The 143,318-nt window shown below is 49.9% G+C and overlaps 1 protein-coding gene across 3 annotated transcripts; it reads left to right on the plus strand.

Moving 5' to 3' along the window:
* Positions 1 to 4,706: 4,706 nt before the first annotated feature.
* Positions 4,707 to 93,074, plus strand: EPHA8 (EPH receptor A8). Of its 3 annotated transcripts, XM_053281381.1 has the most exons (18): positions 4,707 to 4,818; positions 5,125 to 5,160; positions 32,915 to 32,979; positions 38,556 to 39,219; positions 53,213 to 53,368; positions 57,993 to 58,328; positions 64,616 to 64,740; positions 69,922 to 70,084; positions 74,237 to 74,333; positions 76,105 to 76,172; positions 78,439 to 78,564; positions 80,433 to 80,618; positions 83,579 to 83,640; positions 85,018 to 85,227; positions 87,477 to 87,626; positions 89,305 to 89,495; positions 90,468 to 90,623; positions 92,135 to 93,074. In XM_053281381.1, exons 1-18 carry the CDS (start codon positions 4,803 to 4,805, stop codon positions 92,247 to 92,249), a joined length of 2,922 nt encoding a protein of 973 aa, XP_053137356.1. In that variant the 5' UTR covers positions 4,707 to 4,802; the 3' UTR covers positions 92,250 to 93,074. The 3 variants fall into 3 exon arrangements, with proteins under 3 accessions (XP_053137356.1, XP_053137355.1, XP_053137357.1); XM_053281380.1 differs by lacking the exon at positions 4,707 to 4,818 and having other exon boundaries at positions 4,968 to 5,160; XM_053281382.1 differs by lacking the exons at positions 4,707 to 4,818; positions 5,125 to 5,160 and adding an exon at positions 29,545 to 29,617.
* The last annotated feature ends 50,244 nt before the right edge of the window (positions 93,075 to 143,318 follow it).

The following is a 143,318-nucleotide window of genomic DNA, read 5'->3' on the forward strand; positions in this document are numbered from 1 at the left end:
CATTTCCAGCCTCCCCGATCTGAACTTTCCCAGCCCTACTAAACATGCAAAGGTATCTTATTCGGTTTCAACTAGACATGGATGAGAATATTCTCCACTGGTTTTTCCAAATATTCTTCACCTGGAGGGCAGGAAAATGCTTAAGAGAATCATTCTCCAATTCACAAATCCTTGCCTCATGAATTTTTTCAAACAGGAAGAATTCACTTACCTGTAGATGATTCCTTGGGGACATGAGTAACAGAGGAAGCAGACCTCCCAAATACCTTAAGAAGAAGGGGGGGGGGGGCTTTTAAAAAAACATTTAAAAAAAAAAGGTTTGCAGAAGTAGCTGATAGAATCTATCTAATTTTATAACCAAGTTGATGAACAAAATCATTTTTTTTCAAGAAACAAAGTTCCTCATTGTCCTGACAAATCTTTCTGTCACAAAATGTTAATCTGCCATTCTAAAGTCTCTTGAGCAGTGTTCCTTGTAACAGGGATCCACAGATGCTGTTGCTACAACTCCCAGAATTCCCAGCTGCAATGGCTTTTGCTTGGGGATTCTGGGAGTTGTAGTCAACAACATCTGGGGATCCCTGTTCGAGGGAACACTGCTCTTGAGCAGCTGAAAGTTGTTGTGCAAGCCAAACGGAAGAGTCATTACCAGGTATTCAGTACACCACCAACGCCTCTGTATCTTCCCCTTCATTCAGTGAGGCCTGCTACTGAATTATGCTTACTGATCACTCTGAGCATTTGTTGAGTGTAAGACTCCCATCTGTGTTGTATGAATCTAAGGGTGTCCACAGTTCCTGAGCATGTGCAGAGTCATAAACCTGTTCATAAACTTGATGATAAAATTGAAGAGATTCTATCCGAAGACTGAAGCTCCTCTACACAAAAAATACCTTTCAAATTGCAAGCTAGCATGTGGAGCTAGAAAGCAGCAAACATAGTGATTGCTGCTCATAAGAACTCACTGGAAGCCCTACAACTCAGCCCACTCACATGTGGATAGTCTGACTTCTTTACCTAGATTTCCTCCCCACCAACAAGGTTGGGCAAAGATTGCTGCTGCCCTAGCTTGGAGTTTAATCATGCATTGAATTTGCTGGTTAAAGCTGTGCCCAGTAGCTGGTGGCCATGTTTATCACATTGTGCTGTGGCTAGAGGGGCCAAGCAGAGGAGAGCTGTTGCTGTATTGAGGGTGGCCTCTCCACTGTGAGTGCAATGCCTTATGGGATACATCCCTAAGTTCTGGAGGACCCAGTTATTTTTGTCAGGAACAGAGCCCGTGTCTGCAGCAATCATCTGAGTGGTGAGTTTGCAGAGCTGAATGGAGGCTCTACTCAGAGGTGCACCTAAGTAATTTTGGAGCCTGAACCTAAAGGCCTTTGGAGGCCCCCACGCTGCAAGTTAAGCATCATTTTTTAACATGTAGGTTCTTGGGGGCACAAACCACACCACCAGGACAGACTAAAGAGGATTTGAGGCCCCCCCAGGGGGTGTGGAGGCTCTGGACTTTGGCCTCAAAGCCCAGGGGTAAGAGCATCTCTGGCTCTACTCGTCTGTGGAGGTTAGACTAGAGGATCTTCTCTCCCCCAAACCAGCCCTAGATGATCTCATGAAATAATTCTTTGAAATTGTAGCTTCCAATGTGGAGGATACTGTTGTGTGTGGAATTACATTCATGTGATCATGAAATGATCATGCGCATGCGATCAACCCACTTGCTACCTGAAGTAGTACAGACCAGATGCAGGTTAACCCACCTGCATGAGAACTAACACTAGTCTTTTGAGGAAATCCAACTTTTCTTTCTGGTACAGTCAATTAATGCCTTTCATGTTCAACGCTGGGAGACTTTCCAAGAGAAATGAACATAACAGCTGAGGAAACCCTCCTTGATGGTCCCTCATCTATGATTGATGTAAAATGGAAATAGCCATTAAAAGGTCACTTAGCATTTCAGACTGTTTAATAGCACTGATAAGGGAACAAGAGATGTTCCCACAAGGCTCCCTTTCTTTTTCTGATGTCCCCCTTTGGCAATGTTTGCCTGAAATCCAGTTAGAAATCAACATGGTCAGTGAGGGGAAATTATGACATACATGTGAGAACTGGTCTAGTGGTAGCAGGCATGAATAGTCCCTTTTGTTAAGCAGGCTCCACCCTGGTTTACATTTGAATGGGACACTACATGTGTTAGCACTGTAAGATATTCCCCTTAGGGGACGGGGCTGCTCGAGGAAGAGCAACTGTATGCTTGCATGCAGAAGGTCCTAGATTCCCTCCCTGGCATCTCTAGGCAGGCTTGGGAGAGATTCCTGCTTGTAACCTTGGAGAAAAGCCTCTGTTGGTCTGGGTAGACAAGACTGAACTAGATGGACCAATGGTCTGATTGAGCACAAGGCAGCTTCCTATGTTCCTACAAGTGTATTAAGGTGAACCATTTTTGGTTAAGAAAGGAGTTTGGTCCAGGAATGGTGTGTTGGCTCCAGGAGCTGCCATATCTTGCAGGAAGGGGGACACTAACAGGGCAAGGCATAGGAGTGTGCACGGAACTGGGTGGTCTGGTTCAGTTCGAGTCCAAACTGGACTCGAACCGGACCGGTCCAGTTTGGTCCAGCATCCCCTTGAAATTACCCCCATTTGTTCTGATCTGGAGGGCGGTTTGCAAAAGTTTTTTAAATTTTTTTTTTACACTTGCCCCCTCTGGGGGAGTTGTCCAAGGCAGCGGGTGTGTATGTGTGTGTTTGCAGAGGTTCCCCCTCTCCCTGCCGGCCTCCCTTATTTAAGAAATTGGCCATTCGGCCACTCTTTGGCCTTTTCCCCTCAGTGCAGTGGCCATTTTGGAGGCCGCCACGCCTGCGCAATGGACCTCTGTGTGGCCAGGTCCAGACTGAACAGGAGGTGGTTTGTTTCAACCCAGAACAGTCGAACTGGACCGGTTCAACGTTGAACACATTCAATGTCGAACCTGTTTGTACATCCCTAGCAAGGCATTATGGGAGAGAATTCCTTTTTGGACTATATTTGTAAGGGAAAGTGGCTGACATACTTCACAGCATTATGCACACAGTGGAACTTACTTGTCCAAGAGCACTGTTGCACCAAGGCAAAAACTGCACTAATTGGAGTTGTGTGGCCATTATACATAACGCACAAGGGTGCAAACAGGAACATAGGAAACTGCCGTATCCCACCATCATGAACTGGGGTGAAGTCATCACAAACAACACTCACGACAACTGTACCATATTTTGTTCAAATTGCTTAGAAGGTCAAGTTAGCGCCTCAAACGTTCACGCATCCTCCATCTTGAACTGGGGTGGATGACATCATTACAAATGATGCTATTGAGGTGTCCCTATGTGTCACTCACTACAAATGTACCAAATCTGATCCAGATCAAGGCATTGCAAAGTTGATAGGAACAGAGAGTGAGAGAGCTGTATGATCTCATAAGCTTACTTCACTCAAGGAAAGTAGGCTAAAAATTACACCCACTATCACTACTTCCACCAAATGCTGGTAGACGCCCCATCACAATAATTTCTTGCCCACCTGCTGAAATTCCTTCTTGGAGGATAGCTTTAACAATATTCCTTTTAACAAACATGTTTGTCCATGTGGATCCAGGGCCACTGAAACTGTTTGGGCATGTTCTCCTTTACGACACCTTTTATAGAGACCTAAGTAGCAAACTAATTGTACCTCGTTCCATGCATTTTCCTGGCCGAACAGATGAATTTTTACCCTTCTCTTCTTCTATCGGATAAGCAGGCTGACATTACCTATAAGAAAGGCAGATTCGGTGTGCTGGCATGTAGATCCCATCATGAGATTATAGCGGGCTTTCTGTCCAGTTTTCAATAATTCAGGTTTTTAAAAATCTTATGTATCGTATTTTATGTATTGGTTACTGTATTGCTAGACCACAATAAAGCCATTAATTAATTCATCCACACCCTGGAACACAGGAAGCTGCCTTCTACTGAGTCAGACTGTTGGTCCATCTAGCTCAGTATTGTCTTCACAGACTGACAGCAGCTTCTCCAAGGTTGCAGGCAGGAGTCTCTCTCAGCCCTATCTTGAAGATGCTGCCAGGGGGGGAACTTGGAACCTTCTGCATTAAAGCTCTTCTGAGAGTAGCTGAATCCCCTAAGGGGAATGTCTTATAGTGCTCACACCTGTAGTCTTCCATTCCAATGCAAACCAGGGTGAACCCTGCTTAGCAAAGGGGACAATTCAGGCTTGCTACCACAAGACCAGATCTCCGTCATTGCCCAGTTTAATCTCCCCTCCTTCTAGCCTCTTCAGCATCCTCGAATTCTGCTGAAATGGCTTCTAGGCGAATTTTCGTAGCACCTCTCAAATGAGTACAAAATGAAACAGCCAGAGCCGAGACTTTGGCAATGTATAAATAACCCCCAGTGCCTATCAATAAGATGATGATGGCCCCCCAAACCCCATGACCTGATGGCGGTCCAGAGTGACTGAGGGGAGAGGTGAGGAAGAGGTCCCTGATCCATTCCAACCCGTTTCCTGCTACCTTCCTAACTACAGTCAAAGAGAGGTCTCTGGGTGGAAAAAGCTCTGTCCAGATCCTGAAAGTCCATCCGAGCCCGGGACGAGCCACCGAGGCCCCGGGAAAGCGACCCCGATACGAGTCTCCGTCTCCTAGCAACCACAAACATTCTGCCGCGCCGAAAGAGCAGGGGACCGCGACGCAGCGAGGTCTGTCAAAACAGCCCGAGGAGAAGGGGACGGAGAACCAGGCAGCTGGACAAAGGAGCCCCCCACCTCCTGGTTTCATGCTCTCTCTGCACAGTGCGTGTGGTGACTCGGGTGGGGGGGAGAGGAGAAGGGGGAGCGGGGGGGATCTTGGCCCAGGCTGGGAATCCAATTGGCTTTGGAGCCGTGACGGACAGCTTCTCCCCTCCTCCCATGCAGCTCGCCTGTGTGTGGATGTGAGCAAATGTGGGGAAAGTGCAGTCAGATTAGCCGGGGCTCCGTTGACAGGACTCCTGTACGGAGCTTGCTCCGGCCCGCCAGGCTGCCACCTATGCACAATGGCCGGGACCCGGGCGGAACGGACAGCCTCTCTTGCCTTCCTCCTCCTCCTCCTCCTCACAGCCTTTGCCGCCTGCTTCTCGGCCACCACCAGTGAAGGTAAGCATCCGCGGGGTCCCCACGACTTCAGGAGGGGTGGCAGCGGCATTCCTTGCAGCTGTGCCGGCGGTCTCGTGTGGGTTGGGCGCTCTCAGGCTGGCAGCAGCCTCTCCTGCCAAACTTCCTTCTCAACTGGCAGCCTCCTTGTCCCTTCCCAGGGAGCGACTCCAAGTTTGGGGCTCCCGGAGGATTGTGGACAGCGCCCGTGAACTTGAGTCCCCGGAGCGCCCCGACATCGCTGCCCCCGATGTATGAATACCAAGAGAGAACCCAGCACCGCCTCTGCTCCTGATGCCAAGGGAAGGAGGCAGTGGGGGCCAGGGACCTGCGACCAGGATATTTCGTGACTGTGTTAGCTCAGTGGACGTTTGTGGTCTGGGGGTGGTAAGAGGAAAGGTGGGTTCTCTGGGGCATCTCGTGCCAGGGGGCGTCTGGTGTCAGGACTCTTAATGCATAAGCTGAGGGTTGAGAGCCAGTCTTGGGCGAATTGCCCCTGTTGCTAAGCAGGGGTTGCCTTGGTTTGCATTTGGATGGGTGACGCCATGCAAGCGCTGTCTGCTGTGAGCTATCCCGCTTCGGGGACGGGACCATCGGTTGATCAGTGATACCGCATCTGCTTGCGGGATGCCAGATTCACACACCCCTGGCATCTCCAGGTCAGGCTCCAGGGTGCCTGAGCCCCTGGCAAATTGCTGCCAGTCAGACAACACGGAGCAAGATGGACCAATGGTCGGACTCGGTAGAAGGCAGCTTCCTGGGTTCCTAACTGCACGGAAGGGATTTTTTCCCCGTCCTCTCTGCAGATAAGAGTGCCCTGTGCCCTTACTGACCCCGCGTCCATATCCTCCCAGAGTGCCCTTAGCAAAGGGCTGGTTCTTGCAATCAGCAGAGAGAGATCAGGCTGCCGGTACTGCCAGTCTGGGTTGGCATCTTTGCTTCTATTGTCTCTCTATTTCACACTTGACACAGGCATCACCATGGCGTCTCCTCCCGGGCACAGCGACCCACAGCACTGGGGGGGCCCATCTGCCACTGGAGGGTGACCATGAGAGCATGGCTGTCTTCCCTTGGCACTGATGGGGCTCTTTTGCCCCTAGGATCATGCCTCTGCCGGCCTCTGCCGTTCCTTTCCCATAACACCCAAAACCATCCTGTGCGTCCTCCGATCCTCACTGTTGATATACAGCTAATTGTCAGGGGCATCACAGCCCCCTGGGTCTGCAGGGGTCTCCCCCTTTCTCAACTGCAACCATGACAGCAGTGTCCTATTCCTGTTGATCACCCACTTCTTTAGTCCCAGCCTTGGTATTACTGCCATCCGAGCCTTTTGTCCAAACCTTCTTTCTTCCATATTTCGGGGTTCTCTCCACCCACTTCTCCGATTTCTGTTCATTCACTCCTCAAAAGGGATGAGACAAATTCATGGCGGCTAGATCTATCGACAGCTTGTGCCTAAAAGGAACCTCCATGTTTCAAGGCAGTGTACCCCTGAATACCAGTTGCTGAGAAGGCAATGTCAGAGAAGGGCTCTTGCCTCCATGCCTTGCTTCGAAACTTCCTGGAGGTGTCTGGGTGGCCACTACGGGATGCAGGATACTTCTTTAGATGGACCCACTTTGGTCTGATCCAGTAATGATCTTTTTATACAAAGATTCACAGAAAGCTGCCAGATTGGGTCCTTCTAGCTCAGAATTATCTACTCTGACTGGCAGCAGCTCTTCCGAGAGGAATCATTCCCGGCCCTTGAGCCTGGGACCTCCTGAATGTAAAGTAGTTGCTCTACCACCGAAACCATCCCCAAACTGGCTGCTTCCCTAATATGCACATAGGCAGCTGCCTTCTGAGTCAGAGAACTGGTCCATCTAGTTCAGTATTGTCTACTCTGGCTGGCAGCAGCCCTCTGGGTTTCATTCATTATCCATTCTAAATAATTCTCTCCTGCCCCATTTAGTGCTGGGTTTTTATCCTAAGCCACCATTCAGGGTGGCTTCCATTAAAATCCCAGTAATAAAACAACCACATATATATATATATATATATATATATATATATATATATATATATATATATCACTTCTTCCGTGGAGCCCAGAGTGGTGTCCATGGTTACCTTTATCCTCACAACAACCTTGTGAGGTAGGTTGGGCTGAGAGAGAAGTGTCTGGCCCAGAGCCACCCAGTGAATTCCATGACTGGATGGGGATTTGAACACGGGTCTTCCTGGTCGGAGTCCAGTATTCCAATCACTACACCGCACTGGCACAGTTTAAAAGGAGAAACCCAATTAATCCAATCCGGAGCGCTCGCCTGCTGGGAATGTGAAGGGAGTCCCCCCCCTCCCAGAAAGTGTTTCACTGGGGGGACCCAGCTAGTCAGTATTTCAATGTAACGCTGAATGGGGAGGATGGGAGAGGGTCCGAACAGATCCTCTCCTGGGCAGTGGCCATGCCCTTTGCATCCTACGTCAGATAAAAGGGGCATGGCTTGGGGTGCAGGGATATGTGAATCGGCTCGAGGTTGACCTGGTTCGCCATCGAAGCAGTCCGGTTCGAGGGTTTGCCCTCGAATCAGACCGGGCCTGGTTCGGCTCGACCTCAAGCCAAATCCCTGGACCAGCTTGAGTTTGAGCTGAACCGGGGGGGGGGACTCAGACTGAACCGGGCCAACCAGCTTTGTGCACACTCCTATTGGGGTGCACGTGCACATTGCGCACCATTAAAAATCTAAAGGGGTGGGGGAGCTGCTGGCAGGACTTCACCCTCTGGCCACAGGCGAGTGCTATACGCCCCTGCCCCAAATGTACAGGAATTTAGGAAGCTGCCTTATGTGAAGTCAGACCATTGGTCCCTCTAGCTCAGTATTGTCTACACCAGGGATTCTCAACACTGGGTCCCCCAATGTTATTGGACTTCAACTCCCATAATCCCCAGCCCTAGTGGCCCTTCGGTTGGGGGATTATGGGAGTTGATGTCCAAGAACATCGGGGGACCCGACGTTAAGAATCCCTGGTCTACAGCCCTAAGGCAGCTCAACTTTGGCCCTCCAGCTGTTTTTGGACTACAACTCTCATAATCCCCAGCCACGGCCACCAGTAGCCAGGGATTGTGGGACTTGTAGGCTGACATCTGCAGGAGGGCTGGAGCTGAGCAGCCCTGGGATTGGCAGCGCCTCCAGGGCTTTGGACAGGAGTCTCTCGCAGCCCTTCCTGGAGATGCCACCAGGGATCGAACCTGGGACCTCCTGCATGCCAGGCAGATGCTCGACCACTGAGCGGAGACCCCACCCAACATAAAACTGCTGTCCACTGAGTCAGACCTTTGCTCCATCCAGCTGAGTATTGTCCGCTCTGACTGGCAGCGGCTCTCCAAAGTTTCAGGCAGGAGTCTCTCCCAGCCCGGCCTGGAGATGCTGCCAGGGCTTGAACCTGGGACCTTTGGCATGCCAAGAAGATGCTCTTCCCCTGAGCTGTGGCGCCAAACCAACCTCATAGATACATAGAAAGCTGCCTTATAATGAGTCAGGCCTTTGGTCCAATGCTGACTCGCCAAAGTTTCAGGCAGGACTCAACCTGGACATGCCGCCAGGGATCGAACCTGGGACCTTTGGCCTGCCAGGCAGACGCTCTACCACTGAGCTATGGCTAGGGATGTGTGAACTGGTTCAGCGGTTCGGTTTGGGGGTCTGGGGTTGAACCAAGCCCCCCCCCCGGTTCCATCCAGACTGGAACCGAACCCCCCCCCAGCAGTTAACGGTTTTTTTTAAAAAAAATAATTACCTCTAGTCCCTTTGGGGGGCTTCCTAAAGGCTGTCGGGGCGGGGTCCGTGAAGGTTCCCTCTTCCCCCCACTGGCCTCTTAAATCACCAAAACATTTTTAAAAAATCATCTTAAATCATGGGGAAAAAAATTTGGAAAAAAATAAGGCTGCTGTGCATGCACAAATTTATTTATTTATTATTTATTGAAACATTGGAGGTCATTTAAAATGCCAGGCCTTGCAGAGGCCATTTGCGCATGTGTGGCGGCAGGCAAAATGGCCACCGTGCGCCATTAAAGAGGCCCAAACGGGCAAAAAAGAGATCATATTACGGGCCGCGGTGGTGATTTAAGAGGCCGGCGGGGGGAGGGGGAACCTTCTTGGACCCCCACCCCCTGGTGGCCGTTAGGAAGTCCTCTGAAGGGGCTAGAGGTAATTATTATTATTATTATTATTTTAAAAAATTAATTCACAACCCCACCCTGGACCGGACCGAACCGGGAAGCGGGGTTTGATAGGTGCTGGACCGAACTGGCCGACCGGTTCCATGCACACCCGTAGCTACGGCCCCATTCCCTGTTCTTGCTCCTATTGTATGGCCATGAAGGAAAGCATCCTCTGATGTTCACCCTCCTTCTTTCCCAATGCCAACCTTTGGTGATCAGAAGCATAGCCACATTTCCTTGCCTGCCTGAGACAGGCAGCGGGGCGCCCTCTTCTGACCTGCTTCTCCAAGTGGCTGAAAGACCGTAGGAGGGTCACGGCAGGGCAAAGCAGCTGCCAGCCACCTCAAAGCTCCTTGGCCCCTCCTGCCAGAGGTGGGGTGGTGGAGCTACTTCCATAGAGCCGAGAAGGCATGTCAGGTCATTGGCTGGCAGTGCTGGATATGGTGAGAAAGGCGTGCATCGGGCTGAATGAAGCCGAGGTTTGCATACCTTGGGGGTGTCTGGTCCTGATGAGGACATGTCAGATGCAATCAGAGATCCAGCCCACAAATCAACTTAGGAACACTGAAAGCTGCATTATACTGAGTCGGACCGTTGGTTCATCTCGCTCAGTATTGTCTGCACAGACTGGCAGCGGCTTCTCCAAGACTGCAGGCAGGAGTCTCTATTAGCCCTATCTTGGAGATGCTGCCAAGGAGAGAACTTGGGACCTTCTGCATGCTGATGCTTTCCCCTAAGGAGAATATCTTACAGTGCTCACACCTGCAGTCTCCTATTCACACTCCCTGGCAGCATCCAGGTACATAGGCGACTTCTCCAAGACTGTAGGCAGGAATCTCTCTCAGCCCTATCTTGGAGATACTGCCAGGGAGGGAACTTGGGACCTTCTGCAGGCAAGCATGCAGGTGCTCTTCTCAGAGTGGCCCCATCCCCTAAGGGGGGTATCTTACAGTGCTCACATGTAGTCCCCCTTCAAATGTAAACCAGGGTGGGTCCTGCTTAGCAATGGGGACGTGTCATGTTGTGCTCCAAAGTGTAGGATAATCTCAGCACCTTGTTGCTTTGTATGATCAGGGCCGGATTCTGACAAGCAGTCAGAATCGTTGTTTTTCCTTGGTGAAGGTGTGACGCCGAACAACGACTCTAATACATTTCTCTTGCGATCAGCCAAACTGCCTGAGAAATAACTTGCCATGGAAATACATTCTGTAAAATCGGAAATTGACTCTTTCTCTCTTTTGGTATTCAGAGACCCTTCAGAATGTGAGATCCTATGCTGTCGCTGACTCAGCTTGTGCCTAAATCTGGCACTGTGTATGAACTATGGCCAGGCTCCCCTTTCTGTTAATATTATATGATTATTACTATCTATATATATAACTCTCTTAGACGTATCTGTCGCTAATCCCATGTGTGGCAGCTCCCATGAGAATTTGTGAGCGAGGGGAGGGGGAGGGGGAGAGGAAAGCAACGGCGGTGGGGAACATAACGCCAGTGGACAGGCCAGCGAATGGGCAGGCAGGTAGACGGGAGAGCAGGTGGGTGGGCAGGGAGAGAAAGCAGCGGTGGTGGTGCGGGGGGAGAAAGAGAAAGCGGTGGTGGCAGAGGGGAGAGAAAGCGGCAGCAGGGGTGAGAAAGTGGGGGTGGCCACAAAATGTGGCCGGCCAGAGGGGAAAAAACATTTGGGGGGGAGAGGGAAGAGGAGGGGGGAGGGATGAGAACGAGGAGCCGAGAATGAGAGAGGGGGTCCGAGAATGAGGGAGAACTAGAGGTGCAGATGCTCCGCACCCAAGTCAGCTAGCAGAGAATATAATTTTAACTGCATGTGGGGTGCCAAAGTCACACTTGGGGACTGGGGTGGGGTTCAGCTGTGGGGGGATCAACGAGGGAAAAGATGATTCCTTTAAAATTGGCAAGATGCCACGTGGCCCGCGATGGGTGACCCCCTTGCCGCTCAGCTGTCAGAGTGCCTCAGAGTTGCCATCTGAGGGGGTCACCATCCAGCAACACCTTTCCCCGGGCGAGCCCCTCAAATGGTTGCCCTGTGTGTGCATTAGCCAGATGAGTGGCCGGGGTGGCCCTCGTGGGGCGGGGCCGAAAGTAGGGAGGCACAGCTCTCATCTGCTTCCCCACTGCCGGGTCCCCAGCCCCAATCACAACTGGGAGCAGTCAGGGCTATTCCAGCGGCAGAGAAAGGGGTGCCTCGCCTGTTACCCCAAGATTTGGTCACCTAGGCAGCCACCTAGATCTTCCCAGTGGGCAGGCCAACAGCACCCCCTATTTCCAGGGGAGGAGAATTCCGAAGGGTCTGTGGCCAGCGGTACCTGGGACATCACCTCGGCCGCATGCCTCTGTGTAGCACACTAGAGCCGTGCTCTCGGGTTTGAGGGACCCTTGAGCCGTGAGACGTCCCACGCCGATCCCGTCACTCACAGACTGGCTGGCCTGTTCAGCCTCCCCTTACGTAACAGCAAAGCTCCGTTTATGAGGGTTGGAGAAGACAGAGTGGTTTATGTTGAAGCCGTGAGCGGGTTGGAAGAATGGGCCGAGCGGGGCTGTGGGCTCCAGAATGATGCTTCCCACGCTGCCAGGATTGTACCTTCTAATACCCGGGTGTAAAGCGGGGCTGGCTGAGCAGGAACGGAGAGCGGAGAGGGTTTTTCCTTTCCAGAAGCCGCTGCTGCTGCTTTGGTTTTGTGGCGCTGTCTGTTTCGCCCCCTCCCAACCTTGTTTCATTCCCAGAGGAGAGCTGGTCTTGTGGTAGCAAGCAGGAATTGTCCCCTTAGCTAAGCAGGGTACACCCTGGTTTGCATTTGAATGGAAGACATGGGAGCACTGGAAGATATTTCCCTTAGAGGATGGGGCCGCTCTGGGAAAAGCATCTGCAGATGGTTCCAAGTCCCCTCCCTGGCAGCATCTCCAAGACAGGGCTGTGTGTGAGAGTCCAGCCTGCAACCTTGGAGAAGCCGCTGCCAGTCTGAGTAGACGATACGGAGCTAGATGGACGAATGGTCTGACTTGGTATATGGCAGCTTCTTATGTTCCTTAAAGCCATTTATGCCTTTTTTTGGGTGGCGGGGGGAGGAAACGAGAGAGAGGGAGAGAGATCTCACATGCAGAGAAATCACACACAGAGAGGTTCCAAGTTCCCTCTCTGGCATCTCCATGACAGGGCTGAGAGATAAACCGGTCCAACATCGAACCGGTAAGATGTCAAACTGGTTCAGTTCAAAGGTTTAGGGTCAAGTTGAAACGTCCCCGCTTTGACTTGCCTTTTTATGTTAAAAAAAAATATTAGTAGTAGTACTTAACCCCTCCACGAAGCTTCTTCGAGGCCGAGGGGGTTTCACAGAGGTTCCCCCTCTGCCACTGGCTTCCGTTTTGGCAAAAACTGCCCAGTTCGGGTGTTCTTCGGCCGGTTTCAGGCCTTTCCCCCATTGCAGTGGCCATTTTGGAGGCTGCCGCACACGCGCAATGGGCCCCTGCATGATCAGGTCATGACCCAGGCTACACAGAGGCCCATTGTGCATGTGCGGCAGCCTCCAAAATGGCCTCCATGAGTGGGGAAGGTCCAGAACTGGCCAAAGAATGCCCGAACTGGACAGTTTTTGCCAAAACAGAGGCCTGCAGCAGGGGGAGGGGGAACCTTTTCAGACTCCCCTGGGGCCTCAGAGAAGCCCCCTAGAGGACTTCTAATTCTAAAGTACTAATTTTTTAAAAAAATGTAAAAATGCTTGTGAACCCCCTGAACTGAACTGGGGGGAGGGTGGGTTTTGATGGGGGGGGACCAAACTGGCCTGGTCCAGTTTGGGTCCCGTTTAGACTTGAACCAAACTGGGCCAGCTGATTTTTTGCACACCCTACTGAGAGAGAGACTCCTGCCTGGAGCCTTAGAGAAGCCCCTGCCAGTCTGAGTAGACGATACGGAGCTAGATGGAGCAATGGTCTGACTCGGTATGTGGCAGCTTCCCAAACTCCATCCAGTTTCAGGAATTGGTGCTCCCATTTTGTGATTGTTAAAAAGCAGTCTGACAATTTTTCAAAAAGCATTTGAAAACCCACCTTTTCACCCAAGCTTTTTCAGCCTTTTTTTTTTTTAAATTAGGTTTTAATTTGCGGTTAATTTTTAAATTGTTTTTGAGTTTTTGTATATGTTTTAACTTGTTTTATGCTATTGTTAACCGCCCAGAGATGAAAGTTTGGGGTGGTGTACAAATTTGATCAATCGATCAATCAATAAGATTGTGTATTCAATGAAAACAAGGTTGGAGGCATGAAGCTTGATGTTTGCAAAGCCCCAGCTAGGTAGGATGATTTCCCCACCTACCTCCTTCAGAAGGCAACTACAGGGGGGCATGATTGAGGTCTGTAAAATTATGCATGGAGTGGAGAGGGTGGACAGAGATAAATTTTGCCCTCCCCTCTTGCCTGTGGGCTTCTCAGAGGCATCTGGTGGGTCACTGTGTGAAACAGGATGCTGGACTAGATAGGCCTTGGGCCTCATCCAGCAGGGCTGTTCTTATGTTCTAGAAGCTGAGGACTGAATCTCTTCCCTCTTCTGACTTAGTTTTGATCACAAAACACAATTGTGCCCTGCTTTCCTAACTGTGTAGGGCTCATCTTCTACCCAGTTTAGGGTTGCCTGAATTGCCCTATTATATTTGATTGTTTCCCTAAAAAGCTATATCTGAGTTCCCCCACCATATCTGTCATATGCATGGCTTGGCATTCTGTGCTGGGCACAGCCTATAATAGACCACTACAGACCACGTCTGGATAACGTGTCCTTGTCTGTCTGGGATGATGCCGGGCAACTGCAGATTTTAGCAAGTGATGGAGAGATGTGTAAACAGCAGCAACATTTCCCTAATACTAGGTTACAGAGGGAGGATGGTGAGATGACATGGGGAGCTGCCTTCTACTGAGTCAGGCCCTTGGTCCACCTAGCTCATAATTGTCTACATGGACTGGCAGCAGCTCTCCAAGGTTTCAGGCAGGAGTCTCTCCTAGCTGCCAGGGATTGAATCTGGGATCTTCTGCATGCAAAGGAGATGCTCTACCAGGGAGAATGCTCTAAGGGGAATGGAACCTAAATGGTTGCACAAATGAAACCCTAAATGTCATTGTATGGAAGGTCCATTCCAGCTCTGGCACTGGAAGCAACTGGGATTCATCCTGGCTTCAGAAGCCAAGGCTAATTCGCCTTCTCAAAAAGTTCAGGATCGATTCAGAGTCAAACAGAATGCTGCTTTTCATACATGTTTTGAAACTGTCCCGGTTTGCTTTTATGAATAGCATCTGGATCAGGATCAAGCCCATAGCCTGTATAAATAGTATCTGGTTCAGGATCAGGCCCTAGGTACGGCACAAAAAAGGGAGGTGAAGACAGATTGCAGCTGGAACACTTTTACTTATCTGTAAATAATTCAAGGGAGTGATAAAAATTTAGGGGGCAGGTCCACCATAGTATTGTGCGAAAACCCCTGAACTTTTAGACTAGCTATGGGCGTGAGGGAGTCTCAGACTAAAGCAGTCGGTAGCATTTGAATAAAGTTCCCCCCCTTTTTGTTCTTTGCATTTTACAAGACTCTCTGAGTGGATTTTTGACTCAGGGAAGGGGGTGCTGGAAGGGGGTCTCATTCTGGTGCACACAGGATGGCTCATCAGCTACTAAGGGTGTGCATGGAACTGGCTGGCCTAGTCCAGTCTGAGTCTGAACTGGACCTGAACCAAACTGGGCCAGTTCAGTCTGGCAACACCTCGTAAACCCAGCCCCCTCTGGTTTGGTTCGGGGGGGTTGCGAACAAAATTATTATTTTTTAAAATTTATCCCGGGGGGGGGTCTGTGGGGTGGTGGGGGTGGTGCTCCGCAGAGGTCCCCCTCCCCTTGCTAGCTTTCCCGCCTTCAAAAATGGCACCATTTTGCTGTTTTTCAGCCCGTTCAGGCCTTTCCTCCAGTGCAGCAGCCATTTTGGAGGCTGCTGCACAAGCACAATGGGTCTCTGCATGGCCTGGGTCATGCCAGACCACGTACAAGCCCATTATGCAGGTATGGCAGCCTCCAAAATGGCCACGGCATTGGTGACGGAAAGTCCCGGATGGGCTGAAGAACCCCTGAATGGGGCCATTTTTGAAGGCGGGAAGGCTGGCATGGGGAAGGGGAACCTCCACGGACCCCTTGACGTCTTGGAAACCCCCCAGGAGGGGGTAAGTTTTTTAAAACCCGAAAGGGCTGAGAGGTTCGGTCCCAGGATCGAGTCGAAATGGGGTTGGTTTGTCTCGACCATGAGCCTCTGAACTGAACCAGTTTGACTTCAAACCGGCACAAAACCAGCACATCCCTATCAGCTATCTGTTTTCTTACCACGTGTAGGCTTGCACTTGGAGGATATTTGAGAATTTTTCCCATAACAAAAGAAGGAGAGTTTCCCTGGGATTTCCCCCCCAGGCTCAGGGAGGGACAAACCCTGAGATAAAGAGGGGCGGTGGTGGCAGCCATTTTTGAAATGACCACAAGTATAGGAAAGCTTAAGGAAAAGCCTTGATCAGAAAGCATAGAGGGGATGATTCAGCAGATTCCTGACCAGGACTATGGTGGGCGGCATAGCGGGCTGCAATGCCTTGTATCCCTATGGATTGATTCATTGATTAAGTGCCATCACCTCAGTGTTGACTCTTAGCGACCAGATAGATTATCTCCTGGATACTCTGTCTTCAGCTTGGCCTTTAAGGTCTCTCAGTGGTGCATTCATGGCTGTCCTAATCGAGTCCATCCACCCTGGTGCTGGTCATCCTCTTCTTCTCTTTCCTGCCACTTTCCCTAGCATTATGGACTTCTCAAGGGAGCTGGGTCTTTGCATAATGTGTCCAAAGTATGATAGTTTGAGCCTGGTCATTTGGGCCTTGAGTGAAAATGTATTTGTTTCCCTGGCTGTCCATGGTATCCTCAAAAGTCTTCTCCAACACCAAAGTTCCAAAGCGTCAATGCTTTTTCTATCTCGCTTCTTCAAAGTCCAGCTTTCGCATCCATAGTGTGTCACGGGCAAAACCATTGTCCAAACAATTCCAATCTTTGTAGGTGTAGACACGTCACAGCATCTAAATAGCCTTTCCAAGGCCTATGGTATCCCTATGGTTTGGGTCTAATCCAAACCTACTATGGTGTGCTATTTATCTCAAGGAAGTTTGCCCCCACCTTATTTACCTCGCCCACTCAGCCACCTAGCCACTGCTTTCCCACATTCCTCTCCCTCTCCTGGCAGCTGCTTACGAAGTCTCGCAAGAGCTGCCACACACAGGAGTAACCACGGGTATGCCTTAGAGAACTATATATATAGATAAGGAAGGAAGGAAGGGAAAAATAACATCTATGGCACAACCCTTGCTTTTCTCTCACAACCACCCTGTGAGGAAGGCGAGGTGTAGGATCTTACAGTCCCGCAGCAAACATGGCAGAGTGCAGGCTCGAACCCGAGTCCTAAGTTGCCGTTCTGGCCCATGTTGGCTCTTTACCATTTTATTTATTTATCTACTTGGCCTATTTGTATTCCGCCCAAATCTTATTCATTTATTCAGCCTATTTTTATGCCGCCCCAAATTGGGTGGTTTCCAATAAAACAGCACCAATGAGAAACAAAGTTAAAACATTAAAACAATAAAATAACGATAGATTCTATGAAGAAGTCTGAGTGAATACATGAATTTTAACAGCCTTTTTCAAGGCTTTCAGAGATGGGGAAGCTCTTATTTCAGCAGGGAGTACATTCCAAAGCTTCGGATCAGGATCCCAAAGCCCATCAGACTCATTCGCAGGCAGGCATACCTGGCTGGGTTAAGCTTGCCTTCATAAAACATGTCCAATCTTTAAAAACCATGGGCAAACAAATCCACTGTCTCCAACCTCGAGCTTCAAGGCAGGGCCCCCTGAAAAGCAAAAAGCAAATCTCTCCCCCCCAAAGAAAGGTGCCGTTCGCCAAACCCAGATAGCAAATGCACTGCAGCCAGGTTCTTGCGGAGAAAATCGGTCCCAATTGCTCTCCAAAATTACTACATAATTTGGATGGCTTCGATGTGATCACGAGACACTCCACGAGGAGGGAAGCTGTACCTCATGCGAAGAAACAGCTGCTTTGCTGAATCCAACAGTTTCCTTCTGCCAAAGATTAAAAGTGTAGGGGCCGTTGCTACTGCTGTGCTGGTTTTCAGGAGCGGTCAGGATTAGAACCATCATTCCGATGGCAGGATTGAATGGCTTGGTAGTGCTAGAATTGAAGCGGGACATTAGGCCTTTTCATTCATGGCCCCTTGACTTTGGAATGCCCTCCCAGAAGAGAAGGGGAGAGGAAAAGAGGACTGGTCTTATGGTAGCAAGCATGACTTGTCCCCTTAGCTAAGCAGGGTCTACATTGGTTGCATCTGAATGGGAGACTTGATGTGTGAGCACTCTCAGAGATTCCCCTCAGGGGATGGAGCCGCTCTGGGAAGAGCAACTAAGTTCCAAGTTCCCTCCCTCACAGCATCTCCAAGAGAGGGCTGAGAGAGATTCCTGCCTGCCGCCTTGGAGAAGCCACTGCCAGTCTGTGAAGACAATACTGAGCTAGATAGACCAATGGTCTGACTCAGTATATGGCAGCTTCCTATGTTCCTATTTTGGAGAAGAGAGCTGGCCTTGTGGTAGCAAGCATGACTTGTCTCCTTAGCTAAGCAGGGTCCACACCCTGGTTGCATATGGATGGGAGACTAGAAATGTGAGCTCTGTAAGATATTCCCCTCAGGAGATGGAGCCGCTCTGGGAAGAGCATCTAGGTTTCAAGTTCCCTCCCTGGCTTCTCCAAGATAGGGCTGAGAGAGATTCCTGCCTGCAACCTTGGAGAAGCCGCTGCCAGTCTGTGAAGACAATACTGAGCTAGATAGACCAATGGTCTGACTCAGTATATGGCAGCTTCCTATGTTCCTATGTTCCTAAGAGCTTTGCCAGGCTCCCTCCTTCGGTGCTTTTAAGCAACTGAAGACACATCTTCGTAGAGAGGTTTTTAAATGTCTTATCCTCTGCTGTTATCTGGTAGGTAGGGTTTCACTTTAATTGATATTGAATTGAATTGATATTTAATTGAATTCCTTTTTTTGTTTTGTTATTTTAATGGTGGTTTTTGCCTGGCCTTTTCACTTTTTATTTTCTTGTATCTCTCTTATTAAGATTGTAAGCAGCCCCGCAGTAATGCACTGAAGGGGCAGGGTATACATATTGTAAAAAATGAATAATAATGGTAAGAGCTGTGGAACAGCCTGCCTCATGCTGTGGAGGGCTCTCTTTTTGCTGGAGGCTTCCACACAAGGCCTAGATAGCCAGGGATGCTGTCAGACCAGGAGGTCAAACATAAGGCCCATGAGCCAGATCCGGCCCCCGGAGCTCAGTTGTCCAGCCACTGAGCTTGTTTTCTGCCACCCCCAGTCCTTCACATCTCTAGCCAGAGCAGAGAGAAAGACAACAAGAAGAGGGGACAACAAGACAGCAAGGAAGACCCTTCCTCACCATCTATTCCTAATACAATTCCGAAGGGACAAACGGACATTGCTCCTAGAACTCGGTCTCCAACAGAAACGCGGGGCAAAATTTGGAAGTGGAGGTTTCCTTGAGCATCCCTATCAGTGACACCAGAAACCTTGTTGCATAGCTAACGTGAATTTTATGCTTGACCTACAAGCCGGTAATAAGCCATACCATGTTGTTTACCCACTGGGGATATGCGAAAAGGTTCTACTTCAAACCTGTTGGACACCAAAGAGGGACGGTTTGGTGGTTCAATACCAAACCACCGCTGAACCGAACTGGTCCTTGTTTGGCCCAGTCACGGACCAAACAACCCCCGGTTGGGGTTCGTGGGTTCATTATTTTATTATTATTATTATTATTATTATTATTATTATTATTATTATTATTATATTTTATTTTATTTTATTTTATTTTATTTTATTTTATTTTACTTAAAAAGAAAATAAATATAACTCACTGCCGCCACTCTAGGGGTTTGTCCGCATCTGTGGGGGGTGTCTCCAGAGGTTCCCCCTCCCCCTGCTGGCCTCCATTTTGTTCCAAATAGCCCAGTTTGGGTGGTCTTTGGCCTGTTCTGGGCCTCACCTCCATGGCGGTGGCCATTTTGGAGGCTGCCGTGCATGCCCAATGGGCCTCTGTGTGGCCTAGTTCCTTTTTTTTAAAAAAAAGATTTTTTTAAACAAAGTCATGAACCCCCCCAAACCCAAGCTGAACCAGGGGGTGTTTGGGGATTTGCAAAACTAAACATGCCTGTTCCAGTTTGAGTCCAGTGCGGAGGCCATGTGCATGCTGGTGTCACACAGGGACAGTTTGGAGACACCACTTGTGGAAGAGTGGAGAGATCCGTGTGGGAGACACTTGTGGGAGAGTGGAGAGACCCGTGTGGGAGACACTTATGGGAGAGTGGAGAGACCCGTCTGGGAGACACTTGTGGGAGAGTGGAGAGACCCGTCTGAGAGACACTTGTGGGAGAGTGGGGAGACCTGTCTGGGAGACACTTGTGGGAGAGTGGAGAGACCCGTGTGGCAGACACTTGTGGGAGAGTGGAGAGACCCGTCTGGGAGACACTTGTGGAAGAGTGGAGAGACCCGTCTGGGAGACCCATGTGGGAGAGTGGGGAGACCTGTCTGGGAGACACTTGTGGGAGAGTGGAGAGACCCGTCTGGGAGACACTTGTGGGAGAGTGGGGAGACCTGTCTGGGAGACACTTGTGGGAGAGTGGAGAGACCCGTGTGGCAGACACTTGTGGGAGAGTGGAGAGACCCGTCTGGGAGACACTTGTGGAAGAGTGGAGAGACCCGTCTGGGAGACCCATGTGGGAGAGTGGGGAGACCTGTCTGGGAGACACTTGTGGGAGAGTGGAGAGACCCGTCTGGGAGACACTTGTGGGAGAGTGGGGAGACCTGTCTGGGAGACACTTGTGGGAGAGTGGAGAGACCCGTGTGGCAGACACTTGTGGGAGAGTGGAGAGACCCGTCTGGGAGACACTTGTGGAAGAGTGGAGAGACCCGTCTGGGAGACCCATGTGGGAGAGTGGGGAGACCTGTCTGGGAGACACTTGTGGGAGAGTGGAGAGACCCGTGTGGCAGACACTTGTGGGAAAGTGGCATGTGGGCATTGCTGGGGGGGGGCTGGGAATACAGCAATGGCGGTGATCGAAGGAGGGGAAGGTATGGACCGGCTTCCCGCCATGTTAAAGGGGCCCTGTAAGCCCTTGGTTTTAAAGGGATGTGCTCACGATTTGGACACTCCTTACCAAAGAGCTGATTGCAAGCAACCCAACACCAGCACCTTGACTAGAGTCTCAGGTATCCCCATGAAAATTCATCCAATCAGAGGAGGAATTAACAGCATACTTTGCAGCCAAGACTTTATAGCACTCAGAAGAGCACTCCAGAAACATCGTCTTAGCCTGGGAAAATAACGCCGTGCCTCTCGTTGTTCAGTGGACCACTTAAAGAGGAGGCTGACACCGAGATTATTTTTCAGGTTGTTGATGCGAGAAAAGATGAACCACAAAAGTGCTGATATTTGCTAAAGGCGGGCGGTTTTTGTACCATTGGTGTAAAAAACCATACTCCTTGATGCAAATGATACAGTCTTGATTTCCAAAGTCTGGATGGATAGAAAAGGTTGGGTTCCCACTCTTCTGCATCGGGGGGGGGGGGGCCCTTTGACCTTTCTGCATTGAATCTTTCCTCTTTCACCTTCTGCATTGAATCTTTTGCATTTTATGGTTTCCAGACTAGCAGAAGATGGGACACATTTATAGACTTGGAAGAGGATATTCTCCAATTTGAATGTTTCAGATGACGCTTCAGCTAGGTGAAGGATAATCTCTCTCACACACACACACACACACACACACACACACACACACACCATCCCAAGTTTAGACATAATCAGTTTGCTTGGCAAATCCAAGCTGGTTTTCTTTGGCAGGGATAAGCTCATGTGGCCATAACTCAGTGGTAGAGCATCTGCTTTGCACAGAGAAGGTGATAGATAAACATGAACCGTGCAGTAGTGGCTGGTAGAATAGATAACACCTCTCAAGCAGAGAAGGTCCCAGGTTCAACCTCTGGCAGCATCTCCAGGTTGGGCTGGGAAAGACCCCCTTTTTAATCCTTGGAGAGCTGCTGCCAGTCAGTGTAGATGCTACTGAGCTAGATGGACCAAGGGCCTGACTAGGTTTTGCAGCATCATCTGTTCATCAGGCGCATTCACAGCTCACTGCTAGAGCAGCTGCTTTGCATGCAGAAGGTCCCAGGTTCAAGCTCAGGTAGGGCTGGAAAAGACCCCTTTCTGAGTCCTTGGCGAGCTGCTGCCAGTCAGTGTAGAGAGCACTGAGCTAGATGGAGCAAGGGTCTGACTCTGCAGAAGGCAGCTTCCTAGTCATCTCTAAGTGGTAGAGCATCTGCGGTGCACGCCGAAGGTCGCAGGCTCAATCCCTGGTAGCATCTTCAAGTCGGGCTGCCTTGGTGCTGAGCATCCACTCACCTCTTGCGGGGACTAGGTTTCTCAAAACTCTGGGGACGGAGCAGAACCCACAAGAATGGCAATTCTAGCAACTGATGTGAAAACCCCAGAACAAGGCACCCCCAATGTCATTTGTACAGCCCCATTTGTGGGAATAAGATTGCGCTCAGGTGCAGAGCTAGGAGAGAGTGGGCTCTTGTTCACCTCACTACCTGGTGGCCCTCGAATGGGCCAACCACGCCCTGCCAGCCACGCCCCTTGTGTCTGATGTCACACGTGGGAGGTGTGGCCAGCTCCTTCTGGAGCTCATTTCCCAGCCAGCTTCATTGCTAGCCAGGCCTTTTCCTTGTTCATCTGCACTCGGAGCAAGGGAGAGGACTAGGGACATAGCCAGCCAACGAAGAGGCCATCTGGGAACGAGGTCGGCCAGTGTTTGATGGGAGGGGCAAGTCTGGCGGCTTCCAGGAGCTGGGTGGCCCGCGTTCTTTGAACCCGTCTGCCAATTATAGCTCCTCCCCCTGGTTGCACAAGCAGAAGGAGATTACACCACGACACTCGATCACGGGGAGGGTTTTTTTGTTTTTTTTTTGGTGATTGCATTCTTGTGCCATGTGCAAAAACTCCCTTGCAGACTATATGAGACGTTTCACAGATTGTCCACTTGCCGGGAACGCAAACGTCAGACTAGCAAAAGTCAAAAAAAGGTCTCAGAGCGGCTTTTAAAATGACACCTGGGGGATTGCCGACAGGAACGGGGTGGTATCTGGATCGGCCAGCAAAGTCCTCTAAAGTGCGAGGGTGCAAATGTTTCGGATAAATCAGAAGGGGACAGAGTAGAACAGCCCTGCTCAACTTAGACACACCCCCAGCTGTTTTTCGACTAAAGGTAAAGTGTGCAGTTGAGTCGATGTCGACTCCTGGTGATCACAGAGCCCTGTGGTTGTCTTTGGTAGAATCCAGGAGGGGTTGACCATTGCCTCCTCCCATGCAGTATGAGATGATGCCTTTTCAGCATCTTCCTATATTGCTGCTGGCTGCTATAGGTGTTTCCCATTGTCTGGGAAACATTCCAGTGGGGATTCGAATCGGTAACCTTCTTCTTGTTAGTCAAGCCATGCCCCCACTGTGCCATGAGATGGCTTTGGACTATAACTCCCATAATCCATAAGTATATGAGCCAGCGTGGTGTAGTGGTTAGAGTGCTGGACTCGGACCGGGGAGACCCAAGTTCAAATCCCCATTCAGCCATGAAACTAGCTGGGTGACTCTGGGCCAGTCACTTCTCGCTCAGCCTAACCTCCTTCGCAGGGTTGTTGTGAGGAGAAACCTAAGTATGTAGTACACCGCTCTGGGCTCCTTGGAGGAAGAGCGGGATATAACATGTAAATTAATTAATTTAGATGGGTTTGCTAGAGAGCTTGGTTACTAATGAAAACCTAGATATAACGGAAACCTGGTGGAATGGTGAGAACCAGTGGGACATGGTTATTCCAGGATTGAAACTCTATAGAAGGGACAGGGAGGGGAGGGCTGGGGTTGGAGTAGCAGTGCATATCAAGGAAGGGATAGATTCTAATAAGCTAGAAAACCTAGGTGGACTGGAGTCATTATGGGTAACATTACAAGGACTGAAAGGAAATGTGTTACTAGGGACGTGCTATGGCCTTCCGGATCAAAGCGTTTAGAGTGACCTGGAGTTGGGGAAACAAGTGGTTAGAGTGCTGGACTAGGACTGGGGAGACCCGAGTTCAAATCCCCATCCAGCCATGAGACTTGCTGGGTGACTCTGGGCCAGTCACTTCTCTCTCAGCCTAACCTACTTCACAGGGTTGTTGTGAGGAGAAACTGCAGTATGTAGTACACCGCTCTGGGCTCCTTGGAGGAAGAGCGGGATATAACATGTAAAAAATAAAATAAGAGTGGCGTCATAGAGAGACAGCGCAGTAATAATGGGTGACTTCCACTACCCACACATAAACTGGGTAAATTCACATTCAGAGAGAGAAAGAGAGGCCAGATTTCTAGATATGCTAAATGACTGTGCCTTAGAACAGTTAGTCGCAGAACCAACCAGAGAGATAGTGACCTTGGACTTAATCCTGAGTGGTGCCCAGGACCTGGTGCGAGATGATGATGATGATGATGATTTGTTTACATAATCAGACAGGTGTTATTGACTGGTTTGTTTTATCCAGACATCGAGTCCTTCCCAAGGACCTGGGATGGCTGAATTCTATTATCAATGTTGTTGCTGTTATTATTATAGATATGGTCGCAGAATAGAGGCTGTTCCCAGTAAAGCTGCTTTTTGTAATTGGCTGATGGTGATTTCTGTGGCCCCTCTGGTGTTGAGGTGCTCTTCAAGGTCTTTTGGAATTGCACCTAGGGTGCCAACTGCCACTGGGATTATTTTGGTCTTCTTCTGGCACAGCCTTTCAATTTCAATTTGTAGATCTTTGTATTTTGTGATTTTTTTCTATTTCTTCTTCTTCTGTTCTGCTATCCCCTGGTGTTGCTATGTCGATTATTTTAACTTGTTTTTCTTTCTTCTCAACTATAGTTATATCTGGTGTATTGTGTGGCAGATGTTTGTCTATTTGTTTATTTATTTATATATTCGATTTTCATACCGCCCTTCCGAAATGGCTCAGGGCGGTTTACAATTAAAAACAGAAACCATTAAAACCAATAACAATTAAAACAGAAATATAAATATTAAGACCAATTAAAACATCTTTAAAAACAATTAACAGTTTGTAGTCGGAAGCCCCATAATATTTTTGCATCTTCATTTTCTACAACTTTTTCAGTTTTATGATCCCACCAATTTTTGGCTACAGGTAGCTTGTATTTTTTGCAGATGTTCCAGTGTATCATCCCTGCTACCTTGTCATGCCTTTGTTTGTAGTCAGTCTGTGCGATCTTTTTACAACAGCTGATTAGGTGGTCCACGGTTTCATCTGCTTGTTTACAAAGGCGGCACTTGCTGTTTGTTGTGGATTTTTCAACTTTTGCTCTTATTGCATTTGTTCACATGACCAGGTGGGCAGGGTGGCAGGTTGGCAGAGGGGAGGGGGAAGGCTGGTCAAACTCACCTCCCCCCCCCCGTCCCAACGATGGCTGCAAAGCTGCTGGGATCCCAGAGCATCCGGGAAGATGCATCCCGGACTCTGGAGATCACATAATGGGGGACGATGCCTCCGGGAAAATGCTTCCGGGACGATGCATCCCGGACTCTGGAGATCGCATAATGGGGGACGATGCCTCCAGGAAAATGCCTCCGGGACGATGCATCCCGGACTCTGGAGATCGCATAATGGGGAATGATGCATCCGGGATGATGCATCCCAGACTCTGGAGATCGCATAATGGGGGACGATGCCTCCGGGACAATGCCTCCGGGACGATGCATCCCGGACTCTGGAGATCGCATAATGGGGAACGATGCCTCCGGGAAAATGCCTCCGGGACGATGCATCCCGGACTCTGGAGATCGCATAATGGGGAACGATGCATACGGGACGATGCATCCCAGACTCTGGAGATGGCATAATGGGGGAGGATGCCTCCAGGACGATGCCTCCGGGACAATGCATCCCGGACTCTGGAGATCACATAATGGGGGGCAATGCATCCGGGACTCTGGAGATTATATAATGGGGGGCGATGCATCTGGGACAATGTATCCCAGATGATGCATCCCGGACTCTGGAGATCGCATAATGGGGAATGATGCATCCGGGATGATGCATCCCAGACTCTGGAGATCGCATAATGGGGGACGATGCCTCCGGGAAAATGCCTCCGGGACGATGCATCCCGGACTCTGGAGATCGCATAATGGGGAACGATGCATACGGGACGATGCATCCCAGACTCTGGAGATGGCATAATGGGGGAGGATGCCTCCAGGACGATGCCTCCGGGACAATGCATCCCGGACTCTGGAGATCACATAATGGGGGGCAATGCATCCGGGACTCTGGAGATTGTATAATGGGGGGCGATGCATCTGGGACAATGTATCCCAGATGTTGCATCCCGGACTCTGGAGATCACCTAATGTACCACGCAACACACACAATGCATTTGGGGGATTCTCTTAGGAGACGTATGTTCTAGGTGCCCATCTAAACATAGCCCCAGCAAACATACAATCCAGGAGCCCGGGTTAAGGGCTGGGCTAGGATTGAGCAGGGCTAGGACTGAGCCCAATCCTGGCAATTCTCACACACAGCCTAACCCAGACTGGGCCTCTCTAGACCGTGAAGGGAGTGCATGAGAACAGCCTCGTAGTCTGCCATTCTCATACAAACTGGGGCGAGCCCCGGTTTATTAGCAAAGGGAACATTTGTGCTCGTGACTGCAAGACCAGCTCTCCTCAGCTCTCCTGCAAGCCGCCGGCCGGCTCAATCAAGGGCTTTTCCGCGCAGCTTCTCCTCCCCTGCACAATTTCCCCCCCAGGCAGAGCTATATTCAGTGTGCACAGGTCAAAAGGGGAGGCGGAGAGGGAGGGCGGTGCTGCTTTCGGGCTCTGGAAACGCCACGCCTCTGCTCGGTGTCCTCGGCGGAGCACTGGCGGTTTCACTGGCGGCAGCAAAAGAGCAGGACAAAAATAGACCCAACGCCTTCCTCTTTCCCTCGCTTGTTCCCCAGCCATCGGGGAGGTGCCTGCCATAGCAAAGGAGAGGCCTCGGGGGGGGGGGGGGGAACAAGCCGGTAAAGCATGTTGGACAGTGCCTCGCTTCCGATACAGAATGACAATTGACTGGGTTTATTTGGGTCTTCTACCCCCACCTCCTCTCTGGGAAAAAAAAAAAAAGGAGTCGTTTCACACTTAAACCATAGAATGGTGTCCTGAATGTGCCGACCAACTCAGCGGTGCCGTCACTGACTGGCAGCAGCTCTCCCTGGCTTTATGTGGGGATCTGTCCCAACCCGAACTGGAGATGCTGCCAGGGATTGAAACGGGGACATTCTGAATGCACGTCGCTATCCTACCCCTGAATAGCTTAGATGGTGTCCCCCATCCAAATGCAAACTGGTGGACTAGCAGCTCTCCGGGGTTTGGGTGGACAATACTGAGCTAGATGGACCAATGGTTTGACTCAGTATATGGCAGCTTCCTAGGTTCCTATGAAGGCCTTTTAAGGAGAGGAGAGCTGGCCTTGTGGTAGCAAGTATGACTTGTCCCCTTAGCTAAGCAGGGTCCACCCTGGTTGCATATGCATGGGAGCTGCCTATGTTGTTCCTATAGACACCAGCAATAGCCACTGGAGGGATGCTGTGCTGGGGACGGATAGGGTCAGTTGCTCACCCCCTGCTCCATAAAGAGAATCACCACTTTAAAAAGCTGCCTCTTTGCCCAGTTAGCAGGGGGCTTATATAACAGGAGTTTCATTTGGGTTGGCCAGAGATTCGTGACAAGCTCCATTAAGTGGCCGGGGTGGGTGTTGCTGCAAGGCTGGAGCATTTTCTGGCACTGCAAGATTCCTGGGTGTGAATGTTCCATTTTAAAGAGGAAATTTGTTAAAGATTAATGCTCCGCAAGGCGCAGGCCTGAAATCCGGCCCCTCATCTCTTCCGGTGCCATGAGCAATAAGTGGGATCTGCTTTGACACACGCAATCGTATTCCACTCAGCACTTACGATGGCAATAGACATGCACGCTGATCGGGGTGTATGTGTGTGTGTCGGGGGGTGGGATTCCATTCTTTCCCCAAAGGCAACGTTTTGCAGCTGATGGCTGCAGAAAATGTGCATCCCCCTCACCACTGCCCAGCTGATCATTCAAAGGCACCAAAACATCAAAATATTATTTGTATCCCCCTGCCCGTTTTTTTGTGGCGAGCAATGTGACAGAGATGGAAGATCTGGGAAACGGACCCACGATAGAGAGCAGAAAATATTTCCGTGTGGATGGCCGAGAAAGGCGGCAAAATATGGGATCAGCTGTTTAGTACATGAGCCAGCTGGGATGGTCTGGTGGGAAACAGGATGCTGGACTAGACAGGCTTTGGGCCTGATCCAGCAGAGCTGTTCTTATATCTGTACTGTGTTTGGGGTTATGAATACTCTCCCCACCACTAACTGGGCAAAGAGGCACCTTTTTAACATGGTGATTCTCATGATTAATTATCAATTATTAATTATCAATTAAGTGTGATTAATTATTAATTAATTGTTTATTGTTTATTATAGAGTGACCGAGAGTTGCATACCACTGAATGGATAGAAAGAAAGATTTGTTATTTATATTTATGCTGTATTTTAACTTGCTAAAAGTAACTCGTCTGCTTCTTTCCCACTGCCCTGAGACAACATTTACAACCGGATAGAAATGGTCCCTCCTTGCTTCCGATGCCCTGAGCAATATGTGGGATCTGCTTTGACACACGAAATCGTATTCCACTCGGCATTTATTCTGAATTGAATAATATTCATTTTTGAATATTAAAATATTCAAAGGTGGGGAAGATAACAGCAGGGGCGGGGGAAAGAAAATGGTGGTGGCGGCCAGGGAAAAACAAAATGGTGGCGGTGTTTGTGTGTGGGGGGGGAGAAAATGGCCATGGTGGTGGTGGTAAATTACAGTGGTGGCATCGGGGGGAGAAAACGGCGGTGGTGATGGGGAAGTAAACGGCAGCAGTGGTAGGAGAGAAAGCGATAGCTGAGAGCGTGGAATTGATGAGAGGGCGGGGGGAGAACTAGAGGTGCAGATGCCCTGTGCCAGGGCCAGCTATGGAATATTATATAAATAAATAAATATCGCAGGCTGGGGTTTACTGAGCTATGAGAAGGAATTTCTGAAGTGGCTCCATGCCTATGACATGCTTTGCTTGTAAGAAACCTGGACTGCAGAATCTGAACTCGGTTAAGTATACCCGGATGGCTACAGAACATGCTAAGAAGGTATCCCTCACGGACCGCCCCATTGGTGATTAAGCCATCTTAAAATAGCAGAAATGGCAGCTAGAGGCAAGCTTGACATTGCACCATCTTTTTATTTTTCATGATCTTACAGTTATATCCCGCTTTCCCCCAAGGAGCTCAGAGTGGTGTACGTGGTTATGTTTCTCCTCACAACAACCCTGTGAGGTAGGTTTGGCTGAGAGAGACATGACTGGCCTAGAGTCACCCAGTGAGTTTCATAGCTGAATGGGGATTTGAACTCGGGTCTTCCTGGTCCCAATCCAACACTCTAACCACTATGCTATGCTCAAGATACAGGTTCTCCCTGTATCTTGTAAAATAAAAGATCTCCCTGTAAGTAAAACATCTCCCTGTAAGTAGAATAAATGTTTTCTCCCCCTGCCCCCGAAACACGAGAACCTTCTTCTCTCGATGGCACCAATTCAAGCAAGCTTTGCAGAGGCCGAAATGTAGATTTCCAAGTTCCAGTATTATCATAATGGGATAAGACAAAGAAAGCTGTAAGTGCAAAAATACTGTAAGTGCTGTCAGTGCAAACTGGAAAAAAAAAAAGAGAGAGATTGCTAAAAAGCACTGGGAGCGTTTGCAACCTGGGATGGGTACCGATGACCCAAATTTGTGGGTTCAGAGACTAAACAGAGGCTGAATTGTGGACGAGGAAAGACACGGCTGCCTCACTGAGCTGCCCAGCTTGAGTCTGGCCTCGCGGTGCTCCCAATCTCTGCTTCAGATTTTCTGCTCAGGTCCCACGGGCTTTAATCCTGATTTGAAGTCTCCATGCTCAAAGCCAAGGTAATTACGCGCGGTGGTGCACGGCTAAACGCCCGCGCCCCCCAAATACCTTTCCGCTCACTCCGTAGGACTGAGAGAGCCGAACCACGTCCCCCCAAGTGGAGACGGTGTGGGGGGGGGGCAGGATAGAAATCAAAGTCCCCGGCTCCAAAGTCCCGCGTCTCTAGGGAGTCTGGCTTGAGTTAATGAGGAGGGCCAGGCAAATCGCCGGGGTTCGTGTCGGGGAAACGGAGCCGTCTTTGAAGACGCTCACGAACAGTTGCTTTAATCCAGTCCAGTGGGGTGGGGGGATATGGCAGCCCAAAAGACAGCCATTTTCCTCTTGGAAACGGGCGGCACTGATTACCGCATATCCCCAGGAGGCCGTTTTCCCAGTCACATGGCCGGGCCTTGGAATGAGAAAGCCAAACAGCTGCCTGCCCGCAAACATGAGAATGTAGGGAAAGCCCTGCTGGATGCGACCAAGGCTCGTCGAATCGGCATTCTGCCTCGCGCCACATCCCTCCGGCCAATCAGAAGCAGTCGGGAAGCCCGCATGGGGGGCAAAGGAGGAAACTGCCCCCCTCGTAGAAACATAGGAAGCTCCCTTCTACCGAGTCAGGCCATTGGTCCATCTATCTTCTGTGTCCAAAGCAGAGTCTCTACCACGGATGAGCATATGAAGCTGTCTGCTGAGTCAGGCCCTTGGTCCATCTCACTCAGTATTGTCTACACAGACTGGCAGCAGCTTCTCCAAGGTTGCAGGCAGGAGTCTCTCTCAGCCCTATCCTGGAGATGCTGCCAGGGAGGGAACTTGGAATCTTCTGCAGGCAAGCAGGCAGGTGCTCTCCCCAGAGTGACCCCATCCCTTGTAAGGAATATTTTGTGGTGATCACACATGCAGTCTCCCATTCAAATGAAAACCAGGGCACACCCTGCTTAGCAAAGGAGACAAATCATGCTTGCTACCACCAGACCGGCTCTCCTCTTCCAGTTTGTTCTGGTTCTCTCCCAAAGTACTTATACATAGGAGGCTGCCTTGTACTGAGTCAGACCCTTGACCCCTCTAGCTTAGTATTGCCAACCCTGACTGGCAGCAGCTCCTGAGGGCATCAGGCAGGATTTTTTTTTTCTTCAGTCCTGCCATGAGATGTTGCCGGGGATTGAACTGGAGACCTTCCACATGCGTGGCAGGTGGTCGATCACCGCCAAGCTCCACCCCCTTTTAATGTTTCCGTTTTCTGTTGTTTTCTCCTTGCGCCATATTTATTTTGATCCTTGCTTGCTTTGGCATTCTGGAGTGTTAATTATTCATGAGCTGTTGGGCAGACCTTTGAGCTCCAAAGGCAGAATATAAATGTTTTAATACATTAATCAAACACATGAGAACCAGCTGTGGGCTGGATCGGGGTGATGGGAGAAGGGAGAGAAAGAAGCCAATCATAAGGGTGTGCACAAAACCACCTGGCCCAGTTCGGTTTGAGTTCGAACCGGACCTGAACCGGACCTGAACCGGACCAAGCCAGTTTGGTTTTAAACCCCCCCCCCCATCGAACCCCCTCTGTTTGGTTCAGTTCAGGGGTTTTTTCCCCCAGAATATCACGTGGTTTGGGCATTTTCGGCCCTTTCTGGGCCATGCAGGGTCCCACTGCGCAAACACGGCAGCCTACAAAAAGGCTGATGCACCGGGGAATAGGCCCAGAAAGGGCTGAAGATGCCCTAACCAGGTGGTTTTTACAAAAAGGAAGTCTGGAGGAGGGAGGGGGAACCTCCGTGAACCTCCTTGCCACCTCGGAGAAGCCCCCCCCAGAGGGCTTCAACGCTTGCATGAACGGGCCTATTTGCCATGGTTAGACTTGCAGAAATTCCCTTTTTTCTCCGCTTCAGTATTGTTCCATACAGGTCCTTGGAAGATTTGGTTTGTTTAATTTTACTTTTATGGCCTGCTCTTCCTCCAAGGAGCCCAGAGTGGTGCACAGGCATATAGTTATCCTCACAACAACCCTGTGAGGTAGGCTAGGCTGAGAAAGAAGTGACTGGTCCATCTAGAAGTGATCGTTGGCTCATCGATCCCAATATTGTCTCTACTGACTGGCAGCGGCTTCTCCAAAGTTGCAGGCAGGAGTCTCTCCCAGTCTTATTGGCGTTGCTGCCAGGGACGGAACCTGGAACGTTTTGCATGCAAAGCAGATGCTCTACCACTAAGCGACAGCTACAGGGATGGGTGAGCCAGCGTGGGGTAGTGGTTAGAGTGCCGGACTAGGATTGGGGAGACCCGAGTTCAAATCCCCATTCAGCCATGAAACTAGCTGGGTGACTCTGGGCCAGTCACTTCTCTCTCAGCCTAACCTACTTCACAGGGTTGCTGTGAAAGAGAAACTCAAGTATGTAGTACACCGCTCTGGGCTCCTTGGAGGAAGAGTGGGATAGAAAATGTAATTAATAAATAAATGTGTGTTTCTCATTCCACCAGCATGTGATCTTGGACATATTTATGAACCCCACTGCCTTTTGAGATCATCTGGGGAGGGTCACCGGGCCTCCTCCTTTGCTGCCCCAAGGCTTTGGAATGCGACCCCTGCAGAAATAAGAGCTTCCCCGTCTGTGATGGCTTTTAAAAAAGTTTTTAAAGATGCATTGGTTCATGCAGCCTCTTAATTAGGCATATAGAATTTGTCATTGGTGGGTTTTTTATTGTTTTAATGTTTGTTTTAATCAGTGCTGTTTTATTGTCAGCCGCCCAGAGATGTGAGTTTGGGGTAGTATATGAATATGTTAATTAATTAATTATATAATTAATTAATTAATGGCTAGCAAGCAAGCAGCCTGGTCCTCATGTCCATATTTACTTGGCATTACTCTGAGATCAAGGGAATTGACTGCTAGGTGAACAGGAACAGAGGAAGCTGCCTCCTACTGAGTCAGACCCTTGGTCCACACAGCTCAGCACTGCATGCACTGACTGGCAGCAGCTCTCCAAGGTTTCAGGCAGGTGTCTGCCCCAGATGCTGCCAGGACTGAACCTGGAACCTTCTGCCTGCAAAGCAGATGCTCTACCAGTGGAGCTACGATCTACTCCTCAAAGGGGAATATCTTACAGCAGACAGAGCTCACATGTTGTCGCCCATACAAATGCAAACCAGGGTGCACCCTGCTTAGCAAAGGGGACAATTCATGCTCGCCGCCCCAAGACAGGCTCTCCTCCCATAATGCTCTGAGCAATTATCAAGGGGTTTGTTGTTGGGTGGAGAAGGTCAAGCAGTGTCCACCTAACGCTTGCCGGCTTTACAACGCAAGTTTCCCTTCTGTGTTTTGCAGTGAACTTACTGGATACATCCACGATCATTGGCGACTGGGGATGGCTCACCTACCCTTCTCATGGGGTAAGTACTAGGGGGCAGGTGACAGCGAAGTCACAGGGCTGTGCCCCTGAACGCCTACATTTCTTGTGTTATAAGTTGGTTGTAGAGATGTGCACAAAACAATTTTTTCTATTTGTTCCGAATTCAAATAGAATTTGAATCAAATTCGAATCGACTTGACTCTGTTTGGTGCCTTTCTTAACAAATCAGGGCAGTTGAATGGTTTTTCTAAAGGTGCCAAACGGCTCTCGACCCAACTCAAATACAAATCCAATTTCAGAAACTGGAATCAGATTACTCTTTTAAGGGGTGATTCCATTTGGATTCAAATCAATCGAAATCACCCCGATTTGAGTTTAACCGATTCGAATCCGAATCGATTTGCACATCCCTAGTTCCTGGATGCCAGCACAGGGCAAGCTGTTCTCTCCAGGGTGTTTTGTGATGAGTGAGCCTTGTTGTTTGAACACAGGGCCCAACAGAGTCAGAACACTGGTTCATCCAGCTCACTATTGTCTACACTGACTGGCAGCATCTCTCCAGAAAGGGTATTTCCCATCCCTACCTGGAGATGGCAGGGACTAAATCTGAGACCTTCTGCATTGAAAATGTCTTCTCTTCCATGGAATAATGGGTCCTCCAGTGAAGTTCCCACAACGAGTTATGGTGCGGGTTCATCTAGACCAGGCCTGCTCAACTTAGGCCTTCCAGCTGTTTTTGGACTACAACTCCCATAATTCTCAGCCACAGCAGCCAATAGCCAGGAATTATGGGAATTGTAGGCCAACATCTGCAGGAGGGCCGAAGTTGAGCAGGCCTGATCTAGACTGTCTGCTCTGATTGGCAGCGGCTTTCCAGGATTTCAGACAAGGATATTACCCAGGCCTCCCTAGAGATGCCAAGGGATGAACCTGGGACCATTCAGATCTTGTGCTGAACTAAAGAAACTCCAAAATAAGTCTTCTGCTGAGTCAAAAAATTGATCCTTTTAGCTCTCTTGAGATGGTAGACAATACTGTGAGCTGGTCTTGTGGTAGCAAGTGTGACTTGTCCCCTTAGCTAAGCAGGGTCCACCCAGGTTGTATATGAATGGGAGACTTGATGTGTGAGCACTGTAAGATATTCTCCTTAATGGGTGGAGCCACTCTGGGAAAAGCAGAAGGTTCCCAGTTCCCTCCCTGGCAGCATCTCTAAGATCGGGCTGAGAGAGATTCCTGCCTGCAACCTTGGAGAAGCCGCTGCCAGTCTGTGTAGACAATAATGAGCTAGATGGACCAATGGTCTGACTCCATATATGGCAGCTTCCTATGTTCCTAGTGGTTTTCTTGGGAGAGGAGAGCTGGTCTTGTGGTAGTAAGCATGACTCGTCCCCTTTTCTAAGCAGGGTCCACCCTGGTTGCATATGAAAGGGAGACTAGAAGTCTGAGCAATGTAAGATATTCCGTTCAGGGGATGGAGCTGCTCTGGGAAGAGCATCTAGGTTCCAAGTTCCCTCCCTGGAAGCATCTCCAAGATAGGGCTGAGGGAGACTCCTGCCTGCAACCTTGGAGAAGCTGCTGCCAGTCTGTGTAGACAACACTGAGCTAGATAGACCAATGGTCTGCAGGCAGGAGTCTCTCTCAGCTCTATCTTGGAGATGCTCTCCTCTCCTCTCCAGGCTGGTCCACCTAGTTCAAGTCGGCACTGACTGGCAGCAGCTCTGACCACTTTCAGATGGGCTCCCCCCCAGCCCCTACCCGGAGATGTCGGGGACTGAACCCAGGTCCTTCTGCATGCTAAACAGATGCTCTGCCACTGAGCCACATCCCCATCTCCTAAGAACATAGGAAGCTGCCATCTGAGTCCGGCCCTTCGTGCATCTAGCTGCATGTTGTGCGCTCTGACTGTCAGCAGCTCTCCAGGTCAACAAGCAGTCCTTTTTCTCCACCCACCTGGAGATGTCGGGAGGTTGAAGCTGGGACCTTCTGCATGCAAAGTACAAGCTATATGGCCCCATCCCTACAGCCCCACCCCTATGGAAGCAATTTCTCCTTGTAGGCTTCTGAAGAGCTCTCCTCTTCCTCCTTCCTTCACCCACGTGGCCGACGCTTAACCACGCTCTTATCTGTTATTTGCATCTTTATCCCTTTATAATCTGTTTTTTTAAACAATCTTGTGTTGACTTTAATTTAAACTGTTAGCCAAGTCCCTGAATACAGATGCAATCAAACCCGTTCGCCTGCCGCATTAATTATGATGTCCTCATTTTCATCGTGCTTATCTCAATGACAAGAGAGCTATTTCAGGGGGTAGGGGGGGATGTTTCACAACTAGACATGGGAATAAACTACGGTACCTTGGGCTGGAATATGAAGGCGTTCCAGAACTCTGTCTCCAAGATAACCAGAGGAACCTCTTCCATTGATCCCAAGTTTTTGGAGAGACGGCTCTAAGAGAGAGGCGTCTGCATTCATTTTTGCTGTGGGTGGAAATGAAAGGGGTGCATTTGTTTTCAGATTGAACATAGGAAGCTGCCTTTTACTGAGTCAGACCCTTGGTCCAGTCAACTCAGGCTTGTCTACACTGACTGGCAGCAGCTTCTCCAAGGTTGCAGGCAAGAATCTCTCCCAACCTTATCTGGAGATGCTGCCGGGGAGCAAACCTAGAACCTTCTGCGTGCAGTTGCTATTCCCTAAGAAGACTATCTGACAGTGAAACAAAGGAACATAGGAAGCTGCCACATACTGAGTCAGACCAATGATCTATCTAGCTCAGTATTGTCTTCACAGACTGGCAGCGGCTTCTCCAAGCTTGACTTCTCCAGTGCTCGCACATACAGAGGCTATTCTCACGATGGAGAGAAACTGGGCTAAAGCAGCCCAGCCTGTTTTCCCTCCATCGTGAGAACCACCCGGGCTCACACGTGAGCCGGGTGGTTCAACAGCGTCTAGAAACCCTCCCCTAACATGAGGTTAGGGGGGAGTTCGCTCCATTAACCCCGTCTTACTGATTGTGTGCTGCCATGTTGCGGCTCCGGGGCATGGTGACACACAAGTAGACCCCCCCGACCGTGTAGCTACAACAAGCCTCCTGGCCTCAGGGGTCTCCCCAGAATGCCCTGCACACTTGCACTCGATCCCTGCCGCCCAGCTCTGTGACGGAGCCAGCATTCTCTCCCCGCTGAGCCCGGTTAGGTTCCACATATTGATCGTGTGTAGAGCCGGACAGTCTCCCATTCGCTCCGTGGCAGCATCCAGGTACATCGGAGGTTGCCTTCTGCTGAGTCAGACCCTTGGTCCATCTAGCTCAGTATTGTCTACCCAGACTGGCAGCGGCTTCTCCCAGGTTGCAGGCAGGAATCTCTCTCAGCCCTATCTTCAAGAGGCTGCCAGGGAGGGAACTGTTAGCATCTCCAAGATAGGGCTGAGAGAGAGATTCCTGCCTGCAACCTTGGAGAAGCTGCTGCCAGTCTGGGTAGACAAGACTGAGCTAGATGAACCAATCGTCTGACTCAGTATATGGCAGCTTGCTATGTTCCTATGCACAGCCACTGAGCTTTGTCCCCATCCCATAAGGGGAATATCCTCCAGTGCTCACATGTAGTATCCCATCCACATGCAAACCCAGGTGAACTCTGCTTAGCAAAGGGGACCATTCCTACTTCCTGCTACTGCAAGACTAGCTCTCCCCTTGCTCTGACCCTTTTATAAGCTTAGCCATGTGTGAATGAGATGAGAATCACGCCCCGCCCCCGCCCCCCAACCGCCTGCCTGGCCATCTAAGCAGCTGCTGCTGATCTGGAGTCCGGAATGAGAAGCAAGGCACCTCTGGAATGTGAAACAAGGTGAATGTCAAATCAGAGCAGGGAGGGAGTTCCTCTTCACCGGCTCAAAATGTGTTTGCTGGGATTTGTTCGCCTGGCTGGGACTTGGATGGCCAGCTGTTGATGCAAACCCTATGATAATTGTGCCAATCAGACACCAAGGAGATGGATATGGCTCCTATGAAACTGCCAGCAAATGCAGTCTCTCTTCTGGGCTGGAAACCAGAGTTGGCAGAACCTAAGGGGTATACTCGTGGGTCAAATGGGCCGTAAGCCAGAATTTGGCTTTTTAAAAGGCGAATCTGGCCACCTAGCTGGAAACTCATGATATAAGAGAGCCAGCGTGGTGTAGCGGTTAGAGTGCTGGACTAGGACCAGGGAGACCCGAGTTCAAATCCCCATTCAGCCATGAGACTTGCTGGGTGACTCTGGGCCAGTCACTTCTCTCTCAGCCTAACCTACTTCACAGGGTTGTTGTGAAAGAGAAACTCAAGTATGTAGTACACCGCTCTGGGCTCCTTGGAGGAAGAGTGGGATATAAATATAATAATAACAACAACAACAACATACAAACATAAGATCAGCCTTGCTGGATCAGGCCCTCAGCCCATCCCGTCCAGCATGGTGTTTCCCACAGTGGCCCACTAGATGCCCCTGAGAAGCCCACAGGCAAGAGCTGAGGGCATGCCCTCTCTCCTACTGCTACTCCCCTGCAACTGGTATTGAGAGGCATCGTGCCTCTGAAGCAGCATCTGCAGCCACTAGTCTGGTAGCCACTGCTAGACCTGTCCGTGAAATTGTCTAAGCCCCCTTTAAAGCCATCCCAGCTAGTGGACATCCCCACATCCCGTGTCAGAGAATTCCATAGATTAATGACTTCTCTGGCTTCTGGAGGGGAAGCCGATTTCCTGTACAAGCCTTGAATCTAGTATTGGACAGGGAATTTGATATCCAGAGAGTTGCAGCTTCTGGCTTTTTTTTAAAAAAAGGCTGCAACACTACCAGCTTTGGATGGGATCTCAGATGCCCTCCAGTCCCTGCCCCAGGGGAGTAGAGCTGGTCTTGTGGTAGCGAGCACAAATTGTCCCCCTTGCTAAGCAGGGTCTGCCATGCTTTGGTTTTGGATGGGAGGCGACATGTGAGCGCTGTAAGATATTCTGCTTAGGAGATGGGTCCATAGCTCAGTGGAAGAGCATCTACTTTGCATGCAGAAGACCCCAAGTTCAAACAGAAGGAAACTGGGGTTCCCTTCACCTTCGGTTTCCAAAGCTGGCCATCTGAACTCAGAAAAATGGAGTTAGTGAGCACTGTAAGATATTCCCTTCAGGGGACGGAGCCACTCTGGGAAGAACATCTAGGTTCCAAGTTCCCTCCCTGGCAGCATCTCCAAGATTCCTGCCTGGAACCTTGGAGAAGCCGCTGCCAGTCTGCGAAGACAATACTGAGCTAGATAGACCAATGGTCTGACTCAGTATATGGCAGCTTCCTATGTTCCTATGTTCCTATGTCCCCTCGAGGCTCAACTCAGACACACGTAAGTAAAACAAATATTACAAAGACACCATCCATCTCCAAAGACACCATCCATTCACTTCCCAGAGTGCTAAGACATTCTAGGCACTAAGGTACCCGGATTTGACTTCTCCTAAGTGCCTCGTATAAAAATCTCTAGGTGGTGTACAGACAACAACGCCCATCATCCCTGGTTTACTGGCCATCATGCCAGGGAATGATGGGAGTTGTAGGCCACAGGATGCATCAATCTAACCCTTCCCGCCCTGGCTTTATCCTGCAGTGGGACTCCATCAACGAGATGGACGAATTCTTCAACCCCATCCACACCTACCAAGTCTGCAACGTCATGTCCCCCAACCAGAACAACTGGCTGCGGACGAGTTGGGTGCAGAGGCATGGGGCCCACCGAGTCTATGCCGAGATCCGCTTCACCCTGCGGGACTGTAATAGCATGCCGGGGGTGCTGGGCACCTGCAAGGAAACCTTCAACCTCTATTACCTCCAGTCGGATCGGGATCTGGGCAGCACCCCCCGCGAGAGCCAGTTTGTGAAGATCGACACCATCGCGGCCGACGAGAGCTTCACCAACGTGGACCTGGGGGTCCGGCGGCTGAAGCTCAACACGGAGGTACGGGGGGTCGGGCCGCTGAGCAAGCGGGGCTTCTACCTGGCCTTCCAAGACATCGGGGCCTGCATCGCCATCGTCTCCGTCCGCGTCTACTACAAGAAGTGCCCGGCCATGGTGAGGAACCTGGCCTCCTTCTCGGAGGCTGTCACCGGAGCCGACTCCTCGTCTCTGGTGGAGGTCCGAGGGGAGTGTGTGGGGCACTCGGAGGAAAGAGACACCCCCAAGATGTACTGCAGCGCCGAGGGGGAGTGGCTGGTGCCCATTGGGAAGTGCGTGTGCAGCGCCGGCTACGAGGAGCGGAGAGATTCGTGTCGGGGTGAGTCTGGCTGGCGGTTGCTCAGAACGAGGGTTCTTGCTCTCGGGAGGGAGGGAGAGAAACTGATGAGGAAACACACACCCCATGCCCGAAGTGATGTTAAGGCAACCTTTGCAACGATGAGACGGATATTTAGATACCACTTTTCAACAAAAGTTCCAAAAGCAGTTTACACATAGACGTAAAGAAATCATTACAGCTAGCTGGCCCAGGTGCAGAGCATCTGCGCCTCTAGTTCTCCCTTTCCCCTCCCCCTCCTCCCCCCTCGTTCTTGGCCCCCCACTACCACCACTTTCTCCCCCCCAATCTGCCACCACTTTCTCTCGCTCCCACTGGTCGCCACCTCCGTTTTCTCTCCCCCTCCCCTCTTTCTCTCCCTGCCCAGCCTCTGCTGCTGCCCCTCCCAGCAGCTCACTCGAGAACTCTCGTGAGAGCTGCCACACACGGGATTAGCCACGGGTACGTCTTAGCGAATTATATATATAGATGGCCCCCTGACCCCAGCAACAGCCAGTGGAGGAATGCTGTGCCGGGGTTGGATAGGGCAGGGGCGTAGCAAGGTTGGAGTGGGCCCAAAGACATGTTTTTAAGAAGCTCAGCTCATGAAGTAAAGAAATCTTAATTGTGGCTGAATAGTGGTAACAAAAAGCATAGTGAGATATATATATATATATATATGCCATATACTGAGTCAGACCCTTGGTCCATCTAGCTCAGTATTGTCTACCCAGACTGGCAACAGCTTCTCCAAGTTTGGAGGCAGGAGTCTCTCTCAGGCCTTTCTTGGAGATGCTAGGAAGGGAACTAGAAGCCTTCTGCTTGCATGCATAGGGATATAGGGAGCTGCCATGTACTGAGTCAGACCATTGGTCCATCTAGCTCAGTATTGTCTTCACAGACTGGCAGTGGCTTCTCCAAGGTGGAAGGCAGGAATCTCTCTCAGCCCTATCTTGGAGATGCTGCCAGGGAGGAAACTGGGAACCTAGATGCTCTTCCCAGAGCAGTTCCATCCCCTTAGGGGGATCTCTTCCAGTCCTCACACTTCTAGTCTCCCATTCATATGCAACCAGGGCAGACCCTGCTTAGCCAAAGGGACACATCATGCTTGCTGCCACAAGACCAGCTCTCCTCTCCCAGGTCTACACCACCCAGTATTCCCAGGCGGTCTTCCATCGAAGTACTAATCAGGCCTGACCCTGCTGGAGACCTTTCCCACCCAGAGCTTTCCCCTAATATTTTCCATAAAGTCAAGCCATTCAGATCTCTGGGGTTGCTTTCAAGAGTCACCTGGAGATAGGTGCCAGTTCCTAAAGCTTGCAGGCCAACTCTGTACGGTAAGCAAACCTATATATTAGGGGTGTTCATAAACTGTTCAATGTTGAACCAGTTCTCATTGAACCACTCCAGTGTGGCGGTTCGATCACAAACCAAACTGGGGCCGGTTCGGTCCACAATCGAACCGGACCAAGCCCAGTTCAACATGAACCTATTCAACATTGAAGGGCAGGAGCTACAGCGGAGGGGTGGGGGAGGGGAGTTGGCAAGAAAGGTGGTTTTTAAATGTTCTTACAGACTCCTTGCCACTCCCACTGCTTGCCACCTCACTGCCCCCCAGTACAGCAAAACTGCCTCCATTCCAGCCATTTAAGCAGGCCACCTGCAGGGCGGCAACATCATTCCCAAGTATTGCCTCTTGAACTGCCGAACCGGTTCGATTGAACGGTTCGGACGGGGCAGTCAGTTTGACCGAACCGGTTCGGCACAATGTGGTTCGGTTCGAATTAATTCACAAGGTGGTTCAGTTTGTGCTCACCCCTACTATATATCGCCCTGTGTGCCCATAGATATGTGTTAAACCCAGTGACTGTCTCCAAAGAGATATATCTATTTCCCCACCTTTTTGTACGTACACCTTGGAAGGCTGCCATTCATATTCGCCGGGGATAATCAGAATTCATGCCTGAATGCAGAATTCACGCAGGAACATTGGGAGGAAAAACGATGTGCCATTTTTCCTTTCCACCCCCTCCTTTTCTTTCCTCATTCCTGCAAAACCGAGGCGGCATTATAAGATATCTTATTACTGGAACCCCCGAACAGAAAGACTCCCATTAGGGGTTGGACATTCAACTGCAACATTTTGGTGTCGGTCCCCCCCACCCTCACCCAACCTCCCTGTGTGCGTGTCGGTCTTCTCAGTTCAGTTCAAGGTAAAACGGAGACCCTTCTGTGCTCCTGCGCGGAACAAGTCATTAACAATGTAGATACTCGCCTCGTTCCGAGCCGAGATTTTCCTAATCACGAGTCTCCAGCGCATTTGTTTCTGGCACCTGACCAACGGCATCCCCGCCAGCTCGGTGCAGCTGGCTGCGCTCCAGAGCTGTCCCCCAGCTTGGGCCGCTTCTGGGCTCCGTCAGCCGGCACGTCCGCCAATCGTGCCATCTCTCTGGTGGGACGTTTTGACAGCAAAGGAAGCCGAGGCGAGGCGAGCAAAGTTATCTCCTCAGCCGATCGCCGCCACATGTGGCGGCTTCGGCTCGGAGCGGGGCTCCCAGAGAGTGCGCGGGCTCTATGAAGGCCTTCTGCTTTGCAACTGTATAAACGGTGATAAGGAGAAGGCAGCTGTGCGCAAGGCACTGCTGTGCATTGGCCTGGGGCGACATTGTGTAGAGCAGCCGATGCATGGGGGTCTTCACAGGGAGCGGTGTTTGCTTTCGGCTTCTTCACCAAAGCTGTTTAGGAGAGAGGGACGTTGACTTGGCAAATGCGAAGCAATGGCTTTGTGTATTTTTGCGGGGGTGGGGAGCGTCCACAGGCGCCTCGGCGATGCTCAGCACAAAGTTACCTCAGCCAAAGTCAGACAGGAGAGGAGGACAGAGGAACATAGGAAGCTGCTTTCTACTGAGTCAGACCCTTGGTCCATCCAACTCAGTATTGTCTACACAGACTGGCAGCGGCTTCTCCAAGGTTGCAGGCAGGAGGCTCTCTCGGCTCTATCTTGGAGATTGTGCCCCGGAAGGAACTTGGAACCTTCTGCATGTAAGGATGCAGATGCTTTCCCACTGAGTAATGGCCCCATCCCCTAGAGGGAATATCTTACAATGTTCACATGCAGTCTCCCATTCAAATGCAAACCAGGGCGGATTCTGCTAAACAAAGGGGACAATGCATGCTTGCTACAAGAAGATCACAAGGACACAGCAACCTTAGGAACATAGGAAGCTGCCATATGGAACATAGGAATCTTCCTCTCTGAGTCAGACCACTGGTCCATCTCAGAAACAACAGAACCCAGTACCCCATGGGTTAGCAACCCATGGGGGTGGTTGACACCCTATGTGCTCTACACCACCACTCACTCTGGGTCACCCTGGTGCCCCTCCCAGTGCAGTTATGGGGCAGGAATTATGAAGGTCCATCATTCCCTATGGGGAAGAACTTTACAGACACACAAACTCCATTACATCTTTAAAAATCAGCCTTCTGCCCAATTCCTTTGAAATAATTCTGGCAGCTTCCTTGGCCCCACTGGGCACTACCACCCACCCTACAGTGCTCTGGGCCACCCCTTTCCCCCCAACATGCAGCTATACGTTTGCTAAAACCTCAATTCTTCCCTATGGGAAAAATCCTATACTTCAAAAATTCACCAAAACCCAGCCCTTTGCCCGATTCCTCTGCAATTTGGGTGGCAGTTTCCACCCATTGGACACTACCGCCCCCACCCACTAGTTTTCCCCTGGGGCCATTTTGAAAAATCCAAAACATTTCAGATTTGGATTTTGCCATTTCGAACAAAGAACAAAATGGGGGTGTTTCGGATTGGCTAGTTTCGAACAAAGAACAAAATGGGGGTGTTTTGGATTCGGGCCAAAAACAAAACAGGAAAAAATCCCAAACGCACAAACCCTAATGCACAGCGCTCTCTGGATCAGTGCTGAAGTCAGCCCTGCCCAGAATGATTCTGGTCTTCTGGCAAAAATATCACCCCTCTCAACAGATGGCCTCCAGCCCCTCTTTGGGGTCTGTTCTTTATGCAGTGAGGATCTCAACCCTTTGCATAGCCGGGGCAGAGGTGGCTCTGGAGAGGAGAGGCGGGCGGCGTTGAGCTGACAGGATCCAGGCGTCTATGACAAGCCTTCCTCTCTGGGGATGAGCCTTCTGGTGACTGGCAAGGAAGAAACCAGCCTCTCAGGCAGAAGCTCAAGACCCACAGTCTCCTTTTTCCAGAGATGATAGTCTCTGAGGGACCACAAGGGCACGGCCAGGGTTCACTTCTCCGGCTTGTGACAGGCACCAGGGTCGCAGCCTGGTTAGCCAAAGTGACAGTGATGCACTGTGGCAGAGGGCCGTCATAAATGGCTTAAGCTGCAATCCCTCTGAAATGCAACGCTCCCCACCGAGCCAGGCCACAAAATCGAGGATGCTGCCCGAGCCTTCTCGGGAGTCTTCTCTTGGATTTTGGAGCCTGGCATCCCTGCGTCTTGTTTCCAAAGTGCAAATGATGCGTTCGGAATCCCCCACTGTTCCCCTGATTTCTGAATCACGTAGACTGCCGCGGGGGAATTGTTTGCTACCGATTGCAGTTCCCTCGTTTTTTAGCCATCGATTGTGTGCGCGGGCCATTTGCATGACCCAGGGTTGAGAAGTGCTCTGAAGAGTCACCTGGAGATTGATGCTGCTCCCTGGCCCTCCAGGACAGCAGTCCCGGGGGGCTCGAAAGCCAGCGTGGCATTGTGCCTAGACTAGGACTGGGGAGACCCTCGTTAAGTTGTGACCCTCACTGCGTGATTCTGGAACAGTCACGACTTCTCTCTCAGTCTAATCTACCTCACAGGATGGTTCGTAGGAGAAATATACCATTCTGAGCTCCTTGGAGGAAGCGCTCTTGCAAAGATCTGCAGCACCCCTCAATGACTAGCGCCCTAGACGACCTCCTATATCTGCCTAGTTGATGGCCTGGACTAGTGACCTCCCAGGTTAGGAGAATTATGATGTGGGGCATGGATACCCAAGTGTTATGGTCTGTTTTCCTCCTCTGACCTTCTCCTCACAGTTTCTCCCTAGCAACAGGATTGACGGAGCTGTGGCCAGCATCCAGAGCCCAGTTTTCCACTGCTTTGGAGGCTCGTCTTGAAAGTCAACATTCAGACTGCAAATAAACCCTTAGCTGTTCAAACATCGAACAAATAAGATGCCCGGCTGTGCAAAGTAAAGGGAAATTAATTTGAAGTCACACTCTGAACGTTACTATCAAGGTAGAGGTTTAATGTCTTCCTCTGCCCCCAAATGAATTTATCTGATATTTATAGAAAGATTATTAGGACCACAAAGAGGGATTTATATCCTCCTGTCCCACGGGTGGAGAATGAAAAATGACTGAGGAAGGCAGCAGCGGAGATCTCATTCCTGTCCATATGACTATTAAAATGGCTAATTTCCGATTCGAGCAGAGTCGGGTCATACATCTTAATAGGCTCTCCCTTTTCATGACTCAAAAGCAGATTCATCGGATCATAGTATGTTAGAGAGTCGGAAAGGACCTTGGAGGTCTTCCAGCCCCCTGCTCAATATAGGAATCTGCTATAGCATTCCAATCCTGACAGGTGGCTGTCTTGTCTCTCTTTCAATATCTCCAGCGAACTAGAGCTCACCAATACCCAAGACAGACTGTTCCACTGTCTTCTTCCAGTTAGAAATGTCTTCCTAATGCCTGGCCTAAATCCGCGTCCCTATCATTTCAACCCATAGAGAGCTGGCCTTGTGGTAGCAAGCATGACTTGTCCCCTTAGCTAAGCAGGGTCTGCCCTGGTTGCATAAGAATGGGAGACTTGATGTTTGAGCACCAGAAGATGTTCCCCTCAGGGGATGGAGCCACTCAGGGAAGAGCAGAAGGTCCCATGTTCCCTCTCTGGCATTTCCAAAATAGGGCTGAGAGGGTTTCCTGCCTGCAACCTTGGAGAAGTTTCCTGCCTGCAACCTTGGAGAAGCCTCTCCCAGTCTATCTAGACAATACTGAACTAGATAGACCAATGGTCTGATTCAGTATATGGCATCTTCCTATGTTCCTATGGCTTCTCTCCTTCCCTCTGGAGCAACCAATAATAAATCTGCATCTCCTGTGTATCAGACCTTCAGGTCTTTGAAGATGGCTATCATATCACAACTTAGCTTCTTTTCTCCAAGCTAAACATACCCAAATCCCTCACACATTCCCCATCAGACTTGGTTTCCAGATCCTTCACCATCCTGGTTACCCACCTCTGAATGCCTTCCAGTCTATCAATGGCCTCCTTACAATCTGGGCCCAGAATCCAGGATCAACTGGAAGCTAGAGATGGGTGGATTGATTTGAATTCAAATAGATTCAACTCCAATCTGGCTGATTCGAATTCAAATCAAATCACCCCTAAAATGGGTAATTCGATTCAAATATCAATCGAATCAGCCAGATTTGGATTCAGGTTGATTCAAATCAATTTGATGATAGTGTAGGGAGATTTCGGCATCTTTTTTAAACAATTCAGGTGCATTGGTGGGTTAAAAAGACACCTAAATAGGTCGAATCGATAGAAAAATAGGTTGAATCAAATTGGCCTGCTTTGAGCAAAATTTGAATTGAATCTGAAAATTTGATTTGTTCACATTCCTACTGGATGCATGTACTATTTCTTTTGTTCATACACATAGAAAGTGAACACTCTCCTCAATTAGGTGAACACTGTCGTAATTGAGTCCATCCACCTTGCTGCTGGCCATCCTCTTCTTCTCTTTGTTTCAACTTTCCCCACCATTATGGACTTCTCAAGGGAGCTGGGTTTTCGCATAATGTGTCCGAAGTAGGATAGTTAAGTATTCCTTAGCACACGATTAAAAAACTGGGAATACGCACAGCTCCTGAAGGCCTGAGCAATGTAATGCATCAGGGCTGCATCTGGCCCATGGGGACCTTTTTTTGCTACCCCCAAATAAGAATATCTTGCAGCAACAGCTGGAGTCATGAAGAGCTCTTAACTTGTCTTCCTGATGATCAGTAACGGCTCAATGCAGTCGGCCACTTGGGATCAGATGAGGCACTGCTGGACCAATAAATGGGTGAGCCAATGGATGGAGAGGCTAGGATGCATCAGCATCAGCATCAAGTGGGCACCGGCCAAGAGCGCCCTAGAAAGACAGAGGGTCACTCTTTCACCCCATTTGTATGGAACGCAAAACTGGAGTCTATGGGGCCAGAGGTTTCCAAATCGCGATGTCCAAATGCAGGGCACCCCACCGAAACTCTGGTTCTGCATGGAGACTAGAGTGACCCAAGGTTTTGCTCCACAAATGTCAATTGGGTTGTGGTGAGTTTTGCCACTCCAACCTGAGATTAGCCGCAGGCTGTGTTGTGTGTGAATGCAGAACTGCAGGCCCCGATTTCTAGAACCGGAGTTGTCGCAGGAAGCTCCTCCCTCTCTCTGGCTGTAATTGACTGTGCAGGCTGTCCTTCATGCAAGAAGGAAGCCTACACAGCCAGTTCCCCCTCCTTTCTGCAGTCTCCCTGATTGCAGAGAGCCTGCTCTCCATTACTCCGAATTTGGAAAGGAGAGTGGGGTGGACGGAAACGCGGATCCGTTGGAGCTGCGGTTCCGCATTGAATGCGAATGTGGTGTTTCAGTCACTGCCCTCTTTTCCAAGGAGGCCATCCTCTACCCTCTCTGAAAACTGCCTTCACAGCTTCCTATATGAGTTTGCTTGGAAATACATTCCACAGTATACCCAATGAGGCTTACTCCCAAGTAAGCATGCCTGAGATTGCAGCCTGAAAGTCGCAGCAATTAAGGGAGAGGAGAGGACTTAGGAACATAGGAAGCTGCCATATACTGAGTCAGACCATTGATCCATCTAGCTCAGTATTGTCTTCACAGACTGGCAGCGGTTTTTCCAAGGTTGCAGGCTGGAATCTCTCTCAGCCCTATCTCGGAGATGCTGCCAGGGAGAGAACTTGAAATCTAGCTGCTCTTCCCAGAGCGGCTCCATCCCCTGAGGGGAATCTCTTGCAGTGCTCACACTTCTAGTCTCCCTTTCATATGCAATCAGGGTGGACCCTTCTTAGCTAAGGGGACAAGTCATGCTTGCTACCACAAGACCAGCTCTCCTTGGCAGTGGTAATTATAACTCTTTTTTTGGTCAATGACCAGCATTCCATTCATTCATTAAATTGATACCCTCAGTAAAGGTAAAGTTGTGCCGTCGAGTCGGTGTTGACTCCTGGCGCCCACAGAGCCCTGTGGCTGTCTTTTGTAGAATACAGGAGGGGATCACCATTGCCTCCTCCCACACAGTATGAGATGATGCCTTTCAGCATCTTCCTATATGGCTGCTGCCCGATGTAGGAGTTCCCCATAGTCTGGGAAACATACCGGAGGGATTTGAACCAGCAACCTCTTGCTCCCTAGGCAAGTTACTTCCCCGCTGCGCCATTAGGTAGCTCCTAAACTGATACACAATAAAACAACCCTATAACCAATAGCTCCATGTGACTCACTCTAAAACTAGTAACCTTCGACATAGTGTACATGGCTAAGAACTTTTAACTCTCCAATTTATCCGCTCTTGTCTAATATTAGCAGCCACCACACGGAATTGGCTACCTTAAGAGCGATTTCAAAATTCTGTCCAGAAAGCAAATGAGTGGCATAAAACGTTTCAGAGCATTCTGGGAGAGATAATAAAAGAGGGCTAATAAAAATACGACACATTTGAGAATAAAAAACATAATTTTAAGAAGTGCATGTTCTACAGTTTCCATGGCATCTGATTCACAAGGACATGTTCTTCCATATATTTTCTGGATTTCCCCGAATAATATGACTGAAAGTGCCTGACAGTGTGAATTTGGCATTTCTTTGGGGCTGGGATATACCCCAGGTGCCCCACTGGCTGAGCAGAGAAAGGGCCTGTTTTCTGACCATTCTCCTTGATTAAAAGTGTGGATCTTTTGATGGCGGGGGCGGGGGGAGATCCACAAGTAACTAATAATTGCTTTCATTAACATTATTAATTAATTTTAATGTAGTAATGCACTGAAAATAGACCTTGGTCCCTGCACAATTTCCGGCCCACCGGGGCATTTGACTTGTTTCTGGATTCGAACCGAAACGGGGAAACCCGGTTCACAACCCAGAGACGCAAGTTTTGGCAGTATATAAATATTTTAAATAATAAATAAATAAATAAATAAATAAATAAATAAATAAATTAAATAATAATAATTCGATTTCTATACCGCCCTTCCAAAAATGGCTTAGGGCGGGTTACAAAGAGAAATAACAAATAAGATGGCTCCCTGTCCCCAAAGGGCTCACATTCTAAAAAGGAAATAAATAAATAAATAAATAAATAAATAAATAAATAAAACCAGCTTTGTGCACACCCCTAGCGTAAACACTTTGGTGGCTGTGCACCTTGTTACGACACACCTCACATGTTCTGTAGGGAATCTTTCTGCACAAGTGCACAATTCCCCAAATCCCCATGATATCACACAACCACGTGGTCTTCTTGCAACCTTTTTCATTCCACTAGCTCAGCGTTACTCAGGAAACGGGGTATAGAAACTCCCATGGTTTAAACATCAGAGAATTTTCTGAAGCGTAGATACATCTCTGCAGGCTTGTTCACCCAGTCGTCTGAATCTGGGCTTGATGTGGTTTACCAACAGTGTACCCATGCTCAGAACACGTGGGCATGGGTACACACAATCACTTCAGTGTTGGCAACCAGTATTCAAGTGATTGAATCTAGGAGAGCCGGTCTTGTAGTAGCAAGCATGGATTGTCCCCGTTGCTAAGCAGGGTCTGCCCTGGTTTGCATTTGAATGGGAGACTACATGTGTAAGTGTTGTAAGATATTCCCCTTAGGGTATGGGGTCGCTATGGGTTGCTTGCATGCAGAAGGTTCCAAGTTCCCTCCCTGGCATCACCAAGAAAGGGCTGAGAGAGACTCCTGCCTGCAGCCTTGGAGAAGGCGCTGCCAGTCTGGGTAGACAATACTGAGCTAGATGCACCAATGGTCTGACTCAGTATAAGGCAGCTTCTTTTGTTCCTCTGATGTGAACAAGCCTTCTAAACGTCAACACAAAAGCAAACTCCTCCTGTATTCTACCAAAGACTACCACCGGGCTCTGTGGTCGCCACGAGTCGAGACCGACTCGACGGCACACTTTCCATTACCAAGACATATGGAAGCGGTGGAAAACAACTCCGCCTGAGGGCCGCCGTCCCTGACAGAGTGACCACCCCACCCTCTGCAGATGCAGACATTTTTGTGCTTCCGATGAACTAAAACGAGAGGCAGCAAATTGCCAAGCAGTAGACAAGATCCGAAAGTGGGAGATGGGGGTGGGCAGCCGTGGCAGGGCGGTGGTAGCCGCGGAATCAGGAGCTCAAGCTTTCGAGGGGCCAGGCTCTCCTCAGCTCTGCTTCCCTGCCAAGCTGCTCTGAATTCAGCCCCTGCGTCCCCAGACTGTTTTCGTATGCACAGTGCGGCCCCCAGACTCCGAGCCGGACCGCACAGAGTGGCTCTTCCTTTGCTATCATCTCCCTGACAGACAGGCCCGTCCATCAAGTCAGCCATCCCACCAGCTTATTAGCAGATGTTCTCCGGTCCCCAGAGGGGAGGGGAGCGGGACAAATGGACCACACTGCAGATGGCTTGGCTAGGCCCTCCCACCCCATTTTGCGCTCGCTCAGACAAGCCTGTCAGCTCCCCAGGCAGACCACAGCAGGTGGTGGTGGCTTACAAAGGGGACGGGATGGGGGGAGCGCAACAAAGGGGTGGGGTGGGTGGAAGAGGAGAGGGGGGCAGGGGAAGGTGGAAGGCTCAGTGGCGCTGGGGATGCTGATGTGAAACGGCACAATGACATCTCTGTTTCTCACTTCCACACCCAATGGGGACTTCAGATCCGACTCTTGGTGGGTGGCTGATGCTTCATCTCCAAACTGAGTGTTGCTTCCATTCGAGGCCAAATTAAAGGGATCCCTACATTTGAGGCCATATCAAGGTGACCCTTTCATTCAGAGCTGAATCGAAGTGACCCATTTATTCGGGGACAAATTGAGGTGAACCTTCCATACAGGGCTGAATCAAAATAACCCTTCCATTTGGAGTCGCATCGAGGTGACCCTTCTAGTTGGGGACAAATCGAGGTGAACCTTCCATATAGGGCTGCATCGAAATAATCCTTCCATTTGGAGCCAAATTGAGGTGACCCTTCTAGTCGGGGACAACTCAAGGTGAACCTTCCATATAGGACTGAATTGAAATAACCCTTTCATTCAGGGCCGAGTCAAGGTGTAACTCCGGGGCGTAGCTATAAGCCCCCTCTCCCCTAGCTACGCCCCTGGTGTAACTTCCATACAGGGCTGCATCGAAATAACCCTTCCATTTGGAGCCGAATTGAGGTGACCTTTCTAGTCGGGGACAAATTGAGGTGAACCTTCCATACAGGGCTGAATCGAAATAATGCTTTCATTCTGGGCCATGTCAGGGTGGCCCAGGGCTGTATTAAAATAATCCTTCCATTCAGCTCCGGATCAAGGTGAACCTGCCATACAGGTCTGAATTGGAAAAACCCTTCCATTCAGGGCTGAATAGTGGTGACTGTTTTATTCAGGGCCAAATCAAAGTGAAGCTTCCATTTGGGTCTGAATTGAGGCAAACTTTTCATTCTGGGCTGAATTGAAAACTAAAATTGGAGCCGAGTTATGGTGAACCTTCCATACAGGGCTGTATTGAAATCACCCTTCCATTCAGGGTCAGATCAAGGTGAACCTCCCTTTTGGGGGCCAAATCAAGGTGAACCTTCCATACAGGGCCGAATAGAAATGACCCTTTCATTACGGGCCCAATCAAGATGACCTTTCCATCCAGTAATGAATTCATATGACCTTTCCATACAGGGCTGAATTGAAGCAATCCTTCTATTCTGGACCACACTGAATGACCCTTCCATACAGGGCCAAATCAAATAGGACCAGCAACATAAACCATGACATCTAATTGGGAGTGCCTTTGAGGTTATCAAGGTAGCCCCCAAACTGAATGAGGGCTGCCTTACATAGCCCTAAGATAATACGTTTATTTATCTTCTCCTGGAGAGTATTGGATTTCTTCTGGCAAACACAGAAGAAAAGTAGGCCTTTTAAAGACACACACACACACACACACACACACACACACACACACACACACTAGCTGAGAATGTTCTGTACAGCTCCACGTTGCTCAAGAAAAGAGGGCTAGGAAGGATTGAAGGGTAGAGTAGAACTCTGAACAGAGGATTCAAGTGTAGTCTAATTTCCCCGTGGAAATGAAGCAACAAAGACCACAAGAGCTCTATGAATGTGCATAAGAGCGTAAGAACAGCCCTGCAGGATCAGGCCCAAGGCCTATCTAATCCAGCATTCTGTTTCACACAGTGGTCCACCAGATGCCCCTAGGAAGCCCACAGGCAAGTGGTGAGGGCAGGCCCTCTCTCCTGCTGTTGCTCCCCTGCAACTGCGATTCAGAGGAATCTTGCCTCTGAGGCTGGAGGTGGCCTATAGCCATCAAGGCGAGTGCTCACTGATAGGCCGGTCCTCCGTGAATTTGTCTAAGCCCCGCTTAAAGCCATCTAGACCAGGGATTCTCAACGTTGGGTCCCCAGATATTATTGGACTTCAACTCCCATAATCCCCAGCCCCAGTGACCTTTGGTTGGGGATTATGGGAACTGAAGTCCAATAACATCTGGGGACCCAACGTTGAGAATCCCTGATCTAGACTACTGGACATCCCCACATCGCATTGCAGAGAATTCCACAGATTAATGATGATGCACCATGGGAAAAAAGTGCTTCCTTTTGTTGGCCCTGAATTTCCTGGCATAATAAGTTTCATGGAATGACCTCTGAGGTAGTGCATTATGATAGTATTGTGGTTGTAGAGGAATCCTGGGTGGAACTGGAGCTGCCCTGGGACCTGCCAAGCCAGGAACAATTATACCACCTTTTTAGGGACTTCTGCTTTCTCATAGAAAGCTGAGTCAAGGCATTGGTCCATCTAACTCCATCTATACCGACTGCCAGCAGCCCTCCAAGGTTTTAGGCAGTCTTTCCTAGTCCTACGTGGAGAAGCTGCCAGGGATTGAACCTGGGACCTTCTGCACGCCAAGCAGATACTCTTCCAATGAGCTATGGCCCCATCCCTAAAAGCTTTCACTGCTTTTTCTGCCCTTCTTACTGAGTCAAACCATTGGTCCTTCTAGCTCAGTATTGTCCACACTGACCAGCAGCACCAAGATTTCAGGAAGGGGTCTTTTCCAGCCCCGCTTGGGAGATGCTGTTGGGCATTAGGAACATAGGAACATAGGAAACTGCCAAATACTGAGTCAGAACATTGGTTTATCTAGCTCAGTATTGTCTTCATAGACTGGCAGCGGCTTCTCCAAGGTTGCAGGCAGGAATCTCTCTCAGCCCTATCTTGGAGAAGCCAGGGAGGGAACTTGAAACCTTCTGCTCTTCCCAGAGCAGCTTCATCCCCTGAGGGGAATATCTTGCAGTGCTCACACATCAAGTCTCCCATTCATATGCAACCAGGGCAGACCCTGCTTAGCTATGGGGGAAAGTCATGCTTGCTAGCACAAGACCAGGTCTCCTCTCCTAAGACCAGCTCTCCTCTCCTTGAACCCGCAACCTTCTGCCTGTGAAGCAAATGGTCCACCACTGAGCTATGGATGCACCTGATGAACGTATGCAGCTGCCTACTGAGTCAGACCTATGCAGCTGCCTACTGAGTTCATCTAGCTCAGTGTTATCTGCTCTGCCTGGCAGTGGCTCTCCAAGGTTTCAGGCAGGAGTCTTTCCCAGTCCTACCTAGAGATGCTGCCAGGAACTGAACCCGTGACCTTCTGCATGCCAGACAGATGCTCTGCCACTGAACTGCCTCATCTCTCCTTTCTCCTTCTCCTCTAGCCTGCCAGCTGGGGTTTTACAAGTCTTCCCCTGGGGACCAGCTGTGTGCCAAATGCCCATCCCACAGCTCTTCCGAGACCCAGGCTGCACAGGTGTGTCGCTGTGAGAGCAGCTTTTACCGAGCAGCTCTGGACCCTCCTTCGGCAGCCTGCACACGTACGTACTCTCTCTCCCCTCCCATTGCCACCCAAAGCATTTGCAGTGCATGCATGGACAGCCCTGATCCTTACCATTACTCTTTCTGAGCCAGTCAGGCAGAAGTAGAGCCCATCAGCCAGCTGGAGTGGTCAGTACTGCCTGGGTGTATGTATGAATGCGCTTGAGGATTTCTGACAAGGTCTGCACCCCCAGAGGTGGAAAAGAGGTGATTGCATTGCAAGACGATGAGCTCTCCATGTGTTATCACGCTTTTATTGTCCTGACCATCCGACGTGGAGAAAATTTCCAATTATATTTTAAGCACTATTTAAAAAGTTAAACAACAACATCAAATATGTATATGCCACTTGTCAACAAAAGTTTCCCAAACAGTGGTTTACAGAGTCAGAGAGAGAGAAAAAAAGTATGATGATGAGAGAGAGACCAATCAATAAGATTGCTCCCTCCCAAAAGCTCACAATCAGATTTAAAACCAGTTTAATACTTTTTTACCCACAAAGAACCATGAGTTCTCAGATCTTCTTGACAACTCTACTATGATTACAAATATGTATATACCACTTTTTCAACAAAAATTTCACAAAGTGGTTTACATAGGGAAAATACATACACATACATACATACATACATACATACATACATACATACATACATACGATGGCTCCCTGTCCCCAATGGATCGCAATCATATTTAAAACAAGTTTAATGCTTTGCTTTCCCCCCTCTGCATGCAAAGCATGAACTCTACCTCTATAGTCTTCGCAAAAAGCTTGTATTGCAAAGCAAGGGTTCCAGATGAAGTAGAAGTCTAGACGGCGGCAAAAGGCCCATCAGGAGATGCAGGACCTTAGACAACCCTGAGTGAAGGCAGGAGTTCAGAGAGGGGCTCAGGACGTTGGACAGCTCTGAGTGAAGGCAGGGGTTCAGATGGGGTTCAGGACCTTGGACAGCTCTGAGTGAAGGCAGGGGTTCAGATGGGGTTCAGGACCTTGGACAGCTCAGAGTGAAGGCAGGGGTTCAGATGGGGTTCAGGACCTTGGGCAGCCCTGAGGGAAAGGAGGAGTTCAGACAGGGTATTAGGACCGTGGATGGCTCTGAGGGTAAGCAGGGGTTCAGAGAGGGGGTCAGGACCTTGAGCAGCATTGAGGGAAGGCAGGAGTTCAAACAGGGTTTCAGGACCTTGAGCAGCATTGAGGGAAGGCAGGAGTTCAAACAGGGCTTCAGGACCTTGGACAGCTCTGAGTGAAGGCAGGGGTTCTGGTGGGGTTCAGGACCTTGGGCAGCCCTGAGGGAAAGCAAGAGTTCAGATGGGCATTCAGGACCTTGAACACCCTAAGGGAAAGCAGAAGTTCAGACAGGATTTTAGGACCATGGACGGCTCTGAGGGAAAGCAGGAATTCAGACAGGGGTTCAGTTCCTTGGACAGCCCTGAGGGAAAGCGGGAGTTCATACAGGGTTTTAGTACTGTGGACAGCTCTGAGGGAAAGCAAGAGTACAGACAGGGGCACAGAACCTTGGACAACCCTGAGAGAAAGCAGGAGTACAGACGAGGTTCAGGACTTTGGAAAGCTCAGAAGGAAAGCAAGAGTTCAGATGGGCATTCAGGACCTTGGACAGCCCTGAGGGAAAGCAGGAGTTCAGAAAGGGGTTCAGGACCTTTGATAGCCCTGAGGGAAGGCACAAATTCAGACAGGGGTTCAGGACCTTGGACGGATCTGAGGGAAAGCAGGAATTCAGACTGGGCTTCAGGACCTTGGGCGGATCTGAGGGAAAGCAGGACTTCCAACAGGAGCTCAGGACCTTGAGCAACTTTGAGTGAAAGCAGCAGTTCAAACAGGGGCTCAGGACCTTGGGAAGCTTTGAGGGAAAGCAGGTGTTCAAACAGGGTTTTCGGACCGTGGACGGCTCTGAGGGAAAGCAGGAGTTCAGATAGGGGCTCAGGACCTTGGACAGCCCTGAGGGAAGACAGAGGTTCAGACAGGGGTTCAAGACCTTGGACAGCCCTGAGGGAAAGCAGGAGTTCTGACAGGGGTTCCAGACCTTGGACAGCTCAGAGTGAAGGCAGGAGTTCTGACAGGGGTTCCAGACCTTGGACAGCTCTGAGTGAAGGCAGGAGTTCAGACGGGTTTCAGGACCTTGGACAGCTCTGAAGGAAAGCAGGCATTCAGATGGGCATTCAGGACCTTGGAAAGCCCTGAGGGAAAGCAGGAGTTCAGACAGGGGCTCAGTACCTTGGACAGCCCTGAGAGAAAGCAGGTGTTCAGACAGGGTTTTAATACCGTGGACGCCTCTGAGTGAAGGCAGGAGTTCAGACGGGGTTCAGGACCTTGGACAGCTCTGAAAGAAAGCTGGAGTTCAGATGGGCGTTCAGGACTTTGGACAGCCCTGAGGGAAAGCAGAAGCTCTGAGGGAAAGCAGGATTTCAGACAGGGGTTTAGGACCGTGGACGGCTCTGAGGGAAAGCAGGGCTTCAGACAGGCGCTCAGGACCTTGGACAGCCCTGAGGGAAAGCAGGAGTACAGACAGTGGCTCAGGACCTTCGGCAGCCCTGAGTGAAGGCAGGAGTTCAGAAGGGCGTTCAGGACCTTTGGACATCCCTGAGGGAAAGCAGGAGTTCAGACAGAGTTTTAGGACTGTGGACAGCTCTGAGGGAAAGCAGGAGTTCAGACAAGGGCTCAGGACCTTGGACGGCTCTGAGGGAAAGCAGGAGTTCAGACAGTTGCTCATGACCTTGAGCAGCTTTGAGAGAAAGTAGGAGTTCAGTCAGGGGTTCAAGGCCTTGGACAGCTCTGAGGGAAAGCAGGGGTTCAAAGAGTGGCTCAGGACCTTGGACAACTCTGAATGAGGGCAGGCAAAATGCCTCCAAATCTGTTTTTTTTTTAACCACTAACTATGGATGCGGCTGATGAATATTTCACTGAGTCGGCCCTTTGGTCCGTCTAGCTCAGTAATGTCTACACTGATTGGCAGAGGCTCTCCAAGCTTCCAGACTGAGGACTTTCCCAGCCCTATGTGGAGATGCTGCCAGGGATTTGGCCCAGGAGTACCTCCTTCGTGCAAAGCAGGTGCTTTGCCACTGAGTTATTGTCCCATCCATGTGATTTGATGCCTCCCTCACAACCGAAACCTGCTGCACGCTACCTTTCCCCAGCAACATGCAGGAAGGACTGTACCTGCACTTGGAGAGGCCTGAGGAAGAGATCCAAGCTATGCCTTTCTCTGCCTTCAAACTAGCGGTCGTCCGCTCTGCATTTTTCCTTTCCCTTCCACTTGTGCAATCTCCTTTGATTTTCACTCTGCTTTCCGCCCCTGCATAAATCTCTGGATTTTCTCCCCTCTTGCCCCAAAATATGTATGTAAATAGGTGTTTATATACATATCAAGTATTTTCACTTATCTTCTGCCCAAACAGCTGCTGCGACCATGTGTTGCAAAGTGTGCCTTTAAAGATGTATTTTCCTGCAATTGCACAGAATGCGTCGACTATGCCATTATGTCTGCATCTCATAAAAATCTGGTCCATGGTGAAGGGGAAGGGGTCTGGAACCATGAGTTCCACAAGGGTCAAATTCAGTAGCAACCCTAACCCAGGATGCCAAAACTGGAAGATCCTCTCTGTGGGAACATAGTGGTATTTTTGCTTACTGCAACAGTCCTCTCCTCTCCCCTCCCCTCCCGAAGAGTCTTGGAGAAGATGTGTGACCACACAACAATGCGTGGAGCTCAGAACTGCTTTTCATGCTGGTTTCCTAACTGTAGGGGCTGTTAGACAGTGGAACAGTCTGCCTCATGAAGGAGGTTTTCAGAGATTGGACAGTCATCTCTCAGGGATGCTGCAACAATTTCCTGAACCGAGCAGGGGGGTGGACTAGAAGACCTCCAGGGCCCCTTCCAGCATTAAACTTATATGATTCAATGAGATGACTCTTCAGATATCTGAAGGGTTATCACATAGAAGGTGGAGCTGGCTTGATCTCTGAAGCAGAGACTAGAGGCTGAAATGACAAGGAAGAAGATTCAAGGCCAGAGACTGGGAGGAATTTCCTGATGGTCTATTTGACGGCAGAACAGCCTTCCACAGTAAGTTCTCCTTCAGTGGAGGCTTTCAAACAAAAGCTGCCCAGCCATTTGTCTGGGATGCTATAGCTACTTCCTGCACTGAGCAGGGGGTAGACGAGAAGACCTCTAAGGTCCCCTTTCAGCTCTGAAATGCCATAATTTCTAATGCTTTCTAGGGCTGTATGAGGGTAACATCTTAGTAGCTCACAGTACATTTGGAGTTACCACATGTACCAAACTGTAGGGTCCATGTTGCATGGCAGGATGCCAAGAACTTGGCCGGGTATGGAGGGCCACCGCTCTATGGCATTGGACTGGCTCCACTCTATGCATCTATGATTCTTGATAGCACCTGAGTTCAGTGTAATCTGGAGGAGGGGATGGGCTCATCTCCCCCCAGGGTCATCTCTCCTCCGGGCTCCTCTGGGGAGATCGCAAACTGGTCTTCCTATAAAGGCCCCTCCATTGGTGTTGTGGGTGGGTCTAGATGGTCTTTAGCGGCCCCCTGCTCTACCGCCTCCCTGGCCCTGTCTGACTCTGTCCTCCTCTCAATCCTTTGCAGGTCCCCCTTCTGCTCCCATGAACCTCCTTTCCAGCGTGAACGGCACATCGGTCACCCTGGAGTGGACCCCGCCCTCAGACAAAGGGGGACGCAGTGACGTCAGCTACAATGTCCTGTGTCATCGCTGCATGTGGGACTCCGGCCAGTGCGAGGCCTGCGGGGCCGGGATCCGCTTTGTCCCCCAGCAGATGAAACTGGCCCAGGGGTCCCTTGCCGTCACCAACCTCCTGGCCCACACCAACTACTCGTTCTGGGTGGAGGCCATTAACGGGGTTTCCGACCTCAGCCGCGAGCCGCCGAGATTTGCAGCCGTCAACATCACCACGAACCAGGCAGGTAGGAGATAGCCCCGGCAGCCTGCCTTGAAGCTGTTATCTGGCCGCCTCCTCGGGGCCTCCTTCGGCACTGACCAGCAGGGCTCGCTTTCCGGGTTTTGGTGGACAGGGCTGCAAGACATTGAACTGGGCACGAGCCTTGGCAAAGATCATGCTAACGTCCTTGTTTTAATACAGATGCCTCTAGAAAGCCAGCCTGTGGAGTGTTAAGGGAACCAACCTCCCTCATTCTCGGCCTACGGCGCCTGCTTAAGATAGGCTGCAGCTGGCCATGGAGGGTCCATTTCCAGCCATCATGGCTAATAAGGCTGTAAGCATAAGCCCTGCTGGAGCATACCCAAAGGTCCATTTGGACCTGCATCCTGTTGGCCATCCTAGTGACCAAGCAGATACCTCTGGGATAGGTATTGCAAACTGGCTCGACGTTGAGCTGGTTTGCCATCAAACTCGTCCGGCTTGACCTCGCAAATGGCCAAGGTGCATACGTGCCAGCTTCAAAAATGGCCACCACCTCCGGAGAAAGGGCCGGAATGGCATAATAATAATAATAATAATAATAATAATAATAATAATAATAATAATAATAACAGCCCTTGGAAGAGCAGGGGGAGGCTGGCGAGGGAAGGGGAAATGGCAGAGACAACCTCCTTGGCTGCAGCAGCACCCCCAAAGCCACCAGACCCAAAAGTGAGTGTTGTTTTTTTAAAAAACTTAAACTTTAGAACCCCCAAACCGGCTCGAAATCGAGCCGAGCCGGGGATCTGTTCCGGGGCCACAAAACCGATCATGACCGGTTCAGTTCAAGTCTGGTTCGGACTTGAACCAAACCAGGCAAACTGGTTTTGTGCACATCCTACTCTGGGAGACCCACAGGCAGGAGATGAAAATATCCCCCCTCTCCCCTGCAACTGGCATTCAGGGATATACAACCTCTGAACCTGGAGAGTATCCTGTAGCCAACACGACTGGCAATTATTGACAGAATTTCAGTATAGTCTGCAAATGTGTCGAATCCCCTTTTAAAGCTGTTTAAGCTGGAGGTCATCATCACCACATCCAGTGGCAATGAATTCCATAGATTAATCAATGTGCTCTGCTGTTTATGCAGCCTAAATCCCTCTTTAAGCAATTGTCATTCCCTGTGGCAGCCATGGTGATTTATGAACTGCGGAACTGGTGAATGTTGCTCTTATTTTTATTCGTAATTATTACATTCACACCCTGCCCGTCTTCCAAGCCTCTCACCGTGGTGAGCATGGCCTCTCTCTGGTCCTTCCTCCTGCTTTGGTCCAGTTCCTCTGCAATCCAGAATTCCATTTCTATTTCACTGTGTAACATTTTTAAAAGTTTAGCGGGGTGGGGCAGGAGCGGGGAGAAACATCCAAACGTCCGCCAGGACAGCAGAACTCACCAGAGTTTAGCTCTGCCTAAACGTGTCAGATTAATGGTATGAATTAGTTTTCTGATCTTAATTGTTTCTTAATGGTAAACATTTGAGGACATTGAGATCAGGGTCCTTTACAGAACCAGGAATTGCTCCCACCTTAGATTCATATATCACGGGGGTGCCTGAACTCTTCTGGGACCCCTGTGGCATAACTTCAACTCATATACCCACAGATTGAGGCCACATTCGCACGTAACACAGAACCAAGGGTCCAACGGGGCCATGGTCCTGCTGCCTCCCACGCGTGCTTACCTGTCTTTGTTCGGATGTATCGCCTAGGACCTGAACTGCAGTCAGGGAGGTGCAGAGAGGAGGGGGATCTGGCTGCATGGGAACTGACTGCAAGGCGTCCTCCTTCACATGAAGGACAGCCGCAGTAGCCAATCAGAACGGAGAGAGGTAGGAGCCTCCTTCCTCAACTCCAGTTTTGGAGGATCCAGCCTTAAGTTCCATCTTATTTGTTTGTTATTTCTCTGTGTAAACCGCCCTGAGCCATTTTTGGAAGGGCGGTATAGAAATTGAATTAATAATAAATAATATTAATTAATAATAAGTTCTGAATTTGGACATACAGCAGCTGGCTGCTAACTTCAGGCAGGAGTGGCAAAACTTACAACAGACCGAGGTCGCTTTTCCAGTGGGGCAGAGGTTCCATGCATTCGGACGTACAAGAAGTCCAGCCTCTGCCCCGTTTAACTCTGGTTTCCCGTTACACGTGAATGGGGCCAGTGTGTGTGTGTGTGTGTGTGTGCGTGTGCACGCACACACAAATGTAAACATCACCATTGAGAGAAAGGCTACTCCAGCCACTGGCTTACATCCAGACTGTGTTACTCCTGAGTAAAGGTAAAGTGTGCCGTCGAGTCGGTGTCAACTCCCGGCGACCACAGAGCCCCATTCAGATAAACTATTTGAAGTTACTCCTCTTTGAAGTAGACATGGCCCAATCATTTCATTAAGATGCTTATGAGCAGTGCAGCAAAAGGGTTCTGAGGAGCAGCACTCCCTGTAATGGGGATTCTCAGATATTCTTGACTACAATGCCCATCACCCCAGCCAAAGGCCACTGTGGCTGGGGATGATGGGAGTTGTAGTCAACAATGTCTGGGAATCCCTGTTGCAGAGAACACTAGTTCTAAGTATCCTCTAGGAGCCCTTCAAGTACTCACAGGACAGGGCTGCTCAACTTTGGCCCTCCTGGAGATGTTGGACTACAACTCCCATCATCCCTGACTACTGGCCACTGTGACTGGGGATGCTGGGAGCTGTAATCCAAACACAGCTGGTGGGCCAGGGTTGAGCAGCCTTGTCATAGGGGTACTCGCACCCCCTGTTGGGAATGCCAGGTATAGCGATTTGGCCAAATACATTGGAGCTGCCACTCACAACTCTCCTGGTGATTAGACCATTCCAGCTGGTTATATTAAGAAGCCGATCCACTGGTGTGAGGCTGAGCTCCTGGTGGGTTGTTCATTTGGAGGAGAGCATAACTCTGAGAGGAGAGCTGGTTTTGTGGAAGCAAGCACGGATTGTCCACCTTGCTAAGCAGGGTCTACCCTGGTTTGCATTTGAATGGGAGACTGCATGAGAGCACTGTAAGATATTACTCTTCGGGGCTGGGGCCGCTCAGGGAAGAGCACCTGCTTGCTCCCATGCAGAAGGTCCCAAGTTCCCTCCCCTGCAGCATCTCCAGATAGGGCTGGGAGAGACCCCTGCCTGGGAGAAGCTGCTGCCAGTTTGTGCTGACAATACTGAGCTAGATGAGCCAAGGGTCGGACTCAGTACAAGGCAGCTTCCTACTGTGTTCCTCTTCACACGGAACACTCTGCAGAGCCTCAGACAGAGGCTGGTTTCCTTCCCTGCCTTTCCTCCTTCTCCTTGGCCATCCCAAAGGGCCAAACAAAAGTTCACCTTCTGCCAACGGTTCTTTCCCCCTCTCTTGACAGAACCAGCAGTCAACAGGGGAAGGCACTACCTGCTTGCAAAACTGATTGTTGTTTTGGATTATTTTTTTTTTGCGGGGGAAGCACCTTTCTCTGGACACTTCCCCCTCCCTTGGGACAGGCCAAAAGGATGAAGGATCCCCCTGTCTCAGTGAACTGCCATGGAAGGCTTCCATAGTTTTCCCTAGTGTTTTTCCTAGCATCCAGAGCTTTTCTGTTTGGAAAAGTGGCAACTATGGGGAGACATGGAAGAGGTCTATAGAATTATTCACAGTGTGGACAGAGAGAAGCTTTTCTCCCTCTCTCACAACACTAGTACCAGGAGTCATCCATCAAACTGAAAGCCTGCAAGATACTCCCCTCAGGGGATGGGGATGCTTTGGGGAAAGCATCTGCCTTCTTGCATGCAGGAGGTTCCAGGTTCCTTCCCTGGCAGCATCCCCAGATAGGGCTGAGAGAGACTCCTGCCTGCAACTTTGCAGAAGCCGCTGCCAGTCTGTGTAGACAAGACTGAGCTAGATGTACCAAGGGTCTGACTTGGTGTAAGGCAGCTTCCTCTGTTCCTAAGGCCAGGAGATTTAGGATCGACAAAAGGAAGTATTTTTTCTTACAGTGCACAATTAATCTATGGAATTCTCTGCCACAGGATGTGGCGATGGCCACTAGTTTGGATGGCTTTAAAGGGGGCTTATAGAAATTAATGGGCAGTTCTATCAATGGCTACTGATAATATAGTCTGAGGGCTATAGGCCACCGCTAGCCTCAGAGGCAAGATGCTTCCAAATGGAGAGTAGCCATAGGAGAGAGGGCATGGTCTCATCTCTTGCCTGTGGGCTTCTCAGAGGCATCTGGTAGGCTACTGTGGGAAACTGGATGTTGGACTAGATGGGCCTTGGGCCTGATGCAGCAGGGCTGTTCTTATCTACCACTTAGATATGGCCCCATCCCCATGAGGGATGAACACAAAGAAGGAAAAGTTATCTCTCAGTCCGTTAATATACAGAAAGACTGTCACAAGATCCAGGCTGATATTTCAGACTGCTGACAGGCTGCTTCAGTCAGTAAGGCAGGAGTGGACCAGAGATGTGCAAGAATCCTCTGGAAAATTGCTCTTGTCTTATTGAAATCTGTTTCGCTTTCCTTGCAAGTCCTCAGGTGTTTCACCTTGGGAAGACTCTGAAATTCACTTTGAATTTCATTTTTTAATAAAAAATGCAGCACCTCCCAGGGCTATGGAAAAAAAGAAATCTCCCGATAAATTTCATTTATCTTATCAAAGCTCTTCGGATTCTCTTCAGAATTCTCAGATGTTTAGCATTTGAACCCTGAAATTTGCTTTGGATTTCACAGTTTCAAATTTCCAGAATGAAGGGTGGGGTTTGGTTTGGTTTGGTTTGGTTCACTGTCATCATACTAGAACACGGAATCACCATTGTTAATTTATGGGATTCACAGCTGCAGGATGAAGTGATGCTCACTGACTTTTAAAAAGGGCTGAACAGGGTTATTGGGGTTTTTTAATGGGAAATAGCTCTATCTTTATTTACTGCATTAAACCCCTATCCCTGTAGTTCATTTATTACATCCCTATTTTTATTAATTACATCCCCAAGGAATGGACACATTTTCTTGGGAAATACATATTTTTATTTATGACATCCTGATGCGCTCTTTCATCTATGAAAAGAGGGCATGCATGTGTTCTCTAGTAGTCTCCCACCCAGGCAATCACTGGACTCAGGTTGGCTTCATTCCAGCAATGAGCATGCTCTGGGTGGCTTCTAACTAAGCCCTGGAATGGACATTCAGGGGCAGAGGTATAATCTGGCGAGTGGGATCAAAGAACCTCAGCTGCCCTGCATCTGGGATTCACTGAGGGTCTAGAAGCAGCCTCACCCCTTCCGGCTGGTCGGGGCTTCCCACTGTCGGCTACCTGTTGCTGCCACCACTGCCATTGGCTGCCTCCTTCAGCTGCTCGCCCGGTTCCCAGGCTCATCCCCCTCCCATAGTTCCATCTTCCTTCTGGAGAAAGCCCGGGAGACAGGTGGGTGAAGCATGGGAAAGTTAGCCTGGGAAGGAGGGGTGAGGTTGAGCCTGAGAGACAGGCGGCAAGAGAAAGGTGAGTCTGGGAGAAAGGCGGCAAGAGGAGGGTGAGTCTGGGAGACAGGCGGCAAGAGGAGGGTGAGCCTGGGAGACAGGCGGCAAGAGGAAGGTGAGCCTGGGAGACAGGCGGCAAGAGGAGGGTGAGTCTGGGAGACAGGTGGCAAGAGGATGGTGAGCCTGGGAGACAGGTGGCAAAAGATGGAGGTGGCCAGCGATAGTGGTGATGGTGGGGGCACCGGTCAGGTGGATGGGTGGCCAGCTGGAGAGAGGAGGCAAGCATGGGGGAGAGTGTGTGTGGGGTGCCACACAAAGGGAGAGTCCACCTCTGTTATCTACATGATTATGGGTACAGTCTCTCCTCACTACACCCCTGGCCAGTAGCCATTGTATCTAAACCAAACCTCAGTTTGATGGTGGTATAATTCTGATCTCCCAGTTCTTGGGGCTGTAGCAAGTCAGAAAGGTGAGAGTTGGGGAATGGAGCTGTTGATCCAGCAAGAGCTGTCTGCAAACAGGGGTTGTGCTGCAGTAAGGATCCCTGCCCTTTCCCAGAGCTCGGGCAAACATGTGTGAAAAGTGCTAGAAAGAATGAGAGAGCCTGTTCATTCAGTACCGGGTGCCTGTGAGTAATGGAAATGTGGGGAATGGTCCTTCATCAGAGCTGAGTCCCTTCACCATCTTCTTGCAGCTGTACCATGGCAAACCAGTTCTTAAGACTAAGCCCATGTGTCCCCGTCCCCTCTGCCGCCCAGGCTCTCTTGTTCGTTCCTTATGCTCTGCCATCTGTTTTTGCAGCCCCATCCCAAGTGCTGGCCATCCGCCAGGAGAACGTGGGCCAGAACAGCGTCATGCTCCTCTGGCAGGAGCCAGACCAACCCAACGGCATCATTCTGGAATACGAGATCAAGTACTATGAGAAGGTAACTGCTGGCTGGGGGCTGGGTGGCCAATGGAAGGGTGACCGTTGACCATCCTACTGACCAGTGTAAGCAAGGGCAGATCTGTAACTGAGCAAACATGTGCTTTGCACACGGGCCGCCATATGGGAGCCAAGATAGTCGGGCCAGCATGCTCACCTGCTACTGGCCTCTTCAGCCTCTTGACCACCCACCGCTGGCCTTTATGGCACCTGCTCACTGCTGGCGTCACTGCCAATGTACCTCCCTTTGCCTGCCGTGACATGGTTTAATGACCCCTCTGCCGTGACATGGTTTAATGTGACATGTCACGTCCATGATACCTCTGCCGTGGCATGGCAGAGGAGGAGGAGTTGGTTTTAGGAGGACAGCTGGTCTAGGAGGAGAGCTGGTCTTATGGTAGCAAGCATGACTTGTCCCCTTAGCTAAGCAGGATCCACCCTGGTTGCATATGAAAGGGAGACTAGAAATGTGAGCACTGAAAGATCTTCCCCTCAGGGGATGGAGCTGCTCTGGGAAGAGCAGAAGGTCCGAAGTCCCCTCCCTGGCAGCATCTCCAAGATAGGGCTGAGAGAGATTCCTGCCTGCAACCTTGGAGAAGCCGCTGCCAGTCTGTGAAGACAATACTGAGTTAGATGGACCAATGGTCTGACTTAGTATATGGCAGCTTCCTATGTTCCTATGGTTTAATGACACCTGTGCATGTATTATTGATGAATAAGTTCACACACACACAGGCCTCTGTCTGCTTTTGTTTTGTAGGCCAGCAGCTAACAACGCCGGAATACATCCCGAGCATGCTCAGTATTCACAATTAACTAGACCAAAATTGATTAGACCTCTGTGGCCATTTTGCAGGCCTGCATCGAACACAGGGATATATCCTGAGCATGCTCAGTAACCACAGTTAACTAGACCAGAACTGGTGAGACCTGTAGTGATGGGCAGGCTTTGAGAGAGGACTATTATTTTACACTTACATTACATTTACTAGGCTTCACTTGGAGCAACTGTTTGGAGGGTAGGCCTTTCCTAAAAAGGAAGAATGCGTGGGAAGTTCAAATCAAAGGGTCCAATCCAGAGGACTGGGCGGGGATTTCTGGCTCCTGGAAGGCAAAACTCCTCCAGGTTGCTGAGCTACAGATAGACGACAGTCCTGGTGCCTGTTATTTCTGGGATGGGCTCACGCCAGGGTGATAGTGTCATTATGCGTCACTGTGGCCAGCAAAGGGAGGCAAACTGGTGGCAAGTAGGGGCCAGCGGTGGGTGGGCAGGGGCCGTGGCTGACCCACCATGGGTCAGCGCCAACTTCACTCTGCTGCCGATTGAAAGCTTTGCATTAGGATAATCCCTGTAAGTATCTTCACTGGAATCCCGCCCCCCCCCCCCAGAGTTGGGCTTCCAAGTTGCTGCAGGCAGAGCTTTTCTAAAGGAAAATTCGGAACTGCACAATGCTCTGCGAGTGAAATGTGCACGTGCCTCTACCACACACACACACCTGTGCATTTTCTCCTCTGTGCAGCCACACATGGTGGCCTGGAGTCACATTTCATGGCACTTAGAAACCTGCACAGAGCAGGAGAAAATCCTCAGAGCTGGGAATTGGACAGCACGATTGCAGAAGAACGTGATATTCATTGAGGAGGACTCTGTGGGGAGAAGTCGTGGCATCTTGGTGGAGCAATGGGAACAGTTGGTCCGGATCTGGGCTCCAGAGAAGCCTGGACTACTCGTTTTACTTTTCTCATTATTACCAGGCAGTAATTAATTATATATTACTGTACATCTTCTAATATGATTTGCATGCTTTGAATTTTTGAACAGCACACATGTTCTAGAATTCCTCCTGCTCCTCCTGCTTCTGATTGTGTTTTGCATCTGGTTGCACATTTTAAATATTACTGATTACCTGAATTACTGATTTCATAGCACCAAAACATATCTCTCCCTCTCCCTCTCCCTCTCTTACTGTTTCTCTCTCTCTCTCTTTCGCTGTTTGTTTTCTCTCTTTCACTGTTTCTCTCTCTTTCTATCGTTCTCTCTGTTTTTCTCTTTCGCTTTCTCTCTCTCTCTTTATCTCTTTCTCTCTCTTTCTCTTTGTTTCTCTTTCTTTCTTCTCTTTCTTTCTTTCTCTCTCCCTCTCTCTCCCTGTTTCTTTCTCTCTCTTCCTCTATTTCTCTCTCTCTCTCTTTCTTTCTCTTTCTTTCTTCTCTTTCTTTCTCTCGCCCTCTCTCTCCCTCTGTTTCTTTCTCTCTCTTCCTCTATTTCTCTCTCTCTCTTTCTTTCTCTTTCTCTATTTCTTTCTTTCTTACCTCCCTTCCTTTTCTCCCCTTCCTTCTTAAATGCTTTCTGGTTCAATTTCTTGACTTTGCTCAGACCTCTGTGCCACAGTTTGCAGTCAATTCATTTTTTTTCTGTTTACCCCGGGATAACAATATACCTCAACGCCCATCCTCATGGACTGAGATTCCTCTTTGCACATGATTTAATGTGATTGCATCAAGATGCAATGCACACACGTGGTAATTATGTGTGTTGATTAATCACCATGCAAAGAAGGAATCCTGATGCAATCAAATGTAGATTGCTTCTCACATAGACTCAATCCATGTGCATGTGTGCTGGTGCGCATGGGTAGTTTGTCAGGAAGAAAAAGACACAAACTGAAAAACTGCAGCAAACTGTGTGTGCCCCTTCTAAAATTAGTTTTGGAAAGTCTCCAAGTTAAACTGGGAGGCAGGCACAGTGGGATCTCCCAAGCAAAGCCACGGAATGGAAGCAGAATGGAATAGGGGACATTCCTTAGCTCAGCTGTATCAACAACATTCTCAATCAGTGCAGAAAGATCTTGTGTATCTGCTTCCTAGGGGGAGAACATATTAAAAATCCCTCTCTTTTGCAACCCATTGTGTTTGAGATAAAAGAAATCACCAGGCCTGGATTGTTTGGGAGTTGTATCACAGGGGGATCCATTTCAAATCCATTTCTTATTCCCATCTTAATTGGTGGCCTGATAGTATCTAAAATCCCTAGCAATTCTATTTTTAGAGTCGAACCGGTTTAAGGTCATTTTAAATCACTCCAATAACTTTCTGTAAAGACTCTGGTGAAGGAAGATTCTTCAGAAGTTCCCTAGCACCGTTGCTGCATTCTCTTGGAAAGCTTAAGTCTTGTGGGTTCCAAAGCTCCAAAGACCTCTAAGTGCACCAACAAGCTGATACGTGCCCCAGTAAGCTGGCAGCTTGATGTGTTCATCTGGAGAGGGAGGGGGAAAGAAGCAAACTCAGATTGGATCCAGGTGGAAACATTCTTTTCCCCAGCCCAAACAGCCACTCCCCATTTCCTCATGACTAGGGGTTTGCACAAAATGTTCAAAGTCAAATGGACTGGACGGTTCGACCGAACCGTTTCGGCAGAACACGGTTCGACTGGACTGTTTTGGCCGAACACGGTTCGGTTCAAATTCAATTTGAATTCAATCCAAACTGTGTTTTGGGGTTCGTGCACACCCCTACTCACAACCAAAATGGGGGGAGGAGGAGCTTCCAGTCAGGCGCCAAGTCTCATGTATGCTCCGGAAAATTGGCAATGTGTCAGCAGAAACTGAGGGAAGAGGAGGGGGAAATGTAATGCTAGGGCAAGTGCCCAACCCACTTCAGGAGCTGTGTGCTCTCCTGGTTTTTAGTTGTGCATTCGCAAAAACCTAGATAGGAGAAGGGGAGAGTGATCATCCGCTCGCCAGGAGCTGAGTGAAATGGTGTTCTGTCCGTCCTCAATAAAATGCTGGGGTCGCAGGCTGGGTAGGATGGTGCCACCTTAGCCAGGTCTTGCTTTGCAGACAACCACGCCTTCCTACCAAGGTTTTTGCTAACACACAACCGAAAATCAGGGGAACCCACAGATCCCAATTTACAATGTTGTGGTGTGTATTCTGGGGCTTAGGCTGCATGGAGTGCCTTACAAAGTCAAATGTGGGCAAACCCAGATATTCAACATTTCAGGCTCTATTGGGTAGCGATCAGAGGGAGGTATGTACCAGCCAATTTTCCTTCTATGTTGACATGGCTCATGGGCTAAGGGTGGAGTGGCAGGAGGTCATAACCAGACCCACCACTCAGGGCACTTTAAAACATCGGGGTGGGGCTGATGCTCAGTAGTAGAGCATCTGCCTTGTAGGCAGAGAGTCCCAGGTTCAGCCTCTGGCAGCATCTACAGGTAGGGCTGAGAAAGACCCCTGCCTGAAACCTTGGAGAACTGCTGCCAGTTAGTGTTGACAGTACTGAGCTAGATACACCAGTTGTCTGACTGGAGGAGGAGAAGAACTGGTCTGGTGGTAGCAAGCATGACTGGTCCCCTTAGCTAAGCAGGGCCTGCCCTGGTTGCTTATGAATGGGAGACTAGATGTGTGAGCACTGGAAGAGATTCCCCCCCTTAGCCACTCTGGGAAGAGCAGAAGGTTCCAAGTTCCCTCTCTGGCATCTCATAGGAACATAGGAAGCTGCCGTATACTGAGTCCAACCAAGGTCGCAGGCAGGAATCTCTCTCAGCCCAGTCTTGGAGATGCTGCCAGGGAGGGAACTTGGAACCTTCTGCTCTTCCCAGAGCAACCCCATCCCCAGAGGGGAATCTCTTCCAGCGCTCATATGTCGTCTACCATTCAAATGCAACTAGTGCGGACCCTGCTTAGCTTCGGGGAAAAGTCCATGCTTGCTACCACAAGACCAGCTCTCCTTTCCAAGATAGGTCTGAGAGAGATCCCTGCCTGCAGCCTTGGGGAATCCGCTGCCAGTCTGTGTTGACAATACTGAGCGAGATGGACCAATGGTCTGACTCAGTATATGGCAGCTTCCTATGTTTCTGTGTTAATGTTTGGTTTGAAAAGGGTTGTTGTTGTTTTAAAGGGGGGGAAATAACATTGCCTACCAGTGTTCCCTCTAACAGGGATTCCCAGATGTTGCTGACTACAACTCCCAGAATCCTCAGCTGCACGGGCTTTTGCTTGGGGATTCTGGGAGTTGTAGTCCACAACATCTGGGAACCCCTGTTAGAGGGAACTCTGGTTGCCAATGCAATCCATTGGTTCACGGTCCTTTGAAATGGCTGTGTGTGCAAATTGATTTCCAACCACATCCGCCTTCCTAGCCACACAGGGTGGCAATCCAGTCTCCCCCTCTGTCTCCCCAGGACAAAGAGATGCAGAGCTACTCCACCCTGAAGTCCAAGGGCAACAGCACCACAGTCTCGGGTCTGAAGCCGGCCACCCGCTATGTCTTCCAGGTCCGAGCCCGCACCTCGGCTGGCTGTGGCAGATTCAGCCAGGCGGTGGAAGTGGAGACCACCAAAGCAAGTGAGGCAAAGCAGGGGGAGAAACGCTATGTCAGGGGCAACCCTAGAGCAACTAGGGTTTTTTGTGGGGGGCATGGGGCCAATGGTCTGATTCAGTAGGACTCCTCTTCCTGCGTCCCTCTGTTCCTTGTTGCCCCAGGGTGTGAGCCATTGGACCCCATGCCGAATGAGCTATAGGCCTGTCCTGCCTTGCTTTGAGTACATTCTCTCCTCCTTATCCACTGATATCTTCCAGCCCCTTTTGCATATTGCTCCTAGTAGGGCTGCAGGGTCGCCTCTTCCCCTGTGTGACAGTCCGGCCTGCGATTGGGGGTGTGCACAAAACCGGTTTGCCCAGTTCGGTTCGAGTCCGGACCGGACTCGAACCGGACCGAACATTTTTTTGTTTTGGCACCCCAAACTAGAACCCCTGTTCGGCTCGGGGTCGATTCGATCTGGGGTTTTAATTGTCTTGTTGTTGTAGTCAGAGGCGCTCTTTCCCCTGGACTTTGGGGCTGAAGTCCAGGGTCTCCACAGGCCCTGGGGACCCCCAAATCATTGCTAGTCTGTCCTGGGGGGTGTGGTGGCCCGGCCAAGCATGATTATGCTTGATTTGCAGGGGAGGGGCAGCTTCCAAAGGCCTCTAGGTCCAGGCTCCAAAATTACCCAAGTGCACCTCTGGTTGTTGTTTTAAAAATAACTCACTGCCAGGTCCAGGTTGTAATGTGTGTCTCAGAAAGTTCCCCTTCCCCCTTCCGGCCTCCCTTTTCAGGCCAGTTTGGCCTGATTACGGGCCGTCCCAGCCCTCTGCCTGCTCATGGTGGCCATTTTGAAGGCCTCCATGCATGCACACTCACCATTTACGTGCCTGGGTATGCAAAATGAGTCGAGCTGAACAAAACTGGGCCCAGCTTGGCTTGAGGGCAAGCCTTCCAACAGGCCTGGTTTGATGGTGAAGCTGTTCGAAACCGAACCGGTTCTCACATCCCTACCTGCGATAGCCAAAGCTATCCCAGGGCAGACTTGGAATCTATTTATTAGTAATCTTCCAAGTTTGATAATCCTCAGCTTGAGAGGAAAGAATGCCTTACAACAGTGCCACTTGCAATATAGTAATACTGAGGGGTGGAGAGCTGGTCTTGTGGTAGCAAGCATCAACTTTGCTAAGCAGCGTCTGCCCTGGTTGGCATTTGAATGAGAGATGTCATTTTAGAAAAATGTGGGGTGTGTCTGGAGGAGAGGCGGTCTTGTGGTAAAGTAAAGTGTGCCATCAAGTTGGTGTCGACTCCTGGCGACCACAGAGCCATGTGGTTTTCTTAGGTAGATTACAGGAGGGGTTTCCCATTGCCTCCTCCCACGCAGTATGAGATTATGATGCCTTTCAGCATCTTCCTATATCGCTGCTGCCCGATATAGGTGTTTCCCATAGCCTGGGAAACATACCAGCGGGGATTCAAACCGGCAACCTCTGGTTTGCTAGTCAAGTCATTTCCCTGCTGCACTATTAGATGGCCTGGTAGCAAGCATGGATTGTCCAATTTGCTAAGCAGGGTCCACCCTGGTTTTCAATTAATGGGAGACTGAATGTGTGAATTCTCTAAAGTATTCCCCTTAGGGGATGGGGCCACTCTGGGAAGAGCACCTGCTTGCTTGCATGTAGAAGGTCCCAATTTCCCTCCCTGGTAGCATCTCCAGATATCACTGGGGGAGACTCCTTTCTCTAACCTTGGAGAAGCTGCTGCCAGTCTGTGTAGACAATACTGAGCTAGATAGACCAATGGTCTGACTCAGTATTTGGCAGCCTCCTATGTTCTGATGTTCTTATGATATATACCAACTATTTGCAACAAAATCTCTTCAGAATTACAATATGTAATTTCTCCATCTAATTCTTTCCAGGATCATCATCATGTTCAACATATATATAGCCAAACAGCAGATAACTGCTAGATGCATTTCAACTATACAGCTCCTTCCTCAGTGGCTTCTCTACCTCTGCTTACTGTACACATATTAAATTGTAGACAGTATCTGTTGTTTCCTCCTGGAAGCCAACATTTTATTTGTTTGTTTGTTTATCATATTTTTATACCACCCAATACTCACATCTCTGGGTGGTTTACAACAACAAAAAATGACAACAGAAAAGTTAAAACAATAGTTAAAACAAATAAATGACAACAGAGAAATCAAAACATTATTTAAAATAAATGACAGCAAAAAGTTAAAAGATTACAACAGTTTAAAGCCTTAAAACAATATTTTAAAACAATGTTAAAACTATTTTAAAAGGCATTTAATTAAAAGCCTGGGTGAACAGATGTGTCTTTAAAGATTTTTTTAAAATTGTAAGAGATGGGGAGGCTCTTATTTCGGTAAGGAGTGCGTTCCAAAGTTTCGGGGCAGCAGCGGAGAAGGCCTGTCCCGGAGTAGCCACCAGGTGAGAACATAAGAACAGCCCTGCTGGATCGGGCCCAAGAAGGCCCACCTAGTCCAGCATCCTCTCTCGCACAGTGGCCCACCAGATGCTGCTGGAAGCCACAGGCCGGAGTTGAGGGCATGCGTTCTCTCCTGCTGTTACTCCCCTGCAACTGGTACTCAGACCCATCCTGCCTCTGAGGCTGGAGGTGGCCCACAGCCCTCCTACTAGTAGCCGTTGATAGACCTCTCCTCCATTACATTATCCAAACCCCACTTAAAGCCATCCAGGCTGTTGGCTGTCACCACATCTCATGGCAGAGAATTCCACAAGCTGATTATGTGTTGCTGTTTGATTATGCGTTGCTGGCGTACGACGAGCCGATGGCAACTGCAGATGGACTTCTCCTGATTATCTCAATGGGTGGTGGAGTTCATGACGAAGAAGACGTTCTCTTAAATGCCCAGGGCCCAAGCCGTTGAGGGCTTTATAGGTTATAGTCAGCACCTTGTACTTTGCCCGGAAACTTATCGGCAGCCAGTGTAGCTCTTTCAATACGGGAGTAATACGCTCTCTCCAAGATGACCTGGAGACCAACCTGGCTGCTGCATTTTGAACCGGCTGTAGTTTCTGGACTACATACAAGGGCAGCCCCACATAGAGTGCATTGCAGCAGTCAAGTCTGGAGGTTGCCAGACTGGATTTTAAACCTACTTTCCCATAGGCTTATGAGATCACCCAGCAACACGTAGAGCAATATGAACCAAACCGGATACAGTTGTAGGGTGACAAAGAGATGCCTCGGTGGTGTGATTTGCGATGATGTCATCCACCCCACTTCAAGATGGCGGACGCATGGACATTGGAGGCGCAAGTGGGCTAACTTGTGAACCGCCTACCCGATTTGGACCACATTGAGTCCAGTTGTAGGGATCGTGAAAGGAAAGAAGGCAGATTAGTTTGTACTAGAACAACTTATTTCTTCTTTTCTAAGGACTTATTGTTACATCTGTTCACATATACTGGTTGAGTCTGTAAGGTAAATGGCTGCTCTTGTTATAATATAGCATGTAGCATTGTGGATTATTGTGAATAATTCTCTCTCAAACTGAGGTTTATTGAACTTGGAAGATTACTAATAAATAGATTACATGTATGTATAATTGTCCCTTGATTGTTTTGTAACAGTCAATCTTACTTAAGAGAGCCATGTTCTCCTGGCCACTGCTCGGCCGGCCGTCTCACCCTACCCCCCACATCGGCTTCCTTTCACTGGGAATGGGGCTACAGCACAATGGAAGGGCATCTGATTGGCATGCAGAAGGCCCCAGGTTCACTCCCTGGAAGCATCTCCATGTAGGGCTGGGAGAGAGTGAAACCCAGGAGCGCTGCTGCCAGTCAGAGTAGACAGTGCTGAACTAGATGGACCAATGGTCTGACTCCGTTTGGCAGCTTCATCAAAGCATCCATAGCTCAGAGGCAGGGCATCTGCTTTGCATGCAGAAGGTCCCTCCCTGGAAGCATCTCCATCTAAGGGCTGGAAGAGAGTGAGAGTCGGGAGAGCCACTGCCAGTCAGAGCAGACAATACTGAGATAGATGGACCAATGGTCTGACTCAGTAGAAGGCAGGTACCTGTGCCATAGGTTTATAGGAAGCACTGAGAAAGGGAGGGGGAAGGTTCAGCTCTGAGGGTGTGCTTGTTTGCAAAACTTTCGCTCCCTGGCTGAAATCCTCTCTGCAACCTTTCTCTCCAGTAGCTCCCCCCTATGACACCACCACGGTCGTGTGGATCTGCCTCATGCTAATTACTGGCCTCATCGCTCTGCTGCTGTTCCTGGTCTGCAAGAAGAGGTAGGTTTCGCCCCGAAGGCCAGCTTCTGCCAAATGACCACATCCAGATGGGTTTGTAGGGGAGGACCGAATTGCCCCCTTGGGATGCATGAATTGCCCCCTTGGGATGCATGAATTGCCCCCTTTGCTAAGCAGTGTCCAGGATGGTTTGCATTTGGAGGGGTGACTAGTATGTGTGAATGCTGGAAGATATTCCCCATAGGGGAGGGGCCATAGCTCAGCAGTAGAGCTGATCCCAGCTTCATTCACTGGTAGCATCTCCAGGCAGGGCTGGGAAAGACCTCGGAGAAGCTGCTGCCAGTCAGGGTAGGCAACGCTGAGCTAGATGCTGCCAGTCAGTGTAACAACGCTGAGCTAGATGGACCAAAGGTCACACTCAGCAGAAGGCAGCTTCCTAGAGGATGGGGTCATAGCTTTGAGGTAGGCAATACTGAGCTAGATATACAAATGGTCTGACTCAGTATAAAACAGTTGCATTTGTTATGGGGGGAACATAAGAACATAGGAAGCTGCCATATACTGAGTCAGACCCTTGGTCCATCTAGCTCAGTATTGTCTACACAGACTGGCAGCGGCTTCTCCAAGGTTGCAGGCAGGAATCTCTCTCAGCCCTATCTTGGAGATGCTGCCAGGGAGGGGACTTGAAATCTTCTGTTCTTTCCATCCCCTGAGGGGAATCTCTTACAGTGCTCACACTTCTAGTCTGAAGTGGGGAGAGCTGGTTTTGGGGAAGCGAGACCAAATGGGCCCATTTGCTAAGCAGGATCTGCCTTGGTTTGCATTTGCATGGGGGTCTACATGGCTGTACTATCTGCTCTAAAATATTGCCCTTAGAGCAGGGCCGCTCAACTTTGGCCCTCCTGTAGATGCTGACTGACAATGGTCATAACCCCTGGCTATTGGCCTAGATTCAACAAATGGAGCAATCCTCAAAATCCAGAACTGTGCCACCGCCAAACGGGTGGCTTGCTGCAGGGGGAGTGCCACGTGCTTAGGCTGTGCCACGGGGGTTAGTGGTGGCACCTGCGGCTATTGCTGAGCCGCTAAGAAACTTTAACTACTTCTCTCACTGCCATGCTTTCGATCCTGAACTGGTCAGCCCAAACCAGGCTTGGTTCGTTTCAATCACGGAATGAACGGCCTCCGGTTCGTTTTACAATTGAATCGCCGAACCGGGCCGGTTCGAGGTGAACCAGTTCGGGATTTTAACAGTTCATGCACACCCCTGGTGCCCAGTGCACAGCACCTTCGTTAAAATCCTTGGACAGGCCAGAAGAGTCGCAACATGGAGTGATCCTACCGAGTCAAGTGCCTCTGAACATTAGCAGAGTGCAGGATCATAGTTAGAATTGAAAATGGCCCTGGGATCTGAGGGAGAGGGGACGCCCCAGCTGAGCAACAGCTTGCTCTTGGTCCTAAGTTCCCTCCCTGGCATCTCCAGATAGGGCTAAGAGAGATCCCTGCCTACAACCTTGGAGAAGCCGCTGCCAGCCTGTGTAGGCAATACTGAGCTAGATGGACTAATGGTCTGACTCAGTATGTGGCAGCTGCCTATGTTCCTACCCATAGAGCGTTGACTTGTATGCAGAAGATCCCCTGTTCGGTCCCCGACAGCATCTCCAAGTATCGCTAGGAAAGGTTCCTGCCTGACACCCCGGAGAGCTGCTGCCAGTCAGTGCAGACAGTCTTGAGCCAGATGGACCAAGAGTCAGACTCTGCGTAAGGCAGCTTCCCATGTAACTCTCCTGATGCCCTCTCCCTTGTGCGGCAGGCACTGTGGTTACAGCAAAGCCTTCCAGGACTCGGATGAAGAGAAGATGCACTATCAGAACGGACAGGGTGAGTGCTGAGTGGTTTACGGTCCTGTTGCCTTCATGCAGGCTGAACCACAGGCCTGCCACTGCTATTCAGGCAGCAGGCATGTATGCCGAGAGCTACCCATAGCAGTGGATGGGTAGGGATGTGCCAACAAGTTCGACGCCGAATGTTTTCGACCTCGAACCGCTCCGGTTCGACTGTTCGGGGTCAAACCAAACCACCCCCTGTTCGGTCCAACCCTGGACCAAAAAAGGCTCATTGCGTAGGTGCGGTGGCCTCCAAAATGGCCACCGCACTGAAGGGGAAGAGGGAGGCCGGCGGGGGGAGGGGGAACCTCTGTGGACACCCCTCCCTGACTTGGACAACTCCCCGGAGGAGGAAAGTTTTTTTAAAAAATTTAAATTTGAAAAAACCTTGTTAACCCCTCTGAACCGGAACCGGGTGGGGGGTGGTTCAAGGGGTTGCCAGACCGAACTGGCCTGGTCTGGTCCGGGTCCAGTTCAGACTTGAACCGAACCAGACCAACCGGTTCCATGCACACCCCTATGGATGGGTAAAGTGAGGCTGAATCCAATTACATGGTCGAAGGCAGCAATTTCCTGGGGAGGTGTTGGGAACGGATCCCTGTCCCCCTACATAAATGGTCATTGTTGAATACAGAGTGGCCCTCCAGCTGTGGCCCTCCAGCTGTTGCAGAACTACATCTCCCATCATCCACAGCTATGATTTATTGTGGCTGGGGATGATGGGAGTTGTAGTCCGGCAACATCTGGACAACTGCAGGTTGGGAACCTCTGGTCTAATATGCTTTCCATGTTACCTTCTTGTGTTGAGGAGGCCACAGATATTTTTCCATGCCAATTAATAGGGCTTTATGCCTCCAGCTGGGAGAAAGCTGTGCCCAGGATATGGTTTCAATTTGGCATCCCTCAAAGCCAGCTTGATGGCATTTCCCCACCATTTTTGGTACCCTAGCTGAACAGTTCCCAACCGTGGCTCTCCAGCTGTTGCTGAACTACAACTCCCATCATCCCCAGCTACGATCTATTGTGGCTGGGCATGATGGGAGTTGTAGTTCGACAACAGCTGAAGTGCCACAGCTTGGGAACCCCTGCCAACTGAGCAAAGAGGCACCTTTTAAAGTGGCGATTCTCTTACATTTAGCAGGAGGAGAGCAACTGGCCCTATCCATCCCCAGCACAGCATCCCTCCAGTGGCTGTTGATGCTGTCTCTCTTATGTTTCTTTTTAAGAACGTGAGCCCTTTGGTGAAAGTGGAGCCGATTCATTTAATTATTTATAGCTACGTAAACCTCTTGGGGAGCTTTTGTTGAAAAGCAGCATATAAATAGTCACTGTCATATTCGTATTAGACAATGAACATTGCTGTGGGGAGCAGGTACGGGCTAGTTCATAACACTTCCGCAGGAAATCTTGGCCTTTGGCCATCTAATATGGGGGAAACCCCTGCCCTAGCCCGTATGACTTTTTTTGGGGGGGACCACAGCCATACTTGGCAGCTGATGCTCTCTGGGCTGGAGCAGCGAGGAAAGCTGATTATACCTTTAAAATCTAAGAGGCTGCCTCTTCCTGCTGCCCCGCGCCGGCACCCAGCTCTTTGCAGGATCCGCCCCTCATGCGCATGCCCAGCAGCCATCTGAGGGATCAGCCCAACAAAGTCTTTTAAAACTTTTGACCTCCAATGGCCACCACACAGAGCTGGGCACAGTGATGCGCTTACCGATCTTTGAAGCAGGGGTGGATGATGTGGGCGCCGCCGGGGGCGCAGAGGGAGGCACCTTTAAGTGTAAATTAGTAGGTGCCCGCTGAATGGCAGACCGATCGTTCTTCTTGTGTCGAGGAGGCCACAGATCTTTTCCATGCAGATCAATAGAGATTTATGCCTCCAACTGGGAGAAAGCCCTGCTCGGGATATGGAGCCGTAGTGGGTACGGTTCGTGGCACACGTAGCGGTGTGCTGATGCTGGGAAGAGCTTTCAGGTATGGCGGGATGGGAGGGAAGCAGATATTAATTTCGACTTAAAGGTGCCCTCAGCTGCCCTCTCCCGGCAGTGCCCAAACCAGCCGCCACTCCTTTGAAGGTATCATCTGCTTTCATCTCGGCCCCCCGCTGCAATGCAGAGGGTAACTATTCACTGTGCCTGCCCCATCCGGTGCCCCTGAGAGTCGGCACCCTATGCAACTGCCTACATCTGCATAGTGGACAGGCCAGACCTGAAGGTGCATGCATATCTGCCCCAACAATCTGCCTTTCTCCCTTTCTCCAGTGAAATTCCCCGAGTCCAAATTCTACGTGGAGCCACACACTTACGAAGACCCCTGCCAAGCTGTGCATGAGTTCACGCGAGAAATCGAGGCCTCTAGGATTAAGATCGAGCGGGTTATTGGGTCGGGTACGTGCCTTCCTTTTCTCTGTGCTGCCTTCTTCCTTGGTTCTTTTTGGTAGCCGGCTAAAAATCAGTTGTAGCCGGGGACGATGTGAGTTGCAGTTCAAAACACAACACTACAGATCCAGTGATAGAATTGGGGGAAAGGACATAAGGAATGAAACTATAAATGTAAACTGTACTGTAAATTATAAAGTCATATAAACATAGTGATAATGATGGATCGTGCGAGGCAGAAATGCTAACAAAACATAAAATAAATGAAACGACAATTGATCAAAAAGAACTATGTAGTCCTTAAAAGATATTATGATGACAGCAACCTCGGTGATGAGAGAGAGAGAGGAGAGAGGCTCGTCTGTCAAGCACACGGGACAGGGCCTTCTCAGTGATTGCCCCCAGGTTTTGGAATGCTCTCCCAGCTGACATCTACTCTTCAGCCTCCTTGATAGTTCTTAGGAAAAAAGTAAAGATGTGGCTCTTTGCCCAGGCTTTTAAATGCAAGTATTGTTTTTATGGCTGCTGCTTTGTGTTTTTATGTATTATTATTTTTAATGGGTCTTTAAATTTGTAAATAGAGATATTTTAATATGCATATTTTAATTATGCATTGTTTTAATTTATATTGTAAATCCCTTTGAGATTATTTTAATGAAAAGCAGTACATTTGTTTGTTTGTTTGTTTATCTTTTGATTGATTGATTGATTGATTGATTGATTGCATTTCTATACTGCCTAGTATAGAAATCTCTCGGCAGTGTACAGATTAAAACATAATATGAAACCAAACATTTTAAATTCATAAAAATGGATAAACATCACAATAGATAAAAACACACATTAAAATTTAAAATTTAAATTTCAGTTTAAAGCCTGGGAAAACAGGTACGTCTTCAAGGTTTGTTTGTTTTCTATGAATCAAACAAACAAACAAACAAATGAAATAAGCTGTTTTGAACTACTTTGCCATATGAATAATATGAGCCATTTAGGGCCATTTAATATTATTATTATGCAGAGATTTATTTTGTATCTTTAAACATCTTTTTCAACAAGAGTTTGAAGTTTCAGTGAAGATTTCATTGATATTCATGGGAGACAGTATGAACTCATATGGACACTTGACAAAGTAGTTCGAAACAGCTTATCTCCAGGGTGCTGTTGCAATATATATTATGAACTAAAAAGGATCAATTCTCGTTTTGTGTATTTTGTGTTTTGTTAGCATTTCTGCCTCACACGACCCATCATTATCACTATGTTTATATGACTTTATAATTTACAATATAGTTTACATCTATATATCCTCGAGGCACAAATGACCAGGCTCAAACTATCCCACTTCGGACACATTATGGGAAAACCCAGCTCCCTTGAGAAGCCCATAATGCTGGGAAAAGTGGAAGGAAAGAGAAGAAGAGGACGACCAGCAGCAAGGTGGATGGACTCGATGACGACAGCAATGAAGGCACCACTGAGACACCTTCAAGGCCAAGTTGAAGACGGATCATCCTGGAGAGAATCTATCTATGTCATCGCTGAGAGTTGACACCAACTTGATGGCACTTAATCAATCAATCAATCAAATCAACTAACCAATCAATTAATATGTCCTCTTTCCCAATTGTATCATTGGATCTGATGGATTCTGTTTTGGATTCTTAGTTTCAGATCCTTTTACGCTATTTATGTGGGAATTGTAGTTAGTAACATCTGGAGTACCCAAGGGTTGGGAACCCCGATTCTAGACAAAGAGCTAGCTTAAAATGGGGTTAAAGAGAAGTTCATCACCTCAGTGGCGCAAAAGAAGGGGACCTGACCAAAAAAGGGGAATGATGATCAAACTTATTATGCTAACCCATCTTGCTTCCCAGGAGAGTCTGGAGAGGTGTGCTACGGCCGCCTGAAACTCCCAGGAAAGAGGGAACTGCCGGTGGCGGTGAAGGCTCTTAAGGTCGGCTACACGGAGAAGCAGAGGCGGGACTTCCTGAGCGAAGCCAGTATCATGGCGCAGTTTGATCATCCCAACGTCATCCACCTGGAGGGCGTGGTCACCAAAAGTAGGTGTGAGCTCTGGCGTAGTGAGGGAAGGTCAGGAGGGGTTGGATCTGTGGGGACCAAGGGGGAGTATCCGAGGTGGGGGGGGCAGCGGTGGATCAGGACCCTTGTATCCCTGAGGCGGCGTGGTGCCAAACACTGCCCCCTTACACACCTGTGAAGCTGCTTTATACAGAGTCAAACCATTGGTCTGACTAGCTCAGTACTGTCTACACAGACAGGCAGCAGCTTCTTCAAGGTTGCAGGCAGGAGTCTCTCTCAGCCCTATCTTGGAGATGCTGCCAGAGAGGGAACTTGGGACCTTCTGCATGCAAGCAGGCAGCTGCTCTGCCCAGAGCGGCCCCGTCCCTGAAGGGGAATCTCTTCCAGTTCTCATACATGTGGTTTCCCATTCCAATCCATTCTCCAATCGGATAGGGCGATCAGTGGCTATTAGCCTTGGTAGCCAGATAACTCTATCAGGATCAGAAGGCGCATGCCCCGGAACACCAGTGTTGCTGGGGAGTGGTAATGAGCATGTTATGTTGAACACAGGTGAAGCAGTACACTTCCTGTCTGTGCCATGCACTTGAATGGCACGTATCCAGGTTCACTTCTGCACTGATTGCAGGTACAGTCAACCATGCAAAAAACGTATACACATGGATAGACATCTGTACACTCGTACAACATAATCGCCCAATTCAGACAGTATGCTGTGTGAGTGTACAGCTGTCTGTACACTCGTAACACATGTTTGTGTGAATACCTGTACCTGTGTTCTTTTAAAAAGTGAACCTGGGTACAGGCCCTTCAAAGGCAGGGTACAGATAGGAAACGTACTGCTGTACCTCTGTTCAGTGTAACACGTGAATGACTGTATCTGGATAGAGATTTGTGCCTGCGTATACTGCACATTGGTTATACAAGTGTTGAACTCAAAATGTGAATGGGCCAAAGGTCTACATAGGGCTTTCCTTGCATACCAGCCCAAAACAGGAGGTTCCTATTCTGTGTCGCTCTTGGATCCCAGCCTCAGTAGAGACCCCAGCTCAGCCTGGAACAGGATACATGTCATTTCAGGGGAAGAGAGGGGGAGAGGGAGAGAGAGAGAGGGAGAGAGGGTGAGGGAGGAAGGGAGAGGGAGGGAGGGAGATGAGTGGGAGGTAGGGAGAAGGGGGGAGAAGGGGAGAGGGAGAGAGAGAGAGGGTGAGGGAGGGAGGTGAGTGGGAGGGAGAGGGAGGGAGAGTGGGAGAGAGGCAGAGGGAGGGAGAGAGAGGGGTGGGGAGAGAGGGAGAGAAGGAAGGTGAGGGGGAGGGAGAGGGAGAGAGGGAGAGGGAGAGGGAGGGAGGTGAGGGGAGGGAGGGGGAGGAAGAGTGGGAGAGAGGCAGAGGGAGGGAGGGAGAGGGGTTGGGGGAGAGAGGGAGAGAAGGAAGGTGAGAGGGAGGGGGAGGGGGAGAGGGGGAGGTAGGAAGGGAGAAAGGGAGAGAGAGAGGCTGAGGGAGGGAGGGAGGGAGGTGAGTGGGAGGGAGAGGGAGGGAGAGAGGGTGAGGTAGGAAGGGAGAGAGGGAGAGGGAGGTGGGGGAGGGAGGGAGAGTGGGAGAGAGGTAGAGGGAGGGAGGGAGAGGGGTGGGGGAGAGAGGGAGAGAAGGAAGGTGAGAGGGAGGGGGAGGGAGAGAGGGGGAGGTAGGAAGGGAGAGAGGGAGATGGAGGTGAGGGGGAGGGAGGGAGAGTGGGAGAGAGGCAGAGGGAGGGAGGGAGAGGGGTGGGGGAGAGAGGGAGAGAAGGAAGGTGAGGGGAGGGAGAGGGAGAGAGGCAGAGGGAGGGAGGGAGAGGGGTTGGGGGAGAGAGGGAGAGAAGGAAGGTGAGAGGGAGGGAGAGGGAGAGAGGGAGAGGGAGGGAGGTGAGGGGGAGGGAGGGGGAGGAAGAGTGGGAGAGAGGCAGAGGGAGGGAGGGAGAGGGGTTGGGGGAGAGAGGGAGAGAAGGAAGGTGAGGGGAGGGAGAGGGAGAGAGGGAGAGGGAGGGAGGTGAGGGGGAGGGAGGGGGAGGAAGAGTGGGAGAGAGGCAGAGGGAGGGAGGGAGAGGGGTTGGGGGAGAGAGGGAGAGAAGGAAGGTGAGAGGGAGGGGGAGGGAGAGAGGGGGAGGTAGGAAGGGAGAAAGGGAGAGAGAGAGGCTGAGGGAGGGAGGGAGGTGAGTGGGAGGGAGAGGGAGGGAGAGAGGGTGAGGTAGGAAGGGAGAGAGGGAGAGGGAGGTGGGGGGATGGAGGGAGAGTGGGAGAGAGGCAGAGGGAGGGAGGGAGAGGGGTTGGGGGAGAGAGGGAGGGAGAAGGAGAGAGGGAGAGGGAGAGGGAGGGAGGTGAGGGAGGGAGAGAGGGACAGAGGGAGGGAGAGAAGGCAGGAGAGAGGGAGTGAGAGGGAGAGAGTGTGGAAGAGAGAGAGGGAGAAGGGGAGGGAGAGGGAGGGAGAGAGATGGTGGGGGAGAGAGATTGAGATTGTTCCTGGCTGCTATCCTCAGTTGCTTACAAACATCATTAGCAAAATGAGCCATTATTTAAACTGGTTTTCTACAGCTGGTCCGCTGAATGGAGCTGCAAAGAGCCGGTTGGCATCCAATGCCTTTCCCTGCCGGCTTCTGCGTCCGCTCCCTGGCATACGGCTCGCATCCTGGTCCCTTTTCCATGAGGCCCGGATCAGGGCCGTTGGCTTGACGGGCCCGCTGCCCATTAGCATTCATTGGACAAGACGAATTGCCTTGTAAGGAAGAGCGTTGGCGATGCATCGTATTATGCAAATGGCATGCAAATATCATTTCGACAATGAGGACAAGTTAGGAACAGCACTTAAGCGAGTCTGCGGCTGGGACCTCGAGGGAGCGCGTCCCATCACGGGGCTGGGGTTCAGGTGCCCGGCAAGGCCGTTGGAGGAGCGGCTCAGCCAGCAAAGTGACTCCTCGATTAACTTGACCTCTCTTGTCTCCCTGGCAGGCAAATTAGTCATGATTGTAACCGAGTACATGGAGAACGGCTCGCTGGATTCCTTTCTCCGGGTAAGCTGCTCTTTCTCATTCACGGTGCATGGCTTGGGCCTGAGTGACTGACAGGGGAAAGGACAGGCGGGAGAATCTGCGGCAGCCTTAACCCTCCGACGGCTGATGGAAAGCTGCAAATCCATCACAGATCGCTCTTTTCCTCGACTCCTGCCCACCTCGCCACATGAAACCGCCTCCTTCAGGCCCATTTAGAAGACATTCCTTTCCTCTTCCCCCTGCAGAGAGGGGCGATGGCCACCAGCTTGGATGGCTTTGAAAGAGGCTTAGCCAAATTCACGGAGGACAGGGCTATCGGGGGCAACTAGTCTGGTGGCTAGAGGCCACCTCCAGCCTCAGAGGCAAGAGGCCTCTGAATACCTACTACGAAGACCATTCATTCATTCATTCATTCGATTTCTATACCGCCCTTCCAAAAATGGCTCAGGGCAGTTTACACAGAGAAATAATAAATGAATAAGATGGATCCCTGTCCCCAAAGGGCTCACATTCTAAAAAGAAACATAAGGTAGACCCCAGCAAGAGTCACTGGAGGTCCTGTGCTGGGGGTGGATGGGGCCAGTTACTCTCCCCCTGCTCAATAAAGAGAATCACCACATTAAAAGGTGCCTCTTTGCCAAGTTAGCAGGGGTTGATGAATATTTATATACCGCTCTTCAACCAAAGTTCCCAAAACGGTTTACATAGAAAAATAAATACTATATCAATAAGATAGTTCCCTCTCCCCCAAAGAGCTCACAATCTAAAAGGAAACACAAGGCAGATACCAGCAACGGCCACCGGAGGGATGCTGTGCTGGGGCTGGATAGAGTCAGTTGCTCTCCCCCTGCTCCAGACAATCGCCACTCGAAGAGGTGTCTCTTTGCACAGTTAGCAGGGGCCTAATGCCTCTATGAGATGCCTCTGTGGGGGGAGAGCTGGGCTTGTGGTAGTGAGCATGAATTGTCCCCTTTGCTAAGCAGGGTCCATCCTGGTTGCAGTTGGATGGGAGACTATCACAGGAGCTGGTCTGCTGGTAGCAAGCATGAATTGACTCATTTGCTAAGCAGGGTCCACCCTGGTTTAAATTTGGATGGGAGATTATATGTGAGCATTAAGAAATTCCCCTTAAGGGATGGGGCTGCACTGGGAAGAGCATCTGAGGTTGCAAGTTCCCTCCCTGAAATCTCCAGATGGGGCTGAGAGAGATTCCTGCCTGCAACCTTGGAGAAGCTGCTGCCAGTTTGGGTAGACAATACTGAGCTAGATGGACCAAGGGTCTGACTCGGTATATGGCAGCTTCCGTGGACAGGGGCTGTCTGAATATCAGGTGCCATCAAGTGTCCAATCGGATGCTGCGGATTTTAAAAAATGACACAGGCTGCGGTCTCTCTGCAGAAACACGACGGGCAATTTACGGTCCTTCAGCTGGTCGTCATGCTGCGGGGCATTGGCGCCGGCATGCGTTACCTCTCCGAGCTGGGCTACGTCCACCGCGACCTGGCGGCACGCAACATCTTGATCAACGGGAACCTGGTCTGCAAAGTCTCCGACTTTGGCCTCTCGCGAGTCCTGGAGAACAACCCTGATGCTGCTTATACCACCACGGTGGGTATGCCCCGCGTTCTGGAAGGCTGTGGCGATACTCTGCCTCCTTTGCGTGAAGCCTTGGGTATGGAACTAGACGGAGGGTGAACAGTGGTGGAGAATCCAGGGGCTGTCCGAGGCATCTGGAGATCTCCTTGGAGCCTGATATGCTCTCGGGCTAGTCTCGGAGGCTGTTCACGCAACCGAAAACTTGGTAGGACAAGGACCCTACCCGGGTTTGGGAGCTGTGAGTGCTCCCGATTTTGGGTTGTGTGGGAGCAAACAACCAGGTAGGAAGGAGAAGCGATGGTGTAGGGGAGTGGAGCTGGGTAGGACAGCTTTCCCTCTGGCCTTGGTCAAATGCTGGGTAGGAAAGTTGGGTAGGGCAGTGCTATCCTACCCAGTTCCTGTCTCCCACACATTTGCTTCTTTCTCTTCCTACCCGGTTGTGTGCTCCCACACAACCAAAAATCGGGAGCATGCACAGCTCCTAAACCTGGGTAGGACATCCATGTCGTACCCCATTTTTGCATGTGTGAACAGCCTCTCTCTCCAGTCCTTTTGGTAGCCTTGCAGAATTGGTACATCTTGTGATTGTGTAGGAGACAGGAGCTGGGTAGGACAGCTTTTCCTCTGACCTTGGTCAAATGCTGGGTAGGAAGTTTGGGTATGGTGGCACTATCCTACCCAGTTCTTGTCTCCCACACAATCGCTTCTCTCTCTTCTTACCCGGTTGGGTATTACCACACAACCAAAAACTGGGAGCACGCACAGCTCCCAAACCTAGGTAGGACATCCTTGTCCTATCCAGCTTTTGGTTGTGTGAACAGCCTCTCTGTCTAGTCATTTTGGTAGCCTTGTAGAATTGAAGCGTCTTGTCACAGATCCCAGCTACATCTCCTTGTCAGACACTCATACACAGCTCGTTCACACAATATTCATCAAAGTAGCAGGAGCAGCAGATCAGGAGAGCTGGGCATGCCCCTGATCGGCAGTCGTGTGTTTGCAAAGATCAAGGTAGGTGAAGATGTTGCAGGTGTCTATCTTATTTTTATTTTTAGATTGTGAGCCCTTTGGGGACAGGGATCCATTTTATTCATTTATTATATCTCTATGTAAACCACTTTGGAAACCTTTGCTGAAAAGCGGTATATACATTGTTGTTGAGGAGGGGAGAGTGATCGAGTGGGAGCTGGCAGCTGGGTAGGACAACTTTTCATCTACCCTCGGTAAAATGCTAGGGACAGAAAGTGGGTCGGGTGCACCCACCTGACCCAGCTCTCACCTCCGACACGATCACTCTGCCTTCCTCCTACTCTGATTGTATTTACACAACTGGCAATCGAGCATGCACCCAGCTCTGCTATCATGGCTGGGCTCTCCAGCCCTAATATGTATTATGAGAATCAGCCTACAGAGTCCCAGAGAGAGCCACGCCAGACGTACTTGCTCCTAAACAACAAACAATAAGAACAATTTCCCCATCAGTTTCCAGGACGTCCTATCTGGATTCCTGAAGAATAATAGATTGCCGTTGCTCCGTTGATCTCCTTGTCCCTGTCCCTGCTATTGTTCTAGGTGTTTCTGTGATAAGGGTGGAAAGCTGATCTTGTGCTAGCAAGCATGAATTGTCCCCTTTGATAAGCAGGGCCTGCCCTGGTTTGCATATGAATGGGAAACTATGTGTGAGCACTGGAAGAAATCCATTAGGGGATGGGGCCACTCTGGGAAGAGCATCTGTATGCTTGCATGGAGAAGGTCCCTGGCTCACTCCCTGGCAGCAACTCCAAGACTCCTGCCTACAACCTTGGAGATGCCGCTGCCAGTCTGTGTAGACAACACTGAGCTAGATAGACCAATGGTCTGACTCAGTATATGGCAGCTTCCTATGTTCCTACGTTCCTAAGCAGGCAGTCATTTAAAGGGCAGGACAGGGGTCCTCCCCCCACCAGTTGTGATTGCCAAGAGATGGGAGGGGGGGGAGAGAGAGGACTCCCACCATCATTTGAAGCTCCAGAAAACTCCGATTTCTCCCACTGGAGGTCGTAGAAGTCAGAACCAATTTCCAAGTTTGGATCGAGAACTTCTCCAACCTCCTCCGAAATGGCCCATTTGGGGAAATCTCCGAAGTCCCTGACCTGGCATTGCACAGCCCTAATATTCCACTCCTGGAGCACCGGCTTTGCAGGGCCCAGCGGCTCTCAGTAACCAAGGGGATGTTTCCCCACGTAGGTCCACCGCAAGTCATTGCTCCGGACTTTGCCTTGCAGGGCGGGAAGATCCCCATTCGGTGGACGGCGCCCGAAGCCATCACGTACCGCAAGTTCTCCTCGGCCAGCGACGTGTGGAGCTACGGCATCGTCATGTGGGAAGTGCTGGCCTATGGGGAGAGGCCGTACTGGAACATGACCAACCGGGATGTAAGGAAGGCCGCTGGGTCTGCCCAGTGCCTCAAACTGATCACAGAGTAGAAGCCAGATCTGGGGAGTTTCCGTGAGGAGGGAATGGCCTTGCGTAATTTTGTAAGCATGGTAACCCAAGAAGCATGGCCCAAGCGCAAATAAATAAATAAATAAATAATTTTCATCCAGACTTGGAAAAGAGTATTCTCCCATTTATTTACTTAAATAAAGTAGTGTAAGTTTATTCGGTCATTGACCAGCAAAATTTACTTAAATAAATAAATGTAAGTAAATAAATGGGAGAATACTCTTTTCCAAGTCTGGATGAAAATTATTTCATTTACTTATTTATTTATGTACTTACTTACTTACTTATTACTTAAATAAATATATTTAAGTAAATAAATGGGAGAATACGCTTTCCCAAGTCTGGACGAAAATCATTTCATTTACTTACGTATTTATTTATTTACTTATCTATCTGTCCATCCATCCATCCATTTATTTATTTATTACATTCCCATCCCGCTCTTCCTCCGAGTAGCTCAGAGTGGTGGCCGTGATTATTTGTATCCCCACAACAACCCTGTGAGGTAGGCTATGCTGAGAGAGACACGACTGGCCCAGAGCCACCCGGTGAGTTTCACAGTTGAACGGGGATCCAAACTGGGGTCTTCCTGGTTCGAGTCCAACACTCTAACCACGACGTTATGTTGGCTCGTTTGAACTGACGTGGTTATTCTTCACCTAGGGGGAGTGAGACTCTTCTGGAGAATTATTCTCCACATCCCCGAATTCTCTCCTCTCAAATTTTTTCACAATAACGTGAGGGCACATATCTATCCATAGAAGGTTTTGTGGGGTTCTGGGTGAGGCTGTTGCTGGCTTTGGCGTTCCTGGCCTCAGTGGGTGGCAAGTTTGAGCCTGCTGGGTTTGTCTCTTACTTCGCAGACAGACCCCAGCTGCCTGCCTCCGTCGGATTGGAGGGGATCATGGGCTCCGTAGGCCAGCCTTATATAGCCCCTGGCAGGCGGGACAACTCTCGTGAGATTGCTGGGTCTCGTGAGATCCTGGCCTGAAACTCTTGTGAAATCTCCCCCCGTTCTCGCTGTCGTGGTGTAGTGGTTAGAGTGCTGGACTAGGACCGGGAAGACCCGAGTTCAAATCCCCATTCAGACATGAAACTAGCTGGGTGACTCTGGGCCAGTCCCTTCCCTCTCAGCCTAACCTACTTCACAGGGTTGTTGTGGGGAGAAACTTAAGTCTGTAGTCCACCGCTCTGGGCTCCTTGGAGGAAGAGCGAGATATAAATGTAAAAAATAATAAAATAAGAATAAGAATAATAAAACCCAGCAGAACATTTTCAGACTTCCCCGCCTCATATTGTCCCTTTGAGAACCTTCGGAGAATATTTTGAGGCACATTTCCCCCAAATCTAACCGAGAGCAAGGTGACAGATGACATTTTAAAGGACCATGGGTCTCTTGGCTGAGTAGTCATGAGAATCAGAAACACAACCCCTCTTTCCCAGGCAGATGTGGGGGGCTAATGAGAAGCTGACTCCTCTTTCGGCACTCGTAAGGTTTCTGGGGTGTCCAGCTGTCTCTTGTCAGAAACTAGGCTGCTGAGTGAGACAAAGGTCAGGCTCGGACCCAGCAAGGTGATGCTTGTCTTGTCTTGGGAACCCCTTTTGCAGGTCATTCAGTCTGTGGAGGAGGGGTACCGTCTGCCTGCCCCCATGGGCTGCCCCACAGCCCTGCATCAGCTGATGTTGGACTGCTGGCAGAAAGACCACAACGAGAGGCCGCGCTTTTCCCAGATAGTTGCCATCCTGGACAAGCTGATTCGCAACCCACAGAACCTGAAGTGCACAGCCACGGTCACCCGGTACGTGGTCTCTGACAGAGTGAGGTTATTCTCCTGTGGCACGGTGAACATCCCAGCCACGCTGGGCTTATTCTGGTGACCATTGAGCAAGCAGAACCTTCCCGTCTGTTTACGTCAGGAGATCACGCCAGTCTTGCGGCAGTGAGCACGAACTGTCCCCTTTGCTAAGCAGGGTCTGCCTGGGTTTGCATTTGAATAGGTGACATCACCTACATTTAGCAGGGATAGAGCAACTGGCCCTATCCATCCCCAGCACAGCGTCCCTCCAGTGGCTGTTGCTGGTGTCTATCTTACGTTTCTTTTTTAGATTGTGTGTCCTTTGGCGACTCCTGCCTGAAACCTTGGAGAGTTGCTGATGTTCAGCATAGACCAGGCCTGCTCAACTTCGGCCCTCCGGCAGATTTTGGCCTACAACTCCCATAATCCCTGGCTATTGGCCACTGTGACTGGGGATGATGGGAGCTGTAGTCCAAAAACAGCTGGGAGGGGTCTAAGTTGATCAGGCCTGCTGTAGACAATATCGAGCTAGATCTAGATGGACCGAGGGTCTGACTTGGTATGAGGCAGCTTCCTATATTGCCATGTTCCTCAAAGCTCCTGCTTGAAACCGTGGAGAGCCACTGCCAGTCAGTGTAGACAGTACTGAGCTAGACGGACCAAGAGTCTGACTTGATGTATAGCAGCTTCCAATGTCCCAATGGCTGCTCTGGGTCTGAGAGATCTGGAGGGCTGTCCTTGGGACTGAGGACCTAGGATGGGGCCCTCTCCCCCCCTCTTCCTCCGATAGTGTCCCCTTCCGTTGATATAGTGTCCCCAGGTGAACCACAACACTCCCAATACCCTGCAATGGGCAGGGAGGTTTCTGTCCATCCCTCATTTTCAGGCTGGACTCACCTGTACAACTTGAGCCCTCTCTCTCTCTCTCTCTCTCTCTCTCTCTCTCTCTCTCTCTCTCTCTCTCTCACCTTCCAGATTCACTCAAACTCTTTCCGAACGGAACTGCATCGACTTCACCAGCTGCGCCACCGTGGAAGATTGGCTGGACTCCCTCCGGCTGGGGCGATACCGAGACAACTTTGCTCTGGCTGGATACTCGTCCCTTGGGATGGTGATGCGGATGAATTTTGAGTAAGGCCACACCTGAGGCAGTGTTTTCTTCATTTAGCAAGGGGAGAGCAGCTGACCCTCTCCATCCCCAGCACAGCATCCCTCCAGTGACTGTTGCTGGTGTCTATCTTATACTTTGGGGGACAGGGAACCATCTTGTTTGTGGCGGGGGAAATGGTTTGAGTACTTTTGTTGATCTATCTCTCTATTTCTCTATCATCTATATATCTGTATATACACACATACACACACAAACACAGAGTATGAATGTGTGTGTGTGTGTGTGTGTGTACACACATGCACGCATGCGCGCACACACGCACACATCCACACACACACACACGGGCAGTGCACATACATAAAAATCTGATCCGATCCGAATTTTGAAAATATCAAAATTTTGAAAATACCTGAATTGGATTCTTGGGTTGCTGCGGGTGTCGGATATCGGGTCAGAGTCAGGTTTCTGGCCAGAAGTCTAACTTAATATTGGATTGTTCCTCATAAAGGTCAATAGGGAAATGGGATTTCTTTCCATTCCCCCAGTGACCTCTATGGGGAACAATTTGATGCTGTTGGGTTTCAAAATGACGGTTTCCGCCACGTTGTGCTTCCAACAGTCTGACATGAATTCTGATATGAATTCCAAAATGAATTTTCACAATTCCAATCCGAAATGGAGGACCAGAATTTGGCTGTTTTTAAACCGATGGTAACAATGTTGGATCAATTCCGACACTGCCGATTCGACAGACCTAATATGTGCCTTTATATATAGGTATAGAAATATTCCTGGTAAAGGCGATGGTGGTGGTGATAGTAATTGCTCAAGTAATATTGAGTTAGTGCACATGGGGCGGTCTGTCTCACTCACCCCACCCCACCGCACCCCACCCCAAGCATTAGCTATATTCCTGCTTTTCCTATGGTACCCCATTTTTCTCTCCCTCCTGATTTACTGCAAAATCAGGAGGGAGAGAAATGGAGTGACTCCATTTTGTGAAACTGGGACCCAATGGAATCCTGTAGGGATGGCACCCTGAGAAATGGGGGAATGGGGGGGGACAAAGATAGCCCCCTACTAGGGACCTTTGGAGGCAAGCAGCAGCAAATACCCCTACTTCTGGGCCTCAAAGCTCAGTTTGAAGAGCTGTTTCCTAGATAATGGGTGGTGAAGGAGAAAAGACAAGGGTGTGACATGGTTGCCCCGCATTAGCTTGTTTTTGCCTTCCGTGCCCCCCATTTTCAGGGCACAGCCATCTCTGGGAGCAGAGGCCCAGATATATTCTTCTTTATGGCCTTGTTCACACAAGTCTTCAGATCTCGGTTGAATGTGGGTTACCAGCACTGGCGTGATTGTGCTAATGATCTGCGAGCCCACACCAAAGCAGGAATCTCAGGTTCATCTTGGGCCATAAGCCCCCTTTGCATGGCTTCACACCATCACGTTAATGGTGGTATCCCACATGCAACCGAGATCCGGACAACTGCGTGAAGCAGTCCTATAGCTCACGAGGTCTTTGTTTCCCCAGTGACGTGCAGAGTTTGGGCATCAGCCTCACAGGGCACCAGAGGAAAATCCTGACCAGCATCCAGATCATGAGGTCTCAGCTGCTCAGCACCATGGGCTCCAGAAGACATCTGTGAGGACCCTTCCTCCTCCACGCTTCCTCCTCCAGGCTGGAAGCTCCCTCTGTTGGCTTCACCTGGCTAACCGTGCCGAGGACGGATTCTCCAAGTGTGGACGGGATGCCCATTTGTGGCGGCGGCCAGAGGATTCTCTCGATTCTCAGTGGGCCTCCTGGAGATGTGGGGAAGGGGGCTGCATTGCACAACTTATCCTTGTGGCCAACTTCATAGGCATTGCAGCTTCCCTGGCGCACGCACCAACTTGGACTTTCCTTGCGGTGGGGCCGGAGAACCCAAGGACAGCGCAACGATGCATGTTGATCCGGATGACGAAACGAGCCGAGGCAAACCACTGGGCTTCTGAGAGCCCGACAAAACTGTGCCCTGCCATCTGATTGCAAGAAACTCTGGCAGGTGCCCTGAAGTGCCCCTCCTCAGGGGGATGTGGCCTTTTCAGGGAACATCTCCTCGGAACCAGCCCAGGGAGGAAGCCTGCAGAATCCCTTCCTCTTCCTTGAAACAGATTCCTTTGGAAGTGGGGGGCGCTGTTGGCAGAAGTGTCACTAAACGGCCACCACACCTTGAATCCACCAGCAGTTCACGACAACAAGAGGCCTGAAGCCAAGAGTCCACGGGCTCAGGGTTTCGGGCTGAAAACTCAGGTTCCCCACATTCCAGCTCACACCCCTGTCCCTCTTCCAGGCCTGGGGAGACACTTGGCTCATTGATGTGGTCACTGGCAGGGGAGGAGGGTCGGGAGCAGTGTTCCCTCTAACGGGGATTCCCCGACATTGTGGACTACAACTCCCAGAATCCCCAGCTGCAATGGCTTTTGCTTGGGGATTCTGGGAGTTATAGTCCACAACATCTGGGAATCTCTGATAGAGGGAACACTGGTCAGGACTGTTGCCAATCAGCAGCTGTGTATTTGCAAACATCAAGGTCGCAGTGGGGGCCAGTGCTGCACAGCGGTTAGAATGTTGGACTAGGCCCAGGGAGACCCGAGTTCGAATCCCCGTCCAGCCATGAAACTCACTGGGTGACTCTGGGCCAGTCACTTGCCTCTCAGCCTAGCCTACCTCGCAGGGCCGTCGTGAGGACAAAAACAACCATGTACACTGCACTCCTTGGAGAAAGAGCAGGATATCAATGCAATAAAATGCATGAATAAATGAAAGGGAACAGAATCATGTGCAAGGTTGCAGCTGGACAGGACAAGTGTGCCTTACCCAGCATTTTGGCAAGCTAAGAGGAAAGGCTTTCCTACCCAGCTGCCACCCCACACATGAACATGCTCTGCTCTTCCTACCTTAATGTCTGCAAGCACATGATCAAGAATCAGGATCATGCCCAGCTCTTCTGCCTGGGCTGGAAGAAGAAAGGTCTGTTCTTACATCACTGTTTAAAGCAAGAGCATTAAACACACAGCTTGTCTAACGGAGCACTTCCCAAAGTAGGGTCCCCAGTGATCTCCCTGTAACAGGGATGCCCAGATGTTGACTTCAACTCCCACCATCCCCAGCCAAAGACCACTGCAGCTGGGGATGATGGGAGTTGTAGTAACTACATCTGGGTATCCCTGTTCTAGCGAAACGGGTCCCCCAGAGGTTGCTGGGCTACAGCTTCCACCATCTGTAACCACAATGGCCAAAGGACACAACATCTGGGGAGCCTACATCTAATGTGTCCAAAGGTCTTGTCTTCCCAAGGACAGAATGGTACACAGAATGGTACACAAGTTAAATGCCAGCTGTGAAGAAGCATCACTATTCCTGGCCTGATGTTGTGGTGTGTGGTGATGGTGGGAGCGTATTTTAGTTTCTTGTCAGCACATGATCCTCTGCCCAGGGCAATCCAGTTGTCTGGGGCAATCCAGTTGTCCAGGGCAATCCAGGTGTCCTCCAGGTGCCCTCTTTCCCTTTTTGATGATGAGGGACCTCCAGAACTTTGGTTCTGGGATGCTCTTGCCTCTAAGGCAAGAGCTGAGCAGGGACGGCCCTTCCATGAGGGAAGGTGAGGTGGTCACCAAAGGGCAGCAGATTATTGCGGTAGTAAGATGCCTTCCTGCCTCCCATCTTACAAAAATGGGAAAGAAGGGGGGAAAGCTGCACGCAAGGGGGTGACATATGGGGTCCTGCCTCAGGTGCACAGAGAACCTGAGCCACCCAGCCATCCCTGGAGACAGATACCTGAGGAAAGCAGAACATGAGAGTGACTCCAGCCCTCTTGCTGTTCTTCCCTGTAAATAGGATTTTCTGGCCGCAGTACACATTACCCACCTGGTTTACAGTTCCTTGACTGAATCAGCAAAAACAGCCACTCCTCGGCTGCAAAAGAAGCCCAGGGATTGGGCTGTCTCTTCAGAGTGATGGATGTGCCTCTTCGCTCCCCATGAGAAGTTGGGTGCCTCTTATGCATGTTCCTAGGACTGGATGGAACCACAGTTCTGTGGTGGAGCACCTGTTGAAGCTCCCAGGTCTGATCCCCAGGTGCGTAGGGCAGGATGCTGGACTGGAGGGGGCTTGGGTCTGGTCCAGCAGGGCTGTTCATATGTTCTTATGTTCTCTACCAAGACCCCGAAGAGCTGCTACAGGTTGGAGAAAGACGGTGGTCCGTTTGAGCTAGCAGCAGCTTTGTGGGGTTGCTCTGTATATGGGGACGTGGGGCACGGAAAGGGGTGAGAGCCATTCTGAGAATTGCAATAAACTTGGCTACCGGGCGCCTTCTGGCACTTGGTATAGCCACCTCTGCAGGGCATATACCACTACCGTTGTTTCAGAGCAACTCTTTCTTCCTATGGAAGCTCTTTTTTAAAGTTAGGGATATTGCAATACGTTGTTTTTAGGCCTATATTCGGCAGCAAAGGGACAGGGATCATGGGACTCCGGCAGCCTCCTGGGAGTAGCCAGGGCTCTCTGGAACCCAGAATTTTTGCAGCCAACATACAGGGGAGTCCAGTTCAGAAGTGACTCCTGAGAGGAGGGTGGGTTTGGGGAGAAGGAGCTGCGGGACAGATCTTGCTCCCCGGAACGGGTGCCAGATAGGCCTTGTGCTTCCCCCTCTAGGGGTGGGGATGGGATGGGATAGGGATCAGTGTTCCCCGTAACAGGTAATCCCCGATGTCATTGACTACAACTCCCAGCATTCCCAGCCAAAGGCCATTGCAGCCAAGGATCCTGGGAGTTGTAGTCAGCAACGTCTGGGATTTCCTGTTACAGGGAATACTAATAGGGATTCTGCCAGACTGCCATGGGGAAACTGGGGGATGCCCTCCACTCATTTTTGCTGCTGTTTCTTTTATGGCATCTCTTCTCTGAGAATAAAACTCGTCCATCCACAACTTGCCTCCTTTCTCTTTCTCATTTTTCATTATTTGGAGTCTGTATCTGATGCTCTGGGTATTCAGCAATTCGCACCCCTATGGACAGGGAAGTGTGATGTTCCACAAACCAGGGTACTTCTGGGTGACAACAGTGACAATTGTGCATAATAATGCTTCAGATGTGCCATCTTCGAGATGAGTTCTCATTGTGATCTCATTGTGATCTGGGGGGGATGAATTCTGACTGTGATCTTTCACAAAGCCTGCACGCCTAGGGATGGAAATAGGTGATAACATTGCAAGGCCTGTGTTCTCATGTTTGTATGGTCCTGACCATCATCAACCCTGCAGTGGCCAAATGTACCAAAATGTTCCAAAGCTTTAAAACGTTTTCAAAACACAAAAACCACTACAAAATCTTCTCAATGTCAGAGGAACAGAAATGAAAATCGGCAGGAATGTCCTCCAATGATTACTCCATGGAGAGAAGAAAATGTGTTCATTGTTCCTGAAACCTAAGCCTAACCCTAATCCTTTCCTCTGTGCAAAAAAAGATTGCAATTTTACCCCCATTGTTTGGGGTAGGAATAAAGAAGGGGTGATAACACAAGGCCCATTCACACGTTATGTCCAACATCCATACGAGTGTACAGTGTACACAGGTACAGATCTCTAGCTTCACATGTTATGTTGAATGCAGGTACAGAAGCACACTTCCTATCTGTACCAGGTATTTGAAGAGCCTGTATCCAGGTTCACTTTTAAATTGAACCCAGTTATAGTCATTCACACAAACACGCGGATGAGCATACAGACACCCGTACACTCGTACACCATAATGTCTGAATCAGGCGACGGAGGAAGTTGAAAGTGCAAGAATGTGGCCACCTCTTTTCCATCTCTAGTAGGGTAGCTGCCAAAAATGATGATGGGCTGGTATCCTCTGAGACGGTACTGATGATGGCCAGAATTTGTGGGCTTGGCTCATGGACTGGAAATCTGGGTTTCCAGCAATTTGTCATTCCTGTGGAAGAGGAGGTGTTTTCCACGATCCTGGGTGCTTCTACAACAACCGCCATCTTTTAAATAATTCTTCAAACGAGGCCAACTTCCTAATTATGGCATATATTTCCTGTGCAATGGACCACCTTCTTTTAAAGATTATGCTATGCTATGGGGAATTGACTTGCTCATTCTTTCCTTGCCACGGCTGTTGTTAGAGAGCATTGCCTGCATGTCTTTTTACCAATAAGAGCTCCCGCACACATAAATGCTGCTGCCCCATGAACGGAGGAGGCAAGTCTGAGCTTTTTTCCATTCAAAAGCTGTGCGTGTCCACCAGCGCTGCGGAGAGATGCATGGTTTTTTCAAGAGGGAGATTGACAAGCTTTCCCTCTTCATCTCTGCAGGGAATCCTCTATAGTTTCAAGGCAAAACTGTGAAATTGACAGATTGCTTGTCAATCTCTTCCCTCTCCCTCACTCGCTATCCCTCTCTTTCTTTCTCCCTTTTTCTCCCTCTCTCTTGCACTCCCCTCCCTCCCTCTCTCTCCCCCTCCCTCTCTTGCTCTCTCCCCTCCCTCCCTCTCCCTTCTCCCACTCTCTCCTTCTCTTGCTCGCTCCCTCCCCTTCCCCCTTTCTCTTGCTCTGTCTCTCTCCCTCTCTCCTCCCTCTCCCGCTCTCTCCCTCCATCCCTCTCTTGCTCTCTCACTCTCTTTCTCCCTCCCTCCCTCCCTCTCTCTTTCTCTCCCCTCTCTCTCTTGCTTTGTCTCCCTCCCTCCCTCTCTCCTTTTCTCCCCTCTCCCCCTCTGTCTCCTTCCCTCCCTCTCTCTCCCAATCACTCTCTCTTGCCCTCTCACTCCCTCTCTCTTGCTCTGTCTCCCTCCCTCCCTCCCTCCCTTACTATCCCCCCTCTCCCAATCTTTCTTGCCCTCTCTCTCTCACTCCTTCCCTCTCTCACTCTTTCTCCCTCCCTCTTTCTCTCCCCTCTCTCTTGCTTTGACTCCCTCTCCCCCTCCCCCTCTCTCTTTCCCTCTCTCCCTCCCTCCCTTACTCTCCCCCCTCTCCCAATCTCTCTTTCACTCTCTTGTCCTCTCTCTCTCTCTCACTCACTTTCTCTCTTGCTCTGTCTCGCTCCCTCCCTCCCTCCCTCCCCCTTCTCCTCTCTGCCCCCCCTGCACACATTAAAGTAGTAGCAGGATTCACTACCATCTCAACACCAGAAATGCTTTAGCAGAGACACAGAGTTGTAGAACTTATAGCAGAGCGAGAAAAGAGCTGGCTCGACTCTCCATTATGCATCGCATCACAAGCCGCACCTCCAAACTAGACGAGACAATCGCGTTATCGCTGAGCCGCCCTCAAATGATTGCCCCACGCTAGCAATAGATTCTCCAAAACTCACTTTAAAAAGCAATTTAAGTGGGATGGCACCTGAGATCAAATAGAAATGCAACCAGTTTGGGGAAGCATCCAGATTTTCAGGAATAAATGGTGAGCCAACGGTGGCACAGAATCATAGAACTGGAGGGGTCTTTAGAGGCATCTAGTCCAACCCTCTGCTCGGCTCAGAGAATCCACACACAGCACATTCCCAACAGATGGCTGTCCAGCCTCTGCTTGAAGATCTCTAGAGGGAGAGCCCACAACCCCAGTTACTGGTTCTGTTGTTGGATCGCTCTTCCTGCTAAGGAGGTTCCCCTAATGTTCAACCCACCCATGTTCTGCCCTCCTGTTGCTTAAGCCCTTGAATCTCTAGTCCTGCCCTATGGGGAACTTTGTGACAGCCTTTCAGGTCTTTGAAAAATACCAGGAGAGGAGAGCTGGTCTTGTGGTAGCAAGTATGACTTGTCCCCTTAGCTAAGCAGGGTCTGCCCTGCTTGCATATGAATGGGAGACTAGAAGTGTGAGTACTGGAAGATATTCCCCTCAGGGGATGGAGCTGCTCTGGGAAGAACAGAAGGTTCCAAGTTCCCTCTCTGGCAGCATCTCCAAGATAGGGCTGAGAGAGACTCCTGCCTGCTACTTTGGAGAAGCCGCTGCCAGTCTGTGAAGACAATACTGAGCTCGATAGACCAATGGTCTGACTCAGTATATGGCAGCTTCCTGTGTTCCTGTGTGTGACAGGGGAGCGCGGGGTGCACCATGGGAAATGCAGTGGGTAGCTGCCATCAGATCCCCCCTCCACCAAAAATACCCGATCCCAGCCTTCCCTAAAGCCGAAGGGGTGGGGGGGAAGGGATCCAAAGCTCTTTAGGGTCCAGGCTCTTAAAATCCTTAGCTGCACCACTGCTTTTCTGACCTCTCCATTGCCAACATGTACATGCATCTGCCTGTAATTTATGTCGGGAATTCTCTCTGCTAAGAGATACCCTTCTATTACAGCAGAGTGCACAGAGGCAAAACACAGCAGAGTCTGACCAGGCAGATGTGTTTGCTAAGAGCCAAAAGAAACTTGGAGCCAGTTCATAGTTCCAAATCAATATAAGGAGTCTTTATTGGAGAACTCCATTCTAGAGAGTAAAGTGGAGAGATGATATCTCTAAGCTAGCTAGCTAGCTGGATGCAGAGAGATGCTTCAAGCATCTCTGCACACATGGTGCAGAGAGAGAGGCGAGTGTGTGTGACATGGAGAAGAGAGAAAGGGAGGGAGGGAGGCAGGCAGGCAGGCAGGAAGTCCCTGAGTGTAGCAATCTACATATCAAAAGGATAGTGCCAGAGCAGTAGAGAGGAGGAATGACCAATGTCGTGACCCCTCTAGCCCTCTGACTCACTAGTCTGTCCCCCTCTGTCATTGAGGCACAAGAAAGCGCAGAGTGCTTCACTTCCAACAATTTACATTCACATGCATCTGGACCTGGACTTCAAAATACAGGTCCTCCCTGCCAGCACCACACATGTAGGGGTGCAGAGTGGGATGGGGGGGGCGGCATCCAGGGCTTCCCCAAATGGCCACTGCCCATCACAGCTCGAGTGGGAGGAGCACCGGCGTTTCCCTTCGCTCCCATTTGCCCAGCTGGGAAAGGTCCAAAGCACTCACGGCAATTTGCGTTTCTCTCCTGCTCCGAATCGGAGCATGTTTTGCCTTCACACACACACACACACACACACACACGGCCTGGGCAGAAGATGATGAATAAAAGATGAAACTGTCTGGGTGCAGGTGTCTCTGATAATTTAAGAGGGTTTGTTGTGGGAGCCGGGAGCCGGGGCGGCAGGCTGCATACCAACTGTGAGCAGCCAACTTCAAACGGGCAGAAGCAAATGTGCTCTCTTTGATGTCATGCCCTGCCTGAGTGGCAGCTGGAGAGGGGGCAGGCCACTGGAACACTGGCCAAAGCATCTGTGGGGCAGCGAGGTCCCCAGAGAGGAAGACGCCAATGTTCTCAAAGGCACCTTGAAACCAGCAGAGACCTGCAGCTGTGGTCTCGGCTGTTTGGAATATAGGAAGCTGTCATATACTGAGTTAGACCATAGGTCCATCTAGCTCAGTATTGCCTTCACAGACTGGCAGCGGCTTCTCCCAGGTTGCAGGCAGGAGTCTCTGACAGCCCTATCTTGGAGATGCTGCCAGGGAGGAAACTTGGAGCCTTCTGCTCTTCCCAGAGCAGCGGCTCCATCCCCTAATAAGGGGAATATCTTCCAGTGCTCACACATCAAGTCTCCCATTCATATGCAACCAGGGCAGATCCTGCTTAGCGAAGGGGACAAGTCGTGCTTGCTGCCACAAGACCAGCTCTCCTCATTATATTAACATGAGCTGTGGAGGTGCAGTTCAAGAGGGCTAATTTGGAGAAACCTAGGAAGTCCCCTTCTACTGAGTCAGACCCTTGGTCCAAATGAGTCAGACCCTTGGTCCAGTACTGTCAACCCAGACTGGCTTCTCCATTGTAGGCAGGGGTCTCTCTCAGCCCTAATGAACCAGGAGGATTCCAATGGGTGGAGCTTGTAAGCCCTGCAGACCCTCACTCAGCTTGAGCAGCATCCCTCGCTCGTGACTGGCTTTGGCTAATTGTTATTTAGCAGGGGAGAGTAAAGGGGGGGGCTGTGTTCAAAAGGGTGTCCCCTCATGGCCGAGGCCTGGCCCATTTGCCCCCTTCCCATGGCAGCAGCCCCTTCGGTGGCTCTCTCCACCTGCCATACCTGTTGGTGACACACTTCTGACACCCACCAGCCCTTTCCCAGAAGCTGATTCCAAGCTGATTCCAAGCCTGCTGATTCCAAGCCAGCTGATTCCAAGCCAGCTGATTCCCAGGGTCCGAACTTGAGTGGCAGGATCATGGCACTGCAGGGGGCCGAGGTGGATGGGGGCCAGCCACAGCATGCCCCAAGGGCCCCATGCCACTGGGGGCCAGTGCTCCTTGAATGCTTTGGGACCCTGCTAGCTCCGCCCTTGCGGTGCTCATAGAATTAGCTTGACTTTGGAGGGAGGGTCTCTTTTTTTGGAGGGGAATTTGAAGTCTTTTCCCATTGGAATTTCACATTTGGAGCTCCAATTTGAATTCCAAATTGAATTTGACATGTTTGGATGTGAATTGGAAATGTTTTCCATGTGTGGAATTTGGAATTTGAATGTGGAAGGGCGTTTGGGGGGAATCTGGGGGCAGGGGGTCTTTTTTGTCTACTGCAACCTGGTCAGAGCCGGCAGGTACAGTGCAGGTCTGAGGACATCTCGATTATTGTCATCATGTGAACATCCTAAGGGAAATGTTTGGTGTGGCAAAGAATTGTAGCTATCCCCTAAGGAAGGTCTGCTCAGTTTTGGGCCCCCAGTTGTTTCTGGACTACAACTCCCATCAGCCCCAGCCACAGGGGCCAATAGCCAAGGATTCTGGGAGTTGTAGGCCAACTTCTGCAGGGGGGCCGAAGCTGAGCAGCCCTTCCCTAAAGGCTTCACGGCTCCCTGGATCTTACGCTCTCAGGGTTGTGATGCTGTTGTGAGTCAGAACATAGACAGAGGCCTTGCAGGTGTAATAACCCCAGCCTCTAGAGTTGACAATCCTGGGTCCAAGGGACCAAGGGTCTGACTCTGTTGAAAGCAGCGTCACATATGAAGAAGGGCCCATGGCTGGCAGAGCACCTGCGTCACCTGCAGAAGGACCCAAGTTCAGTCCTCAACGTCTCCAGGTCGTGCTGGGGAAAACCTACTTGAAAGTCTGGAGAGCTGCTGCCAGTCAGTGTCGACAAGACTGAGCTTGATGGACCATGGGCTGGACTCAGTAGGCAGCTTCCCAAGGCCATCAAGTGCATCCGAAGCCCAGTGGTAAAGCATTTGCTTTGCATGCAAAAGGACCCCATTTTGATCCCTGGCAGCTAGGGATGTGCACAAAACTGGTTCGCCCGGTTCGGTTCGCATTCGAACCGGGTTCGAACCAGAAGGAGGTGGTTCGGTTTTGGTTTTGTTCGAACCACCCCCTGGTTCGGTTCGAATTCGAACCGGTTCGCACATCCCTACTGGCAGCCTCTCCAGGTAAGGCTGGGAAAGATGCCCACCTGAAACCCTGGAGAGCAGCTGCCCAGTCAGTGTAGACAATACTGAGCTAGATGACTCAGTATATGGCAGCTTCGATCATAGGAAGCTGCCATATACTGAGTCAGACCCTTGGTCCATCTTGCTCAGTATTCTCTACCCAGACTGGCAGCGGCTTCTGCAAGGTTGCAGGCAGGAATCTCTCTCAGCCCTATCTTGGAGATGCAGCCAGGGAGGGAACTTGGAACCTTCTGCTCTTCCCAGAACAGCTCCCAGAGTGGCTTCATCCCTTAAAGGGAATATCTTCCAGTGTTCACACATCTAGTCTCCCATTCATATGCAACCAGGGCAGACCCTGCTTAGCTAAGGGGACCAGTCATGCTTGCTACCCCCAGACCATCTCTCCTCACCCTTTGTCCCTCTGCCTAGCACACGGAAAACTGCACAGAGGAGACGCCTTTTTGAGATCTCCCATTTGAGCTCCAGAAAGGAGGGTCCTCCCACAGCCTCTCCGTAGCCCTTTGCCTATTAGCCTGCGAAGCTGCGGCTGGGCCCTCCGGGATCCCGGAAAAAGTGTTTTCCATGCCAAGGCGGCCTGCTTTCTGCCTCGCCACCCACTGCTCTGGCATCAGCTGCGTCCTGATCCCAGCACGCTATCGCTGCGGCGTGAGCTTGAAACGAGGTGACAAGGAGGGAATGGAATCCATCCACACACCAGCCAGGCACGAAAACCTTGTCACGGAAACATGCAAACAGATCAATGCTTCCCGCTGTGCAGGGTCCTCGAGCGCTCACTGCCGTGCGGCCAAAGCATTCCGTTCTCCTTCTGCCTTGTGCTCAGCTCTGCCGGCGAAGGGGCGTGAGGAAAGAAGCCTGCTTGGGGCTTTTTGCCTTTCCCCTTCTCGCAAGGAGAAGCATCTCCGAAATGTGCCTTCTCGGGATTCCAAAGGGCAACCGTTTTCTTCCAGCATTGCAAGTGATGCAGAAGGATGCTCTGTTGTTCCACTTTTGTCCTTCCGAATTTCGGGCGGTTTCCACTCTAGAAAGATAGACTTTTCAAGTTGTTGTTGTTGTTGTTGTTTATTCGATTTCTATACCGCCCTTCCAAAAATGGCTCAGGGCAATGTACACAGAGAAATAACCAATAAATAAGATAGATTCCTGTCCCCAAAGGGCTCACAATGTAAAAAGAAACATAAGATAGACACCAGCAACAGTCACTGGAGGAATACTGTGCTGGGGGTGGAGAGGGCCAGTTACTCTCCCCCTGCTAAACAAAAGAGAATCACCACGTTAAAAGGCGCCTCTTTGCCAAGTTAACTTTACCAAGTTGGAAGGAAAGGGCCCTCAGAAGTCCTCTAGTCCAACCCCCGGCTGAGGAAGCTGCTACAGCATCTCCAGAACACCCCTTGAGCAAAAAGGTGAGCAGAGAGGCGGTTGGTGGTGGTTGTCTTTATTGAGCAGGGGGAGAGCAATTGGCCTTATCCATCCCCAGCACAGCATCCCTCCAGTAGCTGTTGCTGCTTTCTATCTCATGTTTCCTTTTTCGATTGTGAGCCCTTTGGGGACAGGGAGCCATTTTATTTATCTATTTATATTTCTCTATGTAAACCGCTTTGGAAACTTTTAATGGAAAGCGGTATATAAATATCTTTTCTAGTACTACTACTGCTACAGCTGCTGCTACTAGTAGTAGTAAAGATAGCCGCCCAGCCTCTGTTTGAAAAACTCCAGTGAGTTTTTCTATGTTATGCCTTAATGGTTGCTTGTGGAGGCTGTGTGTCTATCTCAGGCCTGCTCAACCTTTGCGCACCAGCTGTTTTTAAACTACAAATCCCATAATCCCCAGTGACAGTGGCCAATAGCCAGGGATTATGGGAATTAGAGGCCAACATCTCCAGGAGGGCAGAAGTTGAGCAGCCCTGGTTTATCTAGCTCAGGCCTGCTCAACTTTGCCCCCCACAGCTGTTTTTGGACTACAACCCCCATAATCCCCAGCCACAGTGGCCAATAGCCAGGGATTATGGGGGTTGTAGGCCAACATCTGCAAGAGGGCCGATGTTGAACAGCCCTGATCAAATGCTCCACTAGCAGTCACCAATATATTACTAAATTTCAGGGTACCTCCCGAGAAATGACGGAAATGATCTGTGTGGCTGTTCACATGATGTTAAATAGGGTTGGGGCAGTGTCCCGCCAGGGTAAGAGAGCCATGAGCAGCAGCCATGTGAACCCAAAAGTCAGGAAAGGACGAGCGGAGAGTGATTTTGTGAGAGCCCAGGGCTGGGAAGGATGGCTTTTCATCCATCCTCGCTAAAGTGCTAAGGAGAGAACCTAGGTAGGGTTGCCCATCTGACCCAGCTCCTGACCCCCCCTGCGATCACTCTCCCATGCCTCCTATCTTAGGAACATAGGAAGCTACCGTCTATTAGGGGTGTGCATGGAACCGACTGGTCCAGTTCGGTTCGAGTCTGGACCTGAACCAGACTGGGCTAGTTCGGTCCAGCACCCACTCGAACCCCCAGGTCCAGTCCAGGGTGGGGGGTAGGTTCGTGAATGATTAAAAAAAAAATAACGTACCCCCTCTGGGGGGTTTCTATGAGGTGTGGTGGGTCCTGCAGAGATTCCCCCTCCCCCCGCCAGCCTTCCCTCCTTAAAAACAGCCCCATTTGGGCATTCTTCCACTTTGGAGGCTGCCGCACCTGCGCAATGGGCCTCTGTGTGGCATGGGTCATCAAACGGGATCGAACGGGCCAGGGGCGGGGGTTTGGTCCGGGGTCGAGCCGAACCGGGGGTGGTTCGGCTAGACCCCGAGCCTTCAAACCGAACCGGCTCAACTTCGAACCAGTTCGGTCCTGAACCTGTTTGCACATCCTACCGAGTCAAACCATTAGTCCATCTAGCTCAGTATTGTCTACACTGACTGGCAGCGGCTTCTCCAAGGCTGCAGACAGGAGTCTCTCCCAGCCCTGTGTTTGAGATGCCAAGGAGGGACCTTCTACATCCAAGCAAGCATGAAGATGCTCTTCCCAGAGCATCCCGGTCCTCGTCCCCTAAGGGGAATACCTTGCAGTGCTCACACATGTAGCTTCCCATTCAAATGGGCTTTGAATATAAATTCAAATTTATATCTGTGTAAACCACTTTGGGGGCTTTTGTTGAAAAGCAAGATATAAATATTCGTCATCTTCATCCTCTTTGTATTCATAATAGAAGCCAAGGTGGTCCTTGCTTAGCAAAGGGGACAATTCATGCTTGCTACCACAAGGTCAGCTCTCTTCCCCTACCTGGAAAGAAAAGACACCTTGCTTTTGGAGTTCATGTGACCATGGACTGGGAGGACCCTATTTAGGGTCACATGAAGAGGCTTTTTTGAATTTCGGGGTTGGTCGAGGAGAATTTTTGGAGCATTTTCGCAGCTGAGCGAATTGGTGGCAGGTCGTACACTTGACCCCCTGTGGGTCATCAAGACCTCCTAAACCAGGGCTGCTCAACTTTGGCCATCCTGCAGATGTTGGCCTACAACTCCCATAATCCCTAGCTATTGGTCACTGTGGCTGGGAATTATGGGAGTTGTAGTTCAAAAATAACTATCATACTTTGGACGTATTATGCGAAGACCCAGCTCCCTTGAGAAGTTGAGAAGTCCATAATGCTGGGAAAAGTTGAAGGAAAGAGAAGAAGAGGACGACCAGCAGCAAGGTGGATGGACTTGATTACAACAGCAATGAATGTACCACTGAGAGACTTTAAAGGCCAAGTTGAAGACAGATCATCCTGGAGAGAATCTATCTAGGTGGTCGCTAAGAGTCGACACCGACTTGACGGCAATCAGTCAATCCATCCGTTCAAAAATAGCTTGGGGTCCTACGTTGAGCAGGTCTGGTCTAAGCTGATGTGCAGAAGGCCTGGAGATGACCCCAATGCTTTAAAGCCGTGGGATGGATTGCTTGAAGATGGGGAAGATGGAAGGACCCCTGTGCCGCTGGAGGCCCAAAGACCGGATGCAAACCAGAACCGCTCCCCAGCGGGGTCCCCGTCACTCCCCAACCCGCCTCCCCCAGCCTGCGTGCCTCCACAACTCCTGACCCCACACTGCCCCCGACCCCAGAGAGAGTCGGCGAGACACAACAGCCGAGCCATGATCCCCGCCCCACCACCCCCGGGAGGACTTGACACGCCACGGCTCCTGTTTCGGGCGGCCCCTTCACACGCCACCGCTGTCTCACCGCGGCAGCCGGCCGGGGATTTCTCGAATGACACGCACACAGAGTCCGAGACGGCTCGCTCCGTCTGTGCGGCAGCCGTGCCTTAAAGACGCAAGACAACATTTCCAGGGGGACCTGAGATAAATGCCTTCAAAAGAGCTGCAAAGAGGCTTCGGCAGGGATGCTTTCCTTGGCATCTCCTTTCCCTCCTCCTGCCTTTCTTCTCTTCCCTTGACTTTCGCGCCTCTCGATCCTGCTGTCCTTTTCTTGTCTGCCTGCCTCTTTTCCCTTCTCTCGGGAGTCTCTTTATTATACGTTTCAGACTCTTCAATGTCGCATCCCTTCATCTGCAGCGGAGGAAAATGAGCGGAGGGTGAGGGCCACAAGTCCCTGTATTATTAGCCTACCTATTTCCCCTGATTCTCTCATGCCCCATCTTGCTGCTTCCCCCCACATCACTTCTGATCCCTCGTCCTCCTTATCTGAAAGTGCCCTCCTCCCTGCTTCCTCCCAAAGCAGAGTTTGGGAATGCAAACATCTCTGAGTTTTTAATACCTGCATTCACTGCGTTCCTTGATGCACGCCAAAAACAAAGACCGTTTCACGCACCTCAGATTGTCAGGCACTGAAGTCCAGAACTCTTCCTGTCTGTGAATCATCAGGACACAGGGAGCTTCTTTCTACGGAGTCAGACCACTGGTTCATCTAGCTCAGTATGGTCCACACTGACTGGCAGCATAAGCACACAAGAACATAAGAACAGCCCTGCTGGATCAGGCTCAAGGACCATCTAGTCCAGCATCCGGTTTCACACAGTAGCCCACCAGATGCCACTGGAAGCCGACAGGCAGGAATTGAAGGCATGGCCTCTCTTCTGCTGTTGCTCCCTTGCAACTGGTATTCAGAGGCATCCAGAGATCTTTCCCAGCCCTACCTGGAAGTGCCAAGGATTAGCCCTGTTACCTGCAAAGCATTTAGCACTCTACTATTGAGCTTTGGCCGACTCCCAAATTATAGGTACATAAGGAGCTGCCTTATACTGAGTCAGACCCTTGGTCCATCTAGCTCAGTATAGTCTACACTGACTGGCAGCAGCTCTCCAAGGTTTCTGGAGAGTTCCCAGCCCTATCTGGAGGTGCTGCCAGGGATTGAACCTGGGGCATTCTGCATGCAACGCAGATTCTCTTCCATGAAGCTGCAGGCCTTTCCTGTTGAATCATGCAAAAGTTTAGCCCCCTTAGAGTTAACCCCCCTCTATGCCACATCTAGAAGGTGGGGGCAGAAACACACCAGTCACTGACAGCCCTGGCTAGCCATACCCCTCAGGACATCCGTGAGTTTATCTGCAAAGACAAGCACTGGAAACGGATATCCCAGACATCGCTATCCAGCCTGTCACTATGAAGAATGTAGCCAGGTGACAGATTCCTGTTTGCTCCCCTCTGCACATTTAGACAACATGCCTGAATAGGTCGCTTGAGTCTGAGCATAGCAACTGTTATAGATCATAGAGGGGGAAATTACCTTTTAGGTGAAGACAGATGTAATAATGAGAAGAGGACCAATGTAATAATGAGGACTCACTCTTCAGCCCAGTTTCATCTCGTCTTCACAATTTGAAGGATGCCAAGAAACCCAGAATGATATTGCAGATGTCATCCTTTACTCTCCCTTCAAAATATGCTTTTGAAAATAGATCCGCACATCCCTACCCATAATGGACTGGGAACTCTCTCCCACCATATCCTCAAATTCACTTGAAAATACAGCAAAAACATTTATTAACTTCTTTGTCCCTGCATCACCTTTTAAAACTTCTCTGGGCAGGAGGAGAAGGATAGCTGCAATGTCACTGGTGCTAGTCAATCAGTGCTGTTGGTTCCCATTGTATCCTGCAAATCTGAAGATCCTACCTTGCCACCACTTCTCCTCCTCTTCTTCAGGGTTGACTCTCGTGTTTTTGGTGCCCTAGACAAAGTTCGATTTTGGGACACACACTCCGGTAGAGAAATGTGAAGCCCTTGCTTCAGCTTGACCCTAGCAAATGACCAGCCCATGCTGGTTTGAGGATACAGTGGGAAAGAGTTCCCAGTCTATTATGGGTATGCATGTGTGAATCAATTCAAGTACAAAATGATTTGTACCCAAATCTCCCTGTTTGGGGTGATTTGTGGACACAACAAATTATCCCTGTGCTAGCTGGCAAGATTCGGGTCCAAAACAAATCGCCCAGGTTTCGGACCTGAAAAATTTGTAGACTTCAGACCTCCATTTTGTTGCAATCTCTCTTGCTGTCCTCATTTTGTGTCAGGAATTTTTTTAAAAAAAATCCCGCCCTCCCAAGCTTCAGATTGGTAACCTGCAGTGTGCAATGATTGGCTGGCGATTCTCCTCTGGTTCCAGATTGGCTCGTTTCCATTCAAATCTTGTGTTGCCAAGGGTGACTGACCTCGCATTGGCTCGGGGAAGGATCAAAGAAGGGACAAGGGTGGGGGGAGTTTGAAAGAGGGATTTTCAAATGTACTTAAGGAGGCAGCCAGCCACCATTCTGCCTCGTGAGAAGAGAGAGAGAGAGAGAGAGAGAGAGAGAGAGAGAGAGAGAGAGAGAGAGAGAGAGAGAGAGAGAGCCAGAGGAGCATTGCTTTGCCTTGCTTGCCTGCCTGCTGCCTGGAGTGGATTCTCTGCTTTTTGTTCCTGACTTCTTGATTGAGGAAAAGAGAAGAGAATTTTTCCCCACCCCCTTCCTGCTGCTGAGAGAATCACTGCCTGCGCCGGTTGTCTCTGCGAATCGATTTGGGTACAAAATGATTTGTACCCAAATCTACCAGTTCTGGGAGATTTGTGGACAAAACAAATCTCCCCTGTGCTAGCTGGCCAGATTTGGACCCGAAACAAATCGGGGTGTGTGTGTGATTCGATTCGGATAAAAATCAAATTAAAAACCCCCGATTCGTGCACATTCCTAATTCTGGGGGCAAACCTCTAACCCTTCAGAGATGCACAGATGCTGCTGTTAATTTGGAAATCCAGCCTGAGGGCATTTCCTTTTGCTAAGGCTGGCAATTCACCTTCGGAGAGGGGCGTGCCACATATGAGACTAGATGTTGATTGGGGGCTGAGGTGCACTGAGCAAAGAAGACTGTCTATTTGGGGGTGTGGAAGGGGCCTCTGGCCAGCACTCCCACATTCCTCCTTCGCTGACACTGATGCTCCCCCTCCCCACAAGTATACAACTTGTGCAGCACTATGGAGCTGGATACTAAATGACAGGTGCACCTTGATGTCTAATCAAGGTGTACGTGTGCCTCTCGTTTAGTATCCAGCGTTGGGAAGTTCGCCTCCCTTCTCATTTAAGTGATGGGAGAGGTGAGCGAATTTCCCAGTGCCGTGGGAGCGGCATATGAAATCAGAGGCGTGCGTGCGCCCTGATGCCTAATCAGGGTGCACGTGAGCCTCTCGTTTAGTATCCAGCTCTTGCAGCTCTGGGGAGTTCGTTAGCCTCCTTAGTGCTGTGCAAGTTGGATACTTAATGCAGGGGGTGGGGAGTGGTGGAAAAGGGGGGCATTGCGATGGTTGGGCCAAGCTGCAGGGTCATAGGAACATAGGAAGCTGCCGAATACTGAGTCAGATCATTGGTCTATCTAGCTCTGTATTGTCTTCACAGACTGGCAGCGGTTTCTCCAAGGTTGCAGGCAAGAGTCTCTCTCAGCCCTATCTTGGAGATGCTGCCAGGGAGGGAACTTGAAACCTTCTGCTCTTCCCAGAGCGGCTCCATCCCCTAAGGGTGGGTGGGTGGGTGGAGATCTCACAGTGCTCACACTTTGAGTCTCCCATTCATATGCAACCAGGGCAGACCCTGCTTAGCTAAGGGGACAAGTCATGCTTGCTACCACAAGACCAGCTCTCCCCAGCCCTCTGCTCCCTGTTACAGCATGGGGCTGGGGGCTAAAGCCCTGGTCACCTTGCCCAAAGGACGGGCCGGGTACCAGGTTACAAAGGTGTCTAAATATGTAGTGTTTAGACCAGGCCTGCTCAACTTTGGCTGCCCAGCTGTTCTTGGACTACAACTCCCAGAATCCCCAGCAGGCTTCCCTCTAACAGGGATTCCCAGATTTTGTTGACTACAACTCCCATAATCCCCCAGCAAAAGCCATTGCAGCTGGGGATTCTGGGAGTTGTAGTCCACAACAGTTGGGAATCCCTGTTAGAGGGAACACTGATCCCCAGGCACAGTGGCCAATAGCCAGGGATTATGGGAGCCGTAGGCCAACATCTGAGCAGGCCTGGTTTAGACACTCAGAAGCACTCATTGAGTATACATATTAATGCATAGCAAAGAGGTTAAAGAAGGAGCTTTTTGTTGACGTTAAGGCCCAGTAATGCTTTTTTTTAAAAAACCATCTCATTCTGCTGTCTTTTATGCTTGGCATTTATGCATATCAGAGCACAGCAAGTGGGATTTTAAGATGTGCCCTTTCATGTTGCATTAGCACGCACATCAGCACAGTGAATGGGGCGGGAACAGAGGAGAGGCCAAGATGCATTTCCCTGTTATCAAAATGGCACCCAAGCCTCAACTGATCATGGAATACTGGCTGGAAAAGGGCAGGGGGGTTGAATCATGAAACGCTGGGAAGCGTGGAATAGATTCATGGACTTTTTGTGCCTTCCGGACTGGTGGTGGCCATGTGCTGGTCTTGTGGTCGCAGGCATGAATTGTCCCCCTTTGCTAAGCAGGGCCCACCCGGGTTTGCATTTGGATGGGAGACTACAGGCGTGAGCACTGGAAGGTATTCCCCTTCAGGGATGGGGCTGCTCTGAGAAGAGCATTTACATGCTTGCATGCAGAAGGTCCCAAGTTCCCTCCCTGGCAACATCTCCAAGAGAGGGCTGAGAGAGACTCCCGCCTGCAACCTTGGAGAAGCCGCTGCCAGTCTGTGAAGACAATGCTAAGCTCGATGGAGCTATGGTCTGATTCAGAATATGGCAGCTTCCGAGGTCCTGAGGTCCCTAAGTAAATATAATGCTCTCAAAGGAATAACTTTGCTTTTCAGGTAAATACATTTTTGTATCAATTTAGATTGATATGAATTGTTTTATTGTGCCGTTCAGTGGTTCCCAAACTGGGTTCTTCCAGATGTTAAGAACTACAACTCCCATCCTTCCCAGCTATAATTTATTGTGGTTGGGGATGATGGGAGTTGTAGTTCAGCTACCTCTGGACGAACCCATACCAGGAGCTACTGGTGTGGTAGTTTATTGTGATCTGTGCAGGATGGATGGATGGATTGTTCAGTTCTCCTCCTTTGGGTTGACGCCCCTCTCTTCTGAACTCTGCAGATATCTGGCTGCAGATAGTTGGCTAGGTTTTCTGTGGGACTCCCTGGGACTCTCTATAGCAGAGCTTCTCAAACTGAGGACCCCAGAACGCATGGGAAATGGTCCATATTATACTGGCCCTGTCAGTAAAGTTAAGATAAGCCTAGGAAGCTGTCCACACGTTGCCTTGATCAGAGATGCATCAGGCAGAAATTCTTCAGGTACCCAGAATGTTGAGTACCCAGAATGTTGGGGGCAATATGCTAAATCATTGTAAACCGCTTAGAGAGCTTCTAGCTATAGAGCGGTATATAAATGTAAGTGCTATTGTTATTGCTATCAGGGGCATCTCTAGGAAGTGATTGGGGAAGCTACACCTGTTGAATGTCTGCCTGGATGCACCCCTCCCCAGCCCAAGGTCTAGCTGAAACACCAAGGCCAAGTGTGGCTGAACAAAGCCTCATTTCTAAAGCCATCATCATATACCAGACCGTAGAAAATCTTTACAACGTACACGGTGAGGAAGTTAAGATGTATACCTTAACTTGCAATTTCCATGCTTTTTAGATCATGAGTGAAAATGTGAAGCATCTTAACTCATCTTAAACCAAAGGCTTTTGGATTACTGGATTCCTATTTTCATCTGTCGAAGTGCTGGGAAGCCTTTGGCCATCCTCGCTGGGGATTATGGGAGTTGTAGTCCAGCATCAAAACCTGGGTCCCAACAGGGACCTAAATTGGAGAACCCCACCTCTAGAGAAAGCCATTCCAGAGTCTTCCTAAACAGCTGAACTGTCCCACTGATGAGTACCATTTTCTTAAATTGTAACCCAAATCTCTCTCCTTGGTTTCCAGCCTGAGCACTGTCCATTGGTGCCACCTGGTGTCTGAGAAAGGATACAGTCCCTCCTAAGGCTGGGCACAGAACATGCCCAGAACAGAACAATCCAACGGGATTGGTTTGAATGGATATTAATTTGGGTGAATTTGTATCGGATTCTAGCTCAAGATTGTCTACCCAGACTGGCAGCGGCTTCTCCAAGGATACAGGCAGGGATCTCTCTCAGCCCTCTCTTGGAGATGCTGCCAGAGAGGGAACTTGGAACCTTCTGCCTGCAAGCATGCCAGAGCATACCTGTCCCTGTCCCTTAAGAAGAATACCTTACAGTGTTCACACATGAAGTATCCCATTCAAAGCAAACCAAGACAGACCCTGCTTAGCAAAGGGGGCAATTCATGCTTGCTAGATCTCCCTCCATCAAAATGGTGTGTGTGTGTGTGTGTGTGTGTGTGTGTGTGTGTGTGTGTGTGTGTGTGTGATGAGAGCTATTAATATAAGCATGAATTGTCCCCTTTGCTAAGCAGGGTTCACCCTGGTTTGCATTTGAATGGGGGACCATATGTGTGAGCACTGTACGATGTTCCCCTTAGAAGATGGAGCCACTCAGGGAAGAGAACCTGCACGCTTGCATTTAGACATTTCCAGGTTCCCTCTCTGGCATCCCCAGATAGGGCTAACTAAGCGAGACTCCTGCCTGCAACTTTGGAGAAGCCGCTGCCGGTCTGTGTAGACACTACTGAGCTAGATACACCAAGGGTCTGACTCGGTATTGAGCAGCTTCTTATGTTCCTAAGTGTGGGGGGAATGTAATTAGAAAGAAACACGCAAACAAATAGGTGTGGAAAATATGGTTACTTGCCCTTTGTGGGAAACCCAGGCAAAAAGTGTATATGAAAGACGGAATCTTGGCCATGCGGGTCACTAAGGATGAATTGCTGGCTGTGACCTGCGTAAACTGTTAATCTGTTCCCTAATCAGGGAGAGGGAAAGCCCAGAAGTGTTGCTCTGCCTTCTGTTGCTGAACGAGGTGGCAATTTAGCCGGCCCCCGGGGGACAAATGAGGGGAATCGAATCCTAGAAGGAAATTAATAGAGCAGAAAATTCCAAATGATGTAGCAATAATTTCCTAAGCTTAAAGAGAGGCTCAGGGAGGGGAATTTCAGGGAGCTGAGCATTTCCCCCCGCCGGCAAATTGCCATCTCGGCCAGCGGGGACCCCGCTGCAGGAAACGGGACATGCAAACAAACCTCTCTGAGCTCTGAGAGGGAAGCGCATGAAAGGGATGGAGATGAAACCAGAGTACATAATTAGTCAATGAAGGAGATTAGCATCCATCAAGGTGCAGCCTCTGTGGGCAGCCGGAGGCAGCTGGCAAGGCTCCAGGGAAGGGAGGCAAGTGAGTCTGGTGGCAGCAAGCATGAATGGCCCCCTTTGCTAAGCAGGGTCTGCCCTGGTTTGCATTTGGATGGGAGACTAAGATATCCCGCTTAGGGGGTGGGCCCGTTCTGGGAAGTGCTCACACTTCTAACCATGCTCACACACATAGAAGCTATTCTCACGGTGGGGGAGAACCCACTAAGGGAGACCAGACTGGTTTCACCCCCATCGTGAGAACCAACAGTCTTGTGTGCGAGCCCGGTGGTTCAACGGCAGCCAGCCTGCCAAAGTAGCCCTCTCCTAAAATGAGGTTAGCGGAACCTGTGCTCCGCTAACCCCGTTTTTGAGATCGTGCGGTGCTATGGCTTGGGCTCCACAGCGGGGTGACTCGTGAGTAGACCCCGGACCAGGAGGCTGCAGCAAGCCTCCCGATGTTAGAGGACCTCCTGGAATGCCCTGCGCACTTGCGCGGGACATCCTGGGACATCCAGGGGCTGGATGGTCCCTGATCCACGCTGCCCCTACCGGCTGCGTGACAGAGCTGGTAATTGTAGGGGTGTCTTCCATGCTCGTGTGCGGGAAGAGCGAGTGAAGCCTGTAGTCTCCCACTCAAATGCCAACCAGGGCAGACCCTGCTTAGCAAAGGGGACAGTGTATGCTTGTGACCACAAGGCCAGCTCTCCGCCCATTCCTCCAAGGGGTTCAAAATATCCCCCTCATTATGTTCACGACAACACTTTGAAGAAGTGTGTGTGTGGGGAGGGGGGGAGAGACGGTTGGGAGGGGCTTTTATTCCCCAGTTATTTTCACACTTAACAAAGCACCTCTGGTTGCTGAGAGTGCTGTAGACCCATAAACACACAACCCCCCCTATTTCTGGTTTTCGTAACGGTATGCTGAAAGGCAACGAGCCTCTGCTCACGATCCGTGAGAAGAGCTGGCGGGCTGGCAGTGGGTAAGGTGGTGTCGTGGTTAGAGTGCTGGACTAGGACCGGGGAGACCTGAGTTCCAATCCCCCTTCAGCCATGAGACTAGCTGGGTGACTCTGGGCCAGTCACTTCTCTCTCTCTGCCGAACCTACTTCACAGGGTTGTTGTGAGGAGAAACTCAAGTCTGTAGTACACCGCTCTGGGCTCCTTGGAGGAAAAGCGGGATATAAAATGTAAAAATAAATAAAATAAAATAATAAGGAGGGTTAAACCTACCTTCCCCGCAGACAATTGTGCTCCCTTCCCTGGGCAGGCGTATCACCTGCTCAGACGACCAGCAGCACTCCCTGCAACTCTGACACATTGTCAGGTATCGTCCTGTCCCCCCCCCCCCCCGGAGCTCTGATAATGCACCACGTGAGTGCACAATGCATTATGGGAATCCCCCCTCCCCTGTCCAAGTGTGCCCGCTGCGGATGCAAGCAGTTGCAGCTGACACACGAGCAAAGAAATAAGGTTAAGGAAGAGTTCATTCCCTTAACCTCATTTTAAAGGGTGGCGAATTGGCGGGTTTGCCACCTAATGTCAACGGGTGCAGCAACCAGCCTCAGAATTGACAATGAAGACACTGAAGTGGTGGAGAGCTTCTGCCTTTTAGGATCGACCGTCAAGGATCCAGCGGTCAAGAAAGACGCCGCAGACGAGCACTTGGTAGGGCTGCAATGAAGGCCTTGGAAAGGAGATTTACATGCCGAGATGTGTCTATACCTACAAAGCTTAGAATCATCTGGACCATGGTTTTCCCCGTGACACTCCATGGCTGCAAAAGCTGGACTTTGAAGAAGCAAGACAGAAAAAGCATTGACGCTTTTGAACTTTGGTGCTCGAGAAGGCCTTTGAGGATACCATGGACAGCCAGGAAAACAAACAAACGGATCATCGGACAAATCAATCCAGAATTTTCACTTGAGGCACAAATGACCAGGCTCAAACTATCCCACTTTGGACACATTATGGGGAAACCCAGCTCGCTTGAGAAGCCCATAATGCTGGGAAAAGTGGAAGGAAAGAGAAGAAGAGGACGGCCAGCAGCAAGGTGGATGGACTCGATGCCGACAGCCATGAATGCACCACTGAGAGACCTTCAAGGCAAGTGGAAGACAGATCATCCTGGAGAGAATCTATCTAGGTGGTTGCTAAGAGTCAACATCGACTTGACGGCACTTAATCAATCAATCAATCAGCCCAATTCCAGCAGTTCACGGGGTGTGCAAAACTGAGCTGGGCTCCCTTAGCCTGATTTTGCATGCACATGTGAATAGTCTTAATGTCTTATATGAACCAACACTCTCATAGGAACATAGGAAGCTGCTCTATACTGAGTCAGGATATTGCTCCATCTAGCTCAGTATTGTCTTCACTAACTGACCGAAGCTCTCCAAGATTACAGCAGGTCTCTCTTCCAGCTCTGCTTGGAGACGCTTCCATGGATTGAACCTGCGACCTTCTGAATGCAGGCATGCAAATGCTCTTCTGCAGAGCTAAAGTCTTTCCCTTTTTACAAGCTGCCACTCTGAGTCAGACCACTGGGCCATCTAGATCAGTATCGCTGACACAGACTGGCAGCAGCTCTCCAAAGATTCCATTTGGAATCTTCCCCAGCCCGTAACCCTCCTTTCTAAAGTAAAAAGGCCCAAACACTGTAAGCTTTCCTCATGAGCATTCGCTCCAGCCACCATTTGGGTCGCTCCATTTGGGTTCCCCTGTTCTGCGCCTTGCTTACCCATCTCCCCCTCCCCCAGAAGCATGTAACCATGTCCCCGAGGGCCATGAAGCCCTCAGGGACGTCATCGCACACTTCTGAGGAAAGGGGAGATCAGCAAATATTGCCCTCCACATGTATGCACATCAGAAGTCAAAGGACATCTACTGAACACAGTATGGTGACTACACACACACAACGTTGGCTAGGATCCCAGCCCCTGGATTATTCTTTCAGCTTAGGGTCTTCTTCTAGCATGGTTCAGCAGCCAAGGGAATGCTGACAGCCTCTCCTCTCCTGCCCACTCTTCCCTTCCTCTCCTCTCTCCTGTCCCTTTTCTAGCAGGTGGCAATCAGGCTTCTGCAAATTGCACGTTAGGGGAACCATCCGCTCACAACCGCTCTTATTTCCTCTCCTCCTCCTCCGCCATTCCTCGGGGCCTCCTGGACTTATCGATGGAGAAAGCTTCCGAAAGGGAGGAATAATCAAGCACAGCTATCGCAGCGCCTGACAGCCCATTCCAGACACGCCAGTCCCCAGCTGGTCCTACGGTCGCCTTCCACCTCTTAAACACACGAATCAAGGTATCCGACACGCCGCCTCGTAGCCTCTAGGGCCGGAGACACGCAGGTGATGAGCAAGGGTCCTGCCCATTGCTGCTGAAGAGACAAAAGGCTCTGGGGGTGTTGTTTTGATGAAAGCCATAGGGCTGCTAAACCCTCTAACTGAGCAAAGGGGCACCTTGTGAAGTGATGTTTCTCTTACATTTAGCAGGGGGAGAGCAACTGGCCCTATCCATCCCCAGCACAGCATAAGAACATAAGAACAGCCCTGCTGGATCAGGCCCAAGGCCCATTTAGTCCAGCATCCTGTTCCACACAGTGGCCCACCAGATGCATCTGGAAAGCCCACAGGCAAGAGCTGAGGGCATGCCCTCTCTCCTGCTGTTGTTCCCTTGCAACTGGTATTTAGAGGCATCTTGCCTCTGAAGCTGGAGGTAGCCAATAACTTTCAGACTAGTAGCCATTGATAGACCTGTTCTCCATGAATTTACTAAACCCCTCCTAAAGCCATCCAGGCTGTTGGCTGTCACCACATCTTGTGGCAGAGAATCCCACAGCTTAATTATGCATTGTGTGAAAAAGTGCTTCTTTCTGTCAGTCCTAAATGTTTGGGCCATCAGTTTTATGGGATGACCCCTGGTTCTAGTGCTATGCAAGAAGGAGATGTATATGAGAGGGAGAAAACTGTGTCTCTCTGTACTTTCTCCACACCATGCATGATTTTACAGACCTCTATCATGTCTCCTCGCAGTCGTCTTTTTTTAATAACCTAAAAAGCCCCAGGTGTAACATTGCTTCTGTAGCTGCTGCCTGGTGGTGTTTCTCCCTTGTGTTTAGTTTTAGATTATGAGCCCTATGGGGACAGGGGACCCTCTTATTTACATACCCCCCCTGTGTAAACTGCTTTGAGAACTTTCGTTGAAGAGCAGTATTTGTAGTAGTATTTGTAAGTAGTTGTATTTGTAAGTATTTGTAGTAGTTGTCGTAGTAGTAGATGACCAGTTCTCACAAATGCTAAAATTGGGTGACTGGGTGGGCTAGAGAAGTATAAAAGAGCAGGTGTAGTTCCTATATTGACCATATAGTTCTTGGTCAGAATTCAAAATTAATATAGAGGAGACCCTCATTTTCTATGGGTTCTTCCATCGCGGTTCCAACTATTCATGGTTGGGTGGTATATCGACGAAAAGTGTGCCATCAAGTCGATGTCGACTCCGGGCAACCACAGAGAACTGTGGTTATCTTTGGAAGGATACAGGAGGGGTTTACCATTGCTATTTGGTGTATATAATTAAAACACAATATAAAATATAGAACATTTAAAATGCATAAAAAGGTGAAAATAATAGAGAAAAACACATTACAATTTAAAAATCATCACCATCATCCCTTCTCTCTTATTAGAGCTGATCTTGTGGCAGGTAGGTAGGTTGTGCCGTCAAGTTGGTGTCGACTCCTGGAGCCCACAGAGCCCTGTGGTTGTCTTTGGCAGAATACAGGAGGGGTTGCCCATTGCCTCCTCCCACCCAGTCTGAGATGATGCCTTTCAGCATCTTCCTGTATCGCTGCTGCCCGATATAGATGTTTCCTATAGTCTGCGAAACACTCCAGCGGGGATCTGAACCAACAACCTCTGGCTTGCTAGTCAAGTCATTTCCCCACTGCACCATTAGGTGGCTTTGGGTGGTTCTTTATTACCACCAAGGTGAATGTTGCCCCTTCACGGTTCTTGTGCATGCATATGCATAGGCTTATGGTGACATTTCTGGATTCTGGAGACAGCCATGTTGAGGTTTTCCCCCCTGATATTTCCGGTGGGAATTGAGTGAGTGTGTGTGTAATTCAAAGTATTTTGAGGTTTTGGGGGGGGGCATTACTGGAGGAACTGGAAAGCTGGAGGGTCGAAAGTACTGTGCCGAACTGCTCCTATTTCTTATTTCTGGGTGGTGGGGTTTTTTTGTTTTTTGTTTTTGGAAGGGGTTGATTTTTGGTGCTTTTGAGCACTTTTCTTTGCACTGAGCAATCTAACCCCGAGATTCCCATAGGCACAAGGTTTCCATGATCACAGTTACCACTTTCCCGATACTAGCTGGGAAGGTCGATCCACTCCCTGTGGAATATGCTCCCGGCTGAAATACAAGCGTCCCTTTCTCTGTTTGCTTTCAGCAGATCCTCGAGACGTGCCTGTTTTCTGAAGATTTTCAAATGGAACATGTTTTTCTCTGTGATCTTGTTTTATTAGCCTTGCGGATTTTTAACCGTTTTATACTGTTTTCATATTTGCACTGTTCTAATATTCGTTCTGTTTTTAATTTGTACACTGCCTAGAGATGTCTATGTCAGGTGGTATAGAAAAATGAGAGATCAATCAATCAATCAATCAATCAAATACAGGTGCTGTTCCCAGAGCGGCCCCATCCCCTAAGGGGAATACCTGCCAGTACTCACACCGGTAGTCTCCCATTCAAATGCAAACCAGGGCGGACCGTGTTTAGCAACAGGGGCCATTCAAGCTCGCTACCACAAGTCAATTTGCTACAACTCCCATCATCCCTCGTGTCCACTGTGGCTGGGGAAGATGGGAGTTGTAGTCCAACTGAATTGTGGTCCGTTTAGCTCAGTATTGTCTACACCAGGAATTCTCAGCATTGGGTCCCCAGATGTTTCTGGACTTCAACTCCCATAATCCCCAACCAAAGGTCACTGGGGCTGGGGATTATGGGAGCTGAAGTCCAAAAACATCTGGGGACCCAACGTCGAGAATCCCTGGTCTGCACAGACTGGAAGCAGCTTCTCCAAGATTATAGGCAGGAATCCTCCCAGCCCTATCTGGAGGTGGCAGGGAGGGAACTCAGAACCCTCCGCATGTTAGCAAACAGATGCCTTCCCTAGAGTAGCCCCATCCCCTAAGAGGAATGTCTTAGAGCACTCCCATATGTAGTCTCCCATTCAAATGCAAACCAGGGCAGGCCCTGCTTAGCTAAGGGGACAATTCGTACTTGCTAGCACAAGACCAGCTCTCCTCCCCTGTTCTGAAGTTCAGGGACATCTCCTCTAGGCACGCAACTTCTCCATTGCATGGTTTATTCCTCTGCTCAGTCTTTCCCGGCGCTAACCGCATACCCAAGGGGCATCTCTCTAGGGGAGAAGGCTGTCTGCTCTTCCCTTCAGTGGCTGGCCTTTGACAAGTGGCAACCTCTCTTTCTCTCTCTCTCTCTCCTCACCCCCAGCTCCACTGAGTCCCCTCTGCTACAGCTTGCCAGGAGATGCTGGCTCCCTGCTGTTTCTCACTGCCTGCAGCAGAAGCAAATTGGGCCTTAGGCGGGGAGGGGGAGAAATGGCAGCTTGCATGAAATGCTGCAGGGGAAGGAAGAGAGACAGCCTACACTGTCTCCGTTCCGAAACCCTCCATCCAATCCATTAGCAAGACTATTGGGGCTAGACCCAAGGAGCCCAGAGAGCTGGCTGTTGCTGACCCCCGGTGGTGAGTAGGGGTGTGCACGGAATCGGCTGGTCCGGTCCGGTTCGAGTCCAAACTGCACCCGAACCGGATCGGGCCAGTTCGGTCTGGCACCCCCTCCACACCCCCAGTTCGGTCCAGTCCTCTGGAGGAGTTGTCCGAGGTGCTGGTGGGCAGTCCATGGAGATTCCCCCTCCCCCTGCTGGCCTCCCCTAGTCCATTAATCGGCAATTTGGCCATTCTTCGGCCACTTTTAGACCTTCCCCCCGGCACAGTGGCCATTTCGGCCATTTCTGCGCAATGGGTCTCTGCATGGCCTGGGTTATGCCCATTTTTTAATTTTTTTTTTTTTTTTAAATTAAAACAAAACAAAAAAAACCTCACAATACCCCAGGGGGCTTCGGTCTGGGGTCGGACCAAACAGGGGGTGGTTCGATTCGACCCCGAACAGTCTAACTGAACGGGTTCGAGGTCAAACACGTTCGACGTCGAACCTGTTTGCATGTCCCTAGTGGTGAATTACCTTATCAGAGCTCCCATGGGCACAGTAGCGGCGGGTTCTATCAAGCCAGGAGGCAGCCTGGGTTGCCGTGCAGATGAATGGCAGGCCTGCAGGCACCACCAGCCCGCACAAGAGCCAGACTGCCTGCAGACTGGCCATTCATCAGGTAGAGCTGAGCTGATAAATGGCCAGCCAGCGGGCAGTGTAGCTCTGAGGTGGGCTGGGAGAGAGAGGAGCAACCTAAGCTGCTGCCTGGAAGCAGAGGCAGTTGTGTTTCTGTTGGTGCCCCCTGGCTCCTTACGGCAAGCCACTACTGGGCAGTAATGGGTTTCTGGGCTCTGTAGCCCTGCGCTCTCTCTGGCTGACCTTGTACCCCATGACCTTAGAGGACTATAAAGATTTCTGGCTTAAATGTGGACTTGACCTGGCCACCAAGAGTACCCACTGTCTGCTTCCTTGGTTCCTGGTTCCTGGTTCCTGGCTCCTGGCTCCTGATTTCTAGATTCGGACCTTCCGGATCTCACTCCAGAGTTGCCTGCATCTCGGTGCTGAAACCCATCTTGCAGTGGCAACGTCAGAACTGTAGCCTGTTCCAGGGTTGGGGCCTGTAGGGCTGCCAATGCTGGTGGCTAGCGAGGATATCAGCAGAGCAATCGGACCACAGACAGATCACTGTGCGCAAGTCAGCAATGCCGAAAGTTGGGCTGTTGCTCCAGCAAGGACCTGGAGCTAGCCAAGCTTCAATAAGAACATCAGAACAGCCCTGCTGGATCAGGCCCAAGGAAGCCCAGCTAGTCCAGCATCCTGTTTCCCACAGTGGCCCACCAGATGCCTCTGGGGAGCCCTCGGGAAAGGGATATGTGCATGCCCTTTCGCCTGCTGTTGCTCCCCTGCAACAGCCATCCATGCCTTTGAAATTCATGGCGCAGCAGGGAAGCAACCTGCCTCGAGAGCAGGAGGCTGTTGGTTCAAATCCCCGCTGGTGTGTTTCGCAGACTATGGGCAACACCATATCGGGCAGCAGCGATAGAGGAAGATGCTGAAAGGCATCATCATCTCCTACTGGGCATGAGGAGGCAACGGGAAACCCTTCCTGTATTCTACCAAGAAAACCACATGGCTCTATGGTCGCCAGGAGTCGATACCGACTCGACGGCACACAACCTACCTACCTGCCACAAGACCAGCTCTAATAAGAGAGAAGGAAGGATGATGATGATGATGATGATGTGTTTATATCTATTATTTTCATCTTTTTATGCATTTTAAATGTTTTCTATTTTATATTGTGTTTTAATTCTGGACCCCACCTAGAGATTTTTTTTAAATATTAGGCAAATTTATTTATAAGTGCCATAAATGAATGAAAGAAAGAATAAATAAATAATAGTGGAGACACCGCTGCCAGTCTGTGTAGACAATACTGAGCTAGATGGAGCAAGGGCCTGACTCGGTATGAGGCAGTTTCCTATGGTCCTATGAGACACACCCCTCCAAAAAAAAAAAAATTATTACTGAATATCCCTCCAGCTCAACCTGGGCAAGCCCAAAGAGGAAACTAAACTCGCCCCATGAGAAGTGGATGTGTCATTCCCGCTCAGCACACACCTCCCTGTGCCTTCATTTCCTGAAGGTCGGGGAAATTTCTATGTGAGCAATGAGGGTAATTCTGTTTTGATATGCTTCTTGTAATATTTTTGGCTCCGACGTATTATCATTTCCTCCAGCTAAGCACTTATGAGCTAAGCAGATTCCAAGGTCAATTCCATTTCGGGAGTCACGGGCAGAGTTAAATGGCTGGCTTCCAGTGCTGGGAGGGTCAGAAATGTGTCTATTCCTCACCTTGGTAATTGTGGGCAGGCCTGACATCAGCGCATGGAAACTGCAGCTGTCCTCCAGGGCCCCACTTATAGCCCTGGAAGGACCCACGGCTGATGTCAGTCTCGGAGGATTGGACCCCAGTGGTCAGAAGTTAGTCTTGGTGGCCCATATAAAACTCCAGAAAACCCGAAGATGGTCTTCAAACTCCTGAAAACCCTAAGCTGGTCCTAAGCACAAACCTTGGATGCATTCTTCATTTGTCCTTTTACTTTTTAGATTGTGAGCCCTTTAGGGGCAAGGAGTCGAAATAGACTGAAAGAGAGATATCCATCAATATATGACCAGGAGAGCTCATCTAAGGAAAGGAGAGCTGGTCTTGTGGTAGCAAGCATGACTTGTCCCCATAGCTAAGCAGGGTCTGCCCTGGTTACATCTGAATGGGAGACTTGATGTGTGAGCACTGCAAGATATTCCCCTCAGGGGATGGAGCCGCTTTGGGAAGAGCAGAAGGTTCCCAGTTCCCTCCCTGGCAGCATCTCCAAGACAGGGCTGAGAGAGATTCCTGCCTGCAACCTTGGAGAAGCCGCTGCCAGTCTGTGAAGACAATACTGAGCTAGATAGACCAATGGTCTGACTCAGTAGATGGCAGTTTCCTATGTTCCTATGTTTCCTATGTTCCTAATGTAAAGTAAAGTAAAGTTGTGCCGTCGAGTCAGTGTCGACTCCTGGCGCCCACATTGTCCTGTGGCTATCTTTGGTGAAATACAGGAGAGGTTGACCATGGCCTCCTACCGCACTGTATGAGATGATGCCTTTCAGCATCTTCCTATATCGCTGCTGCCCAATAGAGGTGTTTCCCTCAGACTGCGAAACATACCAGCTGGGATTTCATAAATGTATGTATGGATTTATTTAAATAAATGCCATAGGTATAAATCAAGATACGGAGGCTGTTCTCACGCGCAGCCAAAGCCGGGCTACAGATGATCAGCTCGGTTTTGCCTGAGGGTGAGAACTGCCAGGAGTCACACAGCTCCTGGCAGCGGTGTGGTGGCAAACCTGCAAGGAAACCCCGGTTCTTAGCCCAGGTTTAGGGTGCAAATGCACCAGTCGCCCGGGGTAACCGAGTGTGTATGGGTGCCACACAGCTCTGCTCAGCACCCACACACCAGCAGCCTCCTAGCCGGCATTGGAAAACTCCTCATAATTCACCATGCATGCACTTGCACGGTGCATTATGGAAATTCTGGGGAGACTCCGGGCCCCCAAACCACTATCCACTACCACAATTTATATACTGCTTTTCAACACAAGTTTGCAAAGCGGTTTACAGAGATCAATAAATAATAAATAAGATGATGCCCTGTCCCCAAAGGCTCACAATCTAAATAGAAACAGAAGGTAGACACCACGAATAGCCACTGAAAGGATGCTGTGCTGGGGACGGATAGGGCCAGTTGCTCTCCGCCTGCTAAATATGTAAGAGTATCACCACTTTGAAAGGTGACTCTTTGCTCAGTTAGCAGGGGTCCCTTCCTTTGCTGTTAGCAGGGATACCTCCCTGCCGCCGGCAAAAGCCGGCAATTGTCTGGGCAGGTGATCTGCCCAGCCAGCAACAAAGAAAGGACCGTCCACAGGGGAGATAAGTCACAGATTGTGAGAAAGGACTCATTTATTTCTATCTGTGTAAACTGCTCTGGGAACTTTTGCTGAAAAGCGGTATATAAATATGTATTGTATTCATATTCCTATCCATTCTTGGAAAAACCTCATAAAGAGCTTACTGACTGGTGTCAATCAGTCAGTAAATAATCGTTGGGGGTTTTCTGAGTTTTCTCCAAGGATAGTCTATAGGCCAGAAGGATTGATTGGTACAATTTGAGTGGCTAAAGAGGGAAGTGTTTTTTGAATTGCTTATGATCCTAGGAGAACTATTAGCCATGATTAGCTTTCACCAGCTAAAAAGAGCTAATTGTGTAAAAATAGCTTAAACATGCACACTGCACAACAGCGACCCTACAGTGGCACAACAACTTTACTAATGCAACATTTTCTATCTGACATAACAGACTGACAGCTAAAAATGAAAAAGAACATTTCCCCACAGCCATAATTATTATTTCCTTTAGTATTTGGAAAGCATTCATCTACAGAAAAAACCCTGAAAAAAATCATATTTCTGTAGAAATGGGTGAGCCACTGCAACGTTTTCAAGTAAAGTTCTTTTAGCTAACCATAAAAGTCAATGCCATTATCTGTCTGCTTCCGAGGATCATTTCTAGATCCCCGGCCAATAGATTAGGAGTATTTTTGCTGAACTGGGATTGAGGGGGGGAGTCAAAAGCGGTCTATATTATTCTCTTCTCCTTTGCTGTTGTCAGCCTTTTCCTTCCCAGGAATATTATGCTCAGAAAGATTTGACATGATGATGTAGCATCCTTTCAAGGGGCATTCTGGGTAGAATTGGTAGCCACCATAGGAACACAGGAAGCTGCCATATACTGAGTCGGGTCCATCTAGCTCAGTATTGTCTACACAGACTGGCAGCGGCTTCTCCAAGGTTACAGGCAGGAGTCTCTCTCAGCCCTGTCTTGGAGATGCTGCCAAGGAGAGAATTTGAGACCTCCTGCATGCAAGCATGGAGGTGCTTTTCCCAGTGTGGCCCCATCCCCTGAGATAAATTTTTATTTTATTTTATTTTATTTTATTTTATTTTATTTTATTTTATTTAAGACATTTCTATACCACCCAAAGCTTGCATCTCTGGGCAGTTTACAATTAAAATCATTCAAAACATTAAACCCATTAACAATTAAAATCATCTAAAAGATTAAAAACATTTAAAACCCAATATTAAAATTTAAAACTATAAATCTAATACATTTATTTGTTTGATTGCTTTATATACCGCCCTTCCAAAAATGGCTCGGGGCAGTTATCTTACAGTGCTCACACATGTAGTCTCCCATTCATATGCAACCAGGGTGGACCCTGCTTAGCAAAGGCACAATTCATGTGTACTACTCCAAGACCAACTCTCCTCTCCTACCGATACAGATAGGTACAGATAGAAAGTGTCCTTCTCTACCTGCCTTCAACATCTCTTGCTAACGATTATATTATTTATTATTTCTTGTTTGCACAGTCCGACAGGTGTTATTGACTGGATTGTTTTAAACAGACATTGAGTTCTTCCCAAGGACATGGGATGGCTGGATTTTATTATCAATATTGTTATTATTATTATAGATATCATCGCAGAATATAGGCTGTTCCCAGTAAAGTTGCTTTTTGTAATTGGCTGATGGTGATTTCTGTGGCCCCTATAGTGTTGAGGTGCTCTTCAAGGTCTTTTGGGATTGCACCCAGGGCGCCAATGACTACTGGGATTATTTTGGACTTCTTCTTATTTATTCGATTTCTATATTGCCCTTCCAAAAATGGCTCAGGGCAGTTCACATGGAGAAATAACAAATAAAAAAGATGGCTCCCTGTCCCCAAAGGGCTCACAATCTAAAAAGAAACATCAGATAGACACCAGCAAGAGTCACTGGAGGGATTCTGTGCTGGGGACGGATGGGGCCGGTTGCTCTCCCCCTGCTAAATAAAGAGAATCACCACATTAAAAGGTGCCTCTTTGCCCCATTAGCAGGTAGCACAGCTCTCTACCTGTGTACACAGCACACTAGTTGTGCGAGTGTTGAACAGAATGGATCCAACGGGTCCACACAGGCGCTGGATTGGACACGCAACTCAGCCGGGCATTGGAAATAAGCATCAATGTTCTCCACTTGTTTGGAAAGAAGCTAAACTAATTTCTCAGCCACCCCGAAGTGCAGGGGCGTAACAAGGTTGGAGTGGGCCCAGAGACAAGATTTTAAAATGGGCCCCCCCTCACTGAAGCTCAGCTCATGAAGTAAAGAAATCTTAAATTATTGTGGACGATGTAAGTCATATAATGGTACTAGAGAAAGACATGCTGTTCTGGTAGCTCCAGGTCTTAACACTCACGTCAATTTCGGAGGATGACTACAACTGAAGGAAGCCCGGGCGGGTGTGTGGCTGGGGGAGTCAGTCATGTGACTTGCCTCTGGGGGCCCCCCAAGGCAGTGGGCCCCCAGACAACTGTCTCCCCTTGCCCTATTATAGTTACGCCCCTGCCGAAGTGAGTGGTGAAGGGCTCGCCCATCTCTAAGCAGGACTCCAGAGGTCATTTTTCAAGCAGAAGAACAAACGCACTTCTGACGACTCCAAATCATGCCTTTGGGAAGCTAGTCAGCGGGTGGGTGTTTGGGTGGGTCACACTTTGGTGCCGTTTGAAGTGAGAGCAGGCAAAGAAGGGAAGGGTTAAGCTCTCTCCCCCCGCCACCCGCCATGGCACCCCTCCGATTCCGACCGCTCCGTCTGAAGCCGCTTTTCCCCTTTAAAAAGGGACGTCAGGGTAATATGACACACATTTGCGTGGAACATACAGTTTGGCCCCAAGGAAGCTAGTTTAGCAGTGTCTTCAAATGGGGAATCACAAAGTGGCGTTTCATAAACTCGCCCCTTGAAGTCCTCCCGACAAATAGGATCAAAACGGCTTTCGAACAAATGGAAACGCTTCACCTTTCCCTGGGTAAGCAAACTCGGTCCACTTCGCTTTTGAAGAGAGTTCTGCCACGTTGGACTTGCCGGGAATAATTTTCAGGGAGGGGAAAAAAACAGAGGGGGGGAGATGTGGATAGCAGGCCCTGAAATCCCAGCAGACTGAGATCCTGTCGGATACCTTTTAAAGTGGGGGCATCAGGCTTCAGAGCCGGCTCTGGGAAAGAGAGTTGGGCAACTAGGGACCATCTCCCAGCTGCCGCATAAATAAGACAGTTACTTCAGGCAGCATGGAAAATCAGAAGCAACTTCAAAGGCGCCGGAGCGCCTATCTGTGTCAAACTGCAGCTCTAAGCAGCCAGTGCTGCCCTCCTATTAAAGATGAACTTTTGTACTCCATTCGACATCTTAAAAAGCATAAAACATACGTTCGTTTGCTTTTCAAGTTTTCCCTCGTTCCCTCGGCAAGCCAAGCGGCTGCCAGGCTATTTGTGACCAAATGGGAGCTCGGAAAGGCACCTCGTCTCGCCAGCCGACACAAGGTGGATGGGGTGACTAGGAAGAACATAAGGCCTGTCTTGCTGGATTAGAACCCGAGTCCATGGGGACGATGAACCTGTGAGGAACAACAGCCAGATAGAGGGTGTTGGGGAAACCCACATGTCAGACGTGAAGAGGAACTTAGGAAGCTGCCATATACGGAGTCAGACCCTTGGTCCCTCTAGCTCAGTATTGTCTTCACAGACTGGCAGCGGCTTCTCCAAGGTTGCAGGCAGGAGTCTCTCTCAGCCCTCTCTTGGAGATGCTGCCAGGGAGGGAACTTGGAACCTTCTGCTCTTCCCAGAGCGGCTCCATCCCCTGAGGGGAATATCTTAATAGTGCTCACACATCAAGTCTCCCATTCAAAGGCAACCAGAACTCCTCTGCCTTCTTAGGAACATAGGCAGCTGCCATATACTGAGTCAGACCATTGATCTCTCTAGCAGTATTGTCTTCACAGACTGGCAGCAGCTATTCCAAGGTTGCAGGCAAGAGTCTCTCTCCGCACTCTCTTGGAGATGCTGCCAGGGAGGGAACTTGAAACCTAGATGCTCTTACCAGAGCAGCTCCATCCCCTAAGGGGAATATCTTACAGTGCTCACACTTGTAGCTCCCCCATTGTTTGTATTTGAGCAACTGGTAGTACAGGGCAGACTGCCTTGGAACATGGAGGTTCAACTGAGCTCTAACAATAACAACAATTGTAAACCGCCCAGAAATGTAGTTTTCGGAGGTATATAAATGTGTCAATGAATATGTCAAATGAAACAATAACAATAAGGACAACAATAATGATAATGAGACACTTAATTTGTTCACTGCCCCATAACAAATTGTTCTCCAGCCAGCTCACAACCACAAAACAGGAACAAAATCCAATTAAAACAAACACACACACACACACACACACACACACACACCAAGACAACCCCATTGCAGCGCAAAATAAAAAAAGACAAAACACAATATAAAAATGGTAGAAACTTTTTTGAAATCTTCAATCTTAGGGGCGGGGGAAGAAGCAATAGAAGTGGATGGGTCAGGGCTGCCCAGCCCCCCCCCAACTGTTGGAATACAAATCCCATCACCCCTTGCTACCACCACTCTAGATGGAGATGATGGGAGTTGTAGTCCCATCACGGTTGTAGGGCCGAACTTTGGCAAGACCATGAATTTATCTGGAAGCCCACAAGATCTGGCCAAGGGCCCAGTGGCTGCTCAAGACCTCTGTGCCACAAGCTGACCTGTCCCATGGACATGGAGACTGTGGGAGACAGGACGGTATCTTGCTGCCTCATTGCCGGTCCGGTAACCTACTGCCTGAGGTGACTGGCTCTCCTCGCCTTGTGCCTGGGAAGCCCATCAGCAGAGGCTGGAGGCAACCATCCTCTCCCACTTTGGGGGTTCAGAGATTGACTGCCTCTGAAGCTGGAGGTTCCATCCAGCTACGATGGCTATTAGCCACTGCTAGATGTGTGTCCTCCTTGAATGGAGCCAATCCCTTTGAAAAGCATCAGAGAACCAAACTAGACATGATGTCAAGTCAGTCCTACACTTTTACATTTCAAAAAGCTATACAGCTACAGGCACTTCAAATCAGCCACCGAATGGCACAGCGGGGAAATGACTTGACTAGCAAGCAGAAGGTTGCCGGTTCAAATCCCCGCTGGTCTGTTTCCCAGACTATGGAAAACACCTATATTGGGCAGCAGCGATATAGGAAGGTGCTGAAAAGCATCATCTCAGACTGCACGGGAGGAGGCCATGGTCATCCCCTCCTGTATCCTACTGAAAGACAACCACAGGGCTCTGTGGACGCCAGGAGTCGACACCGACTCGACGGCACAGCTTTACCTTTACAGGGACTTCATTGGGATTGGGGCCGTAGCTCGGTGGTGAGGTATCTGAATGGTGAAATATCTGAAGAAGGTCCCAGATACCCTTCCAGGTAAGGCTGGGAAAGACTCCTGCCTGAAACTCTGGAGAGCTGCTGCCAGTCAGAGTAGACAAGACTGAGCTAGATGGACCAAGGGTCTGACTCCATTTGGCAGCTTCATCCAAGCATCCATAGCTCTCTGGCAGAGCATCTGTTTTCTATGCAGAAGGTCCCAGGTTCACTCCCTGAAGGCATCTCCAGGTAGAGCTGGGAAAGACTCCTGCCTGAACCCTTGGAGAGATGCTGCCAGTCAGTGCAGACAATACTGAGCCAGATGGACGAAGGGCTGCCTGGCCTTCGAGGCCAGGCAGCCCTTATTGAAATGTGTTGATCTTGAAATGTGTTGATCAGTTATTGAAATGTGTTGATCTTGGTTATTTGTATTGTATTGTGAACCACCCAGAGAACTTGTGTTTTGGGTGGTATAAAAATATGCTAAATAAATAAACAAACATTCAGATCGGCCTAGCGTGAGTGACTATGCTCTTGCAAGTTCATGTAAAGGTGCAGTGAGATTTCTGCAAGAGTTCAAAATCAATGGTCTGACTCGGCGGACAAAAGTTTCCTGGGGGATGAGGCTGTAGCTCAGTGGAAGAGCAATTGCTCTGCATACAGAAAGTCCCAGGTTCCCTCCCTGGCAGCATTTCCAGGCAGGGCTGGGAGAGATTTTTGCCCGAAACATTGCAGAGCTGCCACCAGGGCGGTGAGCACGGTGGCGGCATTTTTCTGTGTGGCATGCGTATGGATCATCTTGAGCCTCATCTTGCCTCAAACGTTCACACATCCATCGTCCTGAATTGGGCTGACAATTTTTGATGTCATCACAAACTACACCCTCGAGCCGTCCCTATGTGTCCCTACAGAGGTAGCAAATTTGGTTCAAATCGGTTCGCCGGTTCACAAGTTCGCCCTCTTGCACCTCAAACGTCCACATGTCCGCCATCTTGAACAGACTTGGCTGTTGAGGTGTCCCTTTATGTCATTCAATACAACTGTACCAAATGTGGTCCAAATCGGTTAGGCGGTTCACAAGTTAGCTCCCTTGAGCCTCAAACACTCACACGTCTGCCATCTTGACGTGGGATGGGTGACATCATCCCAAACTCTGCCGTTAAGGTGTCCCCAGGTGCCCCTACAACTGTACCAAATTTGGTCCAAATTGGTCCAGGCACTGCAAAGTTGATGGGGGGACGGACAAACACACACAGAAAGCTGGATGATCTCATAAGCTTACTTTCTTTTTAAAAAGTAGGCTAAAAAAAGAAGAAACTCCTTGTGTGCTCTCTCATGCTGCACACAGCCAAGCAGAGGAGGAGGGAGGCCTTTCATGTTTCTCAGGCTGGAGACAGATGACAATTTCTAAGAGTTGACAGGGGTATGGGAGAACAACTGTTTCCCCATGGTGTGTGCACTCATCTCTGGTCAAAGAGGCTCTGCGGATTTTTATTTTTATTTTGAAGCATTACAAAAAGCTGCCAGTCCAGCTAACAGAGACAACATTGGATTAATGTGAACACCACAGGCCACGAGGGCTTCCTTAACATCTCTGAACAGCTTTTGTCTGTCTCCAGCCTCCAAGCCAGGGATGAACAGAACAAACATTGGGAGGAGAGCTGGTCTTGTGGTAGCAAGCATGACTTGTCCCCTTAGCTAAGCAGGGTCTGCCCTGGTTGCATATGAATGGGAGACTAGAAGTGTGAGCACTGTAAGATATTATTATTATTATTATTATTTACATGTACATGTACATTTACATTTATATCCCGCTCTTCCTCCAAGGAGCCCAGAGCGGTGTCCTACATGCTTGAGACTAGAGAGTTCTAGTCTCTCTTTCACAACAACCCTGTGAAGTAGGTTAGGCTGAGAGAGAAGTGATGGGCCCAGAGTCACCCAGCTAGTTTCATGGCTCAATGGGGATTTGAACTCGGGTCTCCCCAGTCCTAGTCCAGCACTCTAACCACTACGCCACGCTGGCTCTCATATTCCCCTCAGGGGATATTCCCCTCAGGGGATGGAACTGCTCTGGGAAGAGCAAAAGGTTTCAAAAGGTTTCCCTCCCTGGCTTCTCCAAGGTAGGGCTGAGAGAGATTCCTGCCTGCAACCTTGGAGAAGCCGCTGCCAGTCTGTGAAGACGATACTGAGCTAGATAGACCAATGGCCTGACTCAGTATATGGCAGCTTCCTATGTTCCTAGAAGAGGAGAAGGAAAGCAGGAAGGCTGGGGTGGTCCTTCAGTGAGGCCATGAAATCAAAATCAAGCCATTGAAATCTCCAGGGAGTTATTTGCACATGGCTTCATGCTGCAGGGTAAATGTTGAGTGAAGCCCCTTCGAATCACACTCGGGGCATTGAGGGGAAGCAGCCCCTCCCCTCTGCTCTTGGGTTTTGTTTTGATGCAAGTTCACATGGCATGCCTCCGTGTTTTCCTTCTAGCCAACGGGGAGGTGGAGTGATGGAGAATTTTCTAAAGAGCTATATTTATTTATTATTTATTTATTCGATTTTTATACCACGCTTCCGAAATGGCTCAGGGCGGTTTACAATTAAAAACAGAAACCATTAAAACCAATCACAATTAAAACAGAGATATAAATATTGACACCCATCTTAAAAAAACAATTAAACTATCATAACAATTAAAACCCTATATCTGCATTTCTAAAGAGAGTATCCCTCTTATCATGCTAATGATTCTACGTCAGTGCCTCTCCCTATGAGCCAGCGTGGTGTAGTGGTTAGAGTGCTGGACTAGGACCGGGGAGACCTGAGTTCAAATCCCCATTCAGCCATGAAACTAGCTGGGTGACTCGGGGCCAGTCACTTCTCTCTCAGCCTAACCTACTTCACAGGGTTGTTGTGAAAGAGAAACTCAAGCATGTAGTACACTGCTCTGGGCTCCTTGGAGGAAGAGCGGGATATAAATGTAATAATAATAATAATAATAATAATTTGCTCCGGTGTTTTCAGAAAAAGTCGCTTAAAACCAGCATTCTACAAACCCGGAAATACACCAAGATAAGCCAGAATTTGCATCACAAAGCCCGATTTGTGTGTGGAGTGAGTCCAAGGATCTCGAAGGGACTTCGGGGTAAGTTTGGCCGGTGTGTGAATGCACACACTCGCTTCTGGAGGAGATTTGGGGTTACAGCCCTGTCTGTAAAGCCTCCGGGACAGTTTTCAAGAGTTACCCAGCGATTGCTTCTGATTCCTGGAGGCTCCAAGCCAACCTTTGAGGTCAAGCAGGCAACCTTACCCCACACTTGACACGTGAAGAAGGGAGGCCTTTATAAAGAGGTTGTCGTGTGCCCCTTGGTCTTATGGCTGCGTTATCTGGACTCCCCTGGGTTGAGTAAGTAACCTGGAAGCCACTGGATCCCCTGAGAGGGGTTGATGGCTATGACAACCGAAAGAAGAGCAACGGTTCCCTGAGATCACAGAACCCTTGGAAGCTGGGTTTGGGGGGAAAATAGAGGGAGGGCTGATTTGTGCTCTCCCCGAAATGCTGCTGAAGTTGCAGAAAGGCAGCGTGCACCAGGAATACCAATTGGGCACCCGGCAGACGCATGTTCACAGTTGCCATGGGAGAGCGGCAGAAAAGGCGGTGCTTTTCCTACCACGTCGGGGAAGATGGTGTTTTGTTCAAATGCTTTCCTGAGCATTTGTTCTCGGTGGCATAGCTAGGGGAGCGGGGGCCTGTGTTCACACACACACACACCCCGCCCCAGCACACACACACCAGTGACACCCCCTGGGCGTGACGTCACATGTGCGGGGGCATGGCCAGAGACCTGGAAGTGTCCCGTGAACTCTCTGGAGCACATTCCCAGTAGGGGTGTGCACTGAACAAAGATCAGATTTCGGCTCGGTTTCAGATCCAATTCGAGCTGAATCACATGCTGGCGAACCGGTTTGGCCAAACCGGCAAGCCGGTCCGGTCCTTTTGAACAAACTGGTTTGTCGGCTAATACTTGAAAAGGGGAATCCGGAGATGATTCCCCTCCTCAAGTACAGGGGTGGGGGACCCTGGCTCCTGTGAAGGGGCGGTGGGGTGTGTGTGACGAGAGAGGTACTTAAAGGGTCTGCTTACCCCCCAAGCATGCTGCCCACGCTGCCACTCACGACCCCAATGCAGCCCATAGCTAAAGTGCACGTGGTCCTCTCTCCTTTACCAAGCCATCTGTTTGGCATATTGGTAGATTTTTGCAGTGCTCACATGTAGTTTCTCATTCAAATGCAAACCAGTAGGGATGTGCAAACTGGTTCAAGGTCACAACTGGTTCCGTTCAACAATTCAGAGTCGAACCGAACCGACCCCGGACCGAACCAAACCAACCCCGGACCAAACACTCCCCCCCCCCCAGCCGTTTGGGGGATTTGTAAGCGCTTTAAAAATCTTATTTTTAGTACTTACCCCTTCGGGGGGGGGCTTCTCTGAGACTGCAGGAGGATCAGTGGAGGTTCCCCCTCCCCCTGCTGGCCTTCCTCAGGCCAAAAATCACCCAGTTTGGGCATTCTTCGGCCCTTTCCTGGCCTTTCCCCTTGCGGTGGCCATTTTGGAGGCTGCTGCACATGCACAATGGGCCCCTGCATGACCCAGGCCTGGTTCGGACTCGAACCGAACTGCACCAGCTGGTTTTGTGCACACCCCTACAAACCAGGGTGGGCCCTGCTCAGCAAAGGGGACAATTAATGCTTGCTATCACGAAACCAGCACTTCTGATATGGGTTAATCACCCCTTCCTAAAGGAGCCCTTCACTAGGCCCAGCCGCCCATTCACACAACTGTTAGGGGGTGGGTTGAAGGCCAGGAAAGCTCCTTACCCATCAATAGCACACAAGCAGCCCCTCCATTTGACTCGGGCAGCAACATTGGCAGCTTCAAGCCCCGCCCCTCCTGTATGCCTTCCCATCATGCTTTGTGATATCAGCAGACTGGGAAATGTACATAACATCAGTGCCTGCCCCCCTCCCATTGGCCATGAAGGAGCAGAAGGCGGACACAACCCTGTCAAAGCGGATCCAGCTTCAGGATCATAGAGTATGCCTCGCAGGGTAGCACATCGATTGACAGTGGCACTCTATGCACAGTTCTCTATGGTTTCTGTGCCAGGAAGGGCTTGCTGAATGCTGATAGATGCGTATAAGAGGTGTGAGTGCACTCACGGCTGAGAAAACAAGGTAGGAAGCCGCTTCTCTCCTCCAACCGCTTCTCTCCTCCAACCTCAGTCAAAAGCTGGGTACAAAGGTTGGGTAGTCCTGACATGAGCAACCTGGTCGGGAGAGCTGGTCTTGTGGTAGCAAGCATGAATTGTCCTCTTGGCTAAGCAGGGTTTGCACTGGTGTGCATTTGAATGGGAGACTACATGTGTGAGCCCTGGAAGACAGTCCCCTTAGGGAATGGTGCCGTAGCTCATTGGAAGTGCAGCTGCCTGTAACCTTGGAAAAGCTGCTGCCCGTCTCGGTAGACAATACTGAGCTAGATGGACCAAGGACCTGACTCAGTATATGGCAGCTTCCTATGTTCCTCTGTCCACCTTGGTTTACATTTGGATGGAAGACTACATGTGAGCACTATCTGCTATAAGATCCTCTCCTTAAGGATTGGGGCCAGAGCTCAGTGGAAGAGCCTCAGAAGGCCCCAGATTCAATCCCTGGCAGCATCTCCAGGTTGGGTGTGGCCGGACTCAGTATTCGGCAGCTTCCTATATTCCTATGAGTTTCTGATGAGCATGCCAATCTGAGTAGCCCACCTCCTACCCTGATTTTAATGGTCATGTCAACCCCGCCTACCATCTCCTTGAATAGAATGGCTGCTCAAACCGAATGGAATGGCTGCCCGAAGTGAATGGAAACGCTGCCCGAATCGCTGCCCAAAACGAATGGAATCGCTGCCCGAATGGCTGCCCGAACCGAATGGAATGGCTGCCCTTGCCATTCTGGACCATTCTCTGCCCTTGCACTACATTCTGGATCTGGTCTTTCGAAAGGATGCATCGGCATTTGGGATGATGAGAGAGGCACTTGATCCACGTTTCCAGGGGCACATTTCCAGGGGCAAAACGAAGAGGCAGGAGGAAATGGCAAAATCAGGGGGGCACGGGGGTCTGCTGTGTTGGTTGCACAGGTTCATTGCCGCCGCTGCCGTATCTCCATCCGAGTCGCATCAGCATTCAGAGCCGCACTCCGTCCCTTCCCTCCGATCAGCTTACAGCGAGCAGTTGTCAAACACTCCCCTAATCCCAGGCATAATAAACCCTTCCCATCTCCCCGATTCCTGTCTCTGCTGGACAAGCTCGCTGTGAGCCAGGGGAAGCTCCGTGCATGCAGATGATTTATGTGTTCCAAACTAACACAGAACATCAAATATATTCCTCTCGGTCTCTTCAGTTGGTTTTAGGATGTCCACAGCAGTAGGGGAGAAGCTAGCTATAGCTCAGTGGCGAAACACCTGCTTTGCATATAGAAGATCCCAGATTCAATCCGTGGCAGCATCTCCAGTTAGGGCTCAGGAAGAGTTCTGCCAAGGAAGGAGAACTGGTCTTGTGGAGGTTAACATGAATTGTCCCCATTGCTAAGCATGGTCTGCCTTGGTTTGCACTTGAATGGGAGCACTGTGAGATATTCCCCTTAGGGGATGGGGCCGCTCTGGGAAGAGCACCTGCATGCTTGCAGAAGGTCCCAAGTTTCCTCCCTGGCATCTCCAAGATAGAGCTGAGAGAGACTCCTGCCTGCAACCTTGGAGAAGCCGCTGCCAGTCTGGGTAGATAATACTGAGCTAGATGGACCAAGGGTCTGACTCAGTATAAGGCAGCTTCCTATGCCCACCTTGGTTTGCACTTGGGTAGGAGGCTACATGTGGGCATTGTCTGCTGTAAGATCTTCTCCTTAAGGAATGGGGCCGTAGTTCAGTGCTTGCATGCAGAAGTCCCAGGTTCAATTCCTGGCAGTATCTCAAGGTAGGGCTGGGAGAGACTCCTGCTGCAAATCTAGGAGAACCACCTCCAGTCAGTGTAGATCAGGGCTGCTCAACTTCGGCCCTCCTACAGATGTTGGCCTACAACTCCCACAATCCCTGGCTATTGGCCACTGTGGCTGGGGATTATGGGAGTTATAGTTCAAAAACAGCTGGGGGGCCTAAGTTGAGCAGGCCTGGTGTAGATAGTCTAGATCAGGGATTCTCAACGTTGGGTCTCCAGATGTTATTGGACTTCAGCTCCAATAACCCCCAGGCCTAGTGGCCTTTGGCTGGGGATTATGGGAGTTGACGTCCAATAAAATCTGGGGACCCAACCTTGAGAATCCCTGGTCAAGATGGTGTTGAGCTGGATGGACCAATGGTCTGTCTCAGTAGAGGGCACATTTTTGAAGGATGGGGCCATTGTTCCCTAGTAGAGTTTACTTACTTACTTACTTACTTACTTACTTACGTAATTTGAAATATTTCTGTAGCGCCCAAAACTTGACTCTTTGGGCAGTTTACAATTAAAATAATTTAAAACATTAAATCAATTAACTATTAAAACCATTTAAAAGATTAAAAACATTTAAAACCCAGTATTAAAATTATTTAAAACTATAAATCAAACTAAAAGCCTGAGTGAATCAATGTGTCTTCAGTGCCTTATTTCAACAAGAATGCTCTTATGGGAGCGCATTCCAAAGTCCAGGGGCTGCAATGGAGAAGGCCCGTTCCCGAGGATCCTCCAGACGAGTTGGCGGCAGCCACAGGTGAACCTCTCCAGATTATCTTAGCAGGCGTTGGGGCTCATGGCAAAGAATGAGCCGCATTAAATACCCAGATTTAAGGAGCTGTAGTCCAATATCGGCAGGAGGACCAAAGTTGTGCAGCCTTGGTCTACACCAGGCCTACTCAACTTTGGCCTCCCAGCTGTTTTTGGACTACAACTCCCATAATCCCCAGCCACAGTGGCCAATAGCCAGGGAGTATGGGAGTTGTAGGCCAACATCTGCAGGAGGGCTGAAGTTGAGCAGCCCTGGTCTACAATGACTGGCAGCAGTTCTCCAGGGTTCCAAGCATTAGTCTGTCCCAGCCCTACCTGGAGATGCTGCCAGGGCCTGAACTTGGCATCTTCTTCATGCAACCAGTTTTTCTACCACTGAGCGACAGCCCCATCCCCTAATGGATCTTATAGCAGAGAGTGCTCACAGGCAGTCTCCCCTCCAAATGCAAACCAAGGCAGACCCTGCTTAGGAAAGAGTCTGCCTTTCATGCTCGTTACTGCAAGGCCAGCTTTCCTCCTCCAATTTTGTCCACAATACCAAGCCATTCAAATCTCCTGGATCACAAGAATCATCTGGGGATAGGTGCCAGTCACTCCGTACAAACTGACCAGCTGTCTGGTCAGTTCAATCAAACCGGTTTGGAGGTTTGGGTGGCAATACTGGTAAAGGGGAATCCCATGACGATTTGCTCTAATCATGGACCCAACCGGCCCCAGATTTGGTTCGATCGTGGACTGAACCAACCCTGGTTTGGTTCGTGATCAAACTGCCGAACCACCCCGGTTCGATGTGGAATGGTTCTACCTTGAATGGTTCATGAACACCCTACACATAGGATCTGTAAATGAAAATGAGGCGTATGCTCAATGTACACCATCGACCAGATGTATGGATGTTGAGAGCAGAGAGGCAGCCAGATCTCATCCCCCTCTTCCTCACGTTCACTGCCCCTGTGAGGAGGGCATTACATGCTTTGAGAACAGGCCTGCTCAGCTTTGGCCGTACTGCAGATGTTGGCCTACAACTCCCATAATCCCTGGCTGTTGGCTACTGTGGCTGGGGATTATGGGAGCTATAGTCCAACAACATCTGGAGACCCAAAGTTGGGAACCACTAGTCTAGAGCAGGGTTTCTCAACGTGTGGGTCCCAAGATGTTACTGGACTTCAACTCCCATAATGCCGAGCCCTAGTGGCCTTTGATTGGGAATTATGGGAGTTGAAGTCCAATTACATCTGGGGACCCACATGTTGAGAATCCTGGTCTAGAGGACAGGTCTGTCGACAGCCATTGATAACTGCTTGTCGATAACTCTTCAATGGAACTTTCCTATTTGAAGAAACCAGGACTTGGAATCCCAGGTTCTGGGGACAAGCAACAGAGAACAGCCATCACTTTTATGTCCAGCTTGCAAGATTTCCAGATGCTTCTGACGTTGTTGGAAACGCTTCTGGGCGTTGTTGGAAACAGGCATGTAGGGAAAATAGACTCTGTGTGTGTGTTTGGGGGAAGCAAATGATCCTGAGCCACAAGGTGTCTCATTCCCTCCCCCCCCCCCGGGCATCTGCTCATCCCTCCCACTTCATTACCCCTTCCCCCTGGATCAGCATGGTCATGCAAGGGACATGACCAGCACTGGGCACAAATGCATGGCCCCTCACCCTTTTTGTTTGCCTACTGGCTGCTTCCTTCTTCTCCCTTGTGAGTGAGGGAGAAGAAGGAAGCACCAAGAGGCCATGGAAAGAGCTTCAGCAACAGAGATGTGCACGGAAAGAATGTTTCGGTTCATTTTGAATTTTAATCGAATTCCAAAAATTCATTTTGAATTCGAATCAAATTTGAATCGGGTCCTGTTTGGGCACCTTTTTTAACCAACCACAGGTCCTGAATGGTTTTTTAAAAGGTGCCAAATGGCTCTTGAATCAAATTTCAAAAATCCGATTCGGATCTGAATCAAATTGCCTTTTTAAGGAGAGGTTCAATTCAATCTTGAATCATTTGAATCACCCAGATTCGAGTCTATTTGAATTTGAATCGATTTGCACATCCCTATTGGCCCAAGGGAGAGGGACTTTTGTCAGCGTGCTTACAAAAGGTGGAGGGCCATGGCTGGTGTGGGGCAGCATGCTCAGCAGTCACCTTGGTGGCTTCTCCTGGGGTGTCTAGCATCCTTGCTTCACCCCCAGTTGGAAAACAAATACTGTTGGACCTGATGAGATGCACCTTGCATGCAACCCTTGCACTTAGAATCATAGAGTTGGAAGGGATTTTGGAGGTCTTCTAGTCCACGGGTTCCCAAGCTGTGGGGCTCCAGATCATCATCATCATCATCATCATCATCATCATCATCATCATCATCATCACATTTATATCCCGCTCTTCCTCCAAGGAGCCCAGAGCAGTGTACTACATACTTAAGCTTCTCTTTCACAACAACCCTGTGAAGTAGGCTAGGCTGAGAGAGAAGTGACTGGCCCAGAGTCACCCAGCAAGTCTCATGGCTGAATGGGGATTTGAACTTGGGTCTCCCCGGTCCTTGTCCAGCACTCTAACCACTATACCACGCTGGCTGGATGTTGCTGAACCACAACTCTCAGCGTCCCTTGCCACAACAAATTGTGTCTGGGGGTGATGGGAGTTGTAGTTCAGCCACATCTCTGGAGTGCCACAGGTGGGGAACCCCTATTCTAGTCCATTCTTGTGCAAGTCGATGCACTTTCCAAACTGACCTCCATGCACAAAGCCAAATGTGGTACATACATGGAAGACAGGAGGACAGGAAGCTGCCTTCTACCGAGTCAGACCATTGGTCTATCTAGCTCAGTATTGTCTTCACAGACTGGCAGCGGCTTCTCCAAGGTTGCAGGCAGGAATCTCTCTCAGCCCTCTCTGGGAGATGCCAGTGCGGAACTTGGAACATTCTACATGCAAGTGTGCAGGTGCTCTTCCCAGCACGGCCCCATCCCCGATGGGGAGTATCTTTCAGTGCTCACATATAGTCTCTCGTTCAAACGCAAACCAGAGCAAACCCTGCTTAGCAAAGGGGACAACTCATGCTTGCTACCATGAGACCAGCTCTAATCCCATATGTGCCGTGTAAGTTCTGTGCCCAGTCGCATGCTAGCTAAACTGACCAAGCATTACTTCCCAGAGAGCCCTTCTTCTCCACTAAGGGGGTCTCCGTTAATGCAAATGTCCACGCAAATGTCCACGCAAGCAAGGTTCAGGAGCTCCCACTCACCTGTCTGACATCCTGAGCAGGATTTTTCGCTCCCCTCTGCTCCAGGTCTGCCTTTGGCCCCAGGATGTTCTCTCTTCTTCCACAGGGCTCCGAAATCAGGGGTCCCACTCTTTGCCTGTGCTCGGGATGGTGGTCTTCCCACTGCCGCGCCGAGCGCAGGGCATGGTTCTAACTTCTGTCTGTGCCTTTCCCCTCCGACTACGGAGCTGGGCTTTTAGTGGCAAACCTGCCAATGCTTCCTAGTGGGGGGCCTTTCCACTGAATTAGTTGCTGGCACAAACGCTTGGGTGGCTCCATTATTTGTGCATCTGAGCTGGGCAGCACTGAGCGTGCTCTCGGAGTACCCAAAATATCCTCACAGCACCTGTGTGCGCTCAGAGGCTGGGGTGGGAGTGAGGCCGCCGTACCAGGGTGCAGGGGGGGTAATCGAGGCAGAAAGGAGATCAAAGTCCCCTCACTTGTCCAATTCGGAGGTTCACTTCATGCATCTGCCAGAACATAAATAGGCAGAGGGCAGAGACTAAAAAGGTCATGGACTATGTGCTTTTGCCTGCCGAAGGGATTCAGGGCAAAATTCATCATTATGTTAAGTATGCTGCAGACAGGATATCTTAGAGTCCCATGGAACGCTTCTCTAGCAGAGGGCATGCACTTATACGAGAGTGCTTTGCTGTCATGCAAAACAGGTACCTTCTCTGTGGAGAGAGGTCATGTCCTACTCTTAGTATTGGGCTTATAGGAACACAGGAAGCTGCCTTATACTGAGTCAGACCATTGGTCCATCTCTTTTAGTATTGTCTACCCTAAGAACATCATAAGAACATAAGAAAAGCCCTGCTGGATCAGGCCCGAGGCCCATCTAGTCCAGCATCCTGCTTCACACAGTGGCCCATCAGATAGATAAATCATCTATGAATTTATCTAAACCCTTCTTAAAGCCATCCAGGCGGTTGGCTGTCACTGCATCTTGTGGCAGAGAATTCCATAGGCTAATTATGCATTGTGAAAAGGTACTGCCTTTTGTCGACCCTAAATTTCTTGGAATTCAGTTTCATGGGATGACCCCTGGCTCTAGTGTTAGGTGAGAGGGAGAAAAATTTATCTCTGCCAGTGACTCTCCAGGGTTTAATGGAAGTCTCTCCCAGCCCTACTGGGAGATGCTGCCAGGGATCAAACCTGGGACCTTCTGCACGCAAAGCAGATGCTCTACCACTGAGCTACTGGCCCATTCCCCAAGGGGAGTATTTTACAGTGCTCACATGTAGCCACCCATCCAAATTCAAACCAGATCAGATCCTGCTTAGCAAAGGGGGAAATGCCTGCTTGCTACCCCAAAACTGACTCCTTTCACAGAAGAGCACCCTTCTAAGCAGGGAGGCAAATTCCCCACCAAGAGGGAAGCATGAGTGAGCATCAAAAAAAGGATGTCATATAACTGTCAGATACCAGAATTCTGGCATCCCCCTTTGAACAGTGATAACAGCTTTCAGAAAGATCAGTTAGTGTCCTGTTCTGCAGTCCAGGAGAGAAAAAAGTGATGTTTCAGCACCCTGGATAGGTCCCAGTGAGCAGCTTGCTCTGACAGGGGCCAAAGTTGGAATGAAGTTTTAAATCTTACATAAGGAGCCAGCGTAGTGTAGTGGTTAGAGTGTTGTACTAGGACCAGGAAGACCTGAGTTCGAATCCCCTTTCAACCATGAAACTCGCTATGTAACTCTAGGCCGCTCCTGTGTCTCTCAGCCTAACCTACCTTCACAGGGTTGTTGTGAGAATAAAAATAAGCATGTACAGCACTCTGAGCTCCTCGGAGGAAAAGCGGGATATAAGTGTAAAAATAAAATAAAATATAAAATAGAACATAAGAACATAAGAACAGCCCTGCTGAATCAGGCCCAAGACCCATCTAGTCCAGCATCCTGTTTCACACAGCGGCCCACCAAATGCTGTTGGGAGCCACAGGCAGGAGCTGAGGGCAGGCCCACTCTCCTGCTGTTGCTCTCTTGCAACTTAAACACATCTTAAATATATCCAGGCTGAGATGACCGCTCTCAAGCAAAGCAAGGCTTCAGTACCCAGGGAGCAACTTGCTTCAGCAAGAGCCAAAGGAAGAATGAGACTACCTCGTTCAGACAAGGAAAGGAAAGGCAAGGTTTCAGGACCTCGGAGAGCTCCCAGGGACCAACAGGCCCAGAATGCCTTTCTAAGAAGAAGCAAGGCTTCAGCACCCTGGATAGCTCCCAGCGAGCCACGTGCTTGAACACGGACCAAAAGAGGAATGGGGTCTTAAATCTTTTAATACCTCCTAGCTCAGACCTCTCCCAGGCAAAGCAGGGCTTCAATACTCTGGGGTACTCCCAGTGAGCAACTTGCTCCAATAAGGTCCAGAGGTGGAATGTGGTCTTAAATCCTTCCACGCTCAGACTACCCCATCAAGGGAAAGGAAGGTGTTAAGCTCCGAATGCCTTACTA

This window comes from Hemicordylus capensis, chromosome 16 (assembly GCF_027244095.1).
Source record: "Hemicordylus capensis ecotype Gifberg chromosome 16, rHemCap1.1.pri, whole genome shotgun sequence".
NCBI lineage: Eukaryota > Metazoa > Chordata > Lepidosauria > Squamata > Cordylidae > Hemicordylus > Hemicordylus capensis.

Coding starts and splice junctions, on each gene's coding strand:
- EPHA8 (XM_053281380.1), top strand. CDS start 5,061: ATGGCCGGGACCCGGGCGGAACGGACAGCCTCTCTTGCCTTCCTCCTC. Junction 39,220..53,212: donor GCGGAGAGATTCGTGTCGGG/GTGAGTCTGGCT, acceptor CTTCTCCTCTAG/CCTGCCAGCTGGGGTTTTAC. Junction 76,173..78,438: donor GCACTATCAGAACGGACAGG/GTGAGTGCTGAG, acceptor CCCTTTCTCCAG/TGAAATTCCCCGAGTCCAAA.